The sequence below is a fragment of the Macaca nemestrina genome, chromosome 15 (genome assembly GCF_043159975.1).
Source record: "Macaca nemestrina isolate mMacNem1 chromosome 15, mMacNem.hap1, whole genome shotgun sequence".
NCBI classification, from domain to species: Eukaryota; Metazoa; Chordata; class Mammalia; order Primates; family Cercopithecidae; genus Macaca; species Macaca nemestrina.
The window spans coordinates 33,037,781-33,152,890 of NC_092139.1; the positions used below are offsets into that span (position 1 = coordinate 33,037,781).

A 115,110-nucleotide genomic window follows, 5' to 3' on the forward strand; every position below is an offset into this window, starting at 1 on the left:
TTACTGTGTCTGTGCCTTAGAATGTAAACCTCAGGGGCCAAGGGTTGGGTCTGCCTTATGCATTTTGTCCTCTTCCCTAACTCGATGACTAGCACATAGTAGTCCCTCCATAAAGGTTTAGGAGTGGATGGATGGAGTCATGGTCACCATTCATTCATTTGCCATGAATTAAATCCCAAGGCTGGGCACGGTGGCTCACGCCTATAATCCCAGCACTTTGGGAGGCCAAGGCTGGAGGTCAGGAGTTCGAGACCAGCCTAGCCAACATAGTGAAACCCCCGTCTCTACTAGAAATACGAAACATTAGCTGGATGTGGTGGTGGGCGCCTGTAATCCCAGCTACTCGGGAGGCTGAGGCAGGAGAATCGCTTGAACCCAGGAGGTGGAGTTGCAGTAAGCTGAGATCATGCCACCGCACTCCAGCCTGGGCAATGGAGCAAGACTCTGTCTCAAAAAAAAAGAAAAAGAAAAAGAAAAAAAATTTCTTGAAGACCTCGCCACCAACAAGTCTCCTTGTTTTGCTAATAGGCGAGGGCCACTGTGGTCTGTCCCCAGCTCCTCCTTCCTTCCCCCTCACTCACTCCAAGCAGCCTGTACACTGGCTCTGTCTTATCTTCCATGAATGTCCAGGTTTCACTCCCTCGTATCCTCCAGTTTCTGTTCAAACGTCCTCAGAGAAGCCCTGCCTGGCCGCCACATTCCCCATTTCCCCAACCACTAACACATTCTAAATTCATTATTGCCATTCAGTGTGTCTCCCCCACTGGCATGAAGCTTCATGAGGTCACGGATTTTTGTCTATTCGTTGCTTGTCTCCAGCACCTAGGGCAGTGTCTGGAACGTAGCCGGGGTCGGAGAAATAGTTTTGAAACAAACATAAGCTCAGTAGCCGCACCAGGCTCCACCTACAGATCTCATGTAACTTTCTCATTATCCTGGGAAGCAGGTACGATTCTTACCCCATTTTACAGACAGGAAACTGAGGCTCAGGGAGGGCAAATAAGTAGATACGAACCCTGTTCTGTCTGACGTGGAACCCAAACTCTGTCATCAGCCTATCTCTCTCGAGTCATCTCCCCCTTCTCCCCACAGTTCTTAACAGCCTCTCAAGCAGACATGGCTCAGCCTTCACCGGGTGTCCCTGCCTCCAGCCTCTCTCCCCCATTCACTGGCCTCCTTGGCTGCGAGGATCCTTTGTAAGCATGAATCTCTGACCTCCCTTCCACGGCTCCCCATTGTCCCAGGTCAGCCTGCCATTCAGGCTCCTGCTAACTTCTCCAGACCTATTTCCTGCTTCATCTGATGCAAAAGCCCTACTGGCCTTCTCCAAGATGAGCTTATACTCAGCTCCAAGTCTCTGAACAGCAGTCCCCTCTGCCTGGAACACCCTCCTCACTCTGTCTGGAAAAGCCCTGCTCCTTGTGTGCCCTCAGCTTGGGTGTGACTCCCACTGAAGAGAAGAGAATAGGGGTTAGTGTCTCCTTCCTGTTCTCATGGTTTCATGAGTTTTCTTCCAGCTTCACCCTGATCCCCATCCTCCCACTGGGGTTCCAGAGGCTGTGAGCTCCCCAAGGGCAAGGACCATGACTCATTCATCCCCAGGCTCTCGCTGGGGGCCAGGCCCAGAACCGGGCTCAACACATGGTTGTGAAGTGGTCGCTGTGTGGGAAGTCAGATGGCCTGCCTCACATCTTGATTCCCCTATTCATTAGCTGGGAGCCCATGGACTTGTCCATACACTCCTTGTGCCTCAGTTTCCTCATCTGTGAAATGTTGATAATGAAAATGCCTACTCATAGGGTGGAGACAAAATGAGTTAATTGATGGAATCACTTGGTATAGTTCCTGGTGGCTGATAAATATTACCCATTAACGCGAAGGAAGGAACAGGTGCGTAGGCAGCTGCACAGGTAGGAGATTGGTCCAGGTGGGCACATCCTTCAGGACAGCCCCGGCTGCTCCACGCCCTTGGGGCAGCCCTATCACTGGCCAAATCGCTACCCACCACTGTCTGGTTGGGTCCAAGGTGGCCAGTGGAATTCAAGGCCACCGGACCCAGACAGGAAAAGGCAGCGTCACCAGCCCTGATGTAATCCAAACCAGATGTGGCCTTAGTGGCTTCCAGACCCATGGGGGTGGTCACTGTGGGCCTGGCTAAGGCCCTGAGGCAGGAAATGGTCTTGGAGGAAAACTCTCTGGGCTGGGACCAACTGGGAGGAGCACTCCCACTGAGAGTGTTAACCCTTCTTAGCTCACAGAGGGCCCAAGACCCCATTCAGGGGAAGCCCAGGCACAGAGGTGCCTTGCAAGGGAAGAACACAGCATCGGCGTTGAGATGGACACTGAGCAGGAGGGGCCCATGGCCCTGGTGCCTGTGGTGGGCAGAGCAAGCCATGCAAGGGGCAGGGAAGCTCAGCCTGACACCCAGAGAACTGACGCCCTGGGAACCCTTTCTCAGTCCTGGTCCAGCTTGACAGTCCCAAACCAGCTATGGGCTCTCTCCCTCCATCAGGGCAGCTCCTGTGAAAAATCTTTCTTCCTTGTAGCTGCCAGGGATGGGAGCGTTCCTGAAAGCAATGGGGCTGGGGCCTAAGCCTGCAGAGAGGCAGACCCAGTTCTCCACAGGGGCTGTGGCTGCAGCTTTGCCCTCAGTGTGCTCCGTGGCCCTCAGTGGGAACAAGGTCTCTCTGAACCCACATTTCCCCATCCATATTATCAAATCTATATTGTCTGCTGCTGGGGACCAGGAGAGGCCCAAAGGAAGCACCTGATGAATCATAAAGAGCTTTCATAAAGAGCTCCTGGGAAGGGGTGGAGCTGGGTTCTGAATAGGCTTCTTGCACGGGACATGTTAATTTGCTGTGTGGCCTTGGTCAAGTCACTTTCCCTCTCTGAACCTGTTTTTTTCACCTGTAAAATATGGTGCATGAGCACCCCATCCCATCTCTCAACTGTCACAATGGCCCTAGGAGTGGCAGAGGAGAAAAGAGCTGAGGTTATCATCTTCATATTACAGAGGGGGAAACTGAGGCATGCACTGGGAGTCAGGAGTCCTGGGTTCTAGTTCCAGCTGTTACTGTCTCTGATGAAGGACCTTCCCCATCTTGGCCTCGGTTTCCCCAGCTGGATCCAGGCCCTGGATCTCCGCTGTGGCTGGACTTCATTTCCTTCCCTCCCCCCACGGCGGTGACTCATCCCTCATCAACACGCTGTGTGGCCGAGGCTCAGCATGGGTGGGGGCCAGTGAGGCCGAGAAAACCACTCAGAGGAAACCACAGGCCTGGCCCAGCTGGCAGGTGGCGGATGGGCAGGGAGGCAGGAATTCACAGCCCTAGGAGCCCTGCCCACAAGCGCACCTCCTACCAAGAGCCCAAGCCAGGTTCCCCAGGCCCCCCACTGCAAGTCAGGCTCAGGCCTCAGAGTCACCCATTCACCACCCCAAGTGATACTGCTGCAACCGGACTCTGAACTCCCCGGCTCAAACAGAGAGGGGATGGTAGTGAGGACCAGTGTTCATGGAGACAGGAGAGGGATGGGATGAACTGTCAAGGTTTCTGTCCAAAGGCAAGCCAAAGGTTTCTCAGGAGGCAGGCAGTGGTGAAGAGAAGGGACTCTGGGCCCAGACCATCTGGGTACAAATCCTGGCTCTGCCACTGACTAGCTATGTGGCCCTGAGCAAGTGGCTGAATCTCTCTGAGGCTTGACTCCCCACTCTGAGAAATGGACACAACACAACACCTCACAGAGTCACCGTGTGCAGCCGATGTGATCCTCAACACAATGTGGTGCCCAGGGCCAGCAGCTGGAGGGTGCTGGATGCGTATTAACTGCTGTCTCTGCTCTTCCTGCTGGAACCTCTCTGTTCCCACAGGCCAGCCCCACTTCTCAGTCATCCTCACAGCCAGAAAGGCTGCACCCTATCAGGGTTCAGCTCTCTTGCCCTCTGGGCTTCCCCCAGATGGAGCCTCCCCTGCCCCGCACTGCTGGCCTGGGGTGAGGTGGCTGTGACCACTGGGAAAAAGCAGAGAAGAGTCCTCTCCCCTGAAGCCCTCATTGCAGACCCGTCGCAGGCCTGCTAGACCTGACCTCCACCTGGAGACCAGGCTCTCTGCTTACACCCTGTCCTGGTGAGAGGCAGAGTGAACGCATGGACAGAGCCCTGCTCTGGGAGACGGAAAAGTTCCTCTCAAGCCCCAGTCCCTGACTTGTTGAGTGGCATTCAAGTTCCTTCTCTTCTCTGAGCCTCAGTTTCTTCATTTGTGGAGTAAGGATAAGAACATTATCGTTCCCTGAGCCAAGCACAGCCCTGAGTGCCTTAGCTCAGTCTGACTGATGCTGCAGCCATGGCCCCACCCTATGAGGTAGATCCTAGCGCACTCTCTCTGGCTTAGTTTCTCCCTCTGTAAAACAGGAATAATACCTGCCTCGTAAGAATCACCCGAAGCCAGGAGGCGGAGGTTGCATGCAGTGAACCAAGATCACACCACTGCACTCCAGCCTGGGCAACAGAGTGAGACTCCATCTAAATAAATAAATAAACAAACAAACAAATAAATAAAACCTGCCTCGTAACCTTGCTGTGAGGAGTAAATGAGTTAACACACACACAGGTGCTTTAAGTAAAGCTGGGCACACAGTAATCACACACCCAGTGTAGGCTGTTGCTGTGACCGCCCTCTCACAGGTGAGGATACTGAGGCACAACATGCAGAAGCCACCTGCCCACATCATATGCTGTGAAGTCTGGCACCTGAGCCTGCATGGACCACCGCACTATAAGCTAACGGATGTTGCTAAAGTGTCCAGCACACAGTAGGTGCTCAGTGAACTGTGGTCATCGGCGACCTCACACCACTGCAGGCACACACAGAGGGAAGAAGGCCACATCCAACCTGTACATTTATTTACAAGGCACAAGCTGAGAGCAGGTTGGGGGCTGCCCCATGGCCTTCCTACTTCTCCTGGGCCTGCTGACCCCATCATCTGAGGCCATGGGTGATCCCCGAGATGGGGACCCCCAGTGGTTGGGTTGGGCGGCTTGGCCCTGAGGCAAGCTCGGGGGTGGTCTCCTGTGTCCCCTGGCTTCTCCCCTCCCCCTCCACCAGGCCTGGGCTGGGCGCCCTCTTTCTCACACAGAGTTCCTGTGTGTTGGTGGTCGCAAGGAAGGTGGGTGGGGGCCAGCCTGGGCCAGATGGTGTGGGCTCGGCCTTATCTGCTGGGAGCGGGGAGGCGGCGGGGGCACAGAGGTCCTCTCTCACAAAGCCTGCTCTGTCTCCCCTGGCAGCTGGGCCTTAGGAATCGGCGTTGCGGCCTTCCTGCCCCGCCAGGAGCCTCCCATCCACAACCATAGAAGCCCTACATGCTGAGACCCCCCAGCCATGGCACCCAGGCTAGGAGCAGGCCCAGGCTGAGGATGCTCCCAGTGGGGAAAAGCAGGGGTCACCACGGCGGCAGTTCAAAGACGGGGAGCTGGGGAGGGAACCGGGAGCGGCTTCAACAGGGGCCTGGCGTCTGGGGTGTGGCCGACTGGCTGGAGCCCTGTCTGGGGAGGCCACACTCCGAGGTGGCTCACATCGGGGAAGCGGTCACTGCGCGGGGGCATGGGGAGCCCCGAGCCTCCCAGCCTGGCACAGCCTTGTCCTGGCGAGCCTGCCCTGGGTATCTGGCTGCCTTCTCTGGCCTTCTGGGCTGTGTGGCCTCAGCCCCGGCCACAGTGTGGCTGCATCCAGGCCTCAGCTGTGCCCAGGGCTCAGACCCCCAGAGCCATCAGTGCCCCTGAGCTGCTGATCTTCTTGAAGCGGTTGGCAGCGCTGACAGCAATGAAGTTTTTCTAGAGAATAGAAGACAGGGAGTCCCAGTTAACACCAGGGCAGGGGGGCAGCTCCAGGGTGTCTGAGCACCCTCTAAGTCCCCTGCAGTCCAGGAGGGTCACAGGCTAGGGAAGGCGCAGTGCCCAAAACGGCCACAGGAGGCGCCATGACATGGCATTGTCCAGGAGTCCTTCCCTCACTCAATGGATAGGTCAGCCAGACCTGAACCGAGGATGACTCCGCTCCAAACACTCCCATGGCTCCAGTTTTGCTCCAAGTAAAACATAAACCTCTTGCCATAGCTGATGAGTCCCTCCACCTCCTGTCCCCCTCTTCCTCTCTGACTTCATTTCTTACGTCCTTGCTCACTCCACTCCATCCATACTGGCCTCCTACCTGTTCCTCAAACTCACCAACTGCACCTCTGCCTCAGGGCCTTTGCACTGGCCCCTCCCTCTGCCTGGAATACTCTTCTCTCAGTATTGGCATGGCTCACCCCTCCCCACCTTCAGGTCTTTGTTCACATGCTTCTCAGTGAGCCCTTCCTGACCCCCCTATTTAGAAGTGCAGGCTGGGCACAGTGGCTCACACCTGTAATCCCAACACTTTGAGAGGCTGAGGCAGGAGGATTGCTTGCCTGAGAACATGGTGAGACCTTATCTCCACAAAAATATCTTTAAAATATTAACTGGACATGGTGGCATGTGTCTGTGGTCCCAGCTACTCAGGAAGCCAAAGGAGAGGATCACTTGAGCCCAGAAGGTCAAGACTGCAGTAAGCCATGATGGCACCACTGTGCTCCAGCTAGTGAGGCAGAGTGAGGCCCTGTCTCTAAAAAAATAAAATAAAAAAGTGCAACCTCTCCCTTGGCAGATGGCCCTTATTTTTTTCTAAAACCCTTCTTTAACCCTATTTCCCCAGGGCTCTAGAAAATGCCCCACCTCAGCCGGGCGCAGTGGCTCACACCTGTAATCCCAGCACTTTGGGAGGCCGAGGCGGGCGGATCACAAGGTCAGGAGATCAAGACCAGCCTGGTCAACATGGTGAAACCCTGTTTCCACTAAAAATATAAAAATTAGCCAAGTGTGGTGGTAGGCACCTGTAATCCCAGCTACTTGGGAGGCTGAGGCAGAAGAATTGCTTGAACCCGGGAGGCGGAGGTTGCAGTGGGCCAAGATCATGCCACTGTACTCCAGCCTGGGTGACAGAGTAATACTCCGTATTGAAAGAAAAAAAAAAAGACAGAAAATGCCCCACCTCCCACCAAAAGTAAGTCCACAAAGACAGATCTTTGTCTCCTTTGTCCACTCCTATATCCCAATGCCTAGAAGTAGCAGATGCTCAAGAAATATTTGAAAAATGAAGGAAGGAAGCCAGAGCCCCAGATGGGTGGGGCTGAGTGGAAGGCTGGGTGGAGGTCTCCACTCCAGGACAGGAGCCAGTCCAGGGCAAAAACAGAAAAGTAAATCCTGTCTTCCAGACAGGGCCCGGCCTGGTCAACAGAACCTGCCAAGGCAGGGATGGTGGAGGCTGGGATCTGGCGCCAGGAGCTCTTCCCACTCCAGAGTCCTCCCTCCTCCCCACTCCGAATCCAGCGGTACCTTCCAGCGCCTCTTCATGAGGTATTTCTTAAGCAAGATCTGGGACTTAAGGCGTCGGTTACAGCGCTTGGCTTTCTCTGCCAGGTTGTTGAGCCAGGGGTGGGCGAGACACTGGGCTGCGCTCATCCGGGCTCTGGGGGAGAGGCAGCATGGTGAGGGTGGGCTGCATGCTCATGAGGCCCCATGGGCTGAGCTGGCCTCTCTACCCGGCTCCTGCCCTGCCAGCACTCAGACACACTAAGGTTGCACACATACAGTTCAGGTTCTGGGGTGAGCCTCACCTCTGGTCCTTGACGATGAGGTTGGAGACAAAGTCTTTGGCCTCATCTGATACGGCCTCAAAGGTCTCTTCGTCAAAGTACCAGTTGCCAGATAGAACGTTGTTTAGGGTCTCTGTGTCATCATCTCCCAGGAAGGGGGAGAGGCCGCTCAGCCTAGAGGGAGGGCATAGCAGGGGGCAGGGAGGTGAGATTGCAGGTGCTGAGTCACCTTCAGGAGGGTAGGGAACAGGGGCAGATCCTAGGAGGCAGCGCCATGTGCCGAAAAGACCCCCAGCCTCTCGTGGGACAGACCTGGGTTTGAATCTGGCTGGGTGACTTTGGGTAAGTCACCTCCCCTCTCTGAGCCTCACTCTTCTCATCTGTAAAATGGGCATAATCATCCCAGCTTCCCAGGTGACAGTGAAGAGGAGGAATGACGAGTGCAAGGTATGTGGTGAAAACATAGGAAATGTCCACTGGCCCCCTGCCCACCCCAGGTCATCCGAGATCTGCTGTCCAGATGCTATGCCTTTATAGGGACCTTGGTTTTTCCATCTATAAAATGGGTACCACGTTCCCCTTTCCTGTTCTCCCTAGCACCCCCAACCCCAGCAGACCTCTGACTGAGGGACTGGGGAGGTGGGACCACCTTACCAGGACCCCAGGGCCAATCTTGGCCTCAGCCGCTTGCCCCCATGCCCCACCAACCCCATAAACATGACCCGCCTCGGAGCTCACAGCATGTAGGTGATCACCCCCATACTCCACATGTCTGTCTTATCGGAGATTTGGTCATAATTCACCACCTCAGGTGACAGGAACTCTGGGGTCCCAAAGTTCACCTTCAGCTTCTCGTTGGGGTTATACCTGGAGGTGAGACCAAGGGCTCAGAGCACAGCTCCCGACCTGTACCCATGCCCCCTCCACCCCACCCCCATCCCCTGCCAACCTCAGAGTCTTGTCTTGCCCTCCCCACCCACCCGGGTGGTACCTCCGTGCCAGGCCGAAGTCAATGATCTTCACCAAATGCCCCGTGGTGTTGACACACAGGATGTTCTCTGGCTGAGGAGAAAGGGGGTGGCCTGGGTTGGCCTCTGACCAGCTTACCCTCCCTCTCCCACCAGGCCCATGCAAGCCCCAGGCTCCCTGAGGCAGAGGTCTAAGCTGCCAGAGTGGGCAGCTGCCAGAGACCCTCCAGCCCTGCCTGTTCTGGGCACAGAGAGATCTTGAGGCAAGTCCCCCAAGAGGGGCTTCTGCGAGGCCTTAAAGCACAGGACCTGCCGTGATGGGGTCAGGTGGGATCCCCTCCGTCTAAGGCCAGAAAGAACCACCACATTCTAGCAGTTCTGAGGATGGGGAAACAAGCCTGTGGAGAGGAGGCATGACTGCCTGCTGCTCCCTGCCCCGGGCTGGGGGGCCAGTGCAGGGCCACCACCAGATACATGAAGCTCCAGAGAGGAGAGAAAGAAGATGCCAGCTCAGTTCCGGAGAGCCTTCCTCTCGGGAACATGGGGCTTCACACCACTCCAGGGTTGCCGGAAGATGAGCTACTCTTGTCTCCCCAGTTAGTGATGATGACGAGCTACAAAATGTAAGGCCCGGTCCACTCACGTTCTCACTTTAGCTCCCCAGTCCTTCCCAAAGATCTAGGAGGCACACGCTGTTACCTTGAGATGAAACTGTGACACTGAGATACTACTACCATCCATTCCCATTTGACAGCTGAGAAAGCTGAGGCTCAGGCACAGAAGTGACTAGGTCACAGTTGCCCAGCAAGTAAGCGACAGAGCCAGGAAATGAACGCGGGACTGACTCCAGCACTGGCCTTGTGATGTTCTGATACCACCACTACAGGGCTGGCTCTTCCAGGCCAGGGACCATCTTCTCCTGGCCTCCTGGGTCCCACCCTCAGGGTCTAACAAAGGCACCCAGTAGGGGCTCAGCCAAGGCTCAGGGGAAACCTGTGTCCCATGCACAAGTGAACACACGGATGACGTTACTGTAAGCCCAGTTCCTCTCTACTCTGGGCCTCCGTTTCCTCTTCCTATCACACAAGGACACAGGACTAATCTGAGGTTGCAGGGTATAAACATTTTTAAGTTAACAATGGTTCAAAGGCAGGAGATTTTGCACAAAAACCCTGAATTCCAGCACCTCCTGAAACACCGGAAGCCCTGGCCACATGGGCCACATGCTTTGGAGCAAGTTGCCACTGACAGCCTGAGATGGGACAAACATCCTCCAGCTCTCCCGTGGTCGCCACCCGCCCCGATCCCTCCCATTCAACATGTTTTTGTTATTTGTCTGGGCTCTGTGGGCATTTGACTTAAGTCCCCCAATGAGATACTTTCTGAAGGCACTTTTACAACTGATAGATTAACTCAGAGTAGATACGAATGATTTTAATAGCTTGGCCTGGTGTCCCACAAAACAGGAAAGAAAAGAAGGTTCCCAGGGTACAAGCACTTGGGGAAATGAAGCAGACTCAAATCTCCTTTCAGAGATTCTCCGTCTACACATAGAAGGCCCTCAGAAGCCCTGCAGCCAAGAGACCCAGGACATGGCCTGTGGGCTGGAGTGCACTCAACCTACTTGACTGTGAAACACTTTTTTGATGAAAAACGTATAGTTATCCCGAAAAAAAAAAAAAAACCACGTTTTAGATATAGAGGCTCACGACTGAGCTTCTTCCCAGAGCACTGCATTTTAATTGGGGGACCCTATTCTACCCCAAAGAAATTAGCCTTCACAAGCGAAAGGCAGGCTTCCAATGTCATCATGCAGGCACTAACTGCCCCCAGCTCAGCAAAGGGACCACCATCTGTTCAGTAACTCAGGACTCACCCTTGATCCTTTCTTTTCCTAACCCTCACACATGCAAACCCTCAGCACATCAGATTGGCTCTATGTCCAAAATGTATCCTCCATCTGGTCCCTTTCCCTCCCCTCCCCAACTGACACTCTGGCTCAAGCCCCCAGCATCTCTCTCCTGGCTTACGTACTCTATCAGCATCTAAATTCTCTGCATCCACTCTGGCCCCACTGAAACCCACCTCCTCACTCTGTTTGTGTCCTCCTCTGTCAGTGGCAGTGATACTAACACGCCTAACCCAGGGAACTGTTGGGAAGATGGCACCCTCACTCAGACAGCATCAGGCACAGAGCAAAACTGGGACAGGTGTTAGAGGCAGCAACAGCATCTCCCTGTCTGCTTCAGAGCTGTGCCGACTTCAATTTCACCCAGTGCGATTCCTCATTACTCTTGTGTATTTTCTCATACACTTTTCATTGCTTAAAGTGACCTATTTAGTTAGTCATTGTTTTATGAATGTCTGTTTCCCCTGGTGGCTCCATGAGACAGGGACCATTTCCTTCATAGTCCCTATGCCTAGCACCAGGCCTTCCAGGAGCAGGTACCCAGCACGTGCTTAACGAATGAATTAAAGAAAATACCCAGCCTGTGCTTATGGAATGAATGAATGAAACTACCATCCACTTTGCTGATGGGTGTTCACATGCCTCCACATTAAGATTCCATGTCCTGCCACTTAACCCACAGCATTAATACCTGCCATCAGGACTGCCAACCCCCTGCACTCCTGCTGCCCTTGCCTGCTCCACACCGAGCTCTGGACAGCTACTGACAACTGACTGGAGTTGCTGCAATGTATAAAACCTATCTGCGGCCAGGCACGGTGGCTCACACCTGTAATCCCAGCACTTTGGGAGGCCGAGGCAGGCAGATCGTCAGGAGTTCGAGACCAGCCTGGCCAACCTGGTGAAACCCTGTCTCTACTAAAAATACAAAAATTAGCCAGGTGTGGTGGCACGCGCCTGTAATCCCAGCTACGTGGGAGGCTGAGGCAAAAGAATTGCTTGAGCCCAGAAGACAGAGGTTGCAGTGAGCCAAGATCACACCACTGCACTCCAGCCTGGCCCACAGACCAAGACTCTGTCTCAAAACCAAAAGCCTATCTGCTCTTCCTGACCTACTATGTGCATGGTACTGAGCAAGGTCAGAACAGGGATATCAGGCTGGGCACAGTGGCTCACGCCCGTAATCCTAGCACTTCCAGAGGCTGAGGTGGGTAGATCACTTGAGGTCTGGAGTTCGAGATCAGTCCGGCCAACATGGTGAAACCCTGTCTCTACTAAAAATACAAAAATTAGCCTGGTGTGGTGGCAGGTGCCTGTAATCCTAGCTACTTGGGAGGCTGAGGCAGGAGAATCGCTTGAACCCAGGAGGTGGAGGTTGCAGTGAGCCAAGATCATGCCACTGCACTCCAGCCTGGGCAAGAGAGTGAGACTCCATCTCAAAAAAAAAGAAGAGGGATATCAATATTCTTTCATGAAACATTTTTGTTAGCCCCTACCTCATGCACATTGCCGCACTGACGCTATACTTGTTTGAGAGCTCTAAGAATGCAGGAATTTTTATGTTTTGTTCACCACAGGATCTTCACCACCTAGAGCATTGCCTGGCATAAAGTAAGCCTTCAAGAAATATTTGTTGATTTTGAATAAATGATCAGACACTCATAGTACCTGTCATCGGCCAACGCTGAGGCAGGTGCTATTGCAACACTTACTAGTCACTTGTCTGTGTGACACATTGAGCTTGGGGCTCACAGGACTGCAAAACGCCCTTTCAACAAATACTTAGTACTAGACTAGAAGTTCCATGAAAGCTGGTGCCATGTCTTCCCCCCCCCCCCTTTGCTGTGTCCCTGGCTCCTGGCATTGGTAAGTATTCCATAAACCCTTTCTGAATCTATGAAGGGAAGGATGGATGAAGGAAGAGAAGGAGGGATGGGAGGGCAGAGGGATGGCTGGTGACAGCACTGATCTCAGGGGGTTGGATGCTGCCCCTGACCCTTCCCAGGAGGCCCCAGTCCAGTACCTTGAGGTCCAGATGCAAAACCCTCATCTTGTGCATGAAGAGGATCCCGTCACAAATCTGCCTGACAAACACCATGGTGTCCACCTCGGTCAGATGGTAGTCCTCATCCACAATCCTCTCGAAGAGCTCTCCGCCCTCGATGCTGTGTGCAGAGACCCCTCCACGGCTTGCTCCATGCCAGCTGGTACCCTCACCCAGCCCCTACCCCAACTTCAGGCACTCACTACTCCATGAACAGGACGATCTCATGCGGAGTCTCGATGGCTGCGTACAGCTGGATCAGATTGCGGTGGTTCAGCTGGTTCATGACCTCGATCTCCAGCAACACCATTTCCTGGGGACCAGGGAAGTCAAGGGTACCAGTTGGACACCATCACTCCCTGCCACCCACCCTCCATACCCACACCCTTGACCAGGCCTGCTAGCCTTGCCCGGATCACTGTTCAGCCTCGTCCTCGCCTCTCTTCTCTCCCCCAGCCCCACATCTGCAGTCCTCACCACTCCAAGTCATGCCTGCTGAGACATCTTCCTTCTGCCGGCTCTTCTCCTGAGTACTGGCATGCCAAGGGCTCCATCCTCCCCCCTCACCGCTTCCCTCTCTCTGCTCTCTCCCTGGGCATCTGCATCAAGTCTCATGACTTTACATTTTATCCAAAGTCATCAATTTCCAAATACATACCTCAACCTCTGAGCACGCCATTGAATTCTAGACTCCAATATCTCTGTCTACTTACCTTCGTTGTCTAATAGACATCTCAAATCTATCATGTCCAAAATTAGACCCTAGACATTGTCCCTTCCCCACAATTGAGTTGCTCTTGGCTTGCCTGGCAGCAAAAGTACTCCCACGCTTCGCCCAAGGGTGCAGGACAAAAAGTTACGAGCCATCCTAAGTTCTTCCCTTACTCTCACGCCCTCACACCCCACCTCCAACCCAACTCTTCAACATCGTCTACCTTCAAGCTAGATTATACATCCAGTCATTCTCACCTCCTCCACCACTGCCTTCCTAGTTTAAGACACCATTATTTGTCACTTTCAGAAAGTCATAAGCCAGCTGTCACATCGGTAGGCTGATATATCAGCTATAATAGGAATACTTACACCATGGGAAATGGCAAATGCTGTAAATCGGGCCTCTCTCCACACCTGCCCTACCCAGATTCAATGGTTAAACACTAACCCTTGTTTCACTGGCGGAATGGCTCCCCTTCTGCCTTTACCCACTCCTTCATTCAGGTCTCACCTCACATACCTCTTTCTCAGAGAGGACCGATCTCACCTCCCTATGTAAAAGGGCCCTCATCAGCCCCGTACCCCCTCTACCCTACCTGGCTTTATTTTCCCTCCTAGCGCTTCTCAGCACCTGATGCCAGGCCTTTTTTTCTTTTCTCCCTTTTTTTTTTTTTTTTTTTTTTGCTTTATGTTTTAATTGTCTCTCCCTCCACTCTAACATGTCAGCCCATGAGGGCGGGGGTGTTTTTATTTCACTGGCATTTCCCCAGCCCCTGACCCAGTAGATGGCAGAGGAAAAGTGCTCAATAGTTATCAACTGATAACTGACTCCAGTTAATTGAGCCGCAGGTAGGTGCTGAGCATCTACACTGAGCCAGAGCCTATGATAGAGGCCTGGGACCCAGGAGTCAATAATACAGATCCAGGCCCTGTGAGTGGAAGAGACAAAGAAGGACATTATCACATAGAAAATGCACTCCTTCCAGTGTGCTTAGAGCCATGATGGGGACCCAGGGCTAGAGCGACTAGAGCTGCTTCTCATGCTCTCGCTGGGAGCAGGCCTGTGCCCACACTGCGGTTTCTGTCTGGGATGCCTAGACCCTCACTCCCCGGCACCTCCTGCTATCTCTGGCCCTCAAGCCTTTCCTCCCGTAGTCCCCTCTGCCTGAAACTCTGCCCCTGCCTTCTCTACTGGAACGTCTCCTCATTCCTCAAAGCCCTCACTCAAAAGTCAGTTGGTCCAGGAAGTTTCCCTGACCCCTCAGCCTGAGCCAGAAGCTCTCTTGAACCCTCACATGCTACCCCCAGTTTCCCTGAGTGACAGCTCTGATCATACCAGGTTGCTATTACCTCCTCACATAGCAGACTCCCTCACTCTACCTGCCTGCATTCTTTCATTCCTTGAACAAATGCTGCTCGTGGCCTCCTCTGAACCTAGCCCAGGCTGTGGGTGCTAGAGGCAAAGCTCTAGACCAGGCTTGTTTACCTTGGCATCAGTTTCCTGAGGGTGGGGACCACACCCACTTCACTCCAGGACCCCGAGTGCCCAGCACAGGGCCTGGCCCAGAGCCCACACTCATCAGTGTTTGTTGAATTGAACCAGAGGGCATGAATATCCCATGCCTAAAAGGGGAAGTCCATAGATAAGTTCAGTAACTGAAGTATCTGGTTATGGATAGGGTCCTCAGGCCCCTCCTGCAGGGCTGTCCGTCCATCTATCTGTGTAGTATTTTCACTGCAACAAACTCCCATAACAGGCCCCGGGTTCAGCAGCACCGGTGGAGGGAGGCGAGAGGTGCCCACTCCAAGGATCCCCTCCCCATCCTGGGCAGATACCACTCCCCCACCTCACTACCTTGTCTTTGGGAGTCTGTTTCTTGATGACCTTGGCTGCCAGCTTGAGGCCTGTGGCTTTCTCCTTGCAGGTGCAGACTGCCCCAAACTTGCCACTGGAAAGAGAAGAGGCTGTAAGGGGACCCCAGAGCCCACCGGGGTCAGTGGCATCCTTTGCTCTGTTCCTAACTTGGTCCCAGACCCAGTGGTGCCTCTGGATCCCCTTTGGTGAGACAGGAGCACTCACCCCAGCCAGCCCTGACTCCCTTCTGAAGCTGTGAGCTGTTCTGCCAGGACAATGGCTGAAGCAGGTTCTTTGAACCACACAAACCACGTGCACAGGAAGGGCAGGCATGTAGGGAGGATGGCCCTGGGATGCGACCCTTAGAGGTTTAGAGCAGGCAGGCCCTGGGCCCTGGGGGAGGGCACCTTCAGGCAGAGGGAGGATCTGCAGAGGTACAAGACTGAGTCAGGGCTTTTTACAAAGCAGGAATCACCATGAGGGGGTCAGTGTGGTGCCTGGAGCTGAGACAGACAGGAAAATGTTGTGTATTTCCTACGGAAGCACTGAATGGCTGACGGTGTGTCTGAGTAAGTGACAGCAACACTGAGTGCACATCAGCATGTGACAGCTGCACACAGTGTGTGTCCCACACAGAGGTGAACGTGTCCACGTGGCCATGTCTAAGCGGGGTGCGTGTCTGGGCCTTGCACAGGGGAAATGTGAAGCCACAGGAGCCTGGCGTGCTCTCTGTCCATGAGTGCCCAGCTGGGGTCCCAGATCTCACCCTCCGAGCGCCTCCTTGGAGTTCATACTGAATTCACTGCTGACATTTCCGGTCCTCAGCTCCACCATGCGGTGAGGGAAGGGGGCCGGGGGTGGCGGGCAATCATCTGGGGGACAGATCACAGCCCTCATGGTCCGTGCCAGGGGCTGCTGAGGATTCCCCTTGGCACCACCCCCTCCTGCTGGCCTGGGCCCCATCCGGGGAAGTTAAGCTCACCAAGTGATACCTGGGAGACACCTGGCTCCAGGATAGGGGCTATGAGGCCCAGTTTCCAACGTCAGTTCTGCCACCAACACAACACCCCTATCAGAGAGGACCCAGTTTCTCCTGGCAGAACAAGCGGGATGGGAGCTTGGCTTTTCTGAACCCTCTGCACTATAAGGCACGAGGACTCCATCCCGAGCTATCTGCATTTCCACCAAAAACAATCAAACACAGCAGCTATAAAGCGGAATGCCGGGCAGTGGGGTTGCTATGTCTGAATGATGGGGTAGGTGGTGGGACCTGCCCACCCGCCATTCTAGTAACACCATAAGCTGGCCAGACCGCCTATGGCGCGGCGGGACCAGGGACTGGGCTGTTTGGTGGGGAGAGGTCGCCACCTAGCGGCAAGTGTGGTTTACCGCTCGCCCTGAAGGCTGGCAGGGCGGCAGGCTGTCCTCGGGAAATGAAACCTCTTTATAAATAGCAAGAGGCGGCAGGGAAGCCGGGCTGGTGATAAATCAGACGGCCTTTGGAGGTGGTTCAGATCCCGTCACCCTAGGATGCAATTTCGGGGCGGGGCGGAGGTCTCTGCGGCTGCTAGGGGCGGAGGCAGGGCTCCTGGCTGCCGCCCAGCCGCCAGGTCCTCCCACCCTGTCTGGGTGGCACGGTGCCGCTCACCAGTCAGGCTGGCGGGTCTCCCAGGGCACTTCAGTCTGGAGGCAGGGGGGCATCAGGACACTCTGGGCTCTCCTGACCCCATCTCACCCCACCCCCAGCCCTGCCGCACCCCTGCCCAGGCCCTTTCCCTATTCACCTGCTGGCCAAGCTCACTCACGCTCAGTGCTCTCTGCGGCCCACGAACAAGCCACGGGCTGCTTGTTTAATCATCAATGAAGGCCACTCCACAGTACTGCCCCACTGCACATGCCCAGCTTCCTTGGTCACTGCTCCCACACACAGGCACCTGTGCTCCTCAACTCATGAGCCCTCTATAGCTCCCATGACCCCACCCCACTATGCAGTTTAGCTACTAAGCCTGGCATTTGAGCCCTTCTACAGATTGACTCCAAATTCCATAGACCAGAGAGTTTATGTTGCTCCAATAATCTGCCTGATTTTTCTTTTTTTTAACCCCATTTTAGTCAAAGTAGAAAAAAGTCAAAAGTGGGTTCTGGAGTCTGGGTGGACTGACAGGTTCAAATCTTGTCTTCACTGGATATTTCTGGGAACTTCATTTTCCCTTTTCTGAGCCTTCCTTTCCCCACCTATCAAAAGGGAATACCAAATTTAAGAGTAAAAATAAATTTTAAAAAATAAGATTGAAAAAAGCCAGGCATGGTTGTACACGCCTGTAGTCCCGGCTACTCGGTAGGCCGAGACAGGAGGATCACTTGAGGCTGAGAGTTTGAAGCCAGCCTGGGCAACATAGCAAGATCCTGTTTTTTAAAACAAATGAATGAATAAGTATTCATTAAAAAGGGAATACTTTCTGGAGTTGTGTGACCCTTAGATGAATGGGCCTGGGTAAGGCATGGCTCAGGGCAGTTCAGACCGCCGAACAGGAGACTTGGGACTGACAGCCCCCTTCCCTCCCCATGGCCCCAGGACAGCCCCAGCCCCCACCTGCCCCCAAATCTGGAAGCAACCTACCCAAAATCTGGAAGCAGTCCTCCTCCCTGGCTGTGAGACAGAGGGCCTGCCCCACCTCGGATTTCTCTGAGGGAACAGCCTGGAACTCGATCCCTCTTGAGGTGTCCCCTTGCACCTCAGCCTGGCCAGCCTGGCCTGGGGTTTTCTCTCCCACTTCCTTCTGGCTCTCTGCCAGGATGCTCTTTCCTTCTGCCTTGGCTGGCCTGGGATCCGTGGGGCCGTGGGTCATGGGCACCCCTTCAAAGGTGAGCTCTGATGCCTCACTTAGGGGCTTCTTGGCCAGCAGCTTCTCAGAACTAGAAGGTGAGAACACAGAGGTGAAGCCCTCAGCGGCCACAGCCTGTGGCCTCAGGCAGCTCTCAATGCAATCTGCAGAGCTAATCCAACCCCATCCCAAATGCGTGGTGTAATACAGCTAAATTCACTTGGCACAAAATCAAGGGATGTTCATGACTGTGGTCATTATCTTGACTACCAACGTACTAATAAATCATTAATAACTATTAATAGGATTGTTGATATGGTTAATCATCATGTGGATACAACTAGGGAGTTATGTAGCTCTTGATTCATAAAATCTATTGTGATATAATTAATACATAATTACCAAATTGATATGGTGTTATTATTGTGGCTTACAATATATCATTAATGACCTCATTAGCATTCAGGTAAGTATAACTGATTGCATCACAGATGTGCTATATTATGGTTATGAAAATATTGTCAGTGATCCTCCTATCTGGTTATTAGTCATCTTTTCATATCTTACCAATAATTATATTAAGAAGAACAGGAAAATGCTGGATGTCCTAGGAAACACACAGCCTTTTGCCTGACACCTTTAGCCTTTCTGCCTGACATCTCAATCCTGCCCTTGGCTAGACCCAAGCCCATGGAGTAAGGGGAACTCTGGACCCCAGAAGCCTAGAGAAGATATGTTCAATCTAGACGGTCTTTGAGGGTCTTATTCCAGCCTTCTACGAATTATGGCAAGGTTCTGGTTTCTGCAGGGGACAAGGTGGTAGATGCAATGTGCAGGACAGAGGAAACTGAATGTCAGAACTATCATTCCCAGCACCGAATGTGATGACGACCATGACTAAGACAAGGGAATTAAGCAGGAACCCTAGGGTAGGAGCCACAGGACCCCTCCCCACTCCCAGGAGGGGATATTCACCTGGAGATGATGGCGGGACAGCTGGGGCTATGCAGAAAGGCGGGTGAGCCCCTCCTGGCTGCTGCTTGGCCCTCTGCTGCCTTCTTGCCCACCCTGGGCTCTCCAGGATCCTGGCTGCCTGAGGCTCCCTCTTCAGCCTTGGGCTTCTTGACACTGGTCTCTGGCGTTGCAGTCTGCTGGGGCAGGGCTGCCGGGGGCCCAGCACTGCCCTCCGCAGGCCCCCCGCCCCTGTCACCCTCTCCCTCGGGGCCTTCGCTGCTAGTTGAGGGTTGGGCCAGGGTACCATCCCCTTTCTCTGGGGCAGGGGCTTTGGCATCTTTCTTCAGGGTGGGTGGATCGGGAGTTTTCTTTGGGTCTGGAGGGCCAGGGTCTTTCCCTGTACCCAGGGGTCCTTCACCTGCAGGACCTTTAGGTGCCTTGTCTGCAAAGGAGGTGAGATACCCATCAGGATCCACCCTCCTTCCCCTCCCTCCCCACCCAGGCTGGGCAGAGACCAGCTCTGGGCCCAGGTTCCCACCCAGGCAACAACTTGCAAATGCTTGTCCCACTGAGTCTCTGGGGCCACTTGATGGCCCCTAGAGATGAGCTGCTGCGACCTTGGAGGGCCTCTGTGGGAGGCTTCCGGCCCTTTGGGTGGGCCTTGGTAGCCCCCATCATCCTTGCCCTGACTGTTTAGGCGCATCCCCAGCAGCCATCCCTGGTGGCTTCACATTTTCCTGGTCTCTCCAGTAAGGGCTTCATACAGGCCCTGGACCCAGCCCAACCCTAGCCAGAGATCCCTCTGTTTCTGGATCCCCCATGCACCATGCAAAGGCTGGGGCACAGAACTCCCACTGAGGAACCTGCCCAGCCCTGGATTCAAAACCCCCCTTCCCAAGCTCCTCCCTCCATCTCCTGCCCCAGCTTGGCACCTGTTGACGGGTTCTGAATTCCCAGCTCAACTGCTCCATTTTCTGTCGCCATGAGGTAGGGAGGCGTGTGCTGCTGCTTGTCTAACTCAAGTCTTTCTAGCTGCAGAAACAAGAGCAGGGTGTGTCAGGCTGTTCAATTTCCCCTCTCGTCTGGCTGCAGTGAGACAGGAAACCGAGGCCTGCTGAGGGGAGAGAGGTACCTGGAGTAGAGAGGGGCAACCTGGTGGCCGTCTGTCTCCCAGCGGCTGCTCAGGAGCAGTCCTGGGCAGTTGTAAGGGATTGGGCCTGGTGGGCAGAGGCGGAGGCAGGGGTGTGGGCAGTGGAGGCGGGGACGGAGGAGAGGATCTCTTACACCAGGGGCCATGCAGCTAGGACTGCCACCACCTGTCACTCTTGGCCCCCGTTCAGAGGACACGGCATTCTTCCCATGGCCCGACTGGGGGGAGAATGATGTTGGAACAAGCGAGAAGAGAAAAGGGAGGGGTATCTGGGGTGCTGGGGGAGCAGCCCTTTCCCCAGGCCTTGCTCAGTATCCCTGACTTGGACAGGATCAGAGGGGGCCTGGAAGAAGGGGAGTACTCAGGTAGGCCTGAAGGGCAAGAGTGTCCCCAGGCTGAGCCCTGGCCTCCCACCTGTGTGCTACATCTCCTGGGGCTCCCCAGAACCTGGCTAGAGCCACGAAGTCCCAGGGATGATCTCCCTGACCCTAGTGCCCAGCTCTGTGCCCCGACATCTGGACCTGCTTGGATCATCTTTGGGTAAGAAATTGTCTCAGGGGCACTTGCTCAACACGTCCCTAGGCCTAGAAGCTGTTTCTTTTGAAACTGTCCTTTTCTTGGGCTCCTGAGTAGCCATGGGAGATGGAGAGTGCTCTGTGCCCCTCCCCCGAGCTCATCCAGTTCTCACCCATGACCCACATGGAAGAACGGGGCTGGCAGAGAGTCTTTTCAAGGATCCTCCACTAAAGTGTTCAAGATGGGATGGGGACAGCTCTGATCCAAGGAGCCTTCCATCACCCAGAGCCTTTCTCAAAGGGGGCCCTTGAGAACTGGCCAGACCTGGGTGCATTAGAAGTAGCTCTAGAGGCCCGATGCAGTGGTTCACACCTGTAATCCCAACACTTTGGGAAGCTGAGGCAGGAGGATCACTCAAGGCCAGGAGTTGGAGACTGGCCTGGGCAACATAACAAGACCTCGTCTTTATACTTTAAAAAGTAAAATAAAATGAAGTAGCTGTAGAGTGGTTATCCAGGTGCAGGTCCCGACTACAGCAAACCAGTCACTTCACTCCATGGCCTCGGCTCCTCTATCAAATGGGAAGCCAATGGAAAAACGCTGGATGAGAGAAAGGAGGGAGAATGCAGCCCCCCTAAGCAGTGGGGAAATAGGGACCTATAAAAAAAGATTGAGGAAGCTGTTAATGAACTGACAAAAAGCGACCACCAAAGTGGGGGGAATAAAAAAAGCAAGGTGCAAAGTAGCATGTAGAGTGTGCTATTGTTTGTGCAAAAAAAAAAGGGGGGGATGAATAATATATAATATTTCACTTTATACACATAAGAATTTATTTGGTAGGATAAGCAAGGAACTGGGGCCCAAGGGTGGGAGGGAGACATCACTATATATACTTTTCTTTTTGAACCATGAACTGTGTGAACAGGTTACTATTCAAAATGAGTGGGTTGTTTTGTTTTGTGAGCTAATGTCAAGGGTTTTTGGTATAAGCTGGTAAAAACCATAGTTGGAGCTCCTTCCCCAGTCTTGACTACTTCTGCTCTGCCTGGCCCTCCTCTCCAGGCCCAGTCCTCCTCTTCTCCATTTCTCTTCTTTAAGGTCCAGTTAACAGTCTGCCTCTTCCAGGAAGCAAAAGTAACAGCTGATGCCTATACAGCACTGACCACGTGCCTGGCCTTGCTCTGCATGCTCTCATGTTGATCCACCCAAGTGGTCTTCAGAAGAACCCAGTGTGGTAGGTACTAGAGAGATGGGGAAACTAAGGCATGGAGAGGTTACGTAATTTACTCAAAGTCACACAGCTTGGAAGGGGCTGAACTGAGCTCTGCACCCAGGTCCCCTGCAGAAAGGGAGCTCTCACGTGCTGAGCACCTGTCATTCGTTTTAGCCATCTTGCCTTTAAGCATCATCTTGATGATAACTCTGTGGGGAGCGCTCATCCCATTTTCTGGATGAGGACGAGGAGAGTTAAAGGAATCAGCAAGGACGGGAATTGAGCTTGGAATGTCATTCTTCAAAAACTCCAAAGTCCTCTTCCTTTCCTAAAACGTCCCAGCCTGTGCCTCGACCCCTTCTCCCTGCTGAGTAATCCCTTTGTGGATCTTGCAGCATTCAAAAGGTGGAAATGTTTCCTATCCATGCCGATCATCAGAACCTCCGGGCCCTCTATCTGGCCCAGAGCATGTTCTAGTTTAATTTGGAATGTTGGGTCCCCTGCTTCTGGCCTCCCCCCCAGCTGATCCCACCATTGGTTAACACTGTCTGGAAGCCCCCTCAAGGCCAGTGGCTAAACACATCCCCAGCACAGAGTGGACTTGCCCGTAAGTGTCTGATGAGTAAATAACTGATTGACCAGAAAGCTCTAGACTGGTGTTTGTGGAGTTACTTCCCTATGCTGGACCTTGCTGGCGTCTCCTTGTTATTATTGTGGTTATCAATTCCAGTCATTTATTGAGTGCCCACCAAGGGCCAGGCCTGACCATGCCAAAGATCCAGCTCCCTGGATCCTCAGAAGGGACTGTAGGGGCCAAGTGTTAGACCATTTAAAGGTGTGGAAACTGATGCTCAGACAGGGAAGTGGCTTGTCCCCACAGTCACTCAGCTAGTGAGTGGCTTAAAATTCAAATCCAGAACCACCTCCCAATGACACCAAAATCCAGGCTGGGACAACTTCAGGGGCATTAGTGCTACTTTTGTTATAATTATTATTCTCGAATAATAACTCTTATTGAATTCTTCCTAAAATGGACCAGGCACTGGAGTAAGCAGCTTCATGAGTATCCTTCCGTCAATTCTTACAACTCCCTACCATGCAGTGATTAGGAGATCTGTCAATGAAGCACTGCGACCAGTAACTGTGAGCTTGGAACAATGCCTTCACTTGTTTCCTCATCCTTAAGGAGAGCACCTGCCTCCCAGGAGGTAGACAAAGCATTAGAACAGAGTGTGTGAGCATAGCGAGTGCTGTATAAATGTCAGCTCTTTCATCCCCATTTCACAGAAGTGATGGGAAAACTGAGTCACAGGACAAAGTCACAGAGTTGGGATTGGACCCATCTAACCCAAGGCTCTGCTCATAACCGCTCTGCCCCATTGCCTTCCTCTCACAGTATGGCTGGGAGCATTTAGCCAGCACACATGTAAAGAGTGCCCAATGGCACAGGACCTACAGCACTGTGGGGGCCTGATAATGTTGTGGACACCCCAGGTAGAGGGTTCAACTGTTCCCGCCAGCTCCCCTGCAGTGCCTCCCACTGGGATGAGAGTCTGGCCTGGTTCCGAATCTACGGAATTGCCTGCTCCAACCAGCTGCTCCCTGGGAGTCCCCAAGTTTCTCAGCACTCCCTTGGAGGCACAGGGGTGGGGCATGGGGAAACTTCCTCCACCACCTAGGGGCTGCCAGAGCCCCTGCCCACCCTTAAGAAGGGGCTTCCCCACCCTGCACCAGCTGTGCAGACACCCTCTCTGCCTCTACACGGGCAAGACCGGAAGTGGGGCAATGCCAAGACCAATTAAACCCGCCAGGGGAATTAAGGTCAGCAGGATGCAATTATGCCTGTTGGATTTAACAAGGCCAGAGGGAAGGTTTCTCCAGCCAGAGTTCACGGCTCCTTAGGCCTCTTGCCCTGCGTAGCTCTGCCTTCCAGGAGCCTAGGCTTCTAGGCTCACCTAGCTCTGGAAGAATGTGTTGGGAGTGAAGGGGTTAACTCCACCCTGGTGCTGCTTCCTTGGCTCTGGAGAGGAAATCAGTCCAGCCAAGAGGCTTTAAAAGGACCTGTTCAGAGAAGACATGCCCAGTCTGACCCTCTCCCTGCTCAGCTGTGATGGAAAATCCAAAGAGTTGAGCAATAACCTTTCTGACTCCAAAGAGAGCAGCCAATTCCCCTCACAGCCTTCCCTCTGCTCCCGTTTGAGAGCCACTCAAGACTGCATTAGCACGTTGTTTTCTCTTGCCCTCTCCCACCTTGGACCCCTGAGCCCAGGGCCTTGGCAGGACCTCTCAGGTCTCTGGAAAAGCCCTAGGTAAGGTCGCTGTCCTTATAGCAAACCTTGTCCTTCCAGCCAAGCTAGTAAGCAGAGATCTGTGGGCATTCTGTGTGCGAACTGAATATAGATTTCTCTGAAAACGCAATTGACACACTGTTCCATCCCACAGTTGTAGAATCTTATTGCTAAGATTATTTACTGGAGGCTCTACTGTGACAAGGACTAAACTGGTCACTCTGGGGACAGAGAGATGAAATTGGGGGAGAGCTATAGAATCATGGCATGTTACATTTTAGGTGAAAAAAGACTATAAAAATCAACTATGCCTGTAACCTAGCATGTTAAGAGGCCGAGGCCGGAGGATAACTTGAGCCCAGGAATTCAAGACCAGCCTTGGCCAACATAGTAAGACCCCATCTCTGCAAAAAAATTTAAAAATTCTCCAGGCATGGCAGTGCACACCTGTGGTCCCAGCTACTCAGGAGGCTGATGTAGAAGGATTGCTTGACTCCAGGAGCTTGAAGCTGCAGTGAGCCATGATTGTGTCACTGCACTATGGCCTGGGTGACAGGGTGGGACCCTGTCTCAATAAATAAATTAATTAAATAAAAATCAGCCATGGAGTGGGATCCTTTTCGTTCAAAATATTTACAAAGAAGATGTCTGGAGGGATATAAACGGACATATTAACAGGCGTACGAAGAGAGATTATTTTTATTCTTTATTCATCTAGATTTTCCAATTTTTTTGGAAATGACTCTTGTAACTCTTAATCAGATCAATAATTCCAAATATATCAATGTGGACACAGATTTCTTCACAGAGAAAATGGTAAGAGCTATAAAACACCATAGAAGGACTTCTTGGCTCAGGGCCTCAGAGAACTCGCAGTTCAGCTACTGCAGGGTTTTCTCAGTGCCTAAGCCCCACAGTTGGCTTAAAATGAAACCTCCTGGATGGGCGAAGTGGCTCACGCCTGTAATCTCAGCACTTTGGGAGGACAAGGCAGGCGGATCACTTGAGGTTAGGAGTTCAAGACCAGCCTGGCCAACATGATGAAATGCCATCTCTATGAAAAATATAAAAATTAGCCGGGCATGGTGGTGGGCACCTATAATCCCAGCTACTCGGGAGGCTGAGGCATGAGAATCGCTTGAACCCAGGAGGCAGAGGTTGCAGTGAGCTGAGATTACACCACTGTACTTCAGCCTGGGCAATAGAGCGAGACTCAGTCTCAAAAATAAAAATAAAATAAAATAAAAAATGAAGCCTCCTTGGAATTAGGCCCCAGAAATGTCTATAAACCAGCATTTCAGGTGATTTTTCATGCACATCCAAGTTCAAGAACTGCCAGGTCAGAGAGCCAGCTCTCTAGAAAGCATCCTGAGAGCCTTGGAAGAAGAAACAGCTTTGAGGCACTGTCCTGACAGTCACCCTGGTGCAGTCAATGGACAGCTTCCAAGATTCATATCCCTATAACCTGGGGCCACACTTCTCAACCCTGATGCACACTGAAAACACCTAGAGAGTGTCTACCACTCTCGAAGTCTGAGCCCCTTCTGAGCTCAGACCAATTAAATCAGAACATTTGGAGTGGAGCCCAGAATGTTGGTATTTTTTAAAATCTCCCCAAAAGATTCTGATGTGTGGCAGGATGAAGAGCCACTGCTCTGAGGCTTTCCTAGGACAGGAACTTCATTTTCTTTTTTGTTTCTGTTTTTTTTTTTTTTTTTTTTTTGAGACGGAGTCTCGCTCTGTCGCCCAGGCTGGAGTGCAGTGGCCGGATCTCAGCTCACTGCAAGCTCCGCCTCCCGGGTTCGGGCCATTCTCCTGTCTCAGCCTCCTGAGTAGCTGGGACTACAGGCGCCCGCCACCTCGCCCGGCTAGTTTTTTGTATTTTTTAGTAGAGACGGGGTTTCACCGTGTTAGCCAGGATGGTCTCGATCTCCTGACCTAGTGATCCGCCCGTCTCGGCCTCCCAAAGTGCTGGGATTACAGGCTTGAGCCACCGCGCCCGGCCTGTTTCTGTTTTTTTGAGCCAAAGTCTCGGTCTTTCACCAAGGCTGGAGTACAGTGGCGCAATATCTGCTCACTGCAACCTCTGCCTCCTGGGTTCAAGTGATTCTTCTGCCTCAACCTCCTGAGTAGCTGAGATTACAGGTGTACACTACCATGTTCAGCTAATTTTTTGCATTTTTAGTAGAAACAGGATTTCATCATTTTGGTCAGGCTGCTCTCGAACTCCTGACCTCATCCACCCTCCTTGGCCTCCCTATAATCCCAAAGTGCTAGGATTATAGGCGTGAGCCACCGCGCCCAGCCAGAAACTTCCATTTCTGTTTCCCTTGAATGCCCTCCATCATAAGGTAGGAAATAGTAGTACACACAGCAGGTATTCTTTCTGACTGGTGCTGACCGGGTACCTCATCCCAATATCTGAGACCCTTGGAGTCCAGATGCCAGTGCAAACCAGATGCAGACTACATCACATTCGATTTTGTATCCCAAGTACCTAGTACGATACATGGTACTGTTGTGGTTAGTAGTAATAGCCACTAACATTCATTGTGTATTTACAATGTGTCAGACAGAAATATTAACTCTTGGCCGGGCGCGGTGGCTCACGCCTGTAATCCCAGCACTTTGGGAGGCCGAGGCGGGCAGATCACAAGGTCAGGAGATCGAGACCACGGTGAAACCCCGTCTCTACTAAAAATACAAAAAATTATTTTGTATTTTTAGCTGGGCGCGGTTGTGGGCGCCTGTAGTCCCAGCTACTCGGGAGGCTGAGGCAGGAGAATGGCGTGAACCCGGGAGGCGGAGCTTGCAGTGAGCCGAGATCGCGCCACTGCACTCCAGCCTGGGCGACAGAGCGAGACTCCGACTCAAAAAAAAAAAAAAAGAAATATTAACTCTTTTAATCTTCAGAGCAACCTAATGAGGCAGATACTATAATCACTCCCATTTCCAAAAGGAAACTGAGGCACAGAGGAGTTTCAGAGGTAGTAAATGGCCGGCTGGAATTTAAACCCAAACTGTCTCGCTCCAGAGCCCTCACATTTAATTACTACTCCGTACCACAAAGCAATGCCCATTGAAAAATAAATGTACAAGTGAGTGAAGAATCAGTTTGGTTGCCCTAGGGCCTGACATTCAGTAGGTGCTCTGTAAATGTTGAAGAATAAATGCACCTACTTGTTAGGACCCTGGAACAATGGGAGACCAAGAGCAGCCCCTCCTTCATGCCTCCTCTCCCATCCCAGCCCAACTTCTGCAGCATAAACAGCAAAGCCAAAAATAGTGATCTAATGACGTCAGGGGAACAAGGTCATCTGAAAATTGCCCACAGCCACTGGACACCTCCCTATAGGATCAAGTAGCAGGAGGGTACCCCAGGCTGGTGCAGCTGTTCCAAGAACAGGAAACGTCCCAGGAGCAGACTTGGAAGCACCACCACATAAAGGCAGAGGCAGTGGGGGGGAAACCACAGACATACCAAAGAGTAGAAGCAAGACCAAGTGTGAAGCATAGACCCAGAAGATAAGAGTAGTTCGACTTTATCTGCACTAGAAGTTGCTCCCATCACCCGATCCCGGGAAATGGCTCGAGAAGCAGAGCATGCATGTTCTGTCCTCTTGCACAGGACAGCTTCCCAGCCTGCCATTGTGCTATTTATAAAACTTCAGGTCCGTTTGCTAAACTGGGCTACCATAAGAATCAGGGGGTGCATGGCAAGCTCTGAGCAGCTGCTGGGGGAAGAAGACCCTGCCTGAGATGGTGAGGGGCCTCCAAATAAAGGATGAGGGGTGGGCTGGGCAAGGCACCTCCTGGCTGCAGTCCACTTGGCATAATGACCACCTTGGCTATCATTCAGGCCTGCTGAGGCTTGTGACTTAACTGACTGGCAGCTGTGCCACATCCCTGACAGGATCCAGCACGGTCCGAGATGCCCGCTCTGCTGACAGGGTGAAAGCGAGGAGAGGACCTGCCTCCCAGTGTCTGAGAAGCTTAGCTGGAGGTTCCCACAGCAAGGTCAAGAGTTCAGTGAGGGCTCCAGTTCAAATCCAGAAAGAGCCAGACCCTATCCTCCTGGAGCTGGCTCTGGTCAAGGGATGCAAGTTGCTGTGGTAGAAAGGACACCTGAGGGCAGATGGACCTGGGTCCAAATTCTGACCCTGCCATTTATTAGCAGTGTGACTTTGGATGAGTAACTTAAACTGTGAGTCTTGGTTTCCTCATCTATCATATGACTTGTTGGAAGAACATATGGAAAAGCATTCTTCCCTCCGTCTTCATTCTGGGAATGGAGTCTTGGCTAAGGAGATAAACATCCACTCAACAAGCTCAGCAGCTCTCCCTCCCGTGTCTAACTCAGTCAGACTGTACAAAGGTGACCCCTCCCCAAGGGGCTGTGGAAGGGAGGAAGGTGTTCTCAGCCTGAGACAGGCTCTTGATTGGCTGGGCACTAAGGTCACAGGAGAGAGTGGCTGCTGGCTCCCTGGCCCATGGGTACCTGCGTTAGACCTGTTGTCTGTCAGGATTTCCAGGTCCCTCTCCTGGCACAGTGGTCCTCACACTTAGGCATGCATCACTGTCCCCTGGAGCGCTTGTTAAAATATACATTGCTGGGCCCCACCCTCAGTGTGCCTGACTCAGTAGGTCCAGTGTGGGAATAGAGAATTTGCATTTCTAGTCCCAGATGCTGCTGCTGCTGGGCCACACACCACACTCTGAGGACCACTGTCTTAGAGAATAAAAGTCCCACAGGCCAAGAAGCTTAGGCCTCTGAGTAGCTCACAAGAGTACTGTTGTGGTATGTGTGGGGAAACACAGAACACTGAGACCCAGTCATCAGTACAGCAAATGTTCCAAGGAGAGAGAGATGCACAAAAAGTGAAGCTCTGGCCTGGCGCGGTGGCTCATGCCTGTAATCCCAGCACTTTGGGAGTTCAAGACCAGCCTGGCCGACATGGTGAAACCCCGTCTCTACTAAAAATACAAAAAAAAAAAATGAGCCGGGTGTGGTGGTGGGAGCCTGTAATCCCAGCTACTCAGGAAGCTGAGGCAGGAGAATTGCTTGAATCGGAGAGGTGGAGGTTGCAGTGAGCCGGGATGATGCCACTGCACTCCAGCCTGGGCAACAGAACGAGGCTCTATCTCAAAAAAAAAAGTGAAGCGATTTCGTGAAGGGGAGGCACACTGGCAACCCCTCCCAGCTCCTGAGTGAATGCGTGCTGTGTGTTGCTTCCCGCATTCGTTTTCTATTGCTGCAGTAACAAACTACCACGAGAGAGAAAAAGGCTCTCTTGCTTGCACAAACTCCCACGAACCTCCTCCCCTGCAGAGACGTCTCCCTGCTTCTTTTGGCCAGCTGTTAACTAGAAGCTGCTGACCCTATCCTGTCAGGTTGTTAGCTGTGGGTAAACAGCAAAGGCTTCTGGTAATCCCTGGTTACACAGCCACTGAAAACACTGAATATGTGACTCAAGCATGGCCACACTGAGTCACACTGGCTAGCTGGGTGGGTAACAGTCACCATTGCTGCCCAGAGTGCCTTTGGGGCATGTTAAAGCAGGAGAGAAATCTCCCTCCACTGCGCTGGAGGAAGGGTCCTTTCTAGCAATATCATTCTAACTTTTACGAGGAGACTGAGACCCAGAGAATATAAACAACATGTCAGAAAGCAAGAGCAGTTCTCCCAGTTCCCAATCTAGGGTTTATTCCATGAAATAATTCTGTATTTCTCTTGAACCCCGTGCTGGTTATCCAAAAATAACCCAGGTCTCCTTGACCATGAACACGTAAAACCTGAATCGCAATGGAGAGAACAGAAAAGGAACAAGGTGAAGTCTGTTTTATGGTGACATCCTTAAACTGCCTCCAACAATAGAAGGATCACTTCCAAAATAATCTCAATCTTGGGGGGGAAATCATATATTGGATAGGAAGGACTTCTTTGTGGCAGCCTGCAAGAATTCATTGAACATTCTGTGCAGTCTTTAACCAGTTCCAAGGTCAAGAAAAACATCAGAAAATATGTGTGCGTGTCAAGGGACAACATTATTCAGGGATTAGTCCCCTGGAGTGATCTGGGCTAGATTTCCATTTCCAGAACAACCCTTGGAAAGTCCTCAACAAGATAGAACACTGGTCTCCAACACACTTTGTTCACATGGAAACCCAGGGACAGGGGAGCTTGCGGTCTTGCAGGGATTGAACAACTGGCTATAGAAGACATATAAATACAAAAGTAGGGCTGGTTTGGCTTAAAAACCTGCCTAGAAAAAAATCTAAAAATATCTAAGCTGAAAGGAGCCTTATTAATTGTTCCAACTCAATCTTATTCGACAGATGTGGGAATTGAAGCCCCCAAAAGAGGAATAACTTGTTAAAGATCACCCATCATTTCACTAACCGGAGTGAGATTATAATTCCACCCTTCCTCCCAAAAGACACATCACAGCTCCAGGTAGAGTCTTTGTTTTGTTTTGTTTTGTTTGCTTTGCTTTGCTTTTCTAGACGGAGTCTTGCTCTGTCGCCCAGGCTGGAGTGCAGTGGCATGATCTCGGCTCACTGCAACCTCCGCCTCCCAGGTTCAAGCGATTCTCCTGCCGCAGCCTCCTGAGTAGCTGGGACTACAGGCGCCTGTCACCATGCCTGGCTAATTTTTGTATTTTTAGTACAGAAGGGGTTTCACCATGTTAGTCAGGCTGGTCTCAAACTCCTGACTTTGTGATCCACCTGCCTCGGCCTCCCAAAGTGCTGGGATTACAGGCATGAGCCACCACACAGAAACCTCCCGGTAGAGTTAAGAAAGACCAAGAGCTTTCTCCTTTCAAATCTGATCTAAAGTAGAGACAACAAATCTACTTGAAAATGTGGCATCCCAAGACTTTAAAGAACATAACTAGAATTATCTCCAGAAAGGCTTTACTAAATGCCAATGAACGTCATCTCTGGACATGGGTGTCAGTAACATTGACATCACATCAGCCAAAAAAAGCTTTCCATTCAGCAAACGTGCAAGCCAGGGTAATGTCATAACTATGCTTTTGGGAAGGGCTTCTATTCGCTTTCGAGCTTATATTTTAATTATAAACATAGACCGGTAAGTGGTTTGAGAGCAATCATTTAAAGTTTAGAGACAGCAGACACCAGGACTCCACAATGGCATCAGTCATACCAGTGAAGAAGAAACTCATGGATGTCAAATTAGGGGAGCTGCCAAGCTGGATACTGATTTTACCACCAAAGGCATTGTTGAAGCATTTCAAAGAGGTTACCACAGATACTATTAAATACAAGCATGACAACATGAAAAAGGGGAGTGTCGCCAGGGTTTCCATGGTGCTGGCAGCTTATATGCCTTTTGGCCACTGCCTTTCTTACAAGGAGCTCAAACATAAGTACCACTGAGGAGGGGCCAGTGTGGAGAGCACACTCCGCACTCCTGACCATGACCTCCTTGGCCCAGAACCCCTCCATGAGGAATGTGATCATTGCTGAATCTTTTATACCCAAATGAAAATAAACCTCCAAATAAAAGATGACTAGTAAACAATAATAATAATAAAGTTTAGAGACAAACATGATGTGTTAGGGGGAAGCAAATACAGACAATTCTGTCCTGTAAATAGAGCTAAGAAAAATCCTTTGCAAAACAAGCACTTTCAATGTGGAGAAGCAAATTCAGAACAATGGAATAGCATCCTGCTGTTTAAATTGGTATTTACAAAGTATGCAATAATATAGGAAAAATGAGTTACTACTATGCTAAATGAAAAATAATACCAGTGGGGCACAGTGGCTCATGCCTGTAATCCCAGCACTTTGGGAGGCCGAGGTGGGTGGATCACAATGTCAGGAGTTCAAGACCAGCCTGACCAACATGGTGAAATCTCGTCTCTACTAAAAATACAAAGATTAGCCAGAAGTGGTGGCGTGTGCCTGTAATCTCAGCTACTCAGGAGGCTGAGGCAGGAGAATCATTTGAACCCCGAAGGCGGAGTTTGCAGTGAGCTGAGATCATGCCACTGCACTCCAGCCTGGACGACAGAGGGAAACACTGTCTCAAAAAAAAAAAAGAAAGAAAAAGAAAAAGAATACCATATATATATATATATATATATATATATAGAGAGAGAGAGAGAGAGAGAGAGAGAGAGAAAGAGAGAGAGAGAAGCTCTACTATGTATAAAACCAGACAAAGTTTTACACAAGGAAAAAAACCCCACTCATCTGTGTGACAGAGTGTCCCTGAGTATGGTGATAGAGGTGTGTCAGTGCAAGGCTAAAGCCTTCTCCTCTCTCTTTACCACTAAGCAAGCTTAAATAAGGCTGCCCCAAACTGCTTTTCACATTACAAGTTACTACCACTCACTAGTATCTTGACCCACTGGAAATTTCTCCCACCCTTGCTCCTGAAAGAACACCTGAGACCATCAGTGCCCAAACAAGCGAGGCAATAGCACTTGGATGCAATTCTTCACACATTCACACACCTGCAATGTTCTGGGACACCAGTCCCACGCTAAATTGGTCTCTTCAGATCTGACAGCCCAGGTTCCTATTTCCTCTTTGACCAATAAAGCTTTTTTTTTTTTTTTTTTTTGAGAAGGAGTTTCGCTCTTGTTGCCCAGGCTGGAGTGTGGAATGGCAACCTCCATCTCCCACGTTCAAGCGATTATCCTGCTTCAGCCTCCTGAGTAGCTGGGATTACAGGTGCATGCCACCACACCCAGCTAATTTCTGTATTTTTAGTAGAGACAGGGTTTTACCATGTTGGTCAGGCTGGTCTCGAACTCCTGACCTCAGCCTAGGCCTCCCAAAGTGCTGGGATTACAAGTGTGAGCCACAGTGCCCCGCCCAAAAAAAAGGTGGGGGAAGGGCATTTGATGCCATCAGACCAGGTTTAGTCTGTTGAAATCATTCTTTCATGATAAAACCTAGTATTTGCTTAAGCCTTTCCCTTGACCCTCCTGGTCTGAGTGAAATGTCAGCATTTGTGAAGCTGTTTCAGGAAGCTGATACTTTCAACACATAAGAGCCATGGTTTGGCCTGAGCCCAATTCTTCTTCATTTACAAGGAGAATAGCAAAAATCATCAGACATTTCCAATGTCAGCAACCTTTACTACAGCATTAGAAAACAGAGTAGGTGTGCAAGAAGACAGGGAAACAAGTAAAAAGCATGTTTTTGTCCCCAGGCTTTTTTGTAGCAACTACACTGGCTTCAGCTGGATAACAAATTGTCCTGGAATTCTTGGCTTTGGAGCAAACATGTCAGCTCCCTGGTTACGCCTTCGTCATTGCCCAAAGTACCACACACTTTAACCTTCCTGCTCTTTCCATAGGCCTGGGTTTGTCCCGTATCCAGGAAACTTTATATGTTGTCTAAACTGAGCATCCCAGCAGGCTACAAGGCAGATGGCAGCTCAGGATTCAGAATGTTGACCAATTCCTACCTGGATCCACACCACCAAGCTGTAACTCAGCCTGCCTGTGCAGAAATAGGAGCCCAGCCACGTGGCTAACAGCTTTTTTAACTGCTACTCTCAGCAACGAGGAACTTCCCCAGCAGACAAGATTCAGTAAGACGGCCTTCATCGAGAGAACTGAAAAGGAAGCAGTATCAAGATTGATCCAACAGGATACACAGGTTCAACCAAACACTCAAGACAGTACGCAAGCCCCCAAAGCTCAATTAAGCCAGGAGGAGATGAGGACCAGGTGCTGCTGTCTTGCCCTCTAGTCCTTGGGACCTCAGGTCACAAACCCAGGACATCATGCAGAGGTCTGCATTGTCATAAGAGGCTTCATACTTCAGTCAGGAAGGAAGCCAGGACATGCCTGAGGTAGCACCTGAACTACATCTTTTAAATGCACAACACGCATGAAAAAACCGAAGTACAGAGTGTAAAGTATGAAGCTATCTGTGTAAAAAAATAAGAGGAGAAGGGTAGGTAGGAGTATGTATAGGAGGAAACCATCTCTGCAAGGGAACTTAAGAAGCTAGCAGCACTACCTCTGGGGAGGGGAGCTGAGCAGTTGGGAGGAAAAGGTAGGAGGAATACTTTATGTTTGTATCTTTTCAATTCAGAACCATGTGAATGTATAATCTTTTAAAGAACAAATTAAAATTTTAAAAAATGCAGAATGCTACTATCTTATTTATTTTAAAAATACTCTATAAATGTGTGTGCTCATAGAAAACGTTCTGGAAGAATCCTATTGTGAACCATGGGTTACACTGGGACATGGGAGTAGGGGAAGGAAGGAGACTTTCATGTTTTATTTCACACAGTTAGTAGCATTTTACTTGTTTCCAAAAGGCAGTACTACTTTTGCAAATTTTACTTTAAAAAAAAAAGAAAAAAATCTTTACAAACTGCAACCTCACTTTCAAAAACAATCCCTAAACTCCCACAGCACTCTGTCTCATATTACTGAATCACATCCCATCTTGTGTTACGATTATTCATGTCCAGGTCTCATCTCTGTTAAAACGCTGGAGCAACTGCAACCACGGTCTGTCTACCATGCTGGTTCCACTTCCCAGGGACAAGACTCTACAGAAAAGACCTGGTAAGGAATAAAACAATCAAACTGGTAACCAAGCAATTACATAGGACAAAACAATCAACCAAAGTTAAGAGTGAGCAGTAATCTTATACATCTATTAATTAGTATAAGAATTATTGCCGGGCGCAGCGGCTCATGCCTGTAAGCACTGCACTTTGGGAGGCCGAGGTGGGCAGATCACCTGAGGTCGGGAGTTCAGGACCAACCAACTGTTGGTGTTGTTCTGACCAACATGGAGAAACCCCATCTCTACTAAAAACACAAAATTAGCCGGGTGCATGCCTATAATCCCAGCTACTCGGGAGGCTGAGGCAGGAGAATCGTTTGAACCCGGGAGGCGGAGGTTGCGGTGAGCCGAGATCACGCCACTGTATTCCAGCCTGGGTGACAGAGCGAGATCTCCAAAAAAAAAAAAGTCAAGCAAAGAGTAGCAGCCAAATTCTTAAAATTCAGTAAATTCGTATCTCAAGACATGTTCTTTATTTAGGAAAATTCCTGAGTGACCTATGAGTGTAGAAAGATGATGCTCCTATTAGCACATGGCCTGAAGGGATTAAAAAAGTAATTTTTCTGTAAAATGCAAGCAGAAAGTTTGAGTTTCTGGGAAAAATGGGAGTGTGCTAGAAAAATGAAGGTGATGTGAGGTGGTCCAGAAAAAGAGGGCTCAGTACTAAGTAAGAGACCATGTGGTAGAGAAACAGATTGCCCCTGGGAAACAGAAATTCTGGGAAGCAAGAGGCACTGAATGCTGACGTCTCAATGTTAAGATACTTTCTCTAAAGTAATGTAACTCCTCTTTGTGGCCTCTAACAGACTGTCACTTATTACCACTGACATGAGTTTGCACAGGGGATTATCCAGAATGGGGCAAATGGGGCGGAATGATCCCTCACATCCATAATTCTCAGTAACACTCTCAAAACCCTCAATCTGAGGGCCAGATTTATTCCCCTGCCTGAAACAACAAGGAACAAAACCAGACAAGATATATGAAAAAAATGATTCCAGATGGAAATACATGAATGATAGTGATAGAGGAGAAATGCTGATACCAGTAGACAGAAAATCTACATAGAACAGAGATCAAGAGATGAGCAGAAGTGGAAAAAACAAAACAAGAGGTAACCAGAAAAAAAATGAATGCTGCTATGAACCCACAAGAAATAAAAGGACTAGGGTAGAACTGGATTTCTCACAGTACGAGGAATGGACCCTGTCTCTGTTTGGGGCTGACACCTGGGTGCCCACCTTTCTTTCACTCTCCAAATCCCATCTGTTAGGAAGTCTTGTTAGTTACAACTTTAAAACACATTCAGGACCCAACCACTTCTCCTCTCTGCCACTGCTATCACCCTAACCCAAGTCACTGTCAGCTCTCACCTGGACAACAGCAGAGATCCTCTTCACCTTCCCAATTACAATTTCACATGCCCCTGACTCCCAATCCATTTATTCACATAGCATTCAGCACATCTGTCACCTGACACAAGAGCTTAAATTATTTGCTTATTGTCTATCTCGCCTACTAAAACGTGAGCTCCATGAAGGCAAGGTCTTCTTTTTTTTTTGTTCATTGCCTTACTCCCAGAGACCAGAACAGTGCCAAGGTATACACAATCATCCCTCAGTATCCGTGGAGAATTGGTTCCAGAACACCCCTTCATTCTCCACTCTTCACACATCAGTTTATGGGGGTTCAGGAGGACCAGGATCTGCAAATCATACTGTGAGAAACATCATCTTGCTTTGTCAACTAATGCTGGGACTACAACGACTTGTATATAAGAGATTCATAAATGCTCACTGAATAAAAAAATGAATAGAAAATAAGTTTCAGGTCATATTTAGTACATAGGACTAGCCTGGGCAGAACCCAGATGCTTTTGTATCTCCTAGCACACACGATGAATGACAGAATTGATACTCAAAAATGATGTGAATTCTAAAAGAAAATATATTGTTTAACAGGGACCTAAGCCAATTCTGTGTCAGCCACAAGAAACACAGAGATGGCTATGGCAATTCTTCAAAAACTTACGTATCTGTATCTCTACTAATTTGTGAACAAGTTCAAGTAACTCAGATATAGTATAACTTGCTCTACTCGAGATGTATGCAAGAAACATTTGGGAGTCACAAAGAAGGAAGTGAACATCTTTACCTGAGGAAGTCAGAGGGTCAAGGAAAGATTTCTGAAAAAGATTTAACTTAGGCTGGGCATGGTGGCTCACACCTGTAATCCCAGCACTTTGGGAGGCCAAGGTGGGTGGATCACTTGAGGTCGGGAGTTGGAGACCAGCCTAGTCAACATGGTGAAGCCCTGTCTCTACTGAAAATAGAAACATTAGCTGGGCATGGTGGCACACGCCTGGAGGCTGAGGCAGGAGAATCGTTTGAACCTGGGAGGCGGCAGGCTGCAGTGAGCAGAGATCGCACCACTGCACTCCAGCCTGGGAGACAGAGCGAGACTCCATCTCAAAAAAAAAAAAAAAAAATTTAACTTGAGCTGAGTCTTTAGGTAAGAAGGTACAGTCTGTGTGAAGGCATAACATACATGATTAAGTGGTTACTGAGAGAGAGTTAACAGAATATGGAGATATTTTGTCATAAGACAGAAAAAAACTACAAAGTACTTTCCTTTAAGGACATAGCCTGTGCTTTTAAAAAAAGTTCCTGGACCCACCTCTCAAACTACCCATTTCCCAAATAAGATGTGACCTCCAAAGGGGCTCAACAGATTTAAAAACATCAAATAACACAATCAGGGAGGGAAGACAAAACATTTATTCCAGGCTAGGTCTTAAAATGCACACTGTACTGGTTCCCTGTTCTTATCAGCACCAATAAGGAGAGAACATGCCTTAACGGCAGCCCCACCCAGAGCCTGCTGCATGGCTGCTGTGAGGCTCCCCATGAGTCCACGCAGTCTTCTTCCTCACTGGTGCAGCTGGTGAGGTTTTCTACCCTCACAGCAAAGGGATCCTTAACTATAAATTCACTGTATGCAGGGAAGAGGACAGAATCTGATGTATTGATTGTTCCTCATCTAAACCATGACTTAATCCCTATCTTAGGATTTAACTATCTTTATTTTCTGGTTAAAATTAAAAAAAAAAAAAAAAAGTGGGGGGAGGGGGAGAATGGTAAGGGACAATAGCAATAGGGATTACACTGTGCTGACACAGAGACTAAATTCTAATCAGAGTGAAGACCCATATAAAGGGCCAGCTGATAGTTTACAGGAAGTAACTACATGGAGTCTAATCGAGACATACATGCGTTATGTCTCATTAGCCTTAGTAATGAAAAAGAAAACAATTCTCAACAAAACTGGAGTCCACAGTTGTCAAGTATGCTTTCTCACGCATGGGTAGCTAAAAGTCTGGAGAAATGGGTTCTCTCCATGCCCAGTAACAAAGCAAGATGGTCTCAGGTTTGATATTAAGAGCAGGTCCCATTGTCAGGCGGTGTCCGCAGCTCACAGCTGAGTTCAGCAGTGGAATCGAGTGGAGAATTTGGGAGATACAGGCACAGTCAGAGGCTGGTCACTTGACTTTATCTCCAGACCCTGGTACTTGCGTATTGGATTTGCCTTATGCACCTGCAAAGTAAGGAAAATAAAGTTTAAATAAAGTTACCAGTGAGAGGGATGTCAGAGAACTATTCTTACAATTGCTTTTATTTTTTTCTTTTTGAGAAAATGTTGTAGAGCTGTATAGATACCAGTCACTAGTTTAAGGTGTGGGGAGTGGGGCCTGGGGGGCAGCACAGTATGACGGAAAAGTGCAGGTGCTCTGGAGCCCAGTTTCTATTCGGGTCTCCATAGGGTTCCCCAGCTTTCCTTCAGGCCATGCAGTCTCCTCAAGTCCCTCAGCTTTCACTACAGAATGTCAAACCTATGTCCTATGTGATCTACTAGGGTATAATAGGGCTGTACTCAAGTATAGCAGAGAAGTTACAAGCTAAGAATTTCCCAGAATACAGTCTTAAGTTTGCAGACTAAATAGTCATCAAAAGCCTGAATCCTGGGGAAAAAAACAAAATAAAACACAACATCCATACCAGGAAGGGTGGCTAAAGAAGGCATGGTCCCATCCATCCTTTAGGGTAGTCTAAAATCAATCCTAAATCAAGCCAGATTAGTACAGAGTTAACCAGCATTGACTGAATCGTGCTTTAGAATGTTGCCATCCACTATGTTGAGAATTGCTGCAAGAAACAGTTCTATAATGGGGACAAACACAAGAGGCAGGTACCAAGTGCTAAAGAAAAATCAAAGTTGAGGCCAGAAAAAAAAAAGCTGATTGTATGAGTGTATATAGAGTGGGGATTATACTATTTTCTCATTCACTCAGCAAATGGTAGTCTAGATTTTGCCAAGAGGCTAGTCTCCTGAATAGTGTGTCCGTGGAACCTTCCTATGGGCATAATCACCTATGCCAATAGCTGTTTCAACTGCTAGCCTAACATTTTATTTATTTATTTAAAATACAGATGGGACCTTGCTATGTTGCCCAAGCTTTTCTTGAACTCCTGGGCTCATGCAATCCTCCCACCTTGGCCTCCCAGAGTGTAAGAATTACAGGTGTAAGCTGCCACACCCAGCCATAGTACAGCACCTTCAGACAAAACCTCAACAACTTACACATTTCTTTTTTTCTTTTCTTTTTTTTTTTTTTTTTTTTTTTTGAGACAGTCTTGCTCTGTCGCCCCCAAGCTGGACTGCAGTGGCGCGACTGGCTTACTGCAACCTCCACCTCCCAGGTTCAAGCAATTCTCCTGCCTCAGCCTCCCGAGGAGCTGGGATTACAGGTGCGCGCCACCACGCCCGGCTAATTTTTGTATTTTTAGTAGAGTCCGAGTTTCGCCATGTTGGCCAGGCTGGTCTCCAACTCCTGACCTCAAGTGATCCACCCGCCTGGGCCTCCCAAAGTGCTGGGATTACAGGTGTGAGCCACTATTCCTGGCCTTCTTTCTTTTTAATTGACAGATAACACTGTATATTTTTATTGTGTACTGCTGATATTTTTAAGTAGACATACATTATGGAATGGTTACTATGTGAGATAATGCATTATGTTAATTAGCAAGATGCTAATTAACATTGTAGTGTGAGCACACAACATCTACTTTCTTTACATTTTTCAAGAATACAATATATCATTAATTACAGTCACCTTGTTATATGACAGCTCTCTTGAAATTTACTCCTCCCAAGTGTAACTAAGTAACCTTTTACCAATATCTCCCCATGACCCTTTCTTTTTTTATTTATCGTATGAAGTTCCATCTAAAACTCTCTGCTTCCTCATTAACACAGTTAACACAACTTGCTGCCCTCCTAACAGAGTCGTCCTTAATGCGGAGTTCAGGCTTCTTTTTGGACAACCAATATCTAAATAATTATGTTAGTGGAGGACTACCTGGAGCGATGAACACTGTAACTCCAAGGAGTTTGGGCCAAGTATTAAAACAAAAATACAGTTGCCATTTAATTCCCATGTCCTTCCCTATGTATTCTTGTCTAATTACAAAACTCAGCGGTGCTTCTTAACCCCAGAGGAAATTATAAGTTACATAAATAAAATAAACAAATAAATAAAAAACAGTCCTAGGAAAGGCATCACTGTACATGGTTATACCACATGTTGTCCTCCTTATGAAAACTTCTGGAAGAAATTCTGTTTAAAAATTCACTATCAAAGGGATAAATGTATTTTTTGAACAATTGTCTTATGTCTCATGAACACTGTGAGTTTTGTAACTGACAGGTTGGTTCCTAAAAAGAGCCAAAATTACAGCTCCTACGTTAGCTTCATTCACAACTCAACTTCATCACCACCCTCAGTTTGTGCAGTTCCCCCTTTCACTCATTGTCTTTGGTACAGCCTTGCGGGCTACCTTAGATCCTGTCTGGAACAAGGTAAGGTACAGGTAAAACAAAACAGAGGCATGTCTGTGTTTGTCAGTGCTCATGCTCCCAGTTACCAGTTCTCTCCGTAGCCTGGCCAGCTCCTCCTTTTTCTGCTCTTCCTCCTGTTGTCTGGCCTCCTCCAACTGCTGGGCTTTCTGGGCTTCTACCTCAGCCATTCTCTTCTCCAGCTCCTGCCGCTCCTTGGCTCTCTTCTCAGTAGCCAGCTGAAAAGGTTCCTGAACTAGAGAACCAGAAAGGCCCTCTAAGTACAGAAACAGAAAAAATATTGGTGCATAAGCAGGACTTGCATAAACCTACGCCCCCTGGAATGAGCAAGTGGCACAGACATGCACACTAACAAGAAGACTGTGCTCTAAACAAGCCCCACTGGGAGAAAGGCAGAGCAAACCACATACAAAAAGTTTTAGAATTTTAAGACTTCAAAGGGCCCCTGGAAATCATCTAGTGTAATTGGGAAACAAGCAAAGAGATAAAGTAACTTGCACAAAACTACATAGTGATTGATTTTGAGGCAGACATAGGAGAAAGAGCCCAATATTCTTTTTGTCCCTTTTTGGAATGATTTTTTTGAAAAAGAGATGGGGTCTTGCTATGTTGCCCATGCTGGTCTCAAATCCCTGGGCTCAAGTGATCCTCCCGCCTGGGCCTCCCAAAGTGCTAGGACTACAGGCATGAGCCACCACACCCGGTGGAATCCCAATATTCTAGCACACTACCCAGTGTTTAAGGAATCAAATGTTTTATATCTAAAATTTGCTTCAGGGTGAATTCCAGAAAGCCATACTGGCTCTCCCTCCCTCATTTACTTGTTTCTCTATGGGTGGGGAAAACCTATCATTGTTGAAATGCCAGCTGCTTCTGCCAAGGTTCATGTTAAATGAATCTGGCCCTAATACATCCTGCAACTCAACATAGCTGCTGGGTTCAATAAAGGCAAAAAACTGGGTCTAGGGGAAGAAAAGCTACCATCTGCTAAAGTCAAATGCTTCTAGTTGACACAGCATTGTACCGACACACTGAATCCCAGCATCCCACTGGGAAGTCTGACAATTCTGCCCCAATCCCATCAGAGTACATATAATACTACCAGCAACTGATTTCTTCTCTTTTTTGGGAACAAAGGGCTCCTGAGAGATGACAGTGTTTGGACGAGCCTTGAAGCAAGCTGCTTCTTTCTGCTGTCTCAGTTCTTCTTCCAGCTATTAGAGAGAAAGTCGGTCAGATGAGCAATGCCTCAACTTTCTATGACCACTACCTCAATAACTTAAGTTCTAATGTCTGAACTGTTTCATCAATAAAAATAGCAGATTTAATATAAACCCTAGTAAAAATCTCTCACACAAACTTTATAATGAACAGATCAGTCTGACAACATTTGAACTCACTGAGAACTAGAAAGTATTTTTAAGATACTTTTAAGATTCCCGGCCGGGCGCAGTGGCTCAAGCCTATAATCCCAGCACTTTGGGAGGCCGAGGCGGGTGGATCACGAGGTCAGGAGATCGAGACCATCCTGGCTAACATGGTGAAACCCCGTCTCTACTAAAAATACAAAAAACTAGCCGGGCGTGGTGGCGGGCGCCTGTAGTCCCAGCTACTGGGAGGCTGAGGCGGGAGAATGGCGTGAACCCGGGAGGCGGAGCTTGCAGTGAGCCGAGATCGCACCACTGCACTCCAGCCTGGGCGACACAGCGAGACTCCGTCTCAAAAAAAAAAAAAAAAAGATTCCCAAGTTTGCATTTTCAACATTGAAGTTTACTTTTAAATTAAAAAAAAAAAAAAGATTCCCAACAATAAATGTTTGAGATTCTTGACATGCTAATGACCCTGATCAGATCATTACACATTATATGTATTGAAACATCACTATGAGGCCGGGCGCGGTGGCTCAAGCCTGTAATCCCAGCACTTTGGGAGGCCGAGACAGGCGGATCACGAGGTCAGGAGATCGAGACCATCCTGGCTAACACAGTGAAACCCCGTCTCTACTAAAAAATACAAAAAAACTAGCCGGGCGAGGTGGCGGGCGCCTGTAGTCCCAGCTACGCGGGAGGCTGAGGCAGGAGAATGGCGTGAACCCGGGAGGCGGAGCTTGCAGTGAGCTGAGATCCGGCCACTGCACTCCAGCCTGGGCGACAGAGCGAGACTCCGTCTCCAAAAAAAAAAAAAAAAAAAAAAAAAAAAAAAAAAGAAACATCACTATGTATCCCAAGAATATGTACAACTATTATTTGTCAATTCAAAAAATAAAAAGTTTTAAAGTTACTTTTAAGACCAGACATCATGAAAATAAACAACTAGACATTTTCTGCCTTCACACATGATTCATTAGGAACTATACAGTATCACCTATAAAGTATTCTTCCCACCTCCAAAAAAAAATCTAACCAGAATTGAATCAAGCCTCTAGATCTTACTACTCATTTATAGGAAATACAAGCAACAGAGGAACATGTTAAACAACTGTGTGGGAATGCAATCAGCAAAATCCAGATTGTGGAAAATTTACAGTACAAACAATCCAGTTTATTCAACAAATAAAATGCAAAGAGAGGAGCCTATAGATTGAAAGAAGATTCAGAGATTTAGCAAACAAAGACACTATGTAGACCTATATATGGATATTGATTTTAACAATTCAACTGTTTAAAAAGTAATGAGAAATGTGCAGATATTTGATTACTTTTAATCTTTTTAAATGTGAGAATATTATTGTGGTTATAAGTCCTTATATTTTAAATATATACACTGAAGTATTTTTGGATGAAAAGGGATGTTACAGAGAATTTGTTTCAAAGTAATCTTATATAGGTAGAAGTATCCAGCGTAGGGATAAGTGGGTAGAAGTAGGGATGAAATAAGACTTTTCATGTTTTGATCATTATAGAACCAGGTGATGGGTTCATGAAAATTCATTATACTATTCACTCTACTTTTATATATCTGAAAAGCTTTTTAAAACAATAGTTTTTGTTATTGTTATTTGCAGAAAATGCCCTACACAAACATTCTGTGTCTTGGTCATTGAGAAGGGGAAATTCACTATTTCCAAGGCAACAGTCCTAAGGTTCCTAGAGAACCACACCAACAGGGGACCAACTTTCAGTCATGAAAGCCATCACATCTCTCGGGCTTCAGGACAGGTAATTCCTACAAACCAACCACAGCCTAGAGCTCCTTTTGGAAAGAGTCCAGGATTAATGATGACATAAAAATCCCAATAAACTTAGAAATTCAGGGGAAACTTTTTCCAGTCGGATAGAATTAGATCCCAATTAAATCAGCAAATAAGCAATTAATTGTTTTAAATCACCTGTCATTTATGAAGAGCAAATAACACATCATGCTGAGAAAACAGCATTGTACATTGACAACTATTCTCCCTTACTGTTTCTTACCAGTGCACCAACAGAAAGAAATAAACACAATGAATGAGTCTAATAGATGAAATAGATAAGATCTTTTTTTTTTTTTTTTTTTTTTTTTTGAGACGGAGTCTGGCTCTGTCGCCCAGGCTGGAGTGCAGTGGCGCGATCTCGGCTCACTGCAAGCTCCGCCTCCCAGGTTCACGCCATTCTCCTGCCTCAGCCTCCCGAGTAGCTGGGACTACAGGCGCCCACAAGCGCGCCCGGCTAATTTTTTTGTATTTTTAGTAGAGACGGGGTTTCACCGTGGTCTCGATCTCCTGACCTTGTGATCCGCCCACCTCGGCCTCCCAAAGTGCTGGGATTACAGGCGTGAGCCACCGCGCCCGGCCACGAAATAGATAAGATCTTAAAGAGACTCCCGACTCCAGAAAAGCTGGTCGGTTCCCACATTCCCCAGGTGATCACTTGGAGCAGGGACGTTCCCAGGTGATCACTTGAAGCAGGGGTCAGCAAACTCTGGCCTACAGGCCAGATCCAGCTCGCAACCTGTTTTAGGACAGCCCTTGAGCTAAGAATGTTTTTTATATTTTTTAAGAGTTGGCTGGGCACAGTGGCTCACGCTTGTACTCTCAGCACTTTGGGAGGCCAAGGCGGGCAGATCACTTGAGATCAGGAGTTGGAGACCAGCCTGGTCAACATGGCAAAACCCTGTCTCTACTAAAAATACAAAAATTAGCCAGGTGTGGTGGCACGCGCCTGTAATCCCAGCTACTTGGGAGGCTTAGGTGGCAGAATCACTTGAACCTGGGAGACAGAGGTTGCAGTGAGCTGAGATTGCACCACTGCACTCCAGCCTGGGTGACAGAACGAGACTGTCTCAAAACAAACAAATAAAAAAAGAGTTGAAAACGTAGCTGGTGCGGTGGCTCACATCTGTAATCCCAGTACTTTGGGAGGCCAAGGCAGGCAGATCACGAGGTCAGGAAATTAAGACCATCCTGGCTAACACGGTGAAACCCTATCTCTACTAAAAATACAAAAAAATTAGCCAGGCGTGGTGGTGGGCGCCTGTAGTCCCAGCTACTCAGGAGGCTGAGGCAGGAGACTGGCGTGAACCCAGGAGGCGGAGCTTGCAGTGAGCCTAGATCACGCCACTGTACTCCAGCCTGGGCAACAGAGCAAGACTCCGTTTCAAAAAACAACAACAAAAATGTGTGCGTGTACACACACACACACACAAAAAAAAAAAAACGTGAGAGACCTTATGTAATCTTCAAAACCTAAAATATTTCCTATCTGGCCCTTTACAGAAATAATGTACTGACCCCTGATTTACAGTGAGAGCCCCTGAAACAATCTAGTATGTCAACCCAGGTGATTTCAGTGTGGTGAGTCTGCCTGTCCAATCAATCAACCAAGCAATTAACGTTTTGGCTGCTCTCCCCATCCCCTACCTGGTGCTTCCAAGTTTGTGCCTTCAGAGCACCTCTTCTGTCAGTCTCCAAGCAGAACGGTTCAATCTGGGTCACATTCTTTACCTTCTTCTCTGGCAGATTAATGGTGTCAAAATGAGGCAAGGGAAGTGCCTTGAACTTGGGCACCTAACAGAAAAGAAAACATGAGATTTAAGATAAAGACTAGCTGGAAAGCAATAGCTGCTCCAGAATATCTGGATGAATCTGAAAAATAAGGAAGGACAATCAGTTTTCAAAGCAGCATGGTCTAGGAGAAAAGAATAATGGGTTCAAAAGGAAATCCAGGTTTTCCTCCTAATATTGCCTATAACCAGCAGTGTGATCAGAGGCAAGTCACTTAACCTCCTTGTGCCAGAAGGATTATTTAAATTACTTGTCCCATTTATATTTTATAGGGTTCTTAGAAAGATCAAAAGTCAGTGATTTTATAGCTAAAAGTACTATAGAAAGAACTATCTTTGAGGGATCAAAGAACAGTATTATACTACTTGCAGAAATGGAAACACCTACCTCCCCTTTCTGCAGTTCTTTTATTTTCTTCTCCTTCTGTAACTGACGCTCTTTGTCTCGAGAATCAAAGGAGAAAGGGCATATTTCCACAGTTCTTGCCTCTGGGATTTGGGGCTTAAAAGGCACCCCATAATGTGGCACAGGTTGAGCTTTTATCAAGACTGGTTCGTCCTCTTCCTAAGGGAAAAATTGCAGTTTAGAAATAAGACTCCTCACTCTTAACTTCCCCAGAATGTGGAGTCAGAAGACATTATATTAACATGTGGCATTAGTTAAAACAAATCACTGAGCCTCTTAGGTGTCTTAGCTTCCTTTTCTATCCAAGAAGGATGATGACTTAGGTAAGTCATCTACCACCAAGGGCTAACACAATTACTCTTAAAAGATGAAGTTTTCCACAGGAATGTTGTAAAAACTAAATAAGATCTAACATTATGGATAAAATGAACATCAGAAGATCGGTCCCAACCAAGCATATACTTTAGTCCCTTTGACCCAGCCTCTAGACTTCATTAAAACATGTGACTGGGACTTAATGGTTGCCAAACCCAGAATAGGACCACGTTGTTTGGGTTCAAGCTGGTAACACAAGATTACTGCGTATTTTAGTTTCAAATGAACCTATAAAAAGGCTTATGCTTGCAATCTGCTATAAAATTACCCTAACTCTGGATATTTATAGATAAAATGGAGCTGTAACAAGAAACTGGCCTGATCAATGACAGTTTATATATTACAATTCCATAAACCATCACCATGGTCACGTTTGCAACTCCTGGGTTAATGGAAATAGGACAAGGTGGATGTAATTGCTTAGTATGAATTTTCAAAATCCCTCACTGAATAGTGACAATCTAAGGCAAAATAAAGTGCAACTTTTGATCCATGTTACAAAGAGCAGCTGATTTTCAGTGCTACAGCAGACAAGCCTCCAATGCTTAACTTCTCCTTACTGTTTCCATAAATTGTAACTAGTTATCACTAAGAGCAGAAAATTCATACCCTTACCAATTACTTTGTTCTTGGAGGAACAAAAAAAATGAACAAATGTTCATATCCATTCTTAAAGACAAGTCCAGAAAAGAATGGATGCCTTTGAACTCCATTAAGATTAATAAATGATAAGGCTTAGACTGACTGACTATATAAAGGAAAAAGAACCCCCCTGCTCCCAGGGAATCACCTCATCTTCTTTGGTGGGCATTCGAATTCTGTTCTTCAATGCAAAGGCTGGTGACTTGGGGACAGTGATTGGAAGTACCCTCTTTTCAGGAACACCCTGAAAGGAGTAAGCAACTCAATTAGATATCACAAAACGATCTCCACTAAGCTGTATGAGAAGATTAAATCCTTTTTTCCCCCTTTGGGCAGAGACAGGGTCTCACTATGTTGCCCAGGCTGGTCTCAAACTCCTGGGCTCAGGCAGTCTTCCTGCCTTGGTCTCGCAAAGTACTGGGATTATAGGTGTGAGCCACTGCACCTGCCCTAGAATGATATTTTTGAGTTTTTAAAGTATAATTAATCTAAGCACAGAAAATAAAAGAACACCAAACTGGAAAGAACACCAAATTGTCAACTCTCATATCTCTTTGAGGGTGAATTAAGAGAGAAATTTAATTTTATACATCTCATAATCCTTTTATTTGTTTGTTTGTTTTGAGACAGAGTCTCACCCTGTTGCCCAGCCTGGAGTGCAATGGGGCAATCTCAGCTCACCGTAACTTCTGCCTCCTGGGCTCAAGCCATCCTCCCAACTCAGCCTCCTGAGTAGCTGGGACTACAGGTGCTCACCACTATGCCCGGCTAATTATATTTTGTAGAGATGGGTCTCAAATTCCTGGCCTCAAGCAATCTCCCGCCTTGGCCTCCCAAAGTGTGAGGATTACAGATGTGAACCACTGTACTCAGCCTTATATCTCATAATTCCAACACATTCAACTACTCTGAAGATTTTTCCTTAATGATTTTAAAACACTGCTAACATTTCAAATCGTTGTGGAATAAATGACATGTATCATATTGTGTGCATAATTTAAAACTAATACATTTTAGAGAGTTGTTCCATAGCATTTTTTAATTCGCTCAGAATTGATATTCCATCACAAATCTGGCAATTAATCCTAACTGCAAAATGCTATCTCTTGGCTGCTGTTTTGAATGAAGTGTATGGCCAGATCGATTAAGAACAAAACAAAACCTCAGTAATTTCTTGTTACACTCATGTTCACATCCTGCCCTCATCAGCTCTCTATTCTGCTCTTCCCTAAAGTTTCACTGCCAGACCTACATCAGACCTACCTGTGCCATTCTGCTAGTCTCCTAATAGTCTTTCAGTTCCGCAACTCATTCTTCCAATTCATTGTCTACATATAGTCCAAATTATTACTCTAAAACATATTTGATCACATCACTTTCTGACTTAAAATTCTTCAGGCCAGTCGCGGTGGCTCACGTCTGTAATCCCAGCACTTTGGGAGGCCGAGGTGGGTGGATCACGAGGTCAGGAGATCAAGACCATCCTGGCTAACACGGTGAAACCCCGTCTCTACTAAAAATACAAAAAAATTAGCCAGGTGTGGTGGTGGGTGCCTGTAGTCCCAGCTACTCGGGAGGCTGAGGCAGGAGAATGGTGTTAACCCAGGAGGCGGAGCTTGCAGTGAGCCAAGATCATGCCACTGCACTCCAGCCTGGGCGACAGAGCGAGACTCTGTCTCAAAACAAACAAACAGACAAACATTAATTCTTTAATGGCTCCTATTGCCTACCTACAACAGCATAACAAATTCCTTGCCATGAAACACAAGGCACTTGCTTGAATCTCACTCATAAATATCTCCTTCATGGCCTCCTTAGTAGTAGCATTAATCTGGTACCCTCCTGACCCTTCTGCCTTACTTCTCACCCCTCCTTAAACAACACGTTCCAACCACAAAGAACTACTGGTCTCTCCCCAAATGGTTCCTGTCTCATTACCTTTGCTTGTGCTTTCTCTGTCTGAAATGCCCCAGCTGCTTGAAAGCACCCAACTCATCTTTTCAAGCCTCCACTTTTATAAAGCCTTTCCTCTTTTATAAAGCCTTTCAATAGATCTCTCCACTCCCAGGACCTACAGAACTGACCCCTTTATCCCACTGTATATGGTTTCATCACAGTCCATACAAAACTTAATTGCACTTATTTATTTAGATGTTCATTTCCCCCTGCTAGCCTAAGTGCTTCGAGGATGGAGACTATTTTATTCCATCAGTCCCAAGTACCTAACATAGACCTTGGCAAGTATAAAGCATTCAGTAAATGTTTGTTGAATGAATGCAGTAAGAATGAATGAACACATGAGTAATAGAATTTATACCTTGGACTCTAGGAGGATACCTTGGGAGCCTTCTCCTTAATCCCAACAATGCTGCAACCGTTCGAAACATGTTTGGAATGTCTTTCTTGGAGTGGCTTTCAAAGGCACTTTCTGGACCATGCGAGATAGTTGCTCAATCTTTACTATTCATTTAACAAATAGTTTCCACCTCTATTATCTTGGACTACTCAGAATTTTTAGTTCCAAATAACCTTAGACTAGATTCTAAAAGCAAAATAAAGTTTCAAATACACGTGAAGATTTGTCACCCTGGGAGGGATCCAAAAGGCTCATCTCAGGATTCAAGATGCATGGCTTTTCCAAAATGCTTTGTGCAGTATCACAATCATCAGAAGGGATTTACAGTCTCTCAAGGTGACCACTGGGAATGCTCATTCTGCTGTGAAATTTCTTATATGTTTTCTAAAGAATCATTAGCATAGTGATTCTTTAGAAAATCACTAGAATCATTAGCATAGCGAAATCCAGTATAGTAGCTCTTGTATTCAGAGTGACAAAACTCCAAGAAATGGGTTGTCAAATGATGTTTACCATAAAACAGCAACAACAAAAAAATCTGCTCTTCTATAGACATGTGGACACTAGCATCTTGCTTGAATGTACCAGGGGCAAGTGGAAGAGAGACAAACAGTGAGCAAGGAGCCACGGGTCTGTCTGTTCCAGTCCAGCTCTGCTTCCAATCTGTGTAACCTTGAACACATCAGATACACTTCTAGGCCTCAGGGTTTTTTAATAAAATAAAGTAATTGAAATAAGCAATTGAGGATTCATTTAGTTCTAAAATAATTCCCTCTCTCTGCATTCACCCAACAGAAATGTCTGCATTTTAAAGAGAAGCAATGGAAACCTCTAAAAAGTAGGCCATGAAGGAGATATTTAAGAGTGAGCTCAATCTCTTAATTAGCTGGGGGAAAGGAAAAAATGATTTATGAAAATTGTCTTTGCAGCAACTATCCACTCACATCCCATCCTCCCTCACATCAAAGTTAACTAGGGGTTCAATTAGAAATAATGAAAAGAAAACTGGGTTTCCAGAAACAGAGAAGGTTTCTTTTCTTTTCTTTTCTTTTTAATTGCTGTTTTAAGTTTTTTAAATTATAAGCTCCTTGAGGACTGGAATATTGTCATTTGCATTCTTTTGTCTTCCCATATTACCTACTAGAAGACCCAGTAGTATCTGTTCAATGAACATATGTTGGTTAATACTACCGTATTTACTCATTTACACATCTATCTGCTCTACCAGACTATGAAAGCTTTGAGGGCAGTGTCTTGTATCATCTTTGAATTCCTAATGTCTAACACAAATTAGAAACACAGGCTGGTGCATGTCAGCTTGTACTATTACTCACTCAGTTATCCGATATCAGAGTTCTTGTACTGTGGTGGTCACTATGCTAGGGACTGGAGATACAGAGTGAATAATACAGATATACATGGTCCCTGTTCTCAGGGAGCTCACATTCTAATGGAGGTAAGAGACAATGACGAAGTAACAAATCAAATACTTCCAAATTTTCACAAGTGCTCTAAAGAAACCCAGCAGAATATAGAGCTAATGGTTATTAGAGGGATGCTCCCTCAATGAAGGGGATGGTATCTCTAAAGAGGTGATACGTGGTTAGAATGGGCCAATGTTGGTGGACAGATGATGCATTTAGGAAAAGCAGCCAGGACTGGGGATGGGTATACTGAGGTGAATACTTCTCCCTAAGACAGGATATGCCCCCCAGGTACCCTGGAACAGGATCTCAGGCCTGTCCCAGGGCAGTTAGGAAACTACTCTGAAGCAATGTTATTTTGGGAAGTATATATATCTAAAAAAAGACTGCTGGCCTCCCCAAGTCATCCCTAAAGTATCTCTGCTAAAATTACTCACTGGCCTCACTGACTCCACATCCACCTCCGTGGTGCCCCGGCTGCCCAATAGTCAGCACTAAGTTCACATTTCACACCCTCGTGCTCAAGGCTTTGTCACTCCACCTCTGCCCCAGGAGCCATTTTCTCATTTCTGCCTCACTTGGGCCCACTGTTGCCCAAGCCCATCTTTTATCAACCCTATTTATTGTCCCCTTGCCACTTATCAACCACAAGTGGAAGTGCACAGGAAACACTGCAAGGACACACGAAACAGCTACAGCACTGGGGGGACATGGATGGGGAACAACAGCATCAGACAGATAAGCTGCATCAGGCTCTGGAAAGTGGGCTCTTAAATTCTGCTGTAAAAGTTCAAGACTAGAAGTTCAAAGACTCTGTTTTGTTTTGTTTTGTTTTGTTTTTTGAGACAGAGTCTCACTCTGTTGCCCAGGCTGGAGTGCAGCAGTGCAATCTCAGCTCACTGCAACTTCCACCTCCTGGGTTCATGCAATTCTCCTGCCTCAGCCTCCCGAGTAGCTAGGAGTACAGGCGCCCACCACCACGCCCTGGTTAATTTTTTTGTATTTTTGGCCGGGCGCGGTGGCTCAAGCCTGTAATCCCAGCACTTTGGGAGGCCGAGACCGGCGGATCACGAGGTCAGGAGATCGAGACCATCCTGGATAACCCAGTGAAACCCCGTCTCTACTAAAAAATACAAAAAACTAGCCGGGCGAGGCGGTGGGCGCCTGTAGTCCCAGCTACTCGGGAGGCTGAGGCAGGAGAATGGCGTGAACCCGGGAGGCGGAGCTTGCAGTGAGCTGAGATCCGGCCACTGCACTCCAGCCTGGGTGACAGACCGAGACTCCGTCTCAAAAAAAAAAAAAAAAAAAATTTTTTGTATTTTTAATAGAGACGGGGTTTCACCATGTTAGACAGGCTGGTCTCCAACTCCTGACCTCAGGTGATCAGCCCACCTTGGCCTCCCAAAGTGTTGGGATTACAGGTGTAAGCCACCACGTCTGGTCGACTTACTCTCTTTTAAATGTTTCCATGGGCAAGCTACATTCCCCTGTGAAAGGAAAATAAATCTCGGGACCCCAAATCAAAAGTGGTGGTGTGCCTGTAGTCCCAGCTACTCGGGAGGCTGAGGCAGGAGAATCACTTGAACCTGGGAAGCAGAGGTTGCAGTGAGCCGAGATTACATCACTACACTTCTGCACTCTAGCCTGGGCAACACAGTGACATTGTCTCAAAAAAAAAACCAAAAAAAAACCAAAAAAAAACAGTAGTTCAGGTGTGACTGATGCTATGAGAAAGGATCTTAGGTGAGTTGTAGACTTTTTTTTTTTTTTTAAATAAGCACATGTTTCCTAAGAACCTTCTATTTTAAAAGGTAACCTCTATTTTTATATAACAGCATGGGCTCTGGAATCATATCACCTAAGATTCATATGCTAGTTCTGCCGCTCACTAGTTTGTGATCTTGAGCAAGTTATTTAACCTCTATGTTTCCTAACTTTAAAATGGATTGATAAAGTACCCACAGTGCTTACCTCATAGGGTTGTTGTGAGAATTAAGTGCATTATTACATAAATGTAAAGAGCTTAGAATAAAGACCTGGCATATAATAAGCATTATATAAGTATTAGCTATTATTGCTGTGTTATTTGTGGCAAAAGGTACTGGTTTTCCATTTATATATTTATTTAAAAGTTCCCTTTAAATTTACGTTAGGTCACAAAGTGAGTTGATTTTTAAAATAATAATATTGGTATGTAACGTACAAGGATATAGGACAAACTGAGAGAGTGGTATATAAATAAAAACAAAAACTTAGGTAAGGGGAAAAGCTAGGAGCTTGGAGGAAAATATGTTATTAAAAGCTAGGTGCCAGCCAGGAACAGTGGCTCACGCCTGTAATCCCAGCACTTTGGGAAGCCAAGGCAGGTGGATCACCTGAGGTCACGAGTTAGAGATCAGCCTGGTTAACATGGTGAAACCCCATCTCTACTATAAATACAAAAATTAGCCGGGCGTGGTGGCGTGTGCCTGTAATCCCAACTACTCGGGAGGCTAAGGCAGGAGAATCACTTAAACTCAGGAGGCAGAGGTTGCCGTGAGCCGAGATCACGCCATTGCACTCCAGCCTCGACAAGAAGAGCTAAACTTCATCTCAAAAAAACAAAACAAAAAATCAAAAGCAAGGTGCCAAAAAAGTGTTATAAAAACCCTGAAGAAATAATTTCTCTTATCTGGGCCTCCATTTTCTAGTATGTAAAATTAAACGTTGAGCCCTTCTGGCTCTAGAACTCTGAGGCTTGCATATAACCTCCTTTTCCCTTGTTGTATTCACAACACTGTTTCCTCAATGGGTAAAGACAAAGAAGGCACAGCCCTTAGAGATTAATTACTTGGGTGGGGGAAGATTTCTTAAAAGTTTATTGTAACTTGGAGATTAATTACTTGGGTGGGGGAAGATTTCTTAAAAGTTTATTGTAACAGAGTTTGGCATATAGTACATGTGCTTCATGGCAGGGGGAAAAAAGCATTGTGAACAGAAGAGAGATCTCATGCAAAAAGCCCTCAATTAAAAGTAGGTATCAGGGAGAAGAACCATTTCTTTTTTTTTTTTTTTTTGAGACGGAGTTTTGCTCTGTAGCCCGGGCTGGAGTGCAGTGGCCGGATCTCAGCTCACTGCAAGCTCCGCCTCCTGGGTTTACGCCATTCTCCTGCCTCAGCCTCCCGAGTAGCTGGGACTACAGGCGCCCGCCACCTCGCCCGGCTAGTTTTTTGTATTTTTAGTAGAGACGGGGTTTCACCGTGTTAGCCAGGATGGTCTCGATCTCCTGACCTCGTGATCCACCCGTCTCGGCCTCCCAAAGTGCTGGGATTACAGGCTTGAGCCACCGCGCCCGGCCGAGAAGAACCATTTCTAAGCCTAATCATGACTTTTGTAAAGCCTGGAAAATATAACTTCAAGTTGCTTCTGATTTAGTGCTAAGAAAATACAACAAACAAAACTAGGTACTCAGTCAAAGGTAATACATTGGTGCAGTTTCCCCTAAAAGCATGGTGACTCTAAAACAAGCAAAAAGCAAGAAGACAGGAAAACAGTGCTTCCGGCCGGGCGCGGTGGCTCAAGCCTGTAATCCCAGCACTTTGGGAGGCCGAGGCGGGCGGATCACAAGGTCAGGAGATCGAGACCACAGTGAAACCCCGCCTCTACTAAAAAAAAAAATACAAAAAATTAGCCGGGCGCGGTGGCGGGCGCCTGTAGTCCCAGCTACTCAGGAGGCTGAGGCAGGAGAATGGCGGGAACCCGGGAGGCGGAGCTTGCAGTGAGCCGAGATCGCGCCACTGCACTCCAGCCTGGGCAACAGCGTGAGACTCCATCTCAAAAAAAAAGAAAAAAAGAAAACAGTGCTTCCAGAGTAATCCTGGACCTGCATCAATCCAAGCAATCCAAACCACTGGCGGTGGGTGAGGTCCCCATCTGCACTGAAATGTAACTAAAAGCCGCTTTCGCATTTATGCAGGTGCCTAACTCCATTGCTTATTCTGTGACTGTAGCCTTGCTTCCTGATTGCACATTTTCTCTAAAATTGTGGTTGTGAGTGTATTATCAAACTACAACCCACTTCTCTGAAACAGTTTCCAGTGGCTCTTGATAAACTTTTCTCCGGCTTAACTGACCCACTAACAGCTCCCAGTAGAAGCTTCATGTTTCCCACCATCAGGCTTTTTATCATGTAATTCCTACTGCCTGGAATGTTCTGCCAATCCAGTCCATTTGCATTTCTGCAAGTCAAAATTCTATCATATAATGGAGAGGCAATATAAGGAAGTATTAGGATCACAGACTCTAGCTAGAGTGTCTGAACTCTTACTTGCTCCACCATGTACTAGCTGAGTGCTCTAGGAATATTACATAACCTCTGTGTGCCTCGGTTACTTCCTCTAAAACAAGTGATAAAGTAACCCACTGAAAGGGGTTGTTGTCAAAACTAATGGGCTAATATATGAAAAGGGCTTAGAGCAGTCCTGGCACATAGTAAAACTGTCATCTATTATGGTAACAATAGCAACCCAATGACAATAACTATTACTACATATTGTCAAGGCTCAGGTCAAATGGTGCCTCTCTACAAAGCACACCCTGAACTTTCTATCTGGAAGAAACCATCTTCTCCTCTGAATTCCTATTTTAACTGTCATCTCTCTCAGAACACTTCTGTCTATTTTCTATTATTCACACATACATTATCTCCCATACCAGACTTTGAGCTAACTAAGAGCAAAATCCACCTCTGATAAGTCTCTTTATCACCTACAGTTCCTAATATGATGCCCTGCTTATAATATCAACCCAAACTTTTGTGTGAATGGGTGGATATTTAGTCATGAGCAGGACACTTCTGCCAACACGCATAGCCTCAACCTTACCACAACATCTTCCAAAATTTTAGTAGGGCAAGGTCTGGAATGAAATTCAAAGTGTTCATCCTCTGATTTCTTCTTTGATTCTCGCTCCTGGATTCTTTTCTCAATTTCCAAATCAAAGCCAATAGGCTCAGTGGGTGGTTTCACAGGTGGTTTCTTGGGCAAGATGGGCCCACCTTCAAGTATTCTGGGATCAAGTTCACGTGCTTTGAATTTGTATCTGTAAGGTAAAAATTTAAATAACCACAAAAAAAATTTTAATAAAATAAAAACTTCACAAACAAAGTGAGCCAACCACAAAGAATAGTAATCATTAAAATTATGCTCCCATTGACTGGACAACAGAATAAAATAAATAAAAATGAAAAACAATTGGCCGGGCACAGTGGCTCATGCCTGTAATCCCAGCACTTTGGGAAGCCAAGGCAGACGGATAACTTTAGATCAGGAGTTCAAGACCAGCCTGGCCAACATAGTGAAACCCCATCTCTACTAAAAATACAAAAATTAGCCAGGCATGGTGGCGCACACCTGTAATCCCAGCTACTAGGGAGGCTGAGGCAGGAGAATCTCTTGAACTCGGGAGGCAGAGGTTGCAGCAAGCTAAGAGGCACCATTGCACTCCAGCCTGGGCAACAAGAGCAAAACTCCATCTCAAAATAAATAAATTAATTAATTAATAATAATAAAAGAATAAAAGAAAAAATGATTACCCATCACACACAGTAAAATTTCAACTCTCCACAACACTATCTTTACCTCTAGAAGAAAGAATAAATGAGACAGTCCTAACATCCCTACCACTTAAGAATTGAGGCTTCATTTCACAGAAGAAGCTCCCCTCCTCAAAAGCAGCACAAAAAGGAATGGAAGAAGGATATAGGAAATAAACTCCAACGCTATGAACCACACTAAGTTTCCATTTCCCTCCACTAGTAATAGCTGTAACAATACCTTGAGGAGTCACAAAAGGGTGGGATCTACCTAACCTAACCTTAGAGGGCACTCCTTAATTGAAATCCTAAGTAAGTTCTTCTACTCCAACCTCTGGATTCGATTTTGGGGGTGTGTGTGTGTGTGTGTGTGTGTGTGTGTGTGTGTGTGTGTGTGTGACAGTCTCGCTTTGTCACCCAGGCTAGAGCGTAGTAGCGTGATCTTGGCACACTGAAGCATTGTCCTCCTGGGTTCAGGCTGCCCCATAGTAGGTGGGACTACAGATGTGTGCCACCATGCCCAGCTAATTTTTTTTGTATTTTTTGTAGAGACGTGGTTTCACCATGTTGCCCCAGGCTGGTCTCAAACTCCTGGATTCAAGTGATCCTCCTGCCTTGGCCTCCCAAAGTACTGGGATTACAGGTGTGAGCCACCACACCCAGCCTGGATTCAATTTTCACCACTTTATACTCCAGGATATCTCCATATTCCCACTACAGTCCTTAAATCATAAAGGCAGGGATGTAGCCTGCAGAGCATACTGCTCAAATGCCATAAATTTTCACGGAAAGAAAAATAGCAACTGTCATCCTTACAGAACTGAAAATAAAGTAGGCAGGTTCTTGGAACTCTTCCTCAGATACTGCCAGTGGGACTTACTGTTGCAGTTTCTCGAACTCCTCAGCCTCCAGCTCTGCTGCACTTTTGCAGGTCACAGGCCGTGCACGGTGTCTGGTTTGCAGTACAGGAGTCTGTGGGTCTCTGCAAATCTTGGTCACAGAAGATTTGGAGGGTAACAGGTCTGTAAACAGAGATGACAGACGTTCATCTAGCTTGGCAAGACCCAGTTTACTTTTAAGTGCTGATTCACCTATGTAGCCCAGAGAGGGATAAACCAACCACAAAGTGGCAGGCCCACAACCCTCAGCTCAGCTTACATGGGTAAAACCAACCAACATTCAGTTACTTCTCCCCTATTCCTCTTTTACTGAGGGGTATGACTAAGGTAGCCTTTGGGTAAACTCTACTGTCATCTTCTCAACTGAAAATCCATCCATGTCTGGTCTGATAGGTTCCTTATCACTGCAAGGGCCTAGACTGGCTTTCATTTTCTTTGAGACAGGGTCTCACTCTGTTGCCCAGGCTAGAGTGCAGGGCCATAATGGCTCACTACAAATTCAACCTCCCTGGACTCAGGTGATCCTCCTACCTCAGCATCCTAAGCAGCTGGGACTACAGACATGCACCACCACACCCAGCTAATTTTTATATTCTCTGTAGCGACAGGGTTTCACTATATTGCCCAGGCTGGTCTTGAACTACTGGGCTCAAGCAATACACCCATCTCAGCCTCCCAGATTGCTGGGATTATAGGTGTTAAGCCACTGTGCCTGGCCAGGCCTAGACTTTCTATTGACAATGCCAATTATTTTGCTTGTTATTAACACAAAAAATTTTTGCTTATTCCAGCTTTAAGATATAAGACCTTCCTGGTCAGGCACGGCGGCTCACGCCTGTAATCCCAGCACTTTGGGAAGCCGAGGCAGGTGGATCACGAGGTCAGGAGATCAAGACCATCCTGGCTAACACGGTGAAACCCCGTCTCTACTAAAAATACAAAAAATTAACCGGGCATGGTGGCGTGCACCTGTAGTCCCAGCTACTCAGGAGGCTGAGGCAGGAGAATGGTGTGAACTTGGGAGGTGGAGCTTGCAGTAAGCCGAGATTGTGCCACTGCACTCCAGCCTGGGCAACACAGCAAGACTCAGTCTCAAAAAAAAAAAAAAAAAAAAAAAAGATATAAGGCCTTCCTAAAGACCAAGTAAAGCCTGAATAGAATGGCTCAAACCTGTAATTCCAGCAATTTAGAAGGCCAAACCAGGAGGACTGCTTGAGGCCAGGTGCTCAAGACCAGCCTGGGCAACATAATGAGACCCTGTCTCTTAAGAAAATATAAAAATTAGGTGAGCATGGTGGCATGCACCTATAGTCCCAATTACTTGGAAGGCTAAGGCAGGAGGATCACTTGAGCCCAGGAGTTGGACACTGAAGTGAGTCATGATCATGCCACTGCACTCCAGCCTGGGTGACAGAGCAAGACCCTGTCTCTAAAAAGCAAAACAAGAAGGAAAATAAATAAATAAATAAATAAAAATCAAAACAAAAAAAGACCAAGTGAAAACTCCCAATTTTATGAAATCAATATAAAAGCAACAAGACCACCTCTTATATATAGAAAATCAAATGGAGAAAATTAAAAACTAAGTTAAAGCATCAATATTAAGATATCACCACCACTCACTGAAAATACTAATTTACTTGGCCAGTGAAACCTTGTCAATTTTCATAACTAATATAGAATGAATCTTTCAATTTAGTTCTTGTCACATAACAGTGGTAGATCAAAACCAAATCTATTTTAGAAATAAGCCATGTTTCAAAGATACATATAACCATTATTTAGCTGTAACTGTACAAAGTTTTAAATAAAAATTGCATAGTATAATTTCTCTTTCCATTTGCCAGGACTAGTATTCTAAAAGCATGACATATCAGACTCTGAGTCATATATTATTTGAAAAGTTATGCTTAATATTTAAATTTCCATTAGAATAAAGAAGAATATTTCATTATTTTCATACTATAAAATCTAACAAAATCATTTTGGCTACTAGAACATAATAACAATATTTAAAAATGCTACACTTGACCAGGCGCAGTGACTCACACCTGTAATCACAGCACTTTGGGAGGTCGAGGCGGGTGGATCACTTGAGGCCAGGAGTTCAAGACCAGCCTGGCCAATGCAGCAAAACTTGGTCTCTACTTAAAATACAAAAAGTAGCTGGGCATGGTGACACACACCTGTAATCCCAGCTACTCAGGAAGCTAAGGCACGAGAATTGCTTGAACCCAAGAGATGGACATTGCAGTGAGCTGAGATTGCGTCACTGCACTCCAGCCTGGGTGATGACAGCCAGAACGAGACTCTGTCTCAAAAAAAATGCCTATGCAAGGATATAAAAAATTTAGAGATCCTCAAAAGTAAAACAACCACATTCTGCTTTATCCAGAATACTATCCCTATACTCCCAACAACTATTTTATACCACCTCCACCCTTCAGATTTCACCTTCCTTCTTGTAGAAATTATTTCCATAAAGATAGAAACTATTAAATTAGAATCCACTCATCTGCTCACCACCAAATCTACAAACTCCCCCAGTATTTGCACCCATTCCTCCCACTCTTCCATCCTCCTTTTAAAGAACACTCACTTCACCTGTGCTAAGTATCCCTCCAATACCTGCCTGTTCAGGGACTTAATCCATTAGTTATCTCCTCTCTCTCGTACCTTCAGCCTCTTTATCTCTGACAAGATTTCTCAACATTCAGACATGCTCTCCCTATCTCCCACCTCCTTTGACTTTTGCATCTCCCTCCTCCTCAAAAGCTTTTACCATAATTTGTAGTGACCTATTTATCTCTAATGACAGTTTAAGAATGCAAAGAACTAGTTAATTTATCTCTAATGACAGAGATAAATAGGTCGCTACAAATTATGGTAAGGGCTTTTGAAACTTGATGTCAGAAACTTGATGTCGAGTTTTGAAACTTGAATTAGAAACTTGATGTTGAGTAGCACCAAGTCCATTTTATTTACCTCTATACACCTAACACAGTGTGCCTGGTTAGTAGTAGTAAAAATTTTGGTGGACCACTGAATAAAAAGCACATAGCCTTGAATGAATGAATGAAATGCCTTCATTTTCTTTAGGTAACTAAATGCAATGTGACACTTTGACACATGGCAAAAATGTCCATTAAGGGCATGTAACAACATCTCAGGTTGCCTTAATTCATTCCCCTTGGCCAGTTATTGATGAGGAGGATCAAGATGGTTGATGGGTATAAGACAGATAGCTGGTTGGCTTGAAAAATTCTGAAGGATACATTTGTTGTCTGCACAGTCACATGCCATACTTTAATTGAAAAACTAGGATTTCAGCTAAAGACAAATCTGTGCTTAAGATGTAAGCAGAGGGAATATAGGAGAGGTTCCATCCAACAGTGATACTGGTAGGAAACTTACTAATATCATCCTTCTTGCTCCTCAAATGATATCTGTTAGGGGTTCGTTTATGGAAGTCTTCAACCTGCTGTGCAAGGGGCACATATGTAGAAACTGTTTCATCATATGTTCTTTTCTTTCCTTGGGACAGGTTGAAAGGCTTAACAATGGTACATCCCTTAGTCACTCGGGCCTGTAAAGAGAAAAGTTGTTCCCCAAATGAAATGTCATGGAAGAGCTCACATCTACCATAAGCCACATAGTTGGCACAGAGGATCAATAAAAAAGGCCTGTGTAAAACCAAGATGATTATTCTGAAGTTTGTCTGTCCTTGAGCAAGGGTTATAACTAGTCTATTCTCATTAAAAAGAAAAAAAGAAAAAAAAAAGGAAGAAAGGATCTAGCACTTAACAAATCTTATGTTCTGGAATAGTACATAGGTAATTTTTCCCCAACCATGTCAATGTTTTGAAGGAATCCAGAGTAAGCTATCTTAGAATTGAAGACAAAATGTGCTGCACAAAGGAATCTCACCCTCAACTTCATTTAAAAAAAAAAAAAAAAATTGATTGGGCCTCTGGGTCTGCATCAGGTCAGGCAGCTTCCTGAATCAGTGGAATCTCTCCATACATCCCCTAAAGTGACTGATGAAGAAGCCAATTCCTATTCCTTGAACCAGTAATTTTGATAAAACTGTCTCTAATTAGAAGCAAAATCCTTCAAGGACCTGTATCTCAAAGAAAGAAGCATAACCTCAGGGTTTAAGAATGCAAATAACTAATTTCAAAAAATGATGATACTGACTACAAATGCAAGTGGAGATTATTAGTACTAGAATTTTTACTTATGATTGTTACTGACTTTGTTGGTGCTCTGGTAACAAAACAGCATGAGATTTGACTGGTCTGCCCCAACCCTATTTCTCCTATAAGATCTGTTATATTGGCCAGGCATGACGGCTCACGCTTGTAATCCCAGCACTTCGGGAGGCTGAGGCAGGTGGATCGCCTGAGGTCAGGAGTTTGAGATCAGCCTGGCTAACATGGGGATACCCTGTCTCTACTAAAAATACAAAAATTAGCTGGGCGTGGTGGCAGGCGCCTGTAATCCCAGCTACTTGGGAGGCTGAGGCGGGAAAATCACTTGAACCCAGGAGGCAGAAGTTGCAGTGAGCCGAAATCGCGCCATTGCACTCCAGCCTGAGCAACAAAAGTGAAACTCCATTTCAAAAAAAAAAAAGATCTGTTATATTTTACACAACTTTATAGACACAAAGATTTTTTCTCAATTATACTATTATAAACAGTGACCACAAATGCTACACGTAAAATCCTAAATGAATATTAGTAACAGAAATGCTAATTTGGCCAGGCGCGGTGGCTCACGCCTGTAATCCCAGCACTTTGGGAGGCCAAGGTGGGCAGTTCACCTGAGGTCGGGAGTCCAAGACCAGCCTGACCAACATGGAGAAACCCTGTCTTTACTAAAAATACAAAATTGGCCGGGCATAGTGGCACATGTCTATAATCCCAGCTACTAGGGAGGCTGAGGCAGGAGAATCGCTTGAACCTGGGAGGTGGAGGTTGCGGTGAGCCGAGATTGTGCCACTGCACTCCAGCCTGGGCAACAACAGTGAAACTCCGTCTCAAAAAAAAAAAAAAAAAAAAAAAAAGAAATGCTCCTTTAGTCTACCAACTTACAGGAGATGAAGGATGCTTTCGTAGTTCAGATGTAAAGTTCACTTCCTTATACTCCTCCTGGTTCTTAGGATGTTGTTTGATTCGCTCATCTGTGCGGAAGTGGAAGTCAACTGATTTGGTGACCTGGCTCACTGATTTCTTCACAGGTTGCCCTGAGTGAGGAACACAGTAAAACACACAGATAACATTAAGATAAGGAACACCAGTAAATCCCCTTTACTCCAGTCCTTTTGCTATTTCTGTTACCATGGATCTAACTTTGTTCACTATCTACATGTAACCCAAAACTTGAAGTAGTCCTCAGGGACACTAATATATGTGTCATATTCATTGAGTATTATTGGGTTTGAGGCCTTTCAGTTATATGCAAACTAAAAAAAAAAGTAGTAGGCTGGGTGCGGTGGCTCAAAACTGTAATCCCAGCACTTTGGGAGGCCGAGGCAGGTGGATCACAAGGTCAGGAGATCAAGACTATCCTGGCTAACACGGTGAAACCCCGTCTCTACTAAAAAATACAAAAAATTAGCCAGGCGTAGTGGCGGGCGCCTGTAGTCCCAGCTACTCGAGAGGCTGAGGCAGGAGAATGGCGTGAACCTGGGAGGCGGAGCTTGCAGTGAGCTGAGATCCGGCCACTGCACTCCAGCCTGGGCGACAGAGCGAGACTCTGGCTCAAAAAAAAAAAAAAAAAAAAAAGACTTCAAAAACACCTAGCAAGAGTTAAGAACCACCCCTCATGAATCAGTCAACCATAGCCAAGCTCACCTATGCCAGCCAGAGCAAGTTTCTTGAATTCTTCATTCTTTTTCCGCATTTCCACCACTTCTTGCTGCATTTTCATACTCTTCTCCAGCTCTTGCTCCTCAGTACTTTTTAGAACCTTCTGCCTAAAGAGAAAATCAGTAAATGAGAAGAGAGGAGAGGAGAAAGGTGCTCAGTGACTCAAAAGAATCTACAGGCATTATATAATATTTTTAACCTGTGATAAAATAATCATCAAAACCAAAAAATATCATCTAATAAATAGATGTTAACTTAACTAGATAACACCATGAAAATAAATAAAAACGCACACTTTGGCCGGGCATGGTGGCTCATGTCTATAATCCCAGCATTTTGGGAGGCCGAGGAGGGGAGATCACCTGAGGTCAGGAGTTTGAGACCATCCTGGCCAACATGGTGAAACCCCGCCTCTACTACAAATACAAAAATTAGCCAGGTGTGGTGGCACACGCCTGTAATTCTAGCTACTCAGGAGGCTGAGGCAGGAGAATCGCTTGAACCTGGGAGGTGGAGGTTGCAGGGAGCCGAGATCGCGCCACGCACTCCAGCCTGGCCACAGAGCGAGACTCCATCTCAAAAAATAAATAAATAAAGACAAGAAAATGCACACTTTATACCAAAATATTGAAAAAATTTCAGAAGAAAATAACTAAAATAGATTAGAATATATTACAAAATATCCACAAATATAATCATAAATGATTAGATTGGGCTGGGTGCACTGGCTCATGCCTGTAATCCCAGGCACTTTGGGAGGCCGAGGCAAGTGGATCACCTGAGGTCAGGAGTTCGAGATCATCCTGGCCAACATGGTGAAACCCCATCTTACTAAAAGCACAAAAATTAGCTATATGTAGTGGTGGGCGCCTGTAATCCCAGCTTCTCAGGAGGCTGAGGCAGGAGAATTGCTAGAACCCGGGAGGTGGAGGTTACAGTAAACTAAGATTGCAGCACTGTACTCCAGCCTGGGCAACACAGTGAGACTCCATCTCCAAAAACAACAACAGCAACAATGACAAAAAAGATTAGGTTGTACGCCACAAGAAAAACTAAATGACCAGTAGAAGCCTGGTGCAGTGGCATGCACTTGTAATCCCAGCTACTTGGAAGGCTGAGGCGAAAAGATTGCTTGAGCCCAAGAGTTCAAGACCAGCCAAGGCAACACAGCAAGGCCCTGTCTCAAAAACAAAAACAAAAAAAGACCAGTAGAATGAGGAAAGTATCTACAACGAAAGGTTAATATACATAAAATACATGTAACAGAAGAAAGAAACTCAGAAGTAAAGCAGACTAAATCCCAACCCTGTCATTTCATTTGCTGCCTGTAATGATCTTGAGAGAACTATTTAACTTTCCTGAGCCTAAGTTTTCTCCACTGTGAAATGAGAGTGTAAATACTCTTGCTTACATCCTATTTGTGACTGTTCAATCAGATGATATCTCTGAAGTGCTTGACACATGGTAACGTTCAATACAGAGTAGCCATTCTTAGTAAGGAAAATATCACCAGGACATTTATAGACAAATAAGGTTACCAATAAGAAAAAAAATAAAAAGGAAACAGATAATTCACCCAAGAGGAAATATGGAAAAAATGTTTACAATAGTAGCAGTAATACAATCTTGTCAGCAAATACATAAAAATTAAAATAATTTGATGCTGGGGGTTGGGGGAAACGGGGAGATGATGGTTAAAGAGTACAACAAATCTCAGACAAGAGGAAAAAGATTTTTCTTTTGACCTACTGCACAGGGTGAAGGATATCATTAATAATAGTAATACACTAAAAGAATAAATTCCAGCCAGGCACGGTGGCTCATGCCTGTAATCCCAGCACTTTGGGAGGCTGAGGCAGGTGGATCACCTGTCAGGAGTATGAGACCAGCCTGGCCAACATGGTAAAACCTCATCTCTACTAAAAACACAAAAATTAGCTGGGGATGGTGGCAAGTGCCGGTAATCCCAGCTACTCAGGAGGCTGAAGCAGGAGAATCACTTGAACACAGGAGGCAGAAGTTACAGTAAGCTGAGATCTCGCCACTGCACTCCAGCCCGAGCAACAAGAGAGAAACTCCATCTCAAAAAAAAAAAAAACACCCCAAATGTTCTCATTACAAAAAGTGGTATTTGAGGTGACGGATATGTTAATTAACTAGATTTAATTATTCCAAATTGTAGTCATGAATCATAACATCACTTTGTACTGCATACATATATACAACTATAAATTATCAATTTACAACTAAATTTTTTAAATAATTAATAATTAAATTTTTTAAATAATTTGATGCCATATTATATGAATTTAAAAAAACAAAACAATTTTTTTTTTTTTTTTTTTTTTGAGACGGAGTCTCGCTCTGTCGCCCAGCCCAGGCTGGAGTGCAGTGGCGCGATCTCGGCTCACTGCAAGCTCCGCCTCCCGGGTTCACGCCATTCTCCTGCCTCAGCCTCCCGAGTAGCTGGGACTACAGGCGCCCACAACCGCGCCCGGCTAATTTTTTGTAATTTTTAGTAGAGACGGGGTTTCACCGTGGTCTCGATCTCCTGACCTTGTGATCCGCCCGTCTCGGCCTCCCAAAGTGCTGGGATTACAGGCGTGAGCCACCGCGCCCGGCCAAACCAAAACAATTTTAAAAGTTAACAAACAGGCCGGGCGCGGTGGCTCAAGCCTGTAATCCCAGCACTGTGGGAGGCCGAGACGGGCGGATCACGAGGTCAGGAGATCGAGACCATCCTGGCTAACACGGTGAAACCCCGTCTCTACTAAAAAATACAAAAAAATAGCCGGGCGCGGTGGCGGGCGCCTGTAGTCCCAGCTACTCCGGAGGCTGAGGCAGGAGAAAGGCGTGAACCCGGGAGGCGGAGCTTGCAGTGAGCTGAGATCCGGCCACTGCACTCCAGCCTGGGCAGCAGAGCGAGACTCCGTCTCAAAAAAAAAAAAAAAAAAAAAAAAAAAAAAAAAAAAAAAGTTAACAAACAATGCAGAAGAGATAGTAAGAAAATAAAAATATTAATTCAAAGCCAATGGCACTTCAGGCCAGGCATGGTGGCTCACACCTGTACCCAGTACTTTGGGAGGCTGAGGCGGGCAGATCACTTGAGATCAGGAGTTTGAGACCAGCGTGGCTAACATCGTGAAACGCCATCTCTACTAAAAATATAAAAATTAGCCGGGGCCGGGCATGGTGGCTTATTCCTGTAATCCCAGCACTTTGGGAGGCTGAGGGGGACGGATCCCTTGAGGTCAGGAGTTCAAGACCAGCCTGGCCAACATGGTGAAACTCCGTCTCTACTAAAAATAAAAAATGAGCCAGGTGTGGTGGCAGGTGCCTGTAATCCCAGCCACATGGGAGACTGAGGCAGGAGAATTGCTTGAACGTGGGAGGCGGAGGTTGCAGTGAGACAAAATCGTGCCGCTGCATTCCGGTCTGGGCGACAGAGCGAGACTCCATCTCAAAAAAAAAAAAAAAAAAAAAAATTAGCTGGGTATGATGATGCATGCCTATAATCCCAGCTACTCAGGAGGCTGAGGTAGGAGAATCACTTGAACCCAGGAGGCGGAGGTTGCAGTGAGCAAAGATTATGCCACTGCATTCCAACCTGGGTGACAGAGTGAGACTCCATCTCAAAAAAAAAAAAAAAAAAAGTCGACGGTACTATAAATTGGTACTTCCATTTCAGAAGTAAAATTGGCAATAAATATCAACACTGACAAAACTGGTCATTCCTTGTGGGGAATTTCTCCTTCCTTATTCTGAGGCGATCACTCAAAGAAATGGCTCTGCCTATAAAGTTGTTGACTGATTACTTATAATCGTGAAAAGCTGGAAACTACATTTTCAACAGAAAATAGTTAAATATAATTTGATAGAATATTAATCTATCAAAAAAGGATAAATGTGAAGATTTTGTAGCAGCACAGAAACAAAATCTGAAATAGTCTTATGGCAAGTCAATAAAGCAGAACCCAAGGTTTTATGTTAACTGATTGTGAAAATATGTATGCTGGCTTGGATAAAACCCAGCAGGGAGGTTGGAAAAATAAGAAATGTTCCATTTACATGGTAAGAACCATTGCTAACTTTTTCCTTTTATATTTCTTTTAAATTTGCCTCAACAGTATATTTTTCTGACTGTTCAAGATCTGAGCACCAGCTAGGCACTGTGGCTCACACCTGTAATCCCAGCACATTGAGAGAGCAAGGCAAGAGGATTGCTTGAGGTCTAGTTTGAGAGCCTAGGCAAATAGCAAAACCCCATCTCTACAAAAACATGTAAAAGGTAGGCTGGGCACGGTGGCTCACGCCAGTACTGTGGGAGGCCAAGGTGGGCAGATCACTTGAGGTCAGGAATTTGAGACTAGCCTGGCCAACATGGTGAAACCCCACCTCTACTAAAAATACAAAAATTAGCCAGGTGTGGTGGTGCACACCTGTAATCCCAATTCCTCAGGAGGCTGAGCAAGGAGAGTTGTTTGAACCTGGGAGGCGGAGATTGCAGTAAGCCAAGATCGTGCCACTGCACTCCAGCCTGGGAAACAGAGTGAGCCTATGTCGCAAAAAAAAAAAAAAAAAAAAAAAAAGTTAGCCAGGCATGATAGTATATGCCTGTGGTCCCAGTTACTTGGGAGGCTGAGGTGGGAGGATCAGGTAAGCCCAGGAGGTCAAGGATGCAGTGAGCCATGATTGCACCACTGCACGCCAACCTAGGCAACAGAATGAAGCCCTGTCTTTAAAATTAATTAATTAAATAAAAATTTAAAAATCTGAGCACCCTTCAGGACACATGTAACAATTCACCTCACCATGGTCAAAGCTTCAGGAGTTTCCCAACCTCCAGGTACACCAAACAGATTGGAGATATAAGTCTGTAATTTTACACCATTCATTCTAAAGTTTAAATTCAGGAAAGAAACTTACTTTATGGGTGGCATACAAGGCACAGTATGTCTACCCTTGGCTTTCTCTGGGGAAGATTCATTCTTTTCAGAAGTATCTTGAGCACTGCCTTCTTCCTCTGGCTTCTTTTTGTTGTTAGAACTTGAGTTCAAAAGAACAAAAAATATGTTTTCAATTCCCTGAAGCATAGCCTGTACCCTCCTCCCCAAATCTGCTGCATATGGATTAACTTTTCTCATTCTATAGGATAACAAGCATGCTTTGACCACATGATTCTTCCAATAGAATCATTACATCATATATACTAATGGCTTCAATGAGTAACTTTGAGAAAGCCAACTTCTATCAAGATAAGAGTTACCTAGTGGTGGTTCAGAAGAGTAAGGAGGGACTCTAACTGCTCACCATCAAACGATCAAATGGCAGAGTTAATTGCCATCCCAATATCTATTCTCTTATTAATAAAACCCCAATTTCAGGAGGAGCATCAACGCACTAAACTACAAGTAAGTATTGTACTTGCTTCAACAGCCTCTACTGCAACTAGGGAATCCAAGTGACACAAGTCTAGGCAAATGAAATGAAATTTAAGGTTTGCTGGGAAAGACTTAAGTTTCCTGGTATAGATGCTGCCCTTTTTCCTTTACTGCTCTCTTCTTCTCTTAAACATAAATACAACACCTAGAGATATACCAGCCATCTTGTGCCAATGAGACAAGCAAAAGAAAAAAGCTAAGAAATACAGAACAGCATCTTGAGAGCAAGTATGAAAAAAAAAGCTAAAAATCAGCCACTGAACCAAAGCCAGCAGCTAACTGCTTTAGACCTCTGTGAACAAATAATTCATTATTCTTTAAACCACTCCAGTTGAATAGACTATTACTTGCAGCAAAATATATTCTTAATAAAAATATGAACAAACATGTATGCAGCTTGTTATTAAACATAAAAACAAAAAGAGGTAAAACCTATGCCAACTAAGATGTGAGTGCCCTCCAGGACACATGTAACAATTCACCTCACCATGGTCACAGTTTTAGGCATTTCTCAAGCTTGAGGTGCACCAAACATATTGCAGATGTACCATTTTTAATTTTATTCTATTCAATCTAAAGTGTAAACTCAGAAAAGAAACTTACAAGTGGTATACAAGGTACAATATGTCTACCCTTGGCAGTAAGAAGTTGTGGCTACTCACACTTTCATTTTCTTAGAGGGTAGAATTTCATCAATGATTACAGGAGCGGCACATCTCTTGGCTTTCATTTTTACATGATGCTTTTCTTTCTGTTCCAAATCCTTCTGAGCAGAAAGCCTAAGAGATCTTCTATGGTAGAGAAATTGACAAAATGTATAATAAACATATATACTACAGATATCTAAATGTTCCTCAGAAATGTGAAAGGATGTCAAACTACAAAGGGCAATAAAATGGAGGGCTATTCTCTCCACTCTAAAAATCTGATCTCTCTTGTTGATAGTTTTTTAAATTCAACCATAACATTTTAGTTCTTAAATACATTGGTGTCTATAAATGTGACCTCAGTAAAGTGATTAAAAAGAAAAACTTGGCTGGGCATGGTGGCTCATGCCTGTCATCCCAGCACTCTGGAAAGCTGAGGCAGGAGAATTGCTTGAGGCCAGGAGTTCAAACAAGCATGGGCAACATATCAAGACCCTGTCTCTACAAAAAATTTTTAAAAAATTAGTCCCAAGTGGTGGTGCGCATCTGTGGTGCTAAATACTTAGGAAGCTGGGGCAGAAGAATCACTTGAGCCCAGGAGGTCATGGCTGCAATAAGCCATGATCGTGCCACTGCATGCCAGCCTGAGCAACAGAGTAAGACTCTGTCTAAAAACAAATAAATCAATAAGATGAATACAAAACAAAGAGCATAGTGACAGATCTAATACATACCAAAAAGTGCCCAAAACAAAAATAGTTAAATGACTACCAAGTGGAAGACCTTATGAAATCACCACCTAGGCCAAGATACAGAAGAACACTGACAACCACTGCTATCTTGACGTCAAGTGTGATCATTAGATAATTTCCTTATTGCTTTACCAAATAAGCATGTATTATATAAACATGGTATGCTAGTTTTGAAGAAAAACAAAAAATTTTGTATAATGTAACCAGACTACTACAAGTATTCTTTTCTGTCTGGCTTATCTCACTCAACTTTATGTTTGTGAGATTCAACCACATCAATTCACACAGCTCTAATTCATTGACTTTCATTGCTGTATAATATTCATTGTAGGGATATGCCACTATTTATTCAGTCTACTGTTGATGAGTTATCTCCTCATTTTAGCTATTATAAAAAAAAATAAGATTGGTGGGTCTTAGGAAATTAATGTGCTTTTCTCTGATGATCAGTAAAACTGAGTACATTTTCACGTTTATCGGCCATTTGTTTGTCCTTTTCATAAGTGCTAGTTCAAGTCGTTTGCCTGTTTTCTACTGGCTTGTCAATTCTTTACTAATTGATTTGTAATTCTTTGTATACTCTGGATATAAACCCTTTGTAGGATTCATGTGTTACAAATAGTTTCTCCCACTCTAGGGGTTGAATTTTCATCTCTTTATCTTTTAATTAGATAAATGTGCTTGAATTTATCAACCTCTGCCACCCCCATTATGGTCAGTGCTTTTCTATGTGTGTCCTGTTTAAGAAAGCTTTCCCTACTCTGCCAGGTGCGGTGGCTCACGCCTATAATCCCAGCACTTTGGGAGGCCAACGCGGGAAGATCACAAGGTCAGGAGATAGAGACTATCCGGGCTAACACGATGAAACCCCATCTCTACTAAAAATGCAAAAAAAAAAAAATTAGTCGGGAGTAGTGATGGGCGCCTGTAGTCCCAGCTACTTGGGAGGCTGAGGCAGGAGAATCACTGGAACCCAGGAGGCGGAGGTGGCAGTGAGCCGAGATTGCGCCACTGCATTCTTCCAGCCTGGGCGACACAGCAAGACTCCGTCTGGGGGAAAAAAAAAAAAGATGGCACATACCAGGCATGGTGGCTCACGCCTGTAATCTTGGCACTCTGGGAAGCATAGGTGGGCAGATCACTTGAGCTCAGGAGATCAAGACCAGCCTGGACAACATAGCAAGACTCCATCTATACAAAAAATACGAAAATTAGCTGGGCGTGGTGCCCTGCACCTGTAGCCTCCACTACTCGGGAGGCTAAGGCAGGAGGATTGCTTACGCCTGAGGGGTCAAGGCTGCAGTGAGCCAAGATCATGCCATCGCACACCAGCCTGGGCAAGCGAGCAAGACCCTGTCTCAAAAAAAAAAAAAAAAAAAGATCAAATTTTTGAGGCAAAATTTCAGAAGCAAGAGAACCACAGAGAGGGTAAACACTAAACCCTGATTATAAACTCATACTCTGAGGCCGGGCGCGGTGGCTCAAGCCTGTAATCCCAGCACTTAGAGAGGCCGAGACAGGCAGATCACGAGGTCAGGAGATCGAGACCATCTTGGCTAACATGGTGAAACCCCGTCTCTACTAAAAAAATACAAAAAAATTAGCCGGGCGTGGTGGCGGGCACCTGTAGTTCCAGCTACTCGGGAGGCTGAGGCAGGAGAATGGCGTAAACCCGGGAGGCGGAGCTTGCAGTGAGCTGAGATCCGGCCACTGCACTCCAGACTGGGCGACAGAGCGAGACTCCATCTCACAAAAATAAAAAATAAAAACTAAATTCATACTCTGGCCTGGGTGCAGTGGCTCGTGCCTGTAACCCTAACACTTTGGGAGGCAGAGGTGGGTGGGTTCAGTGAGCTCAGGAGTTCGCGACCAGCCTAGACAACGTGGTAAAACTTTTTCTGAACAAGAAATACAAAAATATTAGCTGAGCACAGTGGCTTGTGCCTGTAGTCCCAGCTACTCAGGAGACTGAGGTGGGAAGATTGCTTGAGCCCAGGAGGTTGTGGCTACAGTGAGATATGATCAAGCCACTGCACTCCAGCCTGGGCAACTGAGCAAGACTCTGTCTCAAAAATAAATAAAATTAAAATTTGTCTATTGGCTGAATGCAGTGGTTCATGCCTATATAGTCTCAGCACTTTGGGAGGCTGAGGCAGGAGGATCACTTGAGCCCAGGAGTTTGAGTCTGCAGTGAACTATGTGCCACCACTGCACTCCAGCTCCAGCCTGGGTGACAGAACAAGACCCTGTCTCAAAAAAAAAAAAAAGCTAAAGTAATACAGAAGAACAAAGATATTTGACATTAGGAAGATGTAACAACTATATCCATACAAGGCCTTTGGAAACAGATTGATAAGGGTTTGAATCTTGGCTCTGAAATAAACTTGCCTTAAGCAAGCAACTTAGTATCTCTGAGCCCTTATCTATAAATTAATTAATTAAGCATATTACCTACAACTCATAAATGTTATACGGATTTTTCTTAATTTATACCAACCACACAAACCCATTATTATGAGGATTTTAAAAGCTAACATAGCCGGGCGCAGTTGCTCACGCCTGTAATTCTAGCACTTTGGGAGGCTGAAGCGGGTGGATCACCTGAGGTCAGCAGTTTGAGACCAGCCTGGCCACATGGCAAAGCCCCGTCTCTACTAAAAATACAAAAATTAGCCGGGTGTGGTGGCAGGTGCCTATAATCCCAGCTACCCAGGAGGCTGAGGCAGGAGAATTGTTTGAACATGGTGGGGCGGAGGTTGCAGTGAGCTGAGATCACACCACTTCGCTACAGCCTGGGCAAAAGAGCGAAACTCTGTCTCAAAAAAACAAAAAAAGTAACGTAAAGGTGTCCAAAACACAGTATGGACACATAACAGATGCTCTGTCCAGTAACTATCCTTTGAACATTATTATCATAACCACCATTTTGAGATTCCAAACAGTCTTACCTCTGAGGCTGGGCAGGAGTTTTTCTTGATATGGCTGCCTCAACTTCCAGGGAAGAACAAGCGTTTGACAGAATGGATTGTTCCACAAGATTTTCTTTTTCTGCCTCTTTGTAGTAAGTGTTGTCAACTGTGGGAGACCAAAAGCTAGTCAGCACTCAAATCCCAAGGAAAATAATTGGAGATGAGCCACACACACACACCCCGTCTAAGCCACAAAATCCTTAGTTCCAGTTAAGCCTTATAAGAAGACCAGTTTATAAAAGCTACTTTGGTTGAAACAGAAATGAAGTATCCGGGACTTGCCTATTCGCCAGCCTAAGGTACTACCTTTTTTTTTTTTTTTTTTTTTGAGACAGAGTCTTGCTCTGTCGCCCAGGCTGGGGTGCAGTGGCCGGATCTCAGCTCACTGCAAGCTCCGCCTCCCGGGTTTAGACCATTCTCCTGCCTCAGCCTCCCGAGTAGCTGGGACTACAGGCGCCCGCCACCTCGCCCGGCTAGTTTTTTGTATTTTTTAGTAGAGACGGGGTTTCACCGTGTTAGCCAGGATGGTCTCGATCTCCTGACCTCGTGATCCGCCCATCTCGGCCTCCCAAAGTGCTGGGATTACAGGCTTGAGCCACCGCGCCCGGCCAGGTACTACCTTTAAAAAAAGCATCCCACACACAATCTCATGACATTTCAGGACACTGATAAAGTTCTGAAAGCTTCCATAAAGAAGAAAAAAAGATCACTTACGAAGTAACGAAAATTAGATAAGCACTGAATTTTTCATCAGCGATACAAAAAAAATAGAAGGTAAAGGAACAATGTCTTTAGAGTAGTGATAAAAAATAATTTGCAATCTATAATGCCGTATTAAGATAAACTTTCAATTGTATATGAAAGTGGAACAATGCCATTTTCAAATATATAAGAACTCAAAGTTTTCCTCTCCTGTACTAATTTAAGAAAGTTTCCGCTGGGCGCGGTGGCTCAAGCCTGTAATCCCAGCACTTTGGGAGGCCGAGACGGGCGGACCGTGAGGTCAGGAGATCGAGACCATCCTGGCTAACACAGTGAAACCCCGTCTCTACTAAAAAATACAAAAAACTAGCCGGGCGAGGTGGCGGGCGCCTGTAGTCCCAGCTACTCGGGAGGCTGAGGCAGGAGAATGGCGTAAACCCGGGAGGCGGAGCTTGCAGTGTGCTGAGATCGCGCCACTGCACTCCAGCCTGGGTGACTGAGCGAGACTCTGTCTCAAAAAAAAAAAAAAAAAAAAAAAAAGAAAGTTTCCTCAGGATGCACTCCTGCATAATAAAGGAGTATATCCAGAAGAAAGATATAAGGTCCAGGAAACAAGGCAGAAAAGATAGTAAAAATAATAATGCTCTCCCAAAAAAGCAGTAATAACTTCCAAGGGTCATTGTCCAATATGAAGCAAGATAAAATGTGGCAGAAATTTAAGAAATTGATAAAGTTTAAAGAAAAGCAAATCCACTGATCTCTTGATGTCAGAATCATCTTTATGTGGCTCAGCAGTTGTGACAATACAACTAAATACAGCCAAAGAGAACCAAGAAGGGATGAAATTGCATCACAGTTACTGACTTGGCATTGAACAATATTTACATAATCATAACATTGTAAATACTGCTGATATAATCATACTATCAGGCATTATGAATGTAACCACACAAGTTAAAATAGTGAGTTAAAACAGCTACTGGGAAGACAGAGTCAGGAAGATCACTTGAGCCCAGGAGTTTGAGACCAGCTTGGGCAACACAGTGAGATCCCACTTGTAAAACAAAATATAAAAACAACAGGCCAGGCACGGTGGCTCACGCCTGTAATCCCAGCACTTTGGGAGGCTGAGGCACGTGGATCACGAGGTCAGGAGATCGAGACCATGGTGAAACCCCATCTCTACTAAAAATACACAAAATTAGCCAGGCGTGGTGGCGGGCGCCCGTAGCCCCAGCTACTAAGGAGGCTGAGGCAGGAGAATGGCGTGAACCTGGGAGGCAGAGCTTGCAGTGAGCCGAGATCGCGCCACTGCACTCCAGCCTGGGGGACAGAGCGAGACTCAAAGTCTTAAAACAACAACAACAACAACAACAACAACAAAACCAATAAGAGTTTGAGAAAAAGGACAGGGGATAGGGATGGGAAGAGGAAGGTGTTATTTTAACATAAACTCTAAGTATTGTGATGTTACCGTGGCCATGTTTTACTTTGATAAACTTTTTTTTTTTTTTGCTTTTCAATATTATATAAATAGAGATTAGAGATGGGGGTCTCACTATATTGCCCAGGTTGGTCTCAAACTGCTGGGCTAAAGCAATCCTCTCATCTTGGTCTCCCAAAGTACTGGGATTACAGGCATGAACTACCAGCCCAGCCTTGATAAACATTTTTTTTTTTTTTTTTTTTTTTTTGAGACGGAGTCTCGCTCTGTCGCCCAGGCTGGAGTGCAGTGGCCGGATTTCAGCTCACTGCAAGCTCCGCCCCCCAGGTTCACGCCATTCTCCTGCCTCAGTCTCCCAAGTAGCTGGGACTACAGGCGCCCGCCACCTCGCCCGGCTAGTTTTTTTGTATTTTTTAGTAGAGACGGGGTTTCACCGTGTTAGCCAGGATGGTCTCGATCTCCTGACCTCGTGATCCGCCCGTCTCAGCCTCCCAAAGTGCTGGGATTACAGGCGTGAGCCACCGCGCCCGGCCGATAAACATTTTTAATGAAATAGAACAAAAGTGTTATGGGAACACTGAGAAAGTTAGCCAGGCATGGTGGAATGTGCCTGTAGTTCCAGTTACTCAGGAGGCTGAGGCAAGAGGATCACTTGAGCCCAGGAGGTCAAGGCTGCAGGGAGCTGTGATCATGCCACTGATCTATAGATGGGGTGACACAGTGAGACCCTGTCTGCAAAAAAAAAACAAAAACAAAAAACAAAAACAGAGTAAGAAAGAAACAATCAAGTAAAGGCTTCATGGAAGAAACAGCACTTAATCACATAGCATATAAACTGACCCCTGATAAAGGAATTAAACTGCAACAAGATGACAGGGAAGAAAAGATAGGCCATGAAAACATAGTTTAGGCATTATTCATTTGAGAACAATCATTTGGCTCATCTCCTAAAAAAATATTTTTGGGGCGGAGAGACTCACACACACACACAAAATAATAGCATAGCATGTCAAGGCTAAAATAGATGCACTTATTCCAATTAAAATGCAGTGACAATAATATTAAATAATAAAGCAAGATCCAATTATATGCTGCCTATAAAAAATGCACTTTAAATATAGACACACCATGCTAACACCAATCAAAAGAAAACTGGAGTGATTATATTAATATCAGGCAAAGTAGGTTTCAGAGCAAAGAACTTCAGTGGGGATAAAGAAGATCATTTCAAACTGTTAAAGTGGGGCCAGGCACAGTGGCTCAACCTGTAATCCCAGAACTTTGGAAGGCTGAGGTGGGTGGAGCACTTGAGCCCAGGCGTTCAAAACCAGCCTAGGCAACATGGCAAAATCCTGTCTCTACAAAAAATATAAAAACTAGCTGGGCATGGTAGTGGCATCTGTGGTCCTAGCTACTCAAGAGGCTGAGGTAAGAGGATCACCTGTGCCCAGGACGTAGAGGCTGCGGTGAGGTGTGATTGCTCCACTGCAGTCCAGCCTGGGTGACAGAGTGAGACCCTGTCTCAAAAATACATACATAAATATGTATATATACATATATATACACATACATATATATATGCTTGTATATATATGTGTGTGTGTGTATATATATGTATATGTTGTTTGTTTGTTTTTGAGATGGAGTCTTGCTCTATAGCCCAGGCTGGAGTGCAGTGGCACGATCGTGGCTCACTGCAACCTCCGCCTCCCAGGTTTCAGCGATTCTCCCACCTCAGCCACCCGAGTAGCTGGCACTACAGGTGTGCACCACCACACCCGGCTAATTTTTGTATTTTTTAGTAGAGATGGGGTTTCACCATATTGGCCAGGTTGGTCTCGAACTCCTGACCTTGTGATCCGCCCGCCTCAGCCTCCCAAAGTGCTAGGATTACAGGTGTGAGGCATCACGTCCAACCAAAAAAAAAAAATATATATATATATAAAAGTGGCCAGTTCATCAAAATGACATAACAATCCTAAACATTTATGCATCTAATAGTAGCTTCAAACTACATGAAGGAAAAATTATAAAGAGACAAATCCATAATTACAGTCTGAGATTTCACTACCTCTCTAATTGATGAAACAAATGGAAAGAAAAATTAGTAAGGATACAACAGCCATAAATAATGTATAAACAGGCTAGGCACGGTGGCTCATGCATGTAATCCCAGCACTTTCGGAGGCCGAGGACGGTAGATTACCTAAGGTCAGGAGTTCAAGACCAGCCTGGCCAAAATAGTGAAATCTCATCTCTACTAAAACTACAAAAAGTAGCTGGGGGTCGTGGCAGATGCCTGTAATCCCAGCTACTCCAGAGGTTGAGGCAGGACAATCGCTTGAACCCAGGTGGCAGAGGTTGTAGTCAGCCAAGATTGCGCCACTGCACTCCAGCCTGGGCACAAGACCCAGACTCTGTCTCAAGAAAAAAACAAAGGAAGAAAGAAAGAAAATCCTAAAATTCACATGGAACCACAAAAGACCCCATGTAGCCAAACTAATCCTATGCGAAGAGAACAAAGCTGGAGGCATCAAACTACCAGCCTTCAAAATACATTACAAAGCTAAAGTAACCATAATAGCATGGTACTATCATAAAAACAGACGCACAGATAAATGGAATAGATAGAGAACCCAGGAACGAATCCACATATTTATAGCCAACTGATTTCTGACAACGGCACCAAGAACATTCCTTGGGGAGGGGACAGTCTTTTCAATAAATGGTGCTAGCTTTAGGAGGCTGAGGTGGTAGGATGGTTTAAGCCCAGGAATTCTGAGACAAGTCTGGGCAATAGGGTGAGACCTCATCTCTAAAATAAAATTTAAATTTGAAAAATCAATAAATGGTGCTGATCAAACTAGATATTTGAAGGTAGAAAAATGAAACCAGACACCTATTTCTTAGCATATACAAAAATCAACTCAAGGCCAGGCGCGGTGGCTCACACCTGTAATCCCAGCACTTTGGGAGGCCGAGGTGGGCGGATCACAAGGTCAGGAGTTCGAGACCATGGTGAAACCCCGCCTCTACTAAAAATACAAAAAATTAGCCGGGTGCGGTGGCGGGCACCTGTAGTCCCAGCTACTCAGGAGGCTGAGGCAGGAGAATGGCGTGAACCCGGGAGGTGGAGCTTGCAGTGAGCTGAGATCGCGCCACTGCACTCCAGCCTGGGGGACAGAGCGAGACTCCATCTCAAAAAAAAAAAAAAAAAAATCAACTCAAAATGGATTAAAGACTGATACGTAAGACCTTAAACTATGCAACAACTAAAAACATCGGGGAGGCCGAGCGCGGTGGTTCACGACTCTGATCCTAGCACTTTGAGAGGCTGAGGTGGGTGGATCACTTGAGGTCAAGAGTTCGAGACCAGCCTGGCCAACATGGCGAAACCCCATCTCTAGTAAAAATACTAAAATTAGCTGGGTGTGGTGCACGCCTGTAGTCCCAGCTACTCGGGAGGCTGGGGCAGGAGGATCACTTGAATCTGGGAGGCGGAGGTTGCAGTGAGCCGAGATAGTACTACTGCACTCCAGTCTGGGTGACAGAGTGAGACTGTCTCAAAAATAAATAAATAAAGTAATAAAATAAAAACAGGTGAAATATTTTAGGACATGGTTCTGGGAAAAGATTCTATGAACATGACCTCAAAAGCATAGGCAACAAAAGTAAAAGTAGACAAATGGGATTTTTTTTTTTTTTTTTGAGACAGAGTCTCACTGTGTCACCCAGGCTGGAGTGCAGTGGTGCGATCTCGGCTCACTGCAAGCTCCGCCTCCCGGGTTCACGCCATTCTCCCGCCTCAGCCTCCGAGCAGCTGGGACTACAGGCGCCCACCTCCACGCCCGGCTAGTTTTTTGTATTTTTAGTAGAGACAGGGTTTCACCATGTTAGCCAGGATGGTCTCGATCTCCTGACCTCGTGATCCACCCGCCTCGGCCTCCCAAAGTGCTGGGATTACAGGCTTGAGCCACCGCGCCCAGCCGACAAATGGGATTATATTAAATTTAAAACTTTCTGCACAGCAGGGTAAACAATCAACAGAGTGAAGAGACAACTAAAGAATGGGAGAAAATATTGTTAACTATTCATTAAAGAAGGGAGTAATATCCAGAATACACAAGGAACTCTACCTCAACAGCTGGACAAATGAGCTGAATAGACATCTCTCAAAAGAATACATACAAATGGCAAACAGGTATGTGAAAAAATGCTCAACATCACTAATCATCAGGGAAATGCAAATTAAAAATCACAATGAGATAGCCTTTCATCCCAGTTAGAATGGATACTATGAAAAATATTAAAAATTTCTCTGCATCTCTGAGGATGGAAAGGGGAACTCTTATATATTGTTAGTAGTAAAGTCAACTCGTACAGGTATTATGGAAAACAGTATGAAGGCTCCTAAAAAATTAAAAATATAATTGCCATATGATCCAGCAATCCCATTACTGGGTATATATCTAAGAAGAAGGAAATCAGTACATCGAAGAGATATCTATCTGCAGTCCTACGTTTATTACAGCACTATTCACAGTAGTCAAGATGTGGAATCAACTGAAGTATCCATCAACAGACAAACAGATAAAATGTGGCATACACATACAATGAATACTATTTAGCCATAAAAAAGAATGAAATTCTGTCATTCACAGCAACATGGATGAACCTGAAGGACATTATGTTAAGTGAAATAAGTCAGGCATAGAAAGATAAATATCGACCAGGCGCCGTGGCTCACGCCTGTAATCCCAGCACTTTGGGAGGCCGAGGCAGGCAGATTATGAGGTCAGGAGATCTAGACCATCCTGGCTAACACAGTGAAACCCCGTCTCTACTAAAAATACAAAAAATTAGCCAGGCGTGGTGGCAGGCACCTGTAGTCCCAGCTACTCGGGAGGCTGAGGCAGAAGAATGGTGTGAACCCAGGAGATGGAGCTTGCAGTGAGCCAAGATCATGCCACTGTACTCCAGCCTGGGCGGCAAAGCAAGACTCCATCTCAAAAAAAAAAAAAAAAAAAAAATCAGATACATAACTCAAATAATTCTTGTACACTGGCGAGCAGTAGAGTCTTCTTTTTTGCTGTTTTATTTCCCACCCAGACCCAGGTTAGGTTACATTAAATCTTGTCATAAAAAGAAAACGGTTACGTATCTGGCAATAAAATTCTATGTTAGCCTCCGGGCACCGTAGCTCACACCTATAATCCTAGCACTTCGGGAAGCTGAGGAAGGAAGATCACTTGAAGCCCAGAGGTTAAGATCAGCTTGGCTAGCAAAGACTCCTTCTCTACTAAAATTTTTTAAAAATCAGCCAGGCATGGTGGTGAGCACCTACAGTCCCAGCTACTAATCGCTCAGGAGTTTGAGGCTGCAGTGAGCTATGACTGTGGCACTGTACTCCAGCCTGGGTGACAGAACCAGACCCCATCTTTAAAAAAAAAAAAAAAAAAATTATGTTAGCTTAAGCTCCAAGAGATTTTTTTTTAAGTGTAACACATCATTAGTTTTACATTCATCATGAAATGAATTAGCCCATTTCACCAATAATAAACAAAGAGAACATTTAGGTAGTTTTCCCAGATCCTAAGGCTTCTAAGACACTGTCCCACCATTCTGTCAAGAAGCTTTATTCTAAGATGTTTTCTTACCTGGTTTCAAAGGTGTGACAATAGCTTGCTGAAGATTAGCCTTTCTCAAAGGAGTTTTGCCCTGAAAAAGCCCTCCAGTTCCATTCTTCCCCAGTAACTTATTCTCCAAATTGGCCTTCTCCTCTGTGAAAAGGGAAGATCATCATTGTGCAATCAATCAGCAAGGAAGCAAAACAAATCACTATCACGCACTTAAAATGCAAACTACAGCTCCGTACCAGTACACTTCCAACTCATGTGGCAAGTACAAGCAAAGTTCTAGCAATCAAAAGAAAAAGTACACATTACACATCAGACATAGACTATAAAAACAATCACTAAAAAACTGGCAACATTAAACAATGTATGATAAAAAAGAAAAAGTACAGATTCTGCATTGTGAATAACTCCTTATCTTTGTTTGGTACCCATTTAGGGTCATACAAACAAGAACTAGCTTTATCTACCCTCTAAATACATCATGTTCCTCTCAAAGAAAACTGTAACCAGCCAGGTGTGGTGGCTCTGGCCTGTAATCCCAGCACTTTGGGAGGCCAAGGTGGGCAGGTCACAAGGTCAGGAGATTGAGACCATCTTGGTCAACACGGTGAAACTCCGTCTCTACTAAAACACAAAAAATTAGCTGGGCGTGGTGGCACGTGCCTGTAATCCCAGCTACTTGGGAAGCTGAGGCAGGGGAATCGCTTGAACCTGGGAGGCGGAGGTTGTGGTGAGCTGAGATCGAGCCACTGCACTACAGCCTGGCGACAGAGCAAGACTCCGTCTCAAAAAAAAGAAAAAGAAAATAGTAATCATCAAAAACTCTAGGGCTTACAAAAGACATTGTATAGTCTTACAGTTTCCTCCTCACTGGGATGGTGGGAGGAATAAGGGGTGTGTGAGGGTAGAGCAGAGCTACGTTTTCTCAAGAAATTTTATCTTAGATTCTACTGTGCCCAGAAGTCAGTACAAAGCAATGAAGGGTCTGTTCTACCAACAGCCTACTGATAAGTTTCAGGAATGCAGTGAGACACAGCAATAACTACCCTGTGCATGTACACTCTGACTGCAACTGTGTAAAAGATGTGACTATTTATTTAAGAAAAAAATTGGAAAGTAATATATTAAAATAGAGGTAGTTTTGTTAGCCAAAAGAACTCTGGCAAAAACAAAAAAACAAATAATTTTTTAAACTAAGTTTTAGAAAAATAGTGGGGTCATTTTTTTTCTTCCAAATTGTATTTAACAGTATTCTTATGCTAATCTTTTCTTTTTTATTTTAAAGAAAAGCTTAGAAAAAGAAATCCTCAGACAGCCCAGCCATTTCCTTAGGGTTCCAGTGAAGCAAGGGCATGGGGAAGATCCCCGCAGGACAGGTGGCCCTTGTAGTTACCCTTCCTCCCCACCACTTCCAACAGACTACTCCTCTCAGGATCCCCACTAGATGCCATTAAAGTCCTTTTCCAAAGGAATGGCACCTGCCATCACATTTGGACAGTGCATTATACGGATAAGTACAGCTGCAATAGACTCACTTCTGTTCCCCACCACGTATTGATAGTGATTTCTCCTGATAAGGAGGATGGAGACATGACAGAAAGAATCAAAGGGGCCTCAACAACTAGTCTCAGATATTATTTCAAAGTAATGTAAAAATGTAACTACATTCTTATTCACTGTTGGCCAAGCAAAACTGTTTCTGGGATTGGGTTCTTAGTAGCATAATCCTTCCATTTAAAAATGAATTGAGGGCCAGGGGAAGTGGCTCACGCCTGTAATCCCAGCACTTTGGGAGATTGAGGTGGGTGGATCACCTGAGGTCAGGGGTTCAAGGAGAGCCTGGCCAACATGGCAAAACACCATGTCTCTACTAAAAATACAAAAATTAGCCAGGTGAGCTGGTGGGCGCTTGTAATCCCAGCTATTTGGGCGGCTGAGGCAGAATCACTTGAACACAGGTGGCAGAGGTGAGACTGTACCACTGGGCAACAGAGTGAGACTCCAGTCTCCCAAAAAAAAAAAAAAAAAATGAATTGAGGGAGGGGTGGCAGGAGGGAGGTGAGGGTAGTTATAAAAGAGCAATACAATAGTTCCTTGTGATACTAGAACTGTTCAATATCTTGACTGTGGTGGTAGACACATTAACCAACACAGGTGATAAAACCACAGAGAACTTAATACACATACAAGTGAAACTGGAGAAATCTGTGTAAAACTGGTAGATTGTATGAATGTCAACATCCTAGCTGTGATATAATCTATGCCTAATGATAGTAGAGAAAGTTTTTATGTGGCTGCCATCACTACAGACATATTTGAGCATGGAGTTTTGCTGAACACTGGTTCATGTGAACTTTCCCGTATGTCCCTAAAGCTTAAATCCGCCATTCTGAACTACAAAACAACATATAATTTGTGTTTACAATCCATTCCCCAAATACTGGGCATTTCAACTATTCCCACAATATCATGGATGACAGAATGTCTTGGTGCAGAAAGGAGTTGATATTTTAGTTATTTTCTTGGTACAGAAAAGTTCTCTTCTTGCAACCCCTTCTATTATTGAAAGGTCTTCAGCACAAAGCAAGCCACTAACCCTTAAAATAGCCAGAGAAAGCAGGCACTTACCAAACCATGAATCTACGTTTTGAGTATCGCCTTCATCATCCAAGGATGAAAAATTGATGAAGTCCGAGGGGGCATCATAGGAATAAGAGCTTTTAACTTGTGACATTGTCTCCCACTTAGTGCAGAAGAGCAGGTTTTTCCCAGTATTTGTACCACTTTTCTCAGCAGGTCACCTTCTGAGGAAAGAAATGGTTGCACTTAAATCTAAGTAAATTCCCATCATTACTGAGGAAAGAAATGTTTGCACATAAATCTAAGTAAATTCCCATCATTACTTTGGTTTTACTATCATGGTGGTAATTTTGCAAACCACCTAGAATTTACTGAAAATAGCCTTACTTTGTCCAATCAACCTAAAAATTAGTTCTTCAGGTAACTTAAAGATACTCCTTGAGGTAAATATGTTTGGAATTAGAAAGCAGTGGGCCAGACACAGTGGCTCATGTCTGTAATCCCGGCACTTTGGGAGGCAGGAGGACCACATGAGACCAGGAGTCCAAGTCCAGCCTACAAAACATAGAGAGACCCTGTCTCTAAATAAATAAAAATTGGCCGGGCGCGGTGGCTCAAGCCTGTAATCCCAGCACTTTGGGAGGCCGAGACGGGCGGATCACTAGGTCAGGAGATCGAGACCATCCTGGCTAACATGGTGAAACCCCGTCTCTACTAAAAAATACAAAAAACTAGCCGGGCGAGGTGGCGGGCGCCTGTAGTCCCAGCTACTCAGGAGGCTGAGACAGGAGAATGGCGTAAACCCGGGAGGCGGAGCTTGCAGTGAGCTGAGATCCGGCCACTGCACTTCAGCCTGGGCTACAGAGCGAGACTCCGTCTCAAAAAAAAAAAATAAATAAATAAATAAATAAATAAATAAAAATTATCTGTAAGTATAATAGTTGACCCTGTCTCTAAAAAGATAAAAATTGTCTGTAAGTAGTTGACACTATCTCTAAAAAAATAAAAATTATCTGTAAGTAATCAGCAAATATAAAGAAAAACCAAAAAGAAAAAAATAAAATTAAAAATTAAAAATTAAATTTAGGCTGGGCGCGGTGGCTCAGGCCTGTAATCCCAGCACTTCGGGAGGCCGAGGCGGGTGGATCACCTGAGGTCAGGGGTTGAAGATCAGCCTGGCCAACATGGCAAAACCTCGTCTCTACTTAAAAAATACAAAAAATTGGCCGGGCGCGGTGGCTCAAGCCTGTAATCCCAGCACTTTGGGAGGCCGAGACGGGCGGATCACAAGGTCGGGAGATCGAGACCATCCTGGCTAACACGGTGAAACCCCATCTCTACTAAAAAATACAAAAAAACTAGCCAGGCGTGGTGGCAGGCACCTGTAGTCCCAGCTACTTGGGAGGCTGAGGCAGGAGGATGGTGTAAACCCGGGAGGCGGAGCTTGCAGTGAGTCGAGATCCGACCACTGCACTCCAGCCTGGCTGACAGAGCGAGACTCCGTCTCAAAAAAAAAAAAAAAAAAAAAAAAATTAGCTGGGCGTGGTGGGGGGAGCCTATAATTCCAGCTACTCGGGAGGGTAAGGCAGGAGAATCGCTTGAACCTGGGAGACGAAGGTTGCAGTGAGCTGAGATCACGCCATTGCACTCCAGCCTGGGCAACAAAGGCAAAACTCCATTGCAAAACATAATAATAATAAATAAAAATAAAATAAATTTTAAAAATGATTTTTTTTTTTTGAGATGGAGTCTCACTCTGTCACCCAGGAGGGAGTGCGGTGGCACGATCTCAGCTCACTGCAAGCTCCACCTCCCGGGTTCACGCCATTCTCCTGCCTCAGCCTCCCAAGTAGCTGGGACTACAGGCGCCTGCCACCACGCCCGGCTAATTTTTTGTATTTTTTTTAGTAGACACGGGGTTTCACCATGTTGGCCAGGATGGTCTCGATCTCCTGACCTCAAGATCCACCCTCCTCGGCCTCCCAAAGTGCTAGGATTACAGGCGTGAGCCACCGCGCCCGGCCTTAAAAATGTTTTTTAAAAGAAAGAGGCAAAGTCTGATAAGTATCTACACTGTGCTAGGTGTTTTACATTCACCATGTCATTATTTTCCCTCAATTTACCATTTTCTCATTTCTAGCCTCCTCTAGCCCAATTTATTCTCTCTCTGCCCTAAATAACCCAATTTCTAAAATAAACCACTAATTTTTATGCCTACCAACCAACAGCTTATCCATCATTCAAAGTCCAGTTCAAATCTCTGTGAACTCTTTCCCAATTTCCACCTATCATACAAAATTGTTGCCTCTCCAAAGCCAATCGTGCTTTGTTTACATCTCCGCCCTAACACTTATCATACAATTTTATGTTAACTGTGTAAATGTCTCTCCCAGTATACTCAAAGTTCCTAAAAACAAAGATAGATTTTATTTACTTGTGTATATCTCATCCATCCATCCATCCATCAAGGTACTTAACACAGTGCATTATACATGGTAAGAGCTCAACACAGTTTTGCCAAATATAAGTTGTCTTTTCTTAGAAATATTTTCAAAAAATACTATTTCTGAGTATAAAGAAGACGACTTTGAAACACACATAAGAGGCACAATATGCAGCATAGGAATAGAAGCAAGGATAAAGGAACAAGTTAAACAGGCCCCTCCCTACTCCTACGTACGAAGTTTTGCACTCTATCCTGTGGAAACCTGTGTAGGTTTACAATCCGCTCCTACTCAAGCCCAATCTAGTCAATTAATAAAATAGCTGAGGCCGGGCGCGGTGGCTCAAGCCTGTAATCCCAGCACTTTGGGAGACCGAGACGGGCGGATCACGAGGTCAGGAGGTCGAGACCATCCTGGCTAACCCGGTGAAACCCCGTCTCTACTAAAAAAAAAGTACAAGGCCGGGCGCGGTGGCTCAAGCCTGTAATCCCAGCACTTTGGGAGGCCGAGACGGGCGGATCACGAGGTCAGGAGATGGAGACCATCCTGGCTAACACAATGAAACCCCGTCTCCACTAAAAATACAAAAAAATTAGCCGGGCGTGGTGGCGGGCGCCTGTAGTCCCAGCTACTCGGGAGGCTGAGGCAGGAGAATGGCGGGAACCCGGGAGGCGGAGCTTGCAGTGAGCCGAGATCGCGCCACTGCACTCCAGCCTGGGCGACAGAGCGAGACTCCGCCTCAAAAAAAAAAAAAAAAAAAAAAAAAAAGTACAAAAAACCAGCCGGGCGAGGTGGCCGGCGCCTGTAGTCCCAGCTACTCGGGAGGCTGAGGCAGGAGAATGGCGTGAACCCGGGAGGCGGAGCTTGTAGTGAGCTGAGATCCGGCCACTGCACTCCAGCCTGGGCGACAGAGCGAGACTCCGTCTCAAAAAAAAAAATAAATAAAATAAAATAAAATAGCTGAAAGTAATCTGATAAATAGCCTAAAGGCCACACTCACTGGCCAATAATTTGCCGATGAATCCCAATGAGCCATTTGTCTTTTTTTTTTTTTTTTTTTTTTTTGAGACGTTGTCTCACTCTGTTGCCCAGGCTGGAGTGCAGTGGCATGATCCTGGCTCACCACAACTTTTGCCTTCCAGGTTCAAGCAATTCTCCTGCCTCAGTCTCCTGAGTAGCTGGAATTACAGGCACTCACAGCCACAGTTGGCTAATTTTTTGTTTTTAGTAGAGACAGGATTTCACCATGTTGGCCAGGCTGGTCTCAAACTCCTGACCTCAAATGATCCACCCGCCTCAGCCTCCCAAGTGTGGGCCACTGTGCCTGGCCAGCCATTTGTTTTTATCCAGGGAACAACATGTACTCAAAAGTATCTGTATCTTAGAAGGGAGGTAGATGCCAGTAATCACCTGAATAAATGTTTATTTAAATTAATACCTTTCTAGTGGGGCGCAGTGGCTCACGCCTGTAATCCCAGCAGTTTGAGAGGCCAGGGCGGATGGATCACCTGAGGTCAGGAGTTTGAGACCAGCCTGGCCAACATGGTGAAACCCATCTCTACTAAAAACACAAAAAAATTAGCCGGGCATGGTGGCACATGCCTGTAATCCCAGCTACTTGGGAGGTTGAAACAGGAGAATCTCTTGAACCCGGGAGGGCTGAGGCTGCAGTGAGCCAAGATCATGCCACTACACTCCAGCCTGGGTGACAGGGCGACGCTCTGTCTCAAAAAAAAACAAAAAAACAAAAACAAGGTTAATTAACACCTTTCTTTAAACCCTTATTATACAAATGAATGCTCATTTAAAAAAACAGACAAAAAGCTGTTATTAAAAAAAATAAATAGGCTGGGGGAAAAAAAAATAGGCCAGGCACGGTGGCTCACGCCTATAATCCCAACACTTTGGGAGGCCTATGCAGGTGGATCTCCTGAGGTCAGGAGTTCAGAGACCAGACTGGCCAACAAGGTGAAACCCTGTCTCTACTAAAGATACAAAAATTAGCTGGGCATGGTAGCAGGTACCTGTAACCCCAGCCACTCGGGAGGCTGAGGCATAAGAATCCCTTGAACGCAGGCAGCGGAGGTTGCAGTGAGCACTGCACTGCAGCCTGGGCGACAAGAGCGAAACTCTGGCTCAAAAATAAATAAATAAATAATAAATAAATAAACCTATAATGCTACACTATTCCAGATGTCTGGTGTTTTTTTCAATTTTCCTTGACCTGCTAAACAGATTTCTTATATTAAAAAAATAGGCCAGGCACAGTGGCTCACGCCTGTAATCCCAGCACTTTGGGAGGCCAAGGGCAGGCGGATCACCTGAGATCAGGAGTTCGAGATGAGCCTCGCCAACATAGTGAAACCCTGTCTCTACCAAAAATACAAAAATTAGCCGGGTGTGGTGGCAGGTGCCTGTAATCCCAGCTACTCAGGAGGCTGAGGCAGGAGAATCGCTTGAACCCAGGAGGCGAAGGTTGCAGTGAGCTGAGATCACTCCATTGCACTCCAGCCTGGGTGACAAGAGTAAGACTTCATCTCAGAAAATAATAATTTTTGTATAAACCATTATAGTCACATTTTCTGTCAACTGTAGTCAAAAGCAATCCCAACTAACAGAAGTCCAGAATGCCCTCTCTGGCATTTACCACATATATGTTACAATAGGCAAATCACTAACTCTCTGCCTACCTTCTTACCATAAACAAATAAGAAGGTACTTCAAGTGCTATGAAATACACTATCGTAAGGTAGTATCACTGCTGATACCTTTCCTCTCCTTGACCACATTTCTATTCAAAGGATTTTTTGGTGAAAGATTCTACAGTGACTGACTGTTTTAAAAACGCCTTGCTGCAAGGAGGAAATTTTCCTTTTCTTGTGAACAAATATGCTAGAAGACATGGGAAAATCTTGGATTCCCATGATCTTAATGCCTAACTCAGGTCACTGGGAACACTTCCCAGGCATGAATGTAATGAAGACAACTAAGGCTGGGGGAAGGAAGAGGCAGGAATGTAATATGCAGCAACCCCACTTAGCCACAAAACCATGATTCCACCAAAGCATGGTGCTGAAAACTACCTGGAAAGTGTTCAAATTTAGCCCTTCACATCCTTTTTTCTTTCTTTTTCATCTCTGTTTTTTTTTTTTTGAGACGGAGTCTTGCTCTGTCACCCAGGCTGGAGTGCAGTGGCCGGATCTCAGCTCACTGCAAGCTCCGCCTCCCGGGTTCACGCCATTCTCCTGCCTCAGCCTCCCGAGTAGCTGGGACTACAGGCGCCCGCCACCTCGCCCGGCTAGTTTTTTTTGTATTTCTTAATAGAGACGGGGTTTCACCGTGTTAGCCAGGATGGTCTCGATCTCCTGACCTCGTGATCCGCCCGTCTCGGCCTCCCAAAGTGCTGGGATTACAGGCTTGAGCCACAGCGCCCGGCTTCATCTCTGTTTTTTAAAGACCTAGGGTCTTGCTATGTTGCTCAGACTAGACTCGAACTCCTGGGCCCAAAGGATCCTCCCTCCTCAACCTCCTAAGTAGCTGGGCATGGTGGTGTGTGTCTGTAGTCCCAGCTAGTCAGGAGGCTGAGGTGGGAGGATCATTTGAGTCCAGGAGTTCGAGGCCACAGTGACCCATGATTGCACCACTGCACTCCAGCCTGAGCAACAGAGTGAGACTCTGTCTCTTAAAAGACAACAACAACAACAACAAAATAAGCAGTATTTATTTCCCTAGATCTATGTTTGCATCCCAAAAGAAACTGAGCTTTCTGGAATTTTTATTAAATATTCGTGACAATCAAGCAAAAATTGTCTAATCTCTTGATTTGAGGAAATAATCCTTCCCATTTACGTGCCCTATAAATTGACTATTAACTTATCCAAAGTTACATATTCTCTTTCTAATATTTCTATATAGAACTATCAGCCTGGCCAACATGGTGAAACCCCATCTTTCTACTAAAAATACAAAAATTATCTGAGTGTGGTGGCACATGCCTGTAATCCCAGCTACTCGGGAGGCTGAGGCAGGAGAATCGCTTGAATGCAGGAGGCAGAGGTTGCAGTGAGCCGAGATCATGCCACTGCACTCTAGCCTGGGCGGTAGAGCGAGACTCCGTCTCAAAAATAAATAAATAAATAAATAGCCGGGCACGGTGGCTCACGCCTGTAATCCCAGCACTTTGGGAGGCCAAGGCAGGCGGATCACAAGATCAAAAAATCGAAAGCATCCTGGCCAACGTGGTGAAAACCCGTCTCTACTAAAAATACAAATATTAGCTGGGCGTCATGGTGTGTGCCTGTAGTCCCAGCTACTTGGGAGGCTGAGGCAGGAGAATTGCTTGAACTCGGGAGGCAGAGGTTCCAGTGAGGCAAGATCGTGCCATTGTACTCCAGCCTGGCGATGAAGTGAGACTCCGTCTCAAAAAAAAATTAATTAAAAAAATTAAAAATAAATAAACAATATTTCTATATAGAACTAAAAATGATTCCTGGGGCATTGACTTAATAAAAGGGTATATAAATTTGAAAAAGTTAAAAATAAAAACAGCTATTAACTTTTTTCTTTTTTTGAGACAGAGTTTCACTCTTGTTGCCCAGGCTGGAGTGCAGTGGCACAATCTCGGCTCACTTCAACCTCTGCCTCCTGGGTTCATGTGATTCTCCTGCCTCAGCCTCCTGAGTAGCTGGGATTACAGGCACCCGCCACCACGCCCAACTAACTTTTTGTATTTTTAGTAGAGACAGGGTTTCACCAACTTGGCCAGGCTGATCTTGAACTCCTGACCTCAAGTGATCCACCCACCTCAGCCTCCCAAAGTGCTGGGATTACAGGCATAAGCCACCACGCCTGGCCAACAGCTATTACTTAATAAGCACTTACGACATGCCAGACACTGATGACAGTATCTTAAATGTATTAACTCACTAAAGCCTCACAATAATCCTATAAAGTAGGTACTATTATCATCTTCATTCTATAATGAGGGACTTTAGGCACAGAGATTTACTACTTATTCGCAGTCATGCAGCTAAGAAGCAGTAAAGCCAGGATTCCAAACGGAATAGACCCCGAAGGTGGTGTTCTTATCCACTGCCTCTCAAATGTATTTAAAAATGGACATTTAAATAGATAAATAACAAATGTCATGGAGCAAGAGACAATAACTTCCAAATACTGTCTGCTGTAGGCCAGGCACCTTGCCAGACACTTCACATAAATCATCTCATTTAAACTGCATTAATAATATAAATGATAATCCCAGCACTTTGGGAGGCCGAGACGGGCGGATCACGAGGTCGGGAGATCGAGACCATCCTGGCTAACACGGTGAAACCCCGTCTCTACTAAAAAAATACAAAAAACTAGCCGGGCAAGGTGGCGGGCGCCTGTAGTCCCAGCTACTCGGGAGGCTGAGGCAGGAGAATGGCGTGAACCCGGGAGGTGGAGCTTGCAGTGAGCTGAGATCCGGCCACTGCACTCCAGCCTGGGCGACAGAGCGAGACTCTGTCTCAAAAAAAAAAAAATAATAATAATAATAATAATAATATAAATGATAGATCGATGTCTTTATAAATAGATGCTACCATCACCATTTTATGAACAAGGAAACAAGCTCAGAGAAGTTACGCTATTCCAAGATCACCAAACTAATACATAGCAGTGTCGAGTTTTAAAAGAGCAGGTCTGTAGGATTCCAAAATCTGGGGTCTCTCTAATGCACAAGTTTTCCTATAAACATTGCTTCAAAAAGGAGGAATGAAAACAAATCGTATGATCCTGTTCAACAAAGACAAATTCTGCTCTTTTCGAAACCTAAGCATCCCTGAAACGCTCATAAAGAAAACTTGAGCAAATTACAAATCTTGTTCTAAATTTAATTGGAAAGCTCTGATCTGAATATTCCCATAAAATTTTTTTTTAAATCCCTTTATTCCTTTTTTTTTAAGTGTACTTTTGCATATAAAGTTTTTCCTCTATATAAGATGGAGGTTAGATAAAACCTCAGTGATATTCTAGAGTAAAGAGACTATGAAGAGGGTTCAAGCAGCAGAAGAAAGGTGTCCTCTGAGGTCTAAGACTACATTTGATTAGTGGTGGACAAAAAGCGAGGGGTGCAAACCTAAGTACACTTAATCTTTAGGTGAAATTTTAAAAACAAAATATTATTTTCCTAACATGATCCATTTTTTAAAAAAGCTTCTTTTAAGCTATATTTTGGTCTAGAATGGCCAACTCAGGAGACCATCCCCTCTCTCTGGAAAAAGAGAATAAATAAATACATATCCATTGAGAAGTCTGACTCTTCAATCAAGGCTGACAGCACAAGTACATCAAGAAAACCAAAAGTTAACTACTGGGTCATTTCGGTTTCACGACACTACCTCCCCCAGAAATAATAAATATTAGGATGTGAAACTTATCAAAATTAAAGTCCACAGGGCCTAGTAGGAAATGGAACAGGCCAGAGCCAAAGGCAGCTGTTTAAATGACAGAGCCCCAGGCATGGTGGGAACTGGATGCCTTCCTGCGCCCCTTAATCAAGATTGAATTTCTGTCAACAGGTCTCACAAAAAAAAAAAAAAAAAAAAAGCACATGCGTCAACCACATTCCCCCAAACAAATCAAGCTGCCAAGCAAGAGAATTAGCTTCACATTTCAAAATTATCTGAATCTATCACAGTTTCAGATTCTTGCAAAACTAGAAATACTCTGTTGTATGACCAATATTAATGACCAATTAATGACCAATATTCCTACAAAGACCCAAGGAAAAAGCCTATCCTGTATGCTGTGAACCAATTAGGTTCCTCTAAAAACTGCCTATTCAATGTCATCCATCATGTCTTATAGCCCATTTTTGTTTCCAAAAAGCGAAGACTAAAAGGATAGATAGATAGATAGATAGACAGACAGACAGACAGACAGATAGATAGATAGATAGATAGATGATAGATAGATAGATAGACAGACAGACAGACAGAGATATAACTATAAAATCTCTTGGCCGGGCACAGTGGCTTAGGCCTGTAACCCCAGTACTTTGGGAGGCCAGGGCGAGTGGATCACGAGGTCAGGAATTCGAGGTCAGGCCAACAAGGTAAAACCCGTTTCTACTTTAGTAGAGTAAATTAGCCGGGCGTGGTGGAGACGTGCCTTTAATCCCAGCTACTCAGGAGGCTGAGGTTGCAGTGAGCCGAGATTGCACCACTGCACTCCAGCCTGGGACACAGTGAGACTCCCTCTCAAACAACAACAAAAAAAATATCTTCCCTCCAAGAACACACAGTTGAATGGGGGAATGCAAACGATTACAATATAGGGCTATCCTTGCTGCAAGAGGGCATAAACAGAGAGCACTCTGGAAGTGCAGAGAAGGACAACAGGATAGAAGAGGATCAGAGGTTTTCTGATGTAAGTAATACTAAAAAGACGCTGACAGACCTGCAGAGTTCTACAAGCTAAGAACGAATGTTGACTTTTTCTAGGGTAAGAGATAAATGGAAGGGGAAGACAAATACAAATTAGGAAGACTGCAGACAAAGCAATGTAACCTGTTCCCACATTCATCTGAAATTAACCTCCCATTGCCTCCCATCTTTCTTCACTCTCAAACCAAAAATAACTAGTCTTGACAAGCTCTATAAATCAAAAGGTGCAGGTTCAGACCGGGTGGGGGAAAGCTGCAAGAGCGTGCATTCTAAGCAGGGTAAAATAGTGGACTACCAGCTCCTAAGCGAAACAAAGACTTTGGTGTGACAGATGCTCTCAAACACCTTGCTATCCAGCCAGTGAGATATGACTTGCCTATTTCTATTAAAGAGAAAGTCATGAGTTAAACTGGTATGTAATAGAATAAACAGAATAAGACAAGACTTCGTTAGAAGTATAGTTAGTTAAGATGGTCCCATCCCAGGCAGTGCCATTTCTCCAGGGACATCCTCTCCTACTTTCACAAGGGATAAGAGATCCTATTACATTACCACAAGTAAAATAGAGTGGAGTTATTTTCATCTTACCCAGGGAGAAAACACATACATTTTTTTTCTTGTATATAAGGGATTAGCAGCAGTCAGTAAATGGCAACATAATCCAGCATGCAATTTTTAACTGTTAATCAAAGTCACAAACTAAGTCTGAAGGAAGTTTAATGGACTTTGTGTTTCCACATTTATGTTTGCTAACTTCTATGTTGAAATTGGATCTGTTTACAGAAACAGATCTATGAAGCTTCCAAAATTGGGTCAATTTAAAATCCAATGACAATCCCTCACTGTCCAACACTCAGAAGTCAGCACAGGACACATGGACACTTGTTCTAATTCATCACTGTCCAGAAACTTCAAGCAAATATATTTCCTATCATTTCTCTCCCAAACTTGTATGTTTCATACTGCCCTTTTTTAAGGGTTACAAACTCAGTTTTGCTTTAATTTATCCACAGAACTCAACAAACCACCTATGACTAATAGGACCTAGATAGAAATCAGTGATGCTGTTTATTACTAGGACAAATAATGACACAGAGCTTTGTAAAATACTAAAAGGAAATCTTAGCAGAATCACAAAGTGATCTGATATTCCAATAGTATGAAGCTGAAAAAGTGTGTAATGGTTGACAGTGGGGCTGCAGATTACAATCCTAGTCAAATGGTAGTCATTTCATTTTATAGAGATTTATACCCTTCAAAAGGTATCTGGTTTGGGGAATACACACAAACACCCAAACCCAAGAACCTAATAAAAGTATTTATTAGATGGCTTATGCCTGTAATCCCAGCACTTTGGGAGGCCGAGGCAGGTGGATCACCTGAGGTCAGGAGTTCAAGATCAGCCTGGCCAACATGGCAAAACCCCATCTCTACTAAAAATACAAAAATTAGCCAGGTGTGGTGACACACCGGTAATCCTAGCTACTCGGGAGGCTGAGGCAGGAGAATCACTTGAACCAGGGAGGCAGAGGTTGCAGTAAGCTGAGATTGTGCCACTGTATTCCAGCCTGGTCGACAGAGTGAGACTGTCTCCAAAAAAAAAAAAGTGTTTACCTATGGAGAATGAAGAAGAAAGTTACAAGGTTGGAAGAAGAGTTTAAAGCATGAAGCTTTTTGTATTCTTTTGATTTTTGCACCATGCAAATATATCACCTATTTTAAATTATACATTTATGCCTATGTGAATATATACTGTTTCAGGTAAATCAGCATAATCTTCCTATAAGGCAATTTGGTGTTACATGTCAAAAGTTTTTAAAATGTTTTTTGTTTCTGTTTTTGTTTGTTTGTTTGTTTTTTGAGATAAGTCTCGTCGCTCTGTTGCCTAGGCTGCAGTAGTGCAATGGCGCGATCTCGGCTCACTGCAACCTCCACCTTCCAGGTTCAAGTGATTCTTCTGCCTCAGCCTCCCAAGTAAGTGGGATTGCAGGTACTCACCATCATGCCTGGCTAATTTGTGTATTTTTACTAAAGACAGGGTTTCACCATGTTAGCCAGGCTGGTCTTAAATTCCTGACCTCAGGTGATCTGCCCGCCTCAGCCTCTGAAAGTGCTGGGATTACAGGCGTGAGCCAACACGCCCGGGCAAAAATACACATTCTTTTAGACCAGCAATTTCACTGGGTAAAATAATATAAAGAACCAAATAATGGAATACCATATAGCCATTAAAATTATGTTGCAGAGCCGGGCGCGGTGGCTCCCGCCTGTAATCGCAGCACTTTGGGAGGCCGAGGCAGGCAGATCACAAGGTGAGGAGATGGGAGACCATTCTGGCTAAAATGGTGAAACCCCATCTCTACCAAAAATACAAAAAATTAGCTGGGTGTGGTGGCGGGCACCTGTAATCTCAGCTACTCGGGAGGCTGAGGCAGGAGAATTGCTTAAACCCGGGAGGCAGAGGTTGCAGTGAGCCGGGATCGTGCCACTGCACTCCAGCCTGGGTGACAATGAGAGACTCCATCTCAAAAAAGAAAAAAAAAAAAATTATGTTGCAGAAAAATTTGGCCAGGTATAGTGGCATGCACCTGTAGTTTCAGCAACTCGAGAGGCTGAGGCAGGAAGATCACCTGAGCCCAGGAGATGGAGGCTGTAGTGAGCTGTGATCACGCCACTGAAGTGCACACTCCAGCCTGGGTGACAAAGCAAGACCCTGTCTCAAAAAAAAAAAAAAGAAAAGAGAAGAAAATTTATTAATGACACGGGAAAATATTCATAGCCTGATTATTAAGTCAAAAAACTTAGGGGCCCGGCGCAGTGGCTCAAGCCTGTAATCCCAGCACTTTGGAAGGCCAAGGCAGGCGGATCACGAGGTCAGGAGTTTGAGACCAGCCTGGCCAATATGGTGAAACCGTGTCTCTATCAAAAACACAAAAATAGCTGGGCAAGGTGGCGGGTGCCTGTAATCCCAGTTACTCGGGAGGCTGAAGCAGGAGAATTGCTTGAACCCGGGAGGCAGAGGTTGCCTTGAGCCAGACATTGCGCCACTGCACTCCAACCTGGGAGACAGAGTAAGACTCCGACTCAAAAAAAAAGTTGAAAAAATTAACAAAAGATTTTAGTGTATGATTTTTTAAAAAAATTAAAGACAGTGGGCTCTCTGTATCTATGGTTTCCATGTCTGTGGATTCAATCAACTGCAGATCAAAAATATTTGGGGAAAAAAAAAACTGCAAAGCCAGGCACAGTGGCTCACGCCTGTAATCCCAGCACTTTGGGAGGCAGAGGTGGGCGGATAACCTGAAGTCGGGGGTTGGAGACCAGCCTAACCAACCTGGAGAAACCCTATCTCTATTAAAAATACAAAATTAGCTGGGTGTGGTGGCACATGCCTGTAATCCCAGCTACTTGGGAGGCTGAGACTGGAGAGTCGCTTGAACCTGGGAGGTGGAGGTTGTGGTGAGCTAAGATAATGCCATTGCACTCCAGCCTGGGCAACAAGAGCGAAACTCCGTCTCAAAAAAAAAAAAAAAAACTGCATCTGTACTGCACATGTAGACTTTTTTTGGAGACAGGGTCTCGTTCTGCCACCCAGGCTGGAGTGCGGTGGCGCCCTCAGCTCACTGTAACCTCAAACTTCTTGGCTTAAGTGACCCTCCACCTCGGCCCCCCGAGTAGCTGGGACTACAAGTAGGTGCCACCATGCCTAGCTAAATTTTTTTTTTTTTTTTGAGACGGAGTCTCGCTCTGTCACCCAGGCTGGAGTGCAGTGGCCGGATCTCAGCTCACTGCAAGCTCCGCCTCCCGGGTTTAGGCCATTCTCCTGCCTCAGCCTCCGGAGTAGCTGGGACTACAGGCGCCCGCCACCTCGCCCGGCTAGTTTTTTGTATTTTTTAGTAGAGACGGGGTTTCACCATGTTAGCCAGGATGGTTTCGATCTCCTGACCTCGTGATCCGCCCGTCTCGGCCTCCCAAAGTGCTGGGGCTACAGGCTTGAGCCACCGCGCCCGGCCCTAGCTAAATTTTTTTATGTTTTTTTTTTTGTAGAGACAGGATGCCACCATGTTGCCCAGACTAGTCTCAAACTCCTGGCCTCAAGCAATCCTCCTACTTAAGCCTCCCAAAGTGGTGGGATTACAGGCCTGAGCCACTGTGCCCAGCCTAGACATTTTTTCTTGTCATTATTCCCTAAACAATACAGTATAACAACTATTTACATAGTATTAACATTGTATTAGATATTATAAGTAATCTAGAGATAATTTAAAGTATATGGGAGTATGTACATAAGCTATATGCAAATACTACACATCATTTTGTACCAGGGCTTGAGCATCTGACAATTTTGTTTTGTTTGTTTTGAGACAAGAGTCTTGCTCTGTTGCCCAGGCTGGGGTGCAGTGACGAGATCTTGGCTCACTGCAGCCTCTGCCTCCCAGGTTCAGGGGATTCTCCTGCCTCAGTCTCCCAAGTAGGTGAGATTACAGGCGCGCACCACCACACCCAGCTAATTTTTGTATTTTTAGTAGAGATAGGATTTTGCCATGTGGCCAACCAGTCTCAAACTCTTGACCTCAGGTGATCCGCCCGCCTCAGCCTCCCAAAGTGTTGGGATTACAGGCATGAGCCACCATACCCAGCCGCGTATGAGAATTTTGATATCCTGGGAAGGTCCTAGAACCAATTCCCCATGGATATCAAGGGATGACTATACAGACACAGAAAAAAATTATAAAGAAATCTATCAAAATGCTAACCACGGTTTATCTGAGAGGTGGGATAGTGGGTGATTTTATTTTCTTTTTGCTTTTCGTAATAAATTTCCTTCCAAAATATGTGTTACTTTATAAAATTAAAGTCATTTAAACACTTATGAAGTTGATATATTAATGTTCCTTCTTCCTATGGTCACTGCCTTACCTGTGGTTTAATCAGTCTATCAGGCCTACAGGCCTGACTGAAAGTTGCAATCTTCTCTTTCACCCCTTTTCTTAAATCTTGAAGTCTGGCAAATATGTATCAAGAACCTGGAAGAAGTAGAAAAGTGATGAAACAGGTTCCAAGTTCTCTGTAGTAAAAAAAGGGTTAACAGGCCGGGAGCAGTGGCTCACACCTATAATCCCAGCACTTTGGAAGGCCAAGTCAGGTGGATCACTTTAGGTCAGGAGTTCAAGACCAGCCTGGCCAACACGGTGAAACCCCATCTCTACCAAAAATACAAAAATTAGGCTGGGCGCGGTGGCTCACGCCTGTAATCCTAGCACTTTGGGAGGCCAAGGCAGGCAGGAGATCAAGACCATCCTGGCTAACACAGTGAAACCCCGTCTCTACTAAACATACAAAAAAATTAGCCGGGTGTGGTGGCACGTGCCTGTAGTTCCAGCTACTTGAGAGGCTGAGGCAGGAGAATTGCTTGAACCTGGGAGACAGTGGTTGCAGTGAACCAAGACCACACCATCGCACTCCAGCCTAGGCAACAGAGTGAGACACCATCTCAAAAAAAAACAAAAAACAAAAATTAGCCAGGTGTGGTGGCAGGTCCCTATAATCCCAACTATTCGAGAGGCTGAGGTAGGAAAATTGCTTAAACAGGAGAGGCAGAAGTTGCAGTGAGCTGAAATCTCAAAAAAAAAACTCTATATATAGTCAATTTTGCTTCCTAACTTTACTCATAGCAAAGAAAATTAAGTATGTCAAAGGGCATTTAACTCTCCCTCCTCTTTCTCCCAGGAATTCAAAGAGAATTAGGGAAGAGACCCAGAAAAAGCTGAAGGAAAATTAACCAACAGATGTAGACGAACTCTGAAAATCTGGTACCTAAACAAGAAATGAAGGACTCTCTCACATAATCCTGGACAATCTTAACTGCAATAAATTAATTTTATCAAGGTTGAAATACACAAATTTAAGCATAAGGTTAGCCAAATAAACCCTATTCAGCTAATTTGAAAGTCTAAACAAAATTACCAACCTAGTTGAGTACAATCCAGTTTTTCATACCCGCAATTTTGTAGTCAATTCAGATAGTGCCTTCCTGCCTAGTCAATTCAACAGGTATTTAGTGGGTGATTCCTATGTACCAGGATTGTTTCAGTCCCTGTCTAACCAAACTCTTGCTTATCAAGAATTAGGCAAGGGTGGCTTTGTGAAGCACAGAAACACAAACTGGCTCTTGATCTCCCTCACCTCTAAATTGTCCGGACACTTAGAATACAAAACAGTAGAGCACTCAGATGGTGTCCTGTCTTGTTCTGATTCTCACTTGCCAATTTCAAACCATGTTTTTGTCCCCAAACACACCAAAAAACCTTTGAGTTCATCACACATCTGTATACCCATATCTCATGCCAATCTGAGCACGCAGTACCCTCAAAGGACAACTAAATGGCTGAGTTAGCTGAGAGCCACATAATTTTGATCCAAGAATGCCAGCTTAATACTGAACTGACTCATCCATCCAACCAGGGGGACGGACTTAAGTCTGACGTGGGGGTGGTGTAATACACTAAGGCCACAATACAAGAACATCCTTATAGTCCTATTTTTGACAACATTTGATGAGTGAGAGAAATTCAAAGAGAGGCCATAGGATGTCAAGAAAAGGTAAGGGTGAACCAGGGAGTAAACCAAGAGCTGGTCTTAAAGCAAAATCTAGGAGTCAAAAATCCTTTTCTATCCTAAGTAGGCCTGATTTGGGGAAGTCCATGTTACTGAACTACCAGAAAATTATATGTGGAAAACAAGACGTTATATGTCAAGAAAATAGGGGGTAAACCAATTCTACAATATTATAACCTGGTTTGGTTTTCCTTCCCCCCTCCAATCTATAAATGTTGAGAAAGGAAATGAGAAAGGGAATAATATCTGGTGATTCCATACAAAAAGAGAGAGCTGGACAAATATGGATAACATATAATGAATTTTAAATCCCAAATAGAAGACAACTCCAAATGGACTTAAACTCTCCCTCAATTATGTTCTCACACCATCTAATGATCTTTCTGTTTTAGATAACAGTTTTGAAATGTCCTTATTTGTGACTACCTCTGTTTTCCTCCATCAAACGCCACACTTCCTGAGGGCAGGGCTACTGTATCACCCATTTCTCGAAATTTATCTAGATTCTGGCCCACAGTTTCCTCCTCCTACCTCCTTCCTCCGTTTCCGTCAAGAGGGACCAAGAATAGCACCAACTACATTGGCTTGGCGAGGAAATTAGATGAGAACGGGCACGCAGGGTACTTAGTTCAGTCAATGTTTATAACCTGTTAGCATGGTAATAATAATTATCGTTACCTTTATTAGACGATAGCCTCCCGCAACTCCTTTTCCCCCCAGTTTCCCGGACGGACTTCAGAGCAAAATCCTGTCGCCAAGAGAAGGGTGGCCCGAAGCCCCCGCTCGCACCCTGCCCCGCCTAGGCGGCGACCGAGCACCGCAACCGCCTCAGAAGCCAGGCCTACCCGCGCGAACTGCGCTAGGAGCTGGAAGGTGAACTTCAGCCATTCCAAACTCCGGGAGGAGGGAGACCCGCGCCCCAGCTGCTCCCTCTTTTCTTCCCGCGGCTCACCTAGCCTCTCCTCAGTTCTGACAACGAAGCGCCAGCCAACCCGCCGCGGGACTCATTCAGTATCGTTGAAATTTTGAACCCAGGCAGCCTAGTCGAATGCACCAATCAGAGCTCCAGGAAAGCAATTCCAGGCTCCCGATTGGCCCTACAGAGAGCAGCAATACCGGAAGTCAGAAGGCGTTACCAGCGAACAACGAGGCCGGGAGTTCCCGGGAAGTGTAGTCTCCTGCGCCTGCGTAAGTCCACTGGACCAGCCCTTAGGAGTAAATTACTACGAAGACCGGAGTGCTCTGCTCCAAACTCTTTGGGAAAGGTGGTACCAACTGAAGAGGTGGAAAGTCGACTTAGATCACAGAATGGCGCGCATCCTGGACATCCCCAGGCTTTCAGGGAAGAAAACTATTTTTAAAAATTATTCTCGTTATGGTTGTGCATTATCCCTTGAAGGTTCAGAGGAGTTCACTCGTCTTAACGTGGAGTCTCCTGCATGCAACATAGACTCGCCCGTAGCGTCCTTCCCAACCGTGCATGTGTCTTCTCAAACCTTTTACCCAGGCCCTGCCCTGATCTTGTTCGTTGGGTGCTTTATCCGGTTTTATTCCCAACTGCATTCCGGCTTTATGATCCCGATGTGGTAAAAAGAAAACAAAGGCTCGGAGAAGTTGAACAAACATGTCCAAAATCATATAATAGATGGAGAAAACGGGATTCGAATGAAGAAGGTCTGTTCTTTTTATACATCACCGATAATTAATTAGAGGCCAGGCTTCGTGGCCCTCACCTGTAATCCCAGCTACTCAGGAGGCTAAAGCAGAAGGATCTATGAGACCAAGAGTTCCAGAACAGCGTAGATATCATAACGAGACCACCCCCACCATCTTAATTTTTTTTAATCAATTAGAAAATAGAAGCAACAAGCACAACAAAACAACCCCCTTCATAATACCAGCAAAAGCTAAAGATTCAAAACTTTAGCTCTAGGCTGGGCGCGGTGGCTCACGCATGTAATCCCAGCACTTTGGGAGGCCGAGATACACAGATCATTTGAGGCGACGAGTTCAAGACCAGCCTGGTTGGCCGGGCGCGGTGGCTCAAGCCTGTAATCCCAGCACTTTGGGAGGCCGAGACGGGCGGATCACGAGGTCGGGAGATCGAAACCATCCTGGCTAACACGGTGAAACCCCGTCTCTATTAAGAAATACAAAAAACTAGCCGGGCGAGGTGGCGGGCGCCTGTAGTCCCAGCTACTCGGGAGGCTGAGGCAGGAGAATGGCGTGAACCCGGGAGGCGGAGCTTGCAGTGAGCTGAGATCCGGCCACTGCACTCCAGCCTGGGCGACAGAGCGAGACTCCGTCTCAAAAAAAAAAAAAAAAAAAAAAAAAAGACCAGCCTGGCCAAAATGTTGAAACCCCCATCTCTACTAAAAATACAAAAATTAGCTGGGCGTGCTGGCGCGGGCCTGTAATCACAGCTACTTGGGAGGCTGAGGCAGGAGAATCACTTGAACCCGGGAGGTGGAGGTTGCAGTGAGCCAAGATTGCACCACTGCACTCCAGCCTGGGCGACAGAGCAAGACTCTTCTCAAAACAAAACAAAAAAAAAAGGTCGAGGCAATTCCAATGAAAGTCCCAGTGGGTTCTGTTCTGGAATTTGCCAAGTTAATTCTAAAGTTCCTATGGAAGAGCAAAAGCACAAGTAGTGGCATCTTTAATTTTTTTTTTTTTTTTTTTTTGAGATGGAGTCTCGCTCTGTCGCCCAGGCTGGAGTGCAGTGGCCGGATCTCAGCTCACTGCAAGCTCCGCCTCCCGGGTTCACGCCATTCTCCTGCCTCAGCCTCCCGGGTAGCTGGGACTACAGGCGCCCGCCACCTCGCCCAGCTAGTTTTTTGTATTTTTTTAGTAGAGACGGGGTTTCACTGTGTTAGCCAGGATGGTCTCGATCTCCCGACCTCGTGATCCGCCCGTCTCGGCCTCCCAAAGTGCTGGGATTACAGGCTTGAGCCACCGCGCCCGGCCGGCATCTTGAATTTTGAAAAAGATTGGGGAAATTGACATACCAGATTTTGTACATATTAACATGAAATTATAGTAATTTTTAAAGTATGGTTCAACACGCACGGGGGGCAATCAGCAAAATCCAGACAGGAAAACCACAGGACAAATGATTTAGTTTATTCAAAACATAAACTGCCAAGAGTTTGGTTTTGTTTTCTTTTCGTTGTTGTTGTTTTGTCTTGTTTTGTTTTGTTTTTTGAGACGGAGTTTCATTATTGTAGCCCAGGCTGGAGTGCAACGGTTCGATCTCGGCTCACTGCAAGCTCAGCCTCCCGGTTTCTCCTGCCTCAACCTCCCAAGTAGCTAGGATTACAGGCACACGCTACCACACCTGGCTAATTTTTTATATTTTTTGGTAGAGACGGGGTTTCACCATGTTGGCCAGGCTGGTCTTGAACTCTTGACCTCGGGTGATCCCCCTGCCTCACCCTCCCAAATGCTGGGACTACAGGCATGAGCCACCACACCTTTTGTTTTCTTTTTTAAGAGTCCTTGTGTTGTAGAGATACATAGAGATATGGTAGGGATGAAATTACTCTGGCACCTGCTTCCAAATAATTGGGAGTAGGCAGTGAAGATAAGTAGGTGGGGATTTAGATGAAACAAGATTAGCTACAAAATGATAATTGTTGAACCTGGTGATGGGTTCATGATACATAAATACATACATATACTCTTGTATGAGTTTGAAATTTTCCACAGTTAAAATGAGGTGGTTGCCTGATGCAGTGGCTCACACCTGTAATCCCAGCACTTTGGGAGGCCAAGGCAGGTGGATGATTTGAGGTCAGGAGTTTGAGACCAGCCTGGACAACATAGTGAAAACCTGTCTCTACTAAAAATACAAAAAATTAGCCAGGCATGGTGGCGGGTGCCTGTAATCCCAGCTACTTGGAAGGCTGAGGCAGGAGAATCACTTGAATCCGGGAGGCAGAGGTTGCAGTGAGCTGAGATCACACCATTGCAGTCCAGCCTGGGCGACAGAGCAAGACTCTATCTCACAAAAAAAAAAAAAAAGGCCGGGCGCGGTGGCTCAAGCCTGTAATCCCAGCACTTTGGGAGGCCGAGACGGGCGGATCACAAGGTCAGGAGATCGAGACCATCCTGGCTAACCCGGTGAAACCCTGTCTCTACTGAAAAATACAAAAAACTAGCCAGGCGAGGTGGCGGGCGCCTGTAGTCCCAGCTACTCGGGAGGCTGAGGCAGGAGAATGGCCTAAACCCGGGAGGCGGAGCTTGCAGTGAGCTGAGATCTGGCCACTGCACTCCAGCCTGGGCGACAGAGCGAGACTCCATCTCAAAAAAAAAAAAAAAAAAAAAAAAAGTGGGGGGATGGGGGAGTAGTGGTTGTTGTTGTGGTGGTTGTTTTGTTGTTTTGAGATAGGGTCTTGCTGTCACCCAGGCTGGAGTGCAGTGGCAGGATCACAGCTCACTCTAACCCCAACCTCCCAGATTCAAGTGATCTTCCCACCTCAGCCTCCCAAAGTTCTGGGATTACAGGCATGAGCCACCGCACCTTGTCTAAAAAGAGATATTTTTGCTGGGCACGGTGACTCATGCCTGTAATCCCAGCACTTTGGGAGGTCAAGGTGGCCAGATCACCCAAGGTCGGGAGTTCGAGACCAGCCTGACCAACATGGAGAAACCCCATCTCTACTAAAAATAGAAAATTATTCTGGCGTGGTGGCAGGCACCTGTATTCCCAGCTACTCCGGAGTCTGAGGCAGGAGAATCGCTTGAACCGGGGAGGTGGAGGTTGTAGTGAGCCAGGATCGCGCCATTGCACTCCAGCCTGGGCAATAAGAGTGAAACTCCATCTCAAAAATAAATAAATAAATAATTAGAGGTATTTTTAAGTATGGTATTGTCATAGAAGTTAAAAGTGGGGGAAATCGGGCCAGGCGCGGTGGCTCAAGCCTGTAATCCCAGCACTTTGGGAGGCCGAGACGGGCGGATCACGAGGTCAGGAGATCGAGACCATCCTGGCTAACACCGTGAAACCCCGTCTCTACTAAAAAAAATACAAAAAACTAGCCGGGCGAGGTGGCAGGCGCCTGTAGTCCCAGCTACTCCGGAGGCTGAGGCAGGAGAATGGCCTAAACCCGGGAGGCGGAGCTTGCAGTGAGCTGAGATCCGGCCACTGCACTCCAGCCTGGGCTACAGAGCAAGACTCCGTCTCAAAAAAAAAAAAAAAAAAAAAAAAAAAAGTGGGGGAAATCAGTAGAAGAGTTTAAGAGTCCAGAAACACACTCAGCCAGTTACAGTGGCTCATGCCTGTAATCTTAGCACTTTGGAAAGCAGAGGCAGGAAGACTACTTCAGCCAGGAGTTTGAAATCAGCCTGGACAACATGGCAAGATACAAAAAAACCTTAAAATTAGCCAGGTGTAGTGGCACGTACCTGTAGTCCCAGCTACTTGAGAGGCTGAGGTATGAGGGTCACTTGAGCTTGGTAGGTCAAGGCTGCAGCGAGCCATGATTCTCCAGCCTGGGCAACAGAGCTGGATCCTATCTCTAAAAACAAAAACAAAATCCAGAACTCACGTATATCACGTATATCAGAATCTAGTAGGCCAGGCGCAGTGGCACACCTGTAATCCCAGCACTTCGGAAGGCTGGGCGGGGGGGAGTAGCTGGGACTACAGGCGCCCGCCACCTCACCCGGCTAGTTTTTTTGTATTTGTTAGTACAGACAGGGTTTCACCATGTTAGCCAGGATGGTCTTGATCTCCTGATGGTCTCGATCTCCTGACTTCGTGATCTGCCCGTCTCAGCCTCCCGAAGTGCTGAGATTACAGGCTTGAGCCACCGTGCCCGGCCTTTTTTTTTTTTTTGGAGACAAAATTTCGCTCTTTCACCCAGGCTGGAGTGCAATGGCGTGAACTGGGCTCACTAAACCTCCCCCTCCAGGGATCAAGTGACTCTCCTGCCTCAGCCTCCTGAGTAGCTGGGATTACAGGCACTCACCACGAAGCCCAGCTAATTTTTTAATTTTTAGTAGAGACGGGGTTTCACCATGTTGGCCAGGCTGGTTTGGAACTCCTGACCACAGGTGATTCACCTGCCTCAGCCTCCTAAAATGCAGGGATTACAGGTGTGAGCCACTGCACTCGACCTATTAACAACTATTAAAATGTCAAACAAGTATGCCTTGTGATGTAGGACTTCCATTTCTAGGTTTCATTCCAAGAGATAAGACTCATCCAGTCACACAAAGGCCCAGTTGCTGCAGCGTTTATTGAGCACCTGCTATGTGCCAAGTCACCATATACTAAGTGTGGGGATACAGCAGTAAAAAGACGAAATTCCTGTCCTCGTGGAACTGTCGTTCTAGGGGAGAAGGCAGATGCTAGATGAGCGAAATAAGTAAATGATCTAGTGTATTAGCAGGTGATAAATGCAAAACCGTTTGCTCACGAGGCCCTGAAGTGTGGATGGCAATACAAGGAGAAAGGCAGGAGCTGGATAGACAGTGGAGCAAAGGGAGGGCAGGGGTCTGCCTGGGCTGTGACTGTCCCACTTTCAGCACCCACATCACCCAACAACCAGGCATGTGCCTGCCAACCATGGAGTAGACAGGCTCAGGTCAAGATTGGGGTGAAGGTAGTTTGCCTTATATTAGGAAGGAAGAGGCATCAGAACTGTCATTGTCTGGGGACTACTAGGCAGAAGGTAACTGACCAAATGAATAAACGAATGAATGAGGCAATGCAAGGAAGCCAGGATGTGTGCAAGAGCTTCCCAGTTCCTTTCAAATGAACAGGGGGTAAACCTGGTCCAACAGTTTCCTCTCCTGTCATTTTATCTGCTCATGTTAGGCTGAGCTTCAAGTTCTCGTTCTCTGTGAATGGCAGACTATGTGGTCTGAATCACTGAAGCAGAATTTCAGAGCTGGAAGGACAGACACATCTGGTCCACTCTGTCCACAATTTCAATTATCACCGAGGAAAGGGGACAAGAGTGGAAACAGGGAAATCAATTAGTAGCTCACTGCAATGTAGTTGTGAGAAATCGGAAACCACCTAAATTTTCACAAATAGGGGAATATTTCAACCAACTGCCTACAGAATGGAACACTAAGCAGCAGTTTAAAAAAGTTCCATGGATCTGGACTGACAGGAGGGGATCTTTAAGATACATTTTTGAGTTAAAAAAAAATGAATAGCATGACTGGGCATGGTGACTCATGCCTGTAATCCCAGAACTTTGGGAGGCCAAGGCAGGTGGATCACCTGAGGTCAAGAGTTCGGGACCAGCCTGGCCAACATGTTGAAACCCCATCTCTACTAAAAATACAAAATTAGCCAGGCATGGTGGTGGGCGCCTGTAATCCTGCCACTCAGGAGGCTGAAGCAGGAGAATCACTTCAACCCGGGAGGTGGAGGTTGCAGTGAGCCGAGATCGTGCCACTGCACTCCAGCCTGGGCAACAAGACTGAAATTCCGTCTCAAAAAAAATGAATTGCTGATTGACATAAATTCATTATGACATCATTATGTTTTTAAAATACTCAAAATAATGTTCCACTTTTCCCATGGGTGTGTATAAGTAACCATTAGTACTTACCACATGCCAACCACTATTAGAAGTATTTTACATGTATTAACTCATATATCCTAACAATAACCCTATGAGATAGTTAATGTTACCACACCCATTTTATACATTGTAGAAATTGAGGCTTAGAAAGATTAGACAATTTCTCTGAGATCATACAGCTTTTGTGTGACAAAATCAGGATTTGAGGCCAGGAAGGCCTACTCCAGAGACCAACCCCCAAACATTGCCCTGGACTGCCTCTCCTACGTGGATATATATATACAGAGAAAGTTATGGAAGAATTCATAACAAACTAACAAGAATGGGAAATTCAGAGGGGAGAAGTCAAACTGGACTTACACAGAGAAAGGATAGATAACTTGAGTCTTTAATTAAAAAGAAAAAAGGCTGGGCGCGGTGGCTCAAGCCTGTAATCCCAGCACCTTGAGAGGCCGAGACGGGCAGATCACGAGGTCAGGAGATGGAGACCATCTTGGCTAACACGGTGAAACCCCGTCTCTACTAAAAAATACAAAAAAACTAGCTGGGCGAGGTGGCGGGCGCCTGTATTCCCAGCTACTCGGGAGGCTGAGGCAGGAGAATGGTGTGAACCCAGGAGGCGGAGCTTGCAGTGAACTGAGATCCGGCTACTGCACTCCAGCCTGGGTGACAGAGCAAGACTCCGTCTCAAAAAAAAAAAAAAAAAAGGAATGTGAGCCAGGCGCAGTGGCTCACACTTGTAATCCCAGCACTTTAGGAGGCCAAGGTGGGTGGATCACCTGAGGTCAGGAGTTCGAGACCATCTGGGTGGTGGCGGGAGCCTGTAATTCCAGCTACTCGGGAGGCTGAGGCAGGAGAATTGCTTGAATCCAGGAGGCAGACGTTGTGGTGAGCCGAGATTGCACAATTGCACTCCAGCCTGGGCAATAAGAGCGAAACTCCATCTCAAAATAATAATAATAATACATAAATAAATAAACTCAAATCAACCAAATAATACACAGTAACATTCTTTTTACTTACTTATTTATTTATTTATTTTTGAGACGGAGTCTCGCTCTGTCCCCCAGGCTGGAGTGCAATGGCATGATCTCGGCTCACTGAACCTCACCCTCCCGGGTTCAAGCAATTCTCCTGCCTCAGCCTCCTGAGTATCTGGGATTACAGGTATGTGCCACCATGCTCGGCCACATGATTGTATTTTTAGTAGAGACGGGTTTTCACCGTGTTAGCCAGGAAGTCAGGATGGTCTCGATCTCCTGACCTCGTGATCTGCCCACCTTGGCCTCCCAAAGTGTTGGATTATAGGTGTGAGACACCATGCCGGGCCATTTTTTTTTTCTTTTTTCTTTTTTTTTTTTTTTTTCCTAGATGGAGTTTCACTCTTGTTGCCCAGGCTGGAGTGCAATGGCGCCATCTCAGTTCACTGCAACCTTCGCCTCCCAGGTTCAAGTGATTCTCCTGCCTCAGCCTCCCGAGTAGCTGGGATTACAGGCATGCACCACCACGCCCAGCTAATTTTCTATTTTTAGTAGAGATGGGGTTTCTCCATGTTGGTAAGGCTGGTCTTGAACTCCCAACCTCAGGTCATCTGCCTGCCTTGGCCTCCCAAAATGCTGGGATTACAGGCGTGAGCCACTGCACCTGGCCTATTTTTTTGTTTGTTTGTTTTTTTTGTAACAGTAAAACTGCAAAGGAGAGAGAAGGAGGAGCCAGTGAGGTAGAAAGTTATTTAAGCTCTTCAAACTGTTTTGAAAAAGTGAGAGATTAACTGGGTGTGGTGGCACATGCCTGCAGTCCTGCCTACTCTGGATGCTGAGACGAGAGGATTGCTTGAACACAGGAGGTTGAGCCTGCAGTGTGCTGTGATCATGCCACCTCACTCCAGCTTGGGTGAGAGAATAAGATCCTGTCTTGAAAAATAATAAATAATGAGAGAGAAAGAAAGAACCAGCCTCCACTGCTGCCCCTAACCAATCTAATCCTCCACTCTGTGTCTCTTAGTCCCTCCACCATCTAACTAGTGGTCACTAGGCCGGAAATCCGGACCTGCCTTCCAGCTCAATGGAGGCCTCCTACTTCATTGGCTCTGGGTGATGACTTAACTTCCAGACACCTTCAAGCGAGGTGACTTCAATCACCCAAAGACACTCCTCTGGAGATGGCTGCAGGTATAAATCATTGATGACAGCTGTCAAAAGGATCCCCCAGGATCCCTTGGACTCAGGAGGTCAAGGCGGCAGTGAGCTGTGATTACACTGCTGCACTCTAGCCTGGGCAACAGTCATACCCTGTCTCGGAAAATAAACAAACAAAAAAAGGTTCCCCAGAAAAGTCAGCACTGTGGCACTGGTTTTTTTGTTTGTTTGTTTTTCGTTTTTTCTTCTGATCTTCCATCCAACCAAGTGTTGGGGCTCAGAAAATGATACTCTAAAATATGGTGCTTTGGCATGCTGGGTGCTTTGAACAAAGGAGATTGAAAGGCCTCAGAAATAAGCCTCAGAAACAAGGTCTCTCTTTGACCTTCTGTTCCCTGTCCCCATCATTCCCTTCCAAAGAGCAGGAGGGAGCCATTGCTGAAGTTCTTTCCCTTATATGACTGAGGGAAGTTCTTCCAATTGTGCTAAACGCAATTGTCTTAAACTCTCTTCCTAGGAATCTCATCAAACAACCAGGGAAGATTAGTCACCAGAGAGGAGATTAAAAGTAACCACCACATCCAGACAGGCTATTGCCTGTTCTTCCAGAGACTATTCCAAAACAACTTTTTTTTTTTTTTTTTTGAGATGGAGTCTCGCTCTGTCGCCCAGGCTGGAGTGCAGTGGCGCGATCTCGGCACATGTAAGATTGGTGGTAGCAGTCTGAGACCAGCCTACGCAACATAGTGAGGCCCCGTCTCTATAAAAAATAAAAATTAAAAAAAAAATTAAAAAAAAAAAAGCTAGGTGTGGTACACACCTGCAGTCCCAGCAATTCAGGATGCTGAAGTGGGAGGATCGTTTGAGCCTGGGAGTTTGAGGCAGCAGTGAACTATGATTGTGCCACCATACCTAGCCTGGGCAACAGAGGGAGACCCTATCTCAATTAAAAAAAAAAAAAAAAAAAAGGAGTGATTCAAAGACGTTTGAATGCAAATACAGATACCTCATATATCTATAGCTATGCACACACACATTTATATATATATATAATGTCTACGTGTGTTCATATGTTGTTCAAATTTTTCATTTAAAAAGTAATGTTTTCTTTTCTTTTCGTTTCTTTTTTTTTGAGACAGAATCTCGTCTGTCACCCAGGCTAGAGTGCACAATCTTGGCTCACAGCAACCTCCGCCTCCCAGGTTCAAGTGATTCTCTTGCCTCAGCCTCCTGAGTAGCTGTGATTACAAGCAACCACTAGCACACCCAGCTAATTTTTTGTATTTTTAGTAGAGACAGGGTTTCACGGTATTGGCCAGACTGGTTTTGAACTCCTGACCTCAAGTGATCTGCCCACCTTGACCTTCCAAAGTGCTAGGATTACAAGCATGAGCCAACGCACCAGGCCAAAAGTAATGCTTTCTTATTTTAATATTTGGAAAATACAAGGAGGGTAAGGGATTAAAAATCACCCATTGATTACAATGTATACTTTTTAAGTGATGGGAACATTAAAAGTCCAGACTTCACCAACTGTATAATTCATCTACTAGGTAACCCAAAACCACTTGTAGCCCTAAAGCTATTGAAGTTTTTTAAAATTGTATATATGAAAAAATACTGAAAATAAAGAATAAAGAACAATAACTATAATCTAGCCTTTAGTGGCACTATCTCTACTATTAGCATTTTAGTATATTTCCTTTTGTCTTTTAAACATTGATTTTGTTAATAGAGTAGATACAAATATATATATGCAATGTATGAAAGGTATAAAGAATAATGAAGCAAAAAAAGGTCTCTGTACCTATGTATAATTCAACAAGAAAACCATTTTCGTTAACCTTTTTTTTTCTACTTTTTTTGTTTGTTTGTTTCTTTCTTTTTTGAGACAGAGTCTTGCACTGTTGCCCGGGCTGGAGTGCAATGGCTCATTCTTGGCTCACTGCAACCTCCACCTCCTAGATTCAAGCGATTCTCCTGCCTCAGCTTCCCGAGTAGCTGAGATTACAGGCACCCGCCACCATGCCCAGCTAATTTTTTTGTATTTTTAGTAGAGACAGGGGTTTCACTATGTTGGCCAGGCTTGTCTCGATTTCTTGACCTTGTGATCTGCCCACCTTGGCCTCCCAAAGTGCTGGGATTACAGGCATGAGCCACCACACCCGGCCTTGTTCCTTTTTATTTAAATTGTTTACTACTATTCTGTTTCAGACATAGATCATTATTTTTGAAGCTTCCAATTTCATCTTGTTCCCTAGATCAATCCAGTACCCTCTCCTGTTAATGTCCAATAGCTATAATGACTTTTTTTTGTTGTTTTTTTTTTTTTTTTTGAGAGAGAGGCTCTCTCTGTTGCCCAGGCTGGAGGGCAGTGGCAGGATCTCAGCCCCCTGCAACCTCTACCTCCTGGATTCAAGCAATTCTCGTGCTTCTGCCTCCAGAGTATCTGGGACTTCAGGTGCACGCCACCACACCCAGCATATTTTTAGTAGAAATGGCATTTTGCCATGTTGGCCAGACTGGTCTCAAACTCCTGATGTCAAGTGATCTGCCCGCCTTGGCCTCCCAAAGTGCCAGGATTACAGCATGAGCCACTGTGCCCAGCCTATCATGACTTTTGTGTTTGTCATTCTCTTATCACATAGACATATAAGGTGTGTATATATACATATAACTTGTATATATACAAGTTATCTACTATTGGAGAACAAATTACCCCCAAACTTAGCAGCTTAAAATTACAATAATTTATTATTTCATACAATTTCTGAGTATCTGAGGAATACAATTCTGAGGAATTCAGCTTAATGGAGTGGTTCTGGTTCAGGGTCTCTAATAAGATTATCATCACCTGAAGGCTTTACTGGGCCAGGAGGACCCTCACATGACTATCGACCTCTCCATAGGGCTGCTCCCAACATGGCAGCTGACTTCCCCCAGAGTGAGAGAGAGACCACAAACACAAAGACAGAAGCTACAATCTTTTTTTTTTTTTTTTTGATTTGGACTCTCCCTCTGTCGCCCAGGCTGGAGTGCAGTGGCGGGATCTCGGCTCACTGCAAGCTCTGCCTCCCAGGTTCACGCCATTCTCCTGCCTCAGCCTCCCGAGTAGCTCGGACTACAGGCACCCGCCACCACGGCCAGCTAATTTTTTTTTTGTATTTTTAGTAGAGATGGGGTTACACCGTGTTAGCCAGGATGGTCTGGATCTCCTGACCTCATGATCCACCCGCCTCAGCCTCCCCAAGTGCTGGGATTACAGACGTGAGCCACCACGCCCGGCTGAAGCCACAATCTTTTGTAACCAAGTCTTGAAAGTGACATACCCCCAGCTTGGGCAATATGGCAAAACACCGTCTCTACAAAAAATACAAAAATTAGCCAGGTGTGGTGGCACACACCTGTGGTCCCAGCTACTAGGAAGGCTGAGTGGGGGAGGATTGCTTGGGCCAAGGAGGTCAAGGCTGCAGTGAGCCGTGACTGTGCCACTGCGCCACAGCCTTGGCAACAGCAAGACCCTGTCAAGAAAAGAAAGAAAGAGAGAGAGAAAAGAAGGGAGGGAAAGAAACATTCCATTGCTGCAATTTGTCATTAGTCACACAGAACAACTGTGGTTCAGTGTGGGAGGAAAACACACAAGGGCGTGAATACGAAGAGGCAGGGATATTCAGGTGCCATCTTGGAGGAAGCTAGATACTACAAACTCTAAATTGTATAGTTTTGCTTATTTCTAAACTGCGTATAAGTAGATTCTTCCTACATTATTCTTTCTTTTGCAATTTTTTCCATTCAATATGTTTCTGAAATTCTTTCTTTTTTTTTTTTTTTTTGAGAGGGTGTCTCACTCTGTCGCTGGAGTACAATGGTATGATCACATCTCACCGTAGCCTCGACCTCCCAGGCTTAAGCGATTCTCCTGCCTCATTCTACTAAGTTGCTAGGGACTACAGGTGTTATGCCACCAGGCCTGGCTAATTGTTTTTGTTTGTTTGTTTTGTTTTGTAGAGAAGAGGTCTCACTATGTTGCCCAGGCTGGTATTGAACTCCTGGCTTGAGCTCAAGCATCTTTCTGCCTCAGACTCCCAAAGTGGTGGGATTACAAGTGTGAGCCACCATGGCCGGTCTGTTTCTGAGATTCTTTTTTTTTTTTTTTTTTGAGACAGATTCTCGTTGTGTCGCCCAGACTGGAGTGTGGTGGCGTGCTCTCGGCTCACTGCAACCTCTGTCTCCTGGGTTCAAGTGATTCTCCTGCCTCAGCCTCCTGAGTAGCTAGGATTACAGGCACCTGCCACCATACCTGGCTAATTTTTGCATTTTTAGTAGAGACGAAGTTTCACCATGTTGGCCAGGCTGGTCTTGAACCCCTGATCTCGTAATCCACCTGCCTTGGCCTCCCAAAGGGGTGGTACTACAGAGGTGAGCCACTGTGCCCGGCCAAAGTTGGCATGCTTTTAAATAGTGTTATATAGTTAAAAATAGGCCGCGCACGGTGGCTCACGCCTGTAATCCCAGCACTTTGGGAGGCCGAGGCGGGCAGATCACGAGGTCAGGAGATTGAGACCATCCTGGCGAATACGGTGAAACCCCATCTCTACTAAAAATACAAAAAAAGAAATAGCCGGGCGTGGTGGTGGGCGCCTGTAGTCCCAGCTTCTCGGGAGGCTGAGGCAGGAGAATGGCGTGAACGTGGGAGGCGGTGGAGCTTGCAGTGAGCTGAGATCATCACGCCACTGTACTCCAGCCTGGGCGACAGAGTGAGACTCTGTCTCAAAAAAATAAAATAAAATAAAATAATAGCTGGGTGTGGTAGCTCATGCCTGTAATTCCAGCACTTTGAAAGGCCGAGGCGGGCGGATCACAAAGTCAGGAGTTCGAGACCAGCCTGACCAACATGGTGAGGCAGGAGAATCACTTGAACCCAGGAGGCAGAGGTTGCAGTAAGCTGAGATTATGCCACTGCACTCCAGCCTGGGCGATAGAGCGAGACTCCATATAAAAAAAAAAAAAAGAAAAAGAAAAAAAAAGAAAAGAAAAAAAGAGGGAGGCTGAGGCCAGAGAATTGCTTCAACCCAGGAGGCAGAGGTTGCAGTGAGCCAAGATCATGCCACTGCACTCCAGCCTGGGCAACAGAGTTAGACTCTGTCTCAAAAAAAAAAAAAAAAAGAAAAAGAGAAAAGAAAAAAAATACAAAGTTATGCGTAGACAATACAGAGAAGTATAAAAAATAAAACTTACTTTCTTTAGATTTAAATGTAACTTACTTTCTTTAAATTAGAATCCAGTGAAAGATCATTTGAGAGCCACTTTCAAGACTTGCAAAATTCCTTTTCCAAAATACTGTATCCATCTTTCCAAAATATAAATTTCTTCATGTTCTTTCTGGTTTAAAAAAGCTTTGCTGGCTCCTCTGGTGCTATTTGATGTGCTGCTCGCATGGATACACATTTATATTCCATCTCCTCTCTACCACTCCCCTCAGTCATCCCAACTTATTTCCAGGACACCATGGGCTCTCATGCTGGGTTGCCAGGCCTTCGCTCAAGCAATATCTTCTGCTTAAAATACTCCTACATCCTTTCTCTCACAAGCAAAATTAGATTCTTCTTTTGAGGGCCGGTTCAGTAAAGCCCCTATCTGTGGACAGAG

The 115,110-nt window shown here is 45.8% G+C and overlaps 2 protein-coding genes and 1 long non-coding RNA gene across 10 annotated transcripts; 1 reads left to right on the forward strand and 2 right to left on the reverse strand.

Annotated features, from left to right (window-relative positions):
- Nucleotides 1-4,873: 4,873 nt before the first annotated feature.
- Nucleotides 4,874-20,179, reverse strand: LOC105496167 (myosin light chain kinase 2). The gene is made up of 13 exons (XM_011766312.2): nucleotides 20,073-20,179; nucleotides 19,873-19,972; nucleotides 18,962-19,382; nucleotides 17,782-18,077; nucleotides 15,928-16,033; nucleotides 15,162-15,255; nucleotides 12,796-12,905; nucleotides 12,572-12,713; nucleotides 8,663-8,733; nucleotides 8,410-8,538; nucleotides 7,693-7,845; nucleotides 7,412-7,544; nucleotides 4,874-5,830 (listed from the first exon to the last, which is right to left on the reverse strand). Exons 2-13 carry the CDS (start codon nucleotides 19,922-19,924, stop codon nucleotides 5,750-5,752), a joined length of 1,788 nt encoding a protein of 595 aa, XP_011764614.2. The 5' UTR covers nucleotides 19,925-19,972; nucleotides 20,073-20,179; the 3' UTR covers nucleotides 4,874-5,749.
- Nucleotides 20,180-33,659: 13,480 nt separating this feature from the next.
- LOC105496164 (uncharacterized) lies at nucleotides 33,660-60,935 on the forward strand. The gene is made up of 3 exons (XR_011613432.1): nucleotides 33,660-34,151; nucleotides 34,579-34,675; nucleotides 60,791-60,935. It is a non-coding gene; the product is annotated as an uncharacterized lncRNA (long non-coding RNA).
- Nucleotides 37,434-100,877, reverse strand: LOC105496165 (TPX2 microtubule nucleation factor). 8 transcript variants are annotated; one of them, XM_071079541.1, is made up of 19 exons: nucleotides 100,732-100,825; nucleotides 100,311-100,426; nucleotides 98,082-98,188; nucleotides 83,336-83,511; nucleotides 80,729-80,851; nucleotides 72,905-73,031; nucleotides 69,220-69,348; nucleotides 68,043-68,162; nucleotides 63,102-63,223; nucleotides 62,340-62,491; nucleotides 60,661-60,832; nucleotides 57,228-57,369; nucleotides 55,638-55,854; nucleotides 47,144-47,239; nucleotides 45,961-46,137; nucleotides 45,430-45,576; nucleotides 41,695-41,806; nucleotides 40,661-40,827; nucleotides 37,434-38,273 (listed from the first exon to the last, which is right to left on the reverse strand). In XM_071079541.1, the coding sequence occupies exons 4-19, from the start codon at nucleotides 83,439-83,441 to the stop codon at nucleotides 38,163-38,165; spliced, it is 2,220 nt and encodes a 739-aa protein (XP_070935642.1). In that variant the 5' UTR covers nucleotides 83,442-83,511; nucleotides 98,082-98,188; nucleotides 100,311-100,426; nucleotides 100,732-100,825; the 3' UTR covers nucleotides 37,434-38,162. The 8 variants fall into 8 exon arrangements, with proteins under 8 accessions (XP_070935642.1, XP_011764606.1, XP_011764607.1 ...); XM_011766304.3 differs by having other exon boundaries at nucleotides 40,661-40,848; nucleotides 100,732-100,824; XM_011766305.3 differs by lacking the exon at nucleotides 100,311-100,426 and having other exon boundaries at nucleotides 40,661-40,848; nucleotides 100,732-100,877.
- Between the last annotated feature and the right edge of the window lie 14,233 nt (nucleotides 100,878-115,110).

What these genes read in the sequence shown, in the direction of transcription:
- LOC105496167 (XM_011766312.2), bottom strand. Translation starts at nt 19,924, where the DNA reads ATGGCGACAGAAAATGGAGCAGTTGAGCTGGGAATTCAGAACCCGTCA. An exon ending in TGTCCCGCCATCATCTCCAG is followed by an intron (nt 18,078 to 18,961) that starts GTGAATATCCCC and finishes CTCACCTTCTAG; the next exon opens with TTCTGAGAAGCTGCTGGCCA. An exon ending in TCATGAAGAGGCGCTGGAAG is followed by an intron (nt 5,831 to 7,411) that starts GTACCGCTGGAT and finishes TCTATTCTCTAG; the next exon opens with AAAAACTTCATTGCTGTCAG.
- LOC105496165 (XM_011766305.3), bottom strand. Translation starts at nt 83,441, where the DNA reads ATGTCACAAGTTAAAAGCTCTTATTCCTATGATGCCCCCTCGGACTTC. An exon ending in ACTTGCTCTGGCTGGCATAG is followed by an intron (nt 62,492 to 63,101) that starts GTGAGCTTGGCT and finishes TTCCTCACTCAG; the next exon opens with GGCAACCTGTGAAGAAATCA. An exon ending in CACAAACTTGGAAGCACCAG is followed by an intron (nt 41,807 to 45,429) that starts GTAGGGGATGGG and finishes TCTCTCTAATAG; the next exon opens with CTGGAAGAAGAACTGAGACA.